This window comes from Cavia porcellus, unplaced genomic scaffold (genome assembly GCF_034190915.1).
Source record: "Cavia porcellus strain 051 isolate PalLab524CR breed Dunkin Hartley unplaced genomic scaffold, mCavPor4.1 scaffold_9, whole genome shotgun sequence".
Lineage (NCBI taxonomy): Eukaryota > Metazoa > Chordata > Mammalia > Rodentia > Caviidae > Cavia > Cavia porcellus.
The window spans coordinates 61289901-61396705 of record NW_026947492.1 but is presented as its reverse complement, the minus strand read 5'-3'; the positions used below and the strand labels follow the sequence as shown (position 1 = coordinate 61396705).

Genomic DNA, 106805 nt, shown 5'->3' with positions numbered 1-106805 from the left:
TGACCTGCTCCAGGTCACAAAGGTAGATGAGAGTGATCCCAGATTTCCTAAGCCTCAGGATGGTGTTCTTTCACCCTAAACCAGCATCTTCCTAATAACAAGTGTATATATGAGATTGAAATTATAAGGAATGAAAGTATTAAGAATCCAAAGGAAAAATGGAAAAAGGACATGGACAGGTAATTCACAAAGGAAGTATAGTGGGATTTTTTAAAAAAGCATAGGGAAAAGTTCAATTATATTAACAATGAAAAATGAAAACAACAGGGACCTGTGCTGCTCTGCTCTTATATCAAACTTGATTATTTAGTTCAGACATTTTATGTTTCTCTTCTGTCCCTCATTCTCCTTGACTTTATTTCCGGCTATGTCCTGTCCTTAGCAGTGCAATTTCTACCCTTTACCAGCTCCTCCTCCTCCTCCTCCTCCTCCCCCTCCTCTTCCCCCTCCCCCTCTCCCTCCTCCTCCTCCTTCTCCTGGCACTAGCCAGGCTTTGAGGCAGCTCCTGGTCTGACCAATAAGTAATCATCCAGTGGTGGCAGGTCGGGCCACAGTTCCACACGTAGGTCCCCAGAGCCTCTATGGCCCCCACTGTACCCTTTCTCTAGGTCAGCCCTTTTACTGCTTGGGAGAGCCATGCTACAGCACATGTGCCAGTACTGGGATTGATGAGCTTGTAGTGGCTTGTTGAGGTGAAGGGCTTCTATACTGTGCAAAGGAGGAAGAAGAAAACCTGCTCCTCTTGGCCATGGGTAGGACCCCCTGCTAGGGTCAAGAAGTAGACAGTGACAACTGTGTAGGCATTAGGTGGGAAAATGTTGATTGGCTAGGAAAAAAATGAAAAAGGACAAATTTTAAGCTAGCAAACTTGCAAAGAGTTTTCAGTTTATTTACTTATCTATTTAACTTTTTTTTTTTTTTTTTTTTTTTTTTGAGGCAGGGTCTCCCTAAGTAGTTCAAACTGGCCTTAAACTCACTGTGGAACCCAGCCTGGCCTCAAATTCAGAGTGATCCTCCTGCCTTTAAATTTTGAGACAAGGTCTCTCGTTAAATTACTAAATTGCTTAGGCTACACTTGAATTTGTAATCCTGCTACCTCAGCCTCCAAGAATGCTAGGATTATAGGTATGTGCCACTTCTGGCTCATGAGTACTATTAACTTTAATAAGAATGAATTCTAAATGCTCAATCAAACCACTTTTAACCTAGGTAAATATACCTTTCCTAAGGATATTAAATTAGTGCTGAGATTATAGATAGGCCACCAAATCCACTTTGAAGTAAAATTTTTTGGAACATTTAAAATATATTTTAAAAATATATTTATGTTCATTGTTTATAAGGTGTGATAAGACAAGAAATACAGAGAAATAAAGAGATAGCAAAATAATAAAATGCACCAAAATCCTCAACGTGAGTTTATTGAACCAAATCTTTAATTTGAAATTATTAAACTCCACTAAATCAAAAGAAACAATTTAGAGCCCAATGACATCTTTATAATGGCATATTATATGGCTACAAAATGAAAATTTGCAGTGAGTTTTTTTTTTTTTTAGATGCATCTTGCTATTGTAGCCCAGGTTGATCTTAAAAATCACAGTCTTTCTGCTTCAGTTTCCCCAGTGCTGGTATTACAAGTGTGTGCCACTGGCTGGCTCTGCAGTGCATTTTAATAAACAAGGAAATAACTCATGTCATAAAATACTAGGAAGAAAACTTCCCCTAAAACTGTATTCAGATTAAATTAAAATTATTTTGAGGAGACATGGAAAAGAGCCAGCAGCAGCACTGTGCCTGTAGGAGCTGCTCGGGAGACCGAGGCATGGAAGAATGGCTCAGCCCACGTGTTCCACACCAGTCTGGGCAAATGGAGAGACCCCATCTTAAAAAATCAAACAAAGAAGATATGAGGAAAGAAAAATATAATGAAATGTTAACACACTGGTGGTCTTTAGGTGGCATAGTTTTGTTTTGACTTTTCCATATTCTCCAATCTCTTCACACACATACACCTCCTCCCTATATTTTGTGTTACTAGAGATTAAACCCAGGGCCTCATGCATGCTAGGTAAGTGCTCTATCACTGAGTTACATCTTTTTTTTTTAAATTTTGAGACAGGGTCTTACTAAGTTACTCGAGTTGATCACATAATTGGAATGTTTTTGCTTCAGCCTCCAGAGGAGCTGGAATTACAGGTGCCACTTTCATGCCCAGTTGATACTCTTTAAAAAGAAAAAAAAATAGTTCTTATGGGCTAAAATAAAAGTAGCTTGCAACAACCAGCTCTATTTTGATTAGCAAATGTTGGGGCCAAGGTTTAGTATTTTTTAGGAAACCCACTGTTCAAACACAAAGATTTCATGGTACCTATGATGCGTAAGCACTATAAAGATGTAGCAAAAAACAGTTGAATCAGGCAAGGATCCTAAAATCAAGAAACATGTTTCTAGTAGTGTGGGAAAAAGATATTTTCAAATAGTGATAAACAAATTAGAAAGTCCCTAACAGAGGTACAAGAAAATATGTTGAAGAGAAAGCTGGCAGTGTCATAGGAGCAATGAGTATACAAATAGAAGTGGTTGGAATGGTAAACTGGAGCTAGATCATGACATCTAGGTAAGAAGTGTATTGTTGCCAGCATGGTAGCACATTTCTGTAATCCCAGTACTTGGAGGCTGAAGCAGGAGGATTGCTGTGAGTTCAAGGCCAGCCTGAACTACGTAGTGAAATCATGTCTCAAAAAAAAAAAAAAGTGTATTGTTACATTGGAGTCTATATGTACTCAGTGAAGGAAATTTGTTTTTTTTGTTTGTTTGTTTGTTTGTTTTGGTACTGGGGATTGAATTCACGACCTTGCAATTGCCAGGCAGGTGTTTATGCAGATGAGCTAAATCCCCAGCCCCGGAAATTTGTTTTGCTTTTTTTGTCTTTTTGAGACAGGGTCCTGCCTCAGCCTCCCAAGTGCTGGGATTACGGGTGCACATTAAAATTCTCAGCTGTTTTGCTTTTTAAATCATTATCTGCATGATATGTGCTTTAGGAAAACTGTTTTTGAAAACAGAATAGGAAAGAGACTAAAAACTGTTGGATCAATTAGAAGATCTGTCAGACATGGTGACACATTCCTGTCATCTCAGCACTCAAGAGGCTGAGGCAGCAGGGCTGCCATGAGTTGGTGGCCTACCTGTGCTATACAGTGAGCTCAAGTCCAGCTTGCTATGTAAGCAAGATCTTGTCTCAAAAAGGAAAAAAATTAAAAGGTATACACAGAAGTTCAGGTGAGGTGATGAAGGGGACCACAGGCAATTTACATAAAGAGGAAAAGGTGTTCAAGTAAAGAAATAGATCAGATTTTAGGTGTTGAAGGTCACAAGTTCCTATCTCAATAGGTCCAAGTGTTATGATTGCCTGAGGAATTTATTTTAAAAATTGCCTTCATGTTGTGATTTTTTAAAATTTGCACCCATTTCTTGGTTTGGCAGACAAGAAAATTAATTACACTATATGCTATGAGTGGTTTGCTATGTATAGTGGAATTATAGTTATATTGTTTTCCAGTACATTTGTGTGTACCATCTGGGCCTCAAGGAGCAGAAATACAAAGGATTCCTCCTCTTCTGTAAGGAAAAATTTCTTACTTTGAGTAATGTGTAAACTACAACAGGTGGTTTAGTGTGGGTCAACATAAAAAGGCTGGAAGAAGTGCAGGAATATAGTCGTCTCCTGGAGGGTCGGATACCCCAGCGTCTGTCTCTACACCAGAGGGCCTCTATGCAGCAGGGACTCTTCCAGTACCCTTGTGCTGGAGGCTTAGCTGGATCAACCGGAGCAGAAGCGGTGCTTCCGCAGAGTCTTGCCTGTGTTGCATACCTAGCGGCCTGGTGTTTCTTTGCATCCTCTCTCTTATAAGCTTCTGTGACTTCATTACCTACTTGAGCTGCCTCTTGCAGCCTCTTTCATCATGCTTCAGCTCTCTCCAGGGTTAGGCTATCACAACTCACTCTGCCCAGCCCTGTACAAACAGAAAATCCCAGCAGAGATTGGGGAGCCAGCCCAATATCTTTCCGACTTTTTCTAGGTATTTTGCCCTCTTCAACCTGTAGGCTTTTATATATTTTTTTTTCCTTTTAAGTGTGATTTTCCTTGTAATGGGGCATACCAAAAAAAAAAAAAAAAAAAGCAGGAAAGTCCTCCTGAAGCTAACATAGTTTTTAGTCTGAGGTAGCTTTATTTATATTTTTTGTGTAAGCCATTTAAGAGCTTTTTGGGATACTTTTTTTTTTTGAGATACTTTTTATTAAGGTGGCCATAGAATTATTACTTTAAAGGAACTTTAACTTGAGATCAAACATAGTCTTCTAAATGGCCTCCCTTTATTCTCTTGTCCCCTAAGGCTTTCTCTGATGTAGCTGTGCTGAAGACTGGAACAGTTTTATTTTTAAAAAAGCTTTTAAAAGTTCACTTGTGTGGGGACTGGGGATTTAGTGCAGCGGCATAAGGGCCTGCCTTGCAAGCAGGCAGTTGTGAGTTCGATCCCTGGTATCAATAAAAACGAAAAAGACCAAAAAAAAAAAAAAAAAAAAAAAAAAGAAAGAAACACTGGCAAGCTAATGAAGAAGATATACAAATAGGCTAAAAGTTAAACTACCTTGTATTGGGGTGCAGAGAAAGGACCACACCATTCCTATGGATTGGTTGGAATAAACTATATAGGTAAAGTGCATCGGTTAGGGTTCTCTACAGGAATAGAATCATTAGAAAATATATAATTTATATAATATAATATAATATAATATATAAAATGTAATATAATTATGCAAGGGATACATTAGGTAGGCTTCCAAGGTCAGAAGTGGAAGAGTCCTCAGCAGCCATCTGCATGCCAGAGAGCTGAAGGATCCCGGAGCTGCTCAACCCAAAAAGATTAAAGGAACTGGGTGTGGTGACACATGCCTGTAATTCCAGCACTCAGGGAGGCTTGAGACAGGATAGTTGCTGTGAGTTCAAGACCAGCCTGGGATACAAAGTGAGCTCAAGGCGAGCCTGAATTAATTTTTTAACAAAAAAGGATCAAGGATCAAACTCATGACCTTGCACTTGCCAGGCAGGTACTTGCACTGCTAAGCTAAATCTCCAGGCCCGCCAGCCTGAATTTACACAGCGAGACCCTGTCTCAAAAACAAAAATAAAAACAAACAAAACGAAGATGAAAGGTACAGAACAAGAGGGATCACAGATCCAGTACTGGTCCAAGGTCACAGGCCTGAAGCTCCCTGGAGTCACTGGCATGAGTCTGTGTCAGAAGCCTGAAGAAACTGGAGATCAGTGTCCAAAAGAAGTGGCAGGATAGGACGCTTCCCCTCAAAAAGACTGCACTCTTCAAAAATGGGGACTCTTTTTAACTCCATCCAGGCTGCGAGGTTATTGGTTAGTGCCACCTACAACTGGGTGGCTCTCCCCACCCTCAGTGTGCTGGCCTGTGTGTCAATCATCCACAGACTCACCAAGAAATGTGCTTTACTAATCTGCTAAGCATTACTTACTCTAGTCAAGTGGATGTACCATGATTAACGGTCACAAAGGAAGCATTTGACTTGCGTCTAGAAACATCTAGAAAAAGGAGCAGGCATTTTCTAGGTGAATAAGTACAGAAATACCATCTCAACAGAGGAAATTGTAGGTATAAAAGCAGAGAGATGGAGCCAGGCATGGTAGCTCATGCTTTTAATCCCAGCACTTGGGAGGCTGAAGCAGGAGGATCATTTCGAGTTCGAGACCAGCCTGGCTCCTGGTACAAAGTGAGCTCAAGGCCAGCCTGAACTGCATAGTGAGACCCTGTCTCAAAAAGACAAAAAAAAAAAAAAAAAAAAAAAAAAAAAAAAAAAAAAAAAAAAAGCAGAGAGATGAGAAAAAAAGCAGAGAGATATGATACAGTTTGTTATGATTGGAGAATTACAGGATTTTATTCTGACTGAGGAATAATACTTGTTTTGGAAAAGGTGAGAAATGAGCCTAGAAAGGTAAATAGGAGCTAAAGAATAAAGGACTTGATATATATATTTAGGAGTTTAGACTTGATCCTATAAGCCACAATAGGGAGCCACTATATTTACCCTTTTTTTGGTCTTTTTGAGTCAGGGTTTTGCTATGCACTTCAGTCTGGCCAGTGATCCTCCTGTCTCAGTGTCCTGAGTGCTGGGATTACAAGCATGTGCCATCATGCCCCATTATATTTACTTTTAAATTAATGAAGATTAAATTAAATTATAGTCCTTAAATCACAGTAGTCATATTTCAAATGCTCAATAGCCATATGTGATTGGACAGACATGGTATAGAACATTTATATATCTACCAAAATATTTTTAAATTTTTATTTATTAATTTATTTGATTCTGGGGATTGAAATCAGGGCCTTTGCACCAAGCTACATCATCAGCCCTTTTTTATTCTGAGGCAGGATCTCACATTACTCAATCCTCCTCACCTGTCAGAGTGCAGGGAATAAGAGTTGTGTGCTGCTATGCCTGGCTATACACAGCAGAAGGTATTGTTGGGCAGGACTGCAATAGGCAAGAGGTGGGACACTAAACAGTTTGGCAGATGTGCTCATATTTGTGTTCAGACAGATCATATTTGCCAGGCATAGTGGTACATGCCCATTACTTCAGGAGGCTGAAGCAGGACGACTGCAACTTCCCGGTCAGCCTTGGATACACAGTAAGGTTCTGTTTCAAAAAGAAAGGCAGGAAAATATCATTCTAATGGCAGCATATAGGATGACATAGAAGAGGGAAAAAGATCCAGGGATATAGCTCAGTAATACAGTGCCTGCCTGACAAGTGCAAGGCTGTGCGTTCAATCTCCAAGACAGAAAGAGAGAGAGAGAGAGATTTGTTTGATCTTGTTTTGTTTTGTTTGAAACAGGGTCTCACTCTGTAGTCCAGGTTGGCCTTGAACTTGCTATGTAGCCCCTACTAGCCTCAAACTCAAGGTACTCCTCCTATCTCTGCCTCTCGAGGGCTGGGATTACAGGCATTCATTTGCACGCTCAGCTGTCCAATCATTTTAAAAGTGAAAAGGTCATAAATTATTTGGTTTCTCTATGATGAATATGATCATTATGTGTATCTAAAATGTACCAGTAAAATCTGATTGGGAAAGAAAAAGTTACTATTGGCTCTTTTCCTTAGCTCTACCACCATAGCTACCTTGCTGCCAGTGTTTCCTCATAATTAAGGGCAAAATCAGAATAGAATTTAGGTCTCACCGACTGACTTCAAGTAGTCTTTTGTAGATGGAGGCAAATGTTTCAGTCTTTTCCTTCTATCCTTTCCCAATAGGTCAAGTGGGCTTGACGAGCCTAAGACGATGTGGTACCCTCAGCTGATGGCCAAAGGAGTTTCCTGATGGTAAAGAGAAGGCAGTAGCAGGTAACACATCTGGGAGAATGTGAACCTGGCTTATCTCCCACCTAGCTGAAGATGCTCAGCACCCATTTCAGATCATCACTCAGAACACCTTTTACTGCTCTCATCTAAGTGATCACCAAAGCCTTTTCTTTCTCTCACCTTGATTCCTTTCCATCTCCATCAGTACCTTAAATTAGGTCCTCCTCCTTTTAAAATTACTACTGTAAATCTTCCAGCTGGATTCTTTGGTTCTGTTCACTCCTCCACTGTTTCACCCTTCACTGGTCTGATGGATCAAAGTTTCCCCAAGGCCAGGCATTTAACAATTTGACTCTAATTTCTTTTCTCACCAGTTTTTTCTTCCATGTTTACATTTTAGCCAGACTTGAAGTCACCACTCGTTACTTTTACTTCAAAAGACTGTGAGCTTCCAAGGACAGGATTTTCTTCATCTTTTTTTTTTTTTTTTTGAAACAGGGTGTTGCTATGCAATTCAGACTGGCCTTGAACTCACTTTGTATCCTCATTCATCTTTGCATCTCTGGCATTTAGTCCAGGATCTGGCCCACGGTAATATATATCTGGTAAACTGGTTGAATACTTTCATTTATCTTTTTTTCCTCCTCTTTCTCCTACCTATATAACTCATCTCTTCTAGGTTGTCTTTTTTATTAAATTTTAAAAAACTTTTTCAAAACCACACAACACGTGACAGATGCAGAAATGGGTCTGAAACCATATTTTATGTGAGTTCTCTCATTCCTGTTTTTTCCATGCTATCTCTGAAGATGCAGACAAGAAATGTCATAGCAGAAGATAGAGGGAAGGAAAAGGGGAAGGGAAAGGGAATTGAAATGAATAAAAATATGTTATGTACACGTACCAACTCCCCTTGATGAATGTGATCATTATGTATTGCAAACATGTACTAATAAAAAAATTAAAAAGTCAGGCACAGTTGCATAAGCCTGTCATCTCTGCAGATGGGAGGCTGCGGCAAGAGGATTGCTTCAAGTTGGAGGCCAGCCTGGGCTACATAGTGAATTCAAGCCTGAATTACTGAGTAAGACCTTGCCTCAAAAAAAGAAAAAAAAATTAAATAAAAAAGAAAGATCACAAGGGAGATGAGTTATAGGTAGGAGAAAGTGGAAAAAGAAGGTGGAGGGGCTGGTGATTTAGCTCAGCGGCATAAGCGCCTGCCTTGCAAGCAGGCAGTCGCGAGTTCGATCCCTGGTACCCATAAAAACAAACAAACAAACAAACAAAAAGACAAAAAAAAAAAAAAAGAAAAAGAAGATGGAGATATTCAATCAGTTTGCCAGATGTATATTACCACGGGCCACATCCTGGACTAAATGCCAGAGATGTAAAAGATGAATAAAGTACATCCTGTTCTTGGAAGCTGGACTTGAAATGTGACCTGTGTTGAGATGTCTTGATTTCTCCAAAGAAGATCCTGGTTTTTAGAGGCTGGATACAAAATGTCAGTAGCTAAGAGTGATGGATGTTATGGTTTGTGTTTGTATCCCCTAAAAGGCTCATCTGATCATTAGTGGGGCTTTTCAGAGGTAGATGGATCTACAGTGTGTATGATGGGACTGATTCATGGTGCAGTGCTTGGATTAAGGATGTGAGTGCTATCAGCCCTAAAGGCAGGTAGCCTGATAAAATATAAGTGACATAAAGAGACTTGTCCCTGGTCTCCTATTTGCTTGGTTTGCTAACTTAGGTCCACCATGAACAGTTTCTTCTCTATGATGCCAGGCCACCCTGCCTTAGAGCTAACTGATTACAGACTGAAACCTCTACAACTGTGAGCTAAGTAAACCTTTCTTCTTTTAACTTTGGGTGGCAGGTATTTTGTCTCAGAAAAAAGCAAAGTCAGTCACACTACACATATGCATGAATTTCTGGTTATATCTATATGACAGTGTCCTCTGGAAAGCTTAGTAAGTCTTTTTGTTTGTTCCTTTCTCTTTCCTACTCCCCAGTGTTTATGAACAACAAAAGATGGAAATGGTATCTTACCAGATTGTATTTACAAGGAAAGAACTCTTTGACCTGCCCTTTTTCAAACTTACAGTCCCAGTTGTATGGAACAGGAGCACAAGCACTGAAATGAGACAGCTCATCACTTAGGTAATGACATGTTTACTAGATACCATCTTTCTGCTTGTTAATTGTGAAATGGGTTTAAGGATCCTCAGCCTCACAGGGCTACGGATTAAAGCAAAGCATACATTTAAAAAGACCTCATGATGCCTACGCTTTGGTAGGTTGGTTTTTAATCCAATTTAAAAATTCATTTTTAGAGAGGGTAGAGAAATGGGAAAAAAATAGCTTCTAAAATCACAATAGTTTTTATTGAGGATAACCAGTAGTGGAACAGGAGTGGTAGTGCACGTCTGTAATCCCAGCACTTGGGAGACTGAAGCAGGAGATTGTTGTGAGTTCAAGACCAGCCTGGGCTACACAATGGGCTCAAGGCCTCCTTGAACTGCATAGGGAGACCCTGTCTCAAAAAAGAAAAAAAAAAAAAAGCAAACAAGCAAACAAAACAAACCCAGTAGTAGAGGTAACATGCCCATTTTTCAAGCAGTACTGCCATCTGTGTTGCCAAAGGGCTTTGCACACAAATTATACTAATTATTTCTATTCTCCTGTTAGTATATCTCACAATATTAGGTAGTTATTTTCAGTTATTAGGAGGCAATTTAATGGCAAACAAAGATTCATACAGCTTTAGAAATCGAAATTAGAAGTCAGATTCCCGTGTCCTGTGCCAAACGCTGGAATAAATTAATCAGAATCTGAGTCTTTCAAGAACATAAATATAGGGAAATGATAGTAAAAAATAATTCATAGTAAGAGGTATCAAATTTGTGTGTAAAACACAATGGTGGCACAAAAACGTCATTGAACTTTGCACTTACTTATTTATAAATCCGGGAGCATTGCACCGGGAGCCACACCCCTATCCCTTCGTATTTATTTTGAGACAGGGTCTTGCTAAATCGCTTAATTGTCCGGGATGGGCTCGAATTTATGATCCTCCTTCTGCCTCACACTGAAGGTGACACCTGAGATGTGAGAATGGCGTGTATGGGGGGATGGGTAGAGTCTTTCCAAATGTGGTTTCAAAAGCTGCCGGAACCAAGGTGCTGCAGGACTGGAATGAATCTCGGTCGTATATTGTTACCGGACCTGGACCCAGGCTGTTCAGCGTTTTCAGACTCCCAGGAATAGTAGCTGCTGGAGCAGATCTTCGGTTTCCACAGCTAGATACTGCAGCGACAAAAGATGAGCGGAACCTTGGGAAAGGTAATGTAGATTCCATACCTGCTGGGAAGCAGGGGAAATAGGAAGGAGGTGGCGGCGCACAGACATCCGGGAATGAAACACACTGGGGCGAACAGACCTTTCCCAGAAGTCCGTGCGGCGCCCCGTAGTAAAAAAGGATGCTCTGCCTCCTCAGAACCAGTTCCGACCCCAGCCGCACCCCTGTACTTGTGGTAGTTTGTGCCCGGTGCCTGGAAAGGGAAGAGCTTTACACAGGAAATCGCGGCGCTAAGACATTGTCTAAGTATGACTTTTGGCAGGTTATCTTATTTTTGTATAATCATTCAGGATTTTTTTTTTCCCGTGGAAGAAATTTTAGTTTTGTAATCTGGTTGGGATATGAAGCTACCTGGTGATCCTTAAGCTACTATCAGAACCGTCTGAACTTCAGTTCTTAAATGCATTCTTTGCCCGGAATCCCCTGTTCCCTTGTAAGATTTCAGTGGACTCTTTCAGAAAGTTTTATGCTATTGCTAATGATTTTTAGCAATTTTTAAAATATTAATTGTGGTACTGAAGATTGAACCCAGCGCCTTTGCACTAAGCTATCTTCCTAATCCTTTTAAATTTACTTAAATTTTGAAAATCTCAGTCTAAATTGCCAGGTTCCCCTTGAGCTTGTCACCTTTCTGCCTCCTAGTACACTACCACACGTGGATAACTATGTACTGCATATTAAAATATTATTTTAGCCATTAATCATAGAGACTGTATATTCTAAAAGTGTAAGTCCACATGGTCTTTGCTGTACTTTGATCTACCTGTTCTTACCTTAGGGCTGCCCAAGTGTCTCTAGAGTTGAATTTCTCAAAGGGATCACGCCTCACCCCATCCTTTAAGAAACCCACTCCTTCCCCTTAACCATTTTTTTTTTTTGTACCAAGGATCGAACTCACAACCTCGCACTTGCACCGCTGAGCTAAATCCCCAGTTCCTCTCCCCTTAGCCAATTTTAAGAATTTGGCCGGATCTGATACAAAGAAAAGAGAAAACAAATCAGAAAGTTTATAAAATTCTAGCATTAAAGTTGGTCACGCTGGGTCAGGGATATAGCTCAGCGCCTGCTCTGAGACCGTGAATTTGATTTCTGTTAGAAAAAAAAAAAAAAAAGATGGTCATGTTGATGAGTACTCTCTTTTCTATATAAAACTTTTTGACCACTGTGGTTCAAGTGCCTATTTATTTTCTGAATTCCTAGCTAGTATTACCGTTTTCCTTTTCATTTTTTTTCTAAGACAGCGTTTCACTATATTGTTCAGACTGGCCTTGAATTCCCTCTGTAGCCAGGCTGCCCTCGGACTCACATTTCCTCTTGCCTCAGCCTCCCGACTGCTGGGATTACAGACATGTACCACTGTGCCTGGCCACAATCTTGTGACTATCCTTGCCTCACCCTGTCTTGAAATATTAGCTAATGCTTTACATTTATTAGGAAATCCAGGTGTTTTTTCTCAGACTTGGGTTCTGTCCTTGCTAGCTGTGTAATGTTGGACAGGTTATTTAACTTCTCTGCTCTTCAGATTCCCATCTATGGAAATGCTGCTGATGTCCAGCACATAGAATTTTTGAACACATTGTGGAGAATGGCATAAGTATGTATAAGTACTTTTTAAGATGTGAATGATGATACAAGTAGTAACAATATTGATATAGGACCAAAAATTTAGCTCTTGGCAAGCATGAAGTCACGAGTTCAATCCCCGGTAACAACAACAACAACAAAAAGAATATTGATGTTCCATTGGTTAATAAACAGGTATCATTTAATTTGATTATAATATTAGGAGATAATCCTGGTGGATACAGCAGACAAGGAAACTCAGACCCAGTGATTATAAAACATGTTTCTAACTGCCTCATGGAGCCATGTAATGACAGACTTTGATAGTCAACATGAACATGTTCAGAAGAATACAGCCAAAGAAAAAAATTGAAACAAAAGCAATTTTTTGAAAGAGTTTAAGAAAAGAAAATCTAAAAAAAAAAAAAAAAAAGAAAATCTGGAGGTAATTATCACTGCCTTCTAATACTTGAGGGACTCCTGTAAAAAATAACTGAATTTATTCTGTCACACAAGAGTGGGGAAATACTGTAGGTTCAAACTATGGAGCTAAACTGGATGTGGTGGCACATGCCTATAATCCCTGCACTTGGGAGGCTGACACAGAAGTATTTGCCAAGAGTTGGAGGCCAGCCTAGGATACATAATGAGTTCAAAACCAGCCTGGGCTACATAGCAAGACCCTGTCTCAAAAAACCAAAAACCAAAGCCAAAACAACAACAACAAAAAAAAACTGTAAAGTTATGGGGAGATTGCTTTGGGTTTTCCAGGTGTGAGAACTTTCAGATAATTGGAGGTGTCAATAGATGTTCCAGCTCTGGACCAGAGAAGTTTTTAAATTGCATGTGAATCATTATGCACAGGACACATTGTTTACCCAGTGTGTGAGAAAGGTAATGAGAGGCACTGACTGAGGCCAGTGAGAAGAATTTGAAGCTCTTGGATTTTTTGTTTGTTTTGTTTTTTGAGATGAGGTCTCACTATTTAATACAGGCTGGACTTGAATTCGATGTATGTCTCAGTCTAGCCTTAAATTTGTGATTCTTAAACTTATAATCCCTGAAGGATTATAGGCATGTCACCTTTTTTTTTGGTGGGTTTTGTGCGTTTGTGTGTGTATGTTTAAAGTTTTATTGGTATGTTTTAGAGATACATAATGATAACATTCATCATAGAGAGTTTCTACCTGTATATAATATACCTTATTTCTTTTTTTCCTGCTTCCCTCCGCTCCCTTCAATACCTCGTCACTTCTTTATTTACGAAAGCTTTGTTTTCATTTTTTTCTTGTCCTTTTTTTCTTTCCTTTTCCTCTTCCCCCTTCCTTTGTTCCTCTTCTCATTTGGATATTTGCTTCCCCTTTCCCAATATCTATTATACATTTTTTCTTTATTAATACTCTCAGTTTCTAACACAAGAGAAACAATGCAATATTCACACATGTGTGACCCATTTATTTCACTTAAGAGTATGGTCTCAAGGTGCATTCAAGCTAGAAATGTCTCAAGATTATCCTTCTTTGAGGAATAGTAGTACTTCATTGTATAAAAAATAAAAACAAACAAACAAAAACCACATCTTTATTCATTCATTGGTTGATGGGCATTTGGGCTGTTTCCAAGATTTAGCTGTTATAAATTGTGCCACTGTAAACATGGGTTTGCATATATCGCTGTAATATGATGCTTTTAATTTTTGGGGAAGTCCTGTAATGCTTTCATTCTTCTGAATGGTTTTATACTACTTTGTTATGTTTGATATTATTGTGTGTGAAGGTATGCTAAACTATTTTGAAGAAAGAAGACATTATGGTAGCTACTGTTGATGTCCTATTGTCTTGTTGTGATGCGCTGTGTTGCTTTGCAATAGGAATATATGCTAGAGGAAAGAACCTCAATTTTGCTCTTAGCTAGAACACCACCACTTTTCACCTATATAGCTTTGGGTAGTGTGCATAAGCATATTAATTTACCTTTCTGAGTTTATATTCCTAACTATAAATGAGGGTAGAAATATCTACTTTACAGAATGGTTTTAGGAGTTAAAGGAGAGGATGTTTGGCATATGGTTGATTCTCAAAAAATGATAGTGTTAGGTCTGAGAAGAGGAAGAGGAAGGAGGGATTCCCATTCCTTCTCCACTCCTTCCTTCCTACCTTCCTTCCTTCTCCATCCTCCCCTTCTCAGACCTAACAGATAGGACATTGAGGCCATTATTATTGCCATTTGAATTTTACTAGTGTAAGTTGATATCACTTGCAGTGACTTATCTCTAGATGTACTCTCATGAGCGACACATGCTCATAGGTGAGGCTTTTTGAAGGTTGCTGGATCTAATTGGATTAGTCCACTGATCAGTTTAGCCTAGTTCTGGGTTAATGATAATGGTAAGCCTCACCCTGGCTGTGGATGGCACCAACCAATAACTTGTGGCTTGGATGGTATTCAGAAGGAAAGATAGAAGGCTGCTTCCTGCCTGTCCTGCCATGGGCTGTTTGTCCTCTGAAATGCTCTTCTGCCATGCCACCTTGCCCTGGAGGCCATTCAACTGTAGCCTGGAACCTCTATAAACTATGAGCTAAAATAAGTTTTTCCTCCTTTAACTTGTGGCTTTTGGATTTTTCCAATGATGAAAAAGTAACTGAGACATCACTATTTTAAGTAGTGTAACAGTGTGATCTCTCTTGTGTGGTGGTCATACTGTCAGATGTATTCTTTTCCTGCTTTCACTTGGCCACACCTGTCCTGCAGAACCTGCTTCTTTTCCTACCTTTAATAAAACGTTGCTACCATTAAAAAACAAAGCAAAGGAGGCTGGGGATTTAGCTCAGCGGCATAAGCACCTGCCTTGCAAGCAGGCGGTCGTGAGTTCGATCACTGGTACCGATTAAAAAAAAGGGGTGGGGCAAGGATTTAGTTCAGTGGCACAGCACCTGCTTGGCAGGTGTGAGATGCTAAGTTGATTCCCCATCCCAGGCCTCCTCCCCCATCTTGCCAAAAAACAAAAGGTACTATGACAGAATGGAAAACAGGCTTTGAATTCAGGCAAACCTTCAATCTTTCACACCCTAACTTTAGGCTATTTATTTGTTTGTTTGTTTGTTTTGAGACAGGGTCTTACTATGTAGTTCAGGCTGGCTTTGAACTCACTATGCAATCCTCTGGTCTTGTGCTAGGATTATAGGCACGTATCATCATATCCTGCTAATTTTAGGCAATTTATATAAATCTATGTTTTTTTTTTTTTTTTTTCTTCCTTTTTCTCGGTACCGGGGATCAAACTCACAACCGCCTGCTTGCAAGGCAGGTGCTTATGCCGCTGAGCTAAATCCCCAGTCCCATAAATCTATGTTTTTTTCTTTCAAAAAATAGAGGCAAGCTGGTTATGATGGTACTGCCTATAATCCCAGCAGGAGGATCACAAGCTCAAGCCCAGTTTGGGCTATTTAGCAAAGACCCTGTTTCAAAAGATTTTTTTTCTTTTTTGTCTTTTTGAGGTAGGGCCTCACTATGCAGTTCAGCCTGGCCTTGAGCTCAGTTATAGACCAGGCTGGTCCCAAACTCACAATAATTCTCCTGCCTCAGCCTCCCAAGTGCTGAGATTACAGGCATGTGCCACCATGCCTGGCTTTCCTATTCAAAATTTAAAAGAGAGGGGCTAGAATGGGGTAGACTGGGCATGTAGCACTGTGTGAAAGCTCTGGGTTAATCTCCAGTACTGAATAAAAAACCAAAAAAAAAAAAAAAATCAAAGCCCAAATAAAACCCCCAAACAAACAAAAACCCCAAGCAGTTATCTTAATAATGCTTCTATTAGAAGACTGGTATAGAGATTAATTTAAATTGTGTGAGTAAAATAGCACAAGGGATGTATATTTAGTAGATGGTACTTTTAATGACAAACATATTAATATTCATAAAATAGCAACCATTTGCTTGCCTTAAAGGTTTCTGAACCACTGCAGTCATGACTTGTCCCGGGCTTTCGTGTTTCAAGATCTCTCATATACTATAGATTTTGCCCCATGATTTTGGTTCTTTGGTAGTTGTTGAGTTCTTCCTTTGTTTCTGGCTCCAGAGTTCATGGAACAAGTATTTTTGTAACTACTATGGTAACTGTGTCCTCATTTATTCATTCACTGGAGTTATTGCCCTCTTCCAGTGCAGAACCCTAGTTTCTCTTCATCTGCTGATTAGGGGGAGGGAGTATTTGTGGATTGTCTCAAAATAGATTACTTTTGTTCTGATAAATAATGCCGAGCCTTGCAAAGGAGAAGAAGCACATTTCCCAGTGTTAAAAGGAAGATTTCACAATACTATTTGAACATCTTCCAGAAAGTTGTCAACCATTTAAGCCTGGCTTTTAGATAATTAAATCATTAGCTATTATAGAGAATCAGAAACTTGAAAAATTAAAATGAGTGAAAGCGAGTCTTGTCTATATCTTTCTTCACACCAAATGGCATTTTTATATGAAGTGACCCATCTAAAAATATAGTCCGGTACTGGGAAGTTGGGACAGTAGGATTGTAGGTTCAAGTCCCACCCAGGGCAAATTACTGATACCCTGTTTCAAAATAAAACAAGAGCTGGGAATGTAGCTCAGTAGTGGTAAAATGTCCCAGAATTCTATCTCCAGTACCATTAAACATATATGTGTGTGTGTGTGTGTGTGTGTGTGTGTGTGTATTTTCTTAAAGTATATCCTTTTCAGCCTGATTTTTGTTATTTGTTATGGTTAATATATCTTGGGCTCGGAGGGAACTTTGACTCATGCATTATAATAGAGATATGTGGTCAGTGATGGGGGAAGCCAGCCTGAGCCCTCCAGGGTCTCCCATTTCCCTGCTTTCATGCTAGTCAATAGTATGGTAAGCATATTACATGCATTCTTTACAAAGTATGTGATTTAATTGTGCTTTTTCAGACTCTCTGTAGACTTTGCCCTTCCGTCTATCCATATTCTTCCCAATATTATAACCTCACATTCTCTCTTGAGTTTTCTGGGGTTTTTTTTGTTTTGTTTTGAGTTTTCTAAGTTTGATGTTTCTTCTCCTGATTTATTAAGTACCTTCATTTCATTTATGTAAGAGAAAGTATAGAAAAGAGGAGAAATGGATTTTGGAGTAACAGAAATCCACAATCTGTAGGTTTGATAATAGCTGTGTGACTTAGGGTAAATTACTTAACCTTAGTTTTCTCCACTGCAAAATGGAAGTTATACTGTTTATCTTGTAAGGGTATTATGATTTAGAGACAGGGTAGGTAACCAACAAAATAGATATCAGTGCTTAATAAATGGTAGCAATGATTATCATTCATTTACTTTTCTAATCATTTATCTACAAAACCAAACTTTAATGCTATATAATGTACCTGTAAGGAAAACTAGGACATATGTGTCCCTCCCCATGAGAAGTTGTTAGGTTAGCATGAGGTCCTTGAGTGATGTTAAGATCGCATTGAGGAGCTGGAGATAAAGCTCAGTGGCATAGCACCTGCCTGGTTAGCACAAGGTTATGAGTTTGATCCCCTATACAAAAAGAAAGTCTCAATGAGATAGCATGTTTACTTTTTTTTTGTCTTTTTCCTTTTTATCGGTACCTGGGATCGAACTCACGACTGCCTGCTTGCAAGGCAGGCATTTATGCCGCTGAGCTAAATCCCCAGCCCCTCTTTTTTTTATTTTAAAGAGGATAAAGCAGAATAAAACCACCCCCCCCTAAAATACCAGTGTAAAAGATACAGGACTTTAAAACATTACAAAATCAACAATAGTTGGGGCTGGGGATTTAGCTCAGCGGCATAAGCACCTGTCTTGCAAGCAGACAGTCGTGAGTTCGATCCCTGGTACCGATAAAAACGAAAAAGACAAAAACAAAACAAAACAATAGTTACCACAATGCCTCTTGATGTCTTCAAAATACCTGCAGCTGGCTTTGGACATAGTAAAAATCAAACACAACAGAACAGAATAGAAACAATAAAAACAAAACAATGAATGCAGTAAAGGACTTCAAAACAAGCCTATAGTAAATCCAAAATTGCTACCATGATATATCTTGCTGTCTTTGAAATAGTTGCTCCTGCCATTGAATTTCACATAATCAAACAAAACAAAAGAGAATAAAACCCAACCCAATAAAACAATGGAAATGATATAGGACTTCCAAAACAAGACCACAGGGAATTAACAACGGCCGCAACCCTCAGAAGGAAATCCTCCTTAGATGTCATACTACCTGACACTGTCCTCTGAACCTATGATCAGACCACTGACCATAGACCTGCAATGTTAGTGAAACACCAAAGCACCACAGGCACCCAATTGCATTTCACCTCCATAACTATCATCACAGCCTGTGTTTCTCCAGATAAGTCTGTCACTTACAGTGGTTTATGGGATTGGGGTGGGGTTGTGGGGTTTGGTACTTCTTGTTTGTCAGCCTGTGTACTGGAAGGGACTGTAGTCTTTCTCCTCCAGTCCCACAGTGGTCTGCACATGGTGCTGGTTCCCAGAGTTTGCTTGCTAGTGTGGCTTTGTTCTCCCTCTCTTGGTCTGTGAATGGCACTGACTCACAAGGAGAGGCTGGGGTCTGTCTGTTCTGGTGCACATTTTTTTTTTGGAGACAGAGTCCCTTTATGTAGTTCTTGCTGGCCTGGAACTTGCTTTGTAACCCAGGCTAGCCTCAAGGTCATGGTGATACTCCTGCCTCAGCCTCCTGAGTGCTAAGATTATAGGCATGCACCACCATGCCAGGCTGTCTGCACACTTTTTGTGCCTACCTGTATGTACTTATCTACAAAGAGGATTCTTGTCTTTGAGCACATCTTGAGCAATGTCTATAACACCAAAAAGCTAAAGATTTCTTCTGGCCATTTCTGCCTGTCCACTTGGATATCTTGTCAGGTGTGCTTGTTCATGATAGCTATTTTGACTTCACCATACAACGCCTATGGGATTGCTTACCTCTATAATACAAGTGTATCATTTCACCACCCAAAAGGAAACTGTGCTTCTTGGCTGTACTGAGCTCCCTAGACCCTCCAGGCCCAGGAAACTGCTAATCTACTTCTTTTCTCTGTAGATTTGCCTCTTCTAAATATTTTATAGAAATGGTATTTTACAGTGGTACTTTGGTCCTTTGTGACTGGCTTTTTTCATTTAGTGTAATAATTTTGAGGGCCATCTGTGTTGTTATATTTTTTTAAAATATTCTTATATTTCCTTTAAAATATACTGTGGTAATTGACATAGACTTTAAAATAAACTTAGTGTTGGACTGATTTCAGATTTACAGAAAAGTTACAGATAATACAGAGTTCACATATACTCCTGTATCCCTATTATTAATATTTCACCTTAGTATGGAACATTTTTTAGGATTAATGAACCAGAGTTGATATGTATTAACTATAGTCCATACTGTATTCAAAATGGCTTAAGGTTTTTGTTCTTGTTTTTTGTTTTGGTACCAGGGATTGAGCTCACTACCTTGTGCTTGCCAGGCAGATGCTTATGCTGCTGAGCTAAATCCCTGGCCCTTCCTTAGGTTTTTTAGGAGATCAAATCCAGGGCTACATTCCCTGAGCTACATTCCCAACCCTTTTTTTCTTCTTTTTTTTTTTTGGATATAGGGTCTTGCAGTGTAGTTGAGGGTCACCCCAAACTCGTGGCTATCCTGCCTCAGTTTCCCAAGTACAGGCTTACAGGCGTGTACCATCAAGCCTGGCTGACCCAGCCTTTTTCTGTTTTTTATTTTGAGACAGCGTCTTACTAATTTGCCCAAGTGGGACTTGAACATGCAATCCTCAGCTTCCCAAATTCTGGAATTACAGGTGTATGCTGCTGTACCCTGCTTATATGTCTGTAGTTTATATTTCATATCCTTTTTCTATTCCAGGATCCCATCCAGAATATTGTATTACGTTTAGTCATCATGTTTCCTTAGGTTCCCCTTGACTGTGACCGTTTCTCAGATTTTCTTATTTTTGCATAATAAGCTTTTCAGATATACATTTTGAAGGAATCAGGACAGGGGCAGGGGCAGGGTGGAGGTGCAGCTCAGTGATAGAGACCTGCCTGCAGTAGCATGTACAAGGCCCTGGGTTTGGTTCACACCACTACAGAAACAAATATGTTGAAGGAATTTAAACTGTTAACCACATGCATAGGCTTTTCTTTTTAAGGCACCTTAAGGACAGACATTTACTATTTATTGTTTAGTTTATAAAAAGAGCTCTTGTTTGTCAAACACTTTCTTAGTACAGCTATATTGCTGATCTTTCAAGTGGGATCTAGCAGAGCAGAGTAAGACTATATAACTAGGGTGGATGGGAGAAGCTGCCACTGCTGTGACCTCTTCTCATTATTACTGTTTCGTCAATATTCATATTATTGATATTATTATTGAGATATATAGTATACTGTAACAGAGGCATAGCCTTTGGAATGAAACAGTACACTTAGCTAGTTATTAGCTATGAGTTTTTGAATATAATCTCTCTGGAACACAGGTGCCTCATTTATAAAATTGTCTCGCAGTGTTTGAGAATTACAGAGGATGTAGAAAAGCCCCTTTTATAATGTTGTGCACGGAACGTGCATAGTAGTTGTTGATTGATATTAGAAAAAAAATAAAATTGAAAAGGGGAAATGGTATGAAAAAAGCAGTATAGGTGGGACTTCTTTATTTTCAGTATTTTCCTAAATAGGAGGAATACTAAAGATGACTTTGATTTGCTGGCAAGCTTGGTTTTAATGGATAGCTTTGCTAATAAGAATCTTTGGGTACTTTTTGGTTAGTATACTGTGGCTTTCCAGCCTCTTTGAATAAAGGTGCTTGGGGGTCTGTGAAAGGTTAACATTGTTGGGGCTGGGGATTTAGCTCAGCGGCATAAGCACCTGCCTTGCAAGCAGGCGGTCGTGAGTTCGATCCTTGGTACTGATAAAAATGAAAAAGACAAAAAAAAAAAAAAAAAAAGAAAAAAAAAGAAAGATTAACATTGTTCTAATGTAGCTGTTGCTGCTGTAGGTGCTGTGCCTGCGGAGCAGTATCATTTTAAAGGAAGCCTTTTCATTCCTAAGGTAAGAATATTAACAAATACAACTAACAGTAGCATTCATAGTTCACATAGCATTTTTATTTCTTCTTGTCTACTTGTGTGTCTCAAGCTTTAATTGCCTGCTGTGTTTACCCCTCCTTATTTTCAATAAAAGGCATTTCCATTTGACGAGTTGCTCTGGCCAGAATCCTTGGAAATATCCTTGACAGTTATTTTTCATACCCTACATCCAGTTCTTCAATAAAACATGGTGGTTCCCCTTTTAAAACATACAGTGTTGGGTTGGGGATTTAGCTCAGCTGCGTAAGCTCTGTCTGGCAAGTGTGAAGTTGTGAGTTCTATTCCTAACCCCAAGAGAAACAAAGACATATACAGAGTCAAGCCATTCCTTACCTCCAGTTTCAGCCTCATGATTATTGCTCTGCTGAGCCACTGGGGACCACTCCTTATCTTCCACTCACCTTTTTTTTTTTTTTATCTAACAGAGTACTACTCAGCTATATAGAAGGATAAATTTGAGGCACTTATAGCTAAATGGCTGAACCTTGAGAGCATACTCTTTTTTTTTTTTGTCTTTTTCCTTTTTATCGGTACCAGGGATCGAACTCACAACTGCCTGCTTGCAAGTCAGGCGCTTATGCCACTGAGCTAAACCTCCAGCCCCCATCTTCCACTCACCTTTACTGTCATCACCCTTCCCCCTAACTGAGCTCTCTGGCTCGGCTTTTGTCTTATCTTCTTCACACTGAGTCACACAAAACCAAATAGGCTCACATCATTCCTCTGCTCAAAATTCTGCAGTGTATTCCTTCTCACTCAAAATAGTTTACAACTCCTGTCATAACCCGTAAGAGCTTATATAATCTGTTCCCATTTTATGCTCTTTGATCAGCTTTGCCACACTGACTTCTCATTCCTGAATGGTCTGCATACTCTCCCATCCCAGGGTCTTTGCACATTCTTGCCTTAGATATACACATGGCTTGCTCCCTTATTTTATTCAGGTTTATAGCAAACTCCTGATCTTTCTACCAAAATAACCATTTCCATCAAGGTCTGTTCTTTGATCTTACTTTATACAGTATTTCTTAATGGCAGGTATCACCTCCTGAGGTGGGCATCTTGGCACATGACTGTAATCTCAGCACTTGGGAGACTGAAGCAGGAGGGTTGAATTAAAAGCCAGCCTGCGCTGTATAGTGAGACCCTGTCTCAAAAAACAGAAAACCAAGGAACAAAAAAGATTTTACCACTGGATTTCAATACTGAACCTCAGTGACTTGGTAAAACAAGTACTAATATCCATATATAAATAACTGAGGTCCAGGGAGATTATTTTGCTCTAAGATGGGTTAGAATTAAAAAAAAAAAAGAAAAAGAAAAAAAATTAAAGTGCAATCCCAAATTTATTTGTTTATTTATTTGCTTAACTGTATGACATATAGAATATATCTTTGTTACTGTTTTTTTTAGGGTGCTCCTAAAGTACATTTAGTAGTTTATTTCTCTATTCAGCAGATATTCACCAAATATATTGTGTCTAGCAGCCACAGGATGTAAAATACTGAATTGCATGTCTTCTTGGGCTGCCTTGCACTCATGACTAGATCATTAGTCCTTTGCGTTTATTTAAGTCTTTCTCTTCTTATTCATTCCTTATTTAATTGTTTTTCCATTATTAGTCAACAACTATGACACCATGCTACATTTTTGTCTAACCTTACATTTTATCTCAAACCTTAACAAAACACTACATATAAATATAAATATCATTGCATAATAAAGGAAATTGACTCAGTTGAAGATAGATTTTCAGTCTCATAAGGTTATACTATTGTGTGTGTGTTATTTTATTTTATTATGTATTGGCACTGGGAATTGAACTTGGGACCTCAGTGCTTGCCAGGCACTGTGTCGCTGAGCTATACCCGTGACCTGTGTGTGTGTTTTAAAGATAAGATAATTGAGTTACTGTGATAGCAAACAACTTAGTTTGGAAAAGACTGAGTCAGCATTCAGTTGATGATTTTCTTTTCTCCAGTTTGTATCACAGTCAAAGTTTCTCAGGATGTAGAACTAAAATACTCCATTGCCTAATTAGCTGAACAGAGCCATATTCTTCTTGGTGCTGTCTGGCTTTTGTATTCAATCTGGCTCCCACTGCTGGCTTTTTCTCTCTCTCTTTTCTTCTGGACTATGGCAAGAACTACCTCACTGGTTTCTTGCCTCAGCTTCACCTCTCTCCATTTCATGATTCACTTGCTGCCAGGCTTACCTTCCCAAAATTGAAGCTAGATTAAATCACTTCTGTGTTTCAGATCTGCCAAGAGTGTCCCCACAGAGTAAAGACCAAACTGCTTAGCATGGGGGTTTGTCATGGTCTGGCTGCTGAATAGCTCTCCATTTTATCTTTTCACCCTGCCCTGTTACAGAAGTTCCACTCAGATCCTGCTGCTTGCTCTTTCCCAACTATACCTTTTTATACCTCTGTCTACAATAATTTTCTTCCAGTGGTAAATAATTGAGAACAGGCCTTCCTATTTTTTTGGTTTTTTGTTTTTCAGTGCTGGGAACTGAACCAATCCAGATTCTCACTCAAGCAGAGCAAATGCTGTACTACTAAGCTACATTATTAGCCCATGGTTCCTCATTTTTAAAACCTCAATTCAAAGATGTGTGTGGTGGTACAAGCCTATAATCCCAGCATTCAAGAGGCTGAGGCAGGAGGATCTCTGTGAGTTCGAGACCAACCTAGACTGCATAGTTAATTCAAGGCAAGCCTGAACTGCATAGTGAGATCTTGTCTCAAAAAACCAAATACACACACACACACACACACACACACACACACACAAATTCAATTCAAATGGTTCCTCTTCCTTGGTAGAAGCAGTACTTTCTTTTGTGTCCTATTGAATCTTGTACATGTTCCTGTTCTGTATCAATACTATACTGTGGTTTATATTTACTCAAATATATTACTTTTTTTTTTTTTTTTTTTTTTTTGTCTTTTTTATTTTTACTGGTACCGGGGATCGAACTCACGACTGCCTGCTTGCAAGGCAGGTGCTTATGCCGCTGCCCCCTATATATATTACTTTCAAGTAGATCACAGTTGGGGACATTTTGCTTTTATTTGCATCCTCAGTAGGTGTTTAATACTGTTCATAGAAGAAGGGAATAAGGGAATATATAGCATTGATATATTCTTAAAGTTAAGTTTTAGTAGCTTTAAAAATAAATTTAGATATCTAATTATATTCAACATATTTTTTTTTCTCTTTAGATTCAGAACTTGGGGAGAGAATCCTATTTATTGTACAGGTAAGTCTGTACAATATGATTTGCCTGCTTTAAAGTGACCATCTAACGCTCTGTCATAATTCTGTTGAAAAGGATGCCTAATGCATCTTTGGGAATAGTGGCAAGGACCAAATTCCACCCCTCTCATAGGTCAGAACTTTTGGTGAATATAAAATAATAAAGAGCAATACAGATTTCATGTGTGCATGTGTGTTGACTTGCAATTATTTTTCTCACTTAATCTGTGGTGAACATGTTTATACTAAAATATATGTACTATTTTTTATTTTAAAGAGGATATAACAATAAAACCAACCAGTGTAAAAGATACAGGACTTCAAAACATTACAAAATCAACAGTAGTTAAAATGCCTTTTGATATTTTCAAAATAGCTGCAGATAACTTTGGACACAGTAAAAATCAAATACAACAGAATAGAATAGAAACAGTAAAAACAAAACAATGCAATAAAAGATTTCAAAACAAGCCAATAGTAAATCCAAAATTGCTACCATAATATATCTTGCTATTTTTGACATAATCAAATAAAATGAAAGAGAATAAAACCCAACTCAACAAAACAATGGAAATGATTTAGGACTTCCAAAACAAGACCATAACGAATCAACGATGGCATCCCTCAGAAGGAGATCCCCTTAGATGCCACACTGTGTACCTCTATCCTCTAAACCTGTGATCAGACCACTGGCCCTAGACCTGCAATGTTGGTGAAGCATGAAAGCACCACAGGCATCCAATAGCATTTCACCTCAATAGCTAGCATCACAGCCTGTGTTTCTCTGGATAAGCCAGTTGCTTACATGGTGTGTGTGTGTGGAAGGGGGAGTGGTACTTCTTGTATTGCCAGTCTGTGTGCCGAAAGGGGCTAGGGTCTGACTTTTCCCAGTCTGGCGGTGGCCCATGCATGGTACTGGTTCCCAGCCTTGGCTTGTTTGCTGGTGTGCTTTTGTTCTGTCCCTCTCACAGTCCACAAATGGCACTGCTTATAGGAAGAGGCTTGGGTCTAGCCGTTCCCAGTCCAGTGGCAGCCTGTGTGTGGTGCTGGTTTCCAGACTGGGCTTGTTTGCTGGTGTGTTTTTGTTCTGTCTTGCCCCAGTCCACGAATGGCACTGACTCACAGGGAAAGGATTGGGTCTACCTGTTCCCAGTTCGACAGCAGCCTATGTTTCCCAGACTCTATATACTATTATTTTGTAGGACAAAGTGCGAAGGATTAATTTTTGTTTGTTTGTATTAGGAATTGAATTGAGGACCTTGTGCTCGCCAGGCAGGCGCTTATGCCACTGAGCTATATCCTCAGCCGTTGTTTTGTTTTTTGAGATAGGATCTCGCTATATAGTTCATGCTGGCCTTCAACCATTATGTAGCCCAGGCTGACCTCAAACTCATGTCAGTTCTCTTGCCTCAGCCTCCTGAGTGCTGGGATTACAGGTGGCAATGCCATGCCCAGCAGGTGCTAGGGACTGAACCCAGGGCCTTGCACATACAGAACATATTCCACCACTGAGTGATACTTCTAGCCTTATTATATATCTTTCAGAAAAAAAAAATTTTTTTAGAAAAATTTAATACACATGTGAAGATATATTATTGTATTTATATGACAGTACTTAATGCTGGACATTTAGGCTTTTTAAAGTTTTTGGCTATTTATAAAATTGCTGCAGCAACCATTTTTATATATCTTGTAAATTTGTTCCTGTACATTTATGCAATAAATTCTTGGAATTGAAATTGCTGAGTCAGTAAAGTATGAACTGAAAATTTTGGTATTGTCAGATTGCCCTTCGGAGAAATTCTGTTAATTTATATTTGTATTTTCTGGCTCAAGCTGAGTTTTATAAAATCTTTTTTTTTTTTTCCGAGAGAAGTATTATATCTCATTTTAATTTGCATTTCTTGAGAGAATTTGTCATCTCTTTTTTTAATCAGTACTAGGGATCGAACTCATGACCACCTGCTTACACGGCAGGCACTTATGCCACTGAGCTAAATCCCCAGCCCCGAGAATTTGTTATCTTTTCATGTTTATTTTTAATCTGCACCTTTATTTTTTCCTTATTTTCTATTGAATTATTTATTTTTTCATTTTCTTGTTGTTGTTTTTGTTTGTTTTGAGACAGATTCCTGCTATGTAGTGCAGTTTGGCCTCAAACTTGCTTCTGTAGCCCTGGCTGGCCTCACACTTGTGGGAGTCCTCCTGCCTCAACCTCCCATGTGTGCTGGGATTATGGTTGTTGTACACCACCACACTTGGCAATTTTTTTAAATTTCTAATTTGTAAGAAATTTTAATATAGTTCTTAGATATTAAGAAAATAAGCAATTTTTAATTTTTTGTTCTTTGTATTTTTCCCAGTCAGCTGTCCCTTGACTTTGTTTTTTGCTGAACAGCTTTACATTTATTTATTTATTTATTTATTGTCTTTTTTGTTTTTATCGGTACCAGGGATCGAACTCACGTCTGCCTACTTGCAAGGCAGGCACTTATGCCGCCGAGCTAAGTCACCAGCCTCCCAGCTTTACATTTTTATATAGCTTACTTTACTGAGTTGTGATTTCTAGTTGGTTTTTTTTTTCATTTTGAGACAAGGTTTCATTGTGCAATTCAGGCTGACCTTGAACTCACTTTTTAGCCCAGGTTGGCCTCAAACTTGCAGTCCTCTTGTCTCAGCTTCCCATGAGCTGGGATAGATTGTATTTTATTGAAAGAAGGCAACTTTGTTGTTTTCCCCCTTTTTTCTTTCCAAGATTTTAACCCAGGGAAACCATGGATCAAACTTAAGCCTTTTACATGCTAGGTACACACAGTACTACTGAGCTGAATCTACAGCTGTGGCATTTTTTATAGGTTCTTTGAAATATCTTTAAAGACACATATTTGAAAAGTGATTGTAATTATGTTCAGAAAAGTAGAAGGAGCTGTGGCCTATTCCTACGTTCACATTTCCACCTTATGTGTGGGCCCATGGTACTATCCCAGCTGGCTATATCTAAGAAAGGACCTAATTTTGGCAACCATCTTTTCCTTATTAATTTAAATCTAACAGAGAGATAAGTCTTTTTTTGGACAAGAACTAGAAGGAGTAGAAAGGAAAAGAGGGAAAGATAATAAAAAAAGATTTAAGAGGGGCTGGGGATTTAGCTCAGCGGTACAAGTACCTGCCTGGCAAGTGCAAGGTCATGAGTTCCATCCCAGGTATCAGAAAAATGAAAACAAAAACAAAAAGATATTTAAGACATGTTAGGTACATGTAACCAACTCTTCTCAGTGAATGTAATCATTACTGCAACATACTAGCAACAAGTAGAAATAAAATTTCCATTTAAAAGAGTCAGGTAGAAATAAATATAAGGAGAACACTAAAGAGGTTAAAGGTAGGGAGCTTAGAATGTGTTTAATGCAGCATGAGCAAAAAGAGCAGACAAACCTGATATACTCAAAGTCCAAGTAATTAGAAGAACTGAAAGGATTATGAACAGAAATTTTGATTAAAATAAAAATGTGGGCAGCTGCCAGGGACAAATCATTGTGGATTGTCTTGGTAAAATACTTCAAGAACCATTTTTTGTTTTTTGTTTTTAAATATTCATTCACTGAACATATGCTGTTTGCCAGGCATTTGCATTGTCTCTGCCTTTTGAGGTACTTAATATCTATTGAATGCAAAGAATATACTGTAATTAGATTTTTGACTAGGACTATCCCAGTTTTCCTGTCTTTCTCACATTTCAGCCATTGTTCCAATTTATGAGAAGAGATAAATAAAACAAAGTTGTTTATCCCCATCCTGGATTGGTAGGCTTCTTTCCCACTTTAGTAAACAGATACTCTAGGACAGTTGTCTTTGGCAGATACAAAGGAAAGCAAAGTGAAGGGGAAGAAATCGACTTGTGCTTACATCTAATAATTGTGGTAACGGAAAGATTTTCAAATCCTCCTTTTGAAACATGGGGCTTTTTGTCTTAGTGCAAAGTGGCATTTTCTCTTACAAAATTGTAATGTTAATGTGACAACAGGAAACAGCTTAATGACACAAAGTAAAGGGAAAGAATCCAATTAAATTTACTGGAAATCAGAAGCTTTTAAATTCATACATTTTACTATTAAAACAACTAATTTAACAATTTAACCAAACCTTTCATTTAAGGGAAGGAAATGGTTAATTTAGCAGTGGTTTGAACCAGCTTTTTAATTAACCAGTTGCTCTAATTATAGGAATTGTCACAAACTGAATTTAAAGTCTCCTTTCCAAGGGCACTCCTGCAAATGAGACACTGAGACAAGCATTTGAAGCTCTTTCAAGTTCAAATGTATCATTATCTCAAAGACCAGTTTTCCTTCCCTATTTTGAAATCACTAGTGGGCTTCCAAGCAGGTCTGCTTACTGACGAACACAGCCATTTCCTTTTTTGGACTCTAATCCTGCTCCCTGGACCCTCACTGCAGAGAGAGACTGGGCATGGTGGTGCATGCCTATAAGCCCAGAATTCAGAAGCCTGAGGCAGGAGGGTTGCTGTGAATTTGAGGTCAGCCTAGGCTACATAGTGAGTTCAAGCCTGAATTACAGAGCAAAACCCTGTCTCAAAAAAAAAAAAAAAAAAAAAAAAAGTTAGCTCTGTCTTTCTCTGGGCACCCACAACGTTGTTCTCATCTACACTAAAATACTTTGTACTGCAAGAGGTAATTATCTGCTTTCCTATCATCATTCCTTATGTACCTTGAGTTTCTCATGAGAAAGTAGCGTATTTTATATTTGTAACTATCTGAGATATAGTTGTCAAGTAATGTGTAGCATAATATCCCTAGATTGTCTTGACAAAATACATTATTGATATAGGGGAATGAAACTCCCAATTTTCTATATGTCTGTTACGAGTTTGTGTTTCTCTAAAGTCAGAGAATGAATTTTAGGAGCATTAATTTTAGTTGAGTTTTTTTTTTTTTTGGCATTCAATCTGAAGCAGTGCAAGAGATAAGGAGACAAAGTATGAAGGGGCCTTTAATGAGGGGGCATGGGAGAGGCTGCAGAGAAATGCAGAGGCTCTCTTGCTAGACAAAGGGCTGGGGGCTGCTAATATTAACTCTCATTTGGGGTGGTGCTAAACTAGCTGGTGACAATGGAGCAGGAGTGATGTTTTATCTAGAGACTGTGGAGCCTTTGGCCCCAGCAGGAAGGAAAGGCAGGAAATCTATTTTTGGGTCTGGAGTACCAAAGGAAGAAGATGGATAAGGTATCTTTTTATGGTTTCCTCACCATGTTGGACCTCTGCTATGACGATTGGCAGATTTATGTGGCTAAAACCCTATCAAAGAGCAGAATATATTTATTGAGAGAAAGAAAGCTTCTGTCTGGGAGAGAGAGAGGAGTCTTGAGAAGGTTGCCAAAGACAATGCCTTTTATAGAGTAAAACCGTGGGATGAGATGAATCCAAGATGGGGAAAACATGGGAACTGGCAAGGTGGGCATAAGGGGGGACAGAACTGTAGTCAACCAGTGAGATTAACTGTTCGCATAAAATTGACTACATTAGGGACAAATGGGGAAACAAGTCACATAGCAAGTGGGCCTGCTTAAAGAGCAGTAACTTCCTTTAGAGGTTGGGATGGTGACTCCTGGCTTCCTCAAGTTGATCCATACCTATTTAGAATATCAATCCCAGATGTTTATACTTAGGGTATGGTTGCATTTGTTTTGCCTTTTGTGTGGAGACCTGGCCCACAGTGGGAGGTGTCTATCTCCTCCAAAGTTTCAAGGTATCTGGTCTTCTGCATTGGCTCCTTTTAGGGCCCAGCCCTGACCGATTGCCTATAATATTTTTAACTAATTCAGTTGCCTATAACATAATGAGGATTGTAAATGTGGAGAAGTTCAGTGAAGCCAGGGCTATGTCTGATTGACCTGATATACAGTAGACTTTCTTAGAATCCCATTTTAGATGCATGTTGGCACATACCTGTAATATTAGCTACTTTAGAAATTATAGCAGGAGGGTTCAGAGTTCAAGGCTAGCCTGGGAGACTTAGTCATAACTTGTCTCAATAAGATTAAAAAGGGTTGGGGGGGGGGCTGGGGATTTAGCTCAGTGGCATAAGCACCTGCCTTGCAAGCAGGCAGTCGTGAGTTCAATCCCTGGTACCGATAAAAACCAAAAAGACCAAAAAAAAAAAAAAAAAAAAAAAAAAAGGGTTAGAGGTATAGCTTATTGAATGCCTGCTTACCAGTGTTCAAACTCTAGTTCCACCACCTTCTGTTACCCCTTGAAGAGTGATGACCCTAAAGAGATGAGGGCAGAATCAGAGGAATTAGGAGGAAAGGGAGCAGAACCTAGACTAGGACTTCTCTAGAAAATAGAGAATGAGCAAGACAGAGGCAGGCATAGCAGACCTGTGCAGAGCTGGTTCCAGTGGAAGGGTGGAGATAAAGCACTGAGACCAGACCTAGGAAATAACAGCTAGCCAGACTTCGTATTCTAGAAATTCTGGGGTGATGACCAAGGACAGTGGTGGTAAACCTATGGCATGTGAGCCCAGCAGGCTGCTTGTATCATTGAAAGTTCTGAAATGTTTACCATCATTGACTGAGGAGTTATGGATATAGGCTGGGCAGTCAGGTGGACTGAAGTTTGTTTATTTTAATATTTTAATAATGAAAGTTTTTTTTTTTTTTTGGTCTTTTTCATTTTTTTATCGGTACCAGGGATCGAACTCACAACCGCCTGCTTGCAAGGCAGGTGCTTATGCCACTGAGCTAACCCCCCAGCCCAATAATGAAAGTTCTTAACATAATAGCCATCAAATTCAGCTAATTGAACATTGATAGGATATTTTTATATAATCTACCATTCCTATTACAGTTTTGTTATTCAGCAGAATAGTATCTTTCACAAAACATTTCTTTAAGTACAGGATTACTGCACTGTAGGGTTGCGATTACATTCAGTTGCCATGTATCCTTTGATCTGGATTAATAGGCATTACATTTTACCTTTTAAAAATTATCAATAGGTGATGTATCTGTATATGGTTAGCTGTGTATTTAAAATTCACTTAGAGCAATAGAATAACCAACTACTATTTGTCTGGATGTTCTGATTATAATTGAGGGGTTAAAATGGGTCTCTGAAAGTTAGTTTTTTTAAAAAATGAGTTATTTCTCCAGGTCCCACATGCTGAGAGTAGACACCCCCTGCCTCCTAGTTGTCTAATGGGCAATGGGCCAGCCTGTCTAAATTTGCACATGTACATGTTCTGGATTTTCTTCTACTCATTCTATAAGTTGGAATATTTTTGTGCTCTTCAGGGGGGGATGATTTTTCCATTTTAATGGCCTTTTCTTGCACCGTTGATGTTGAGTGATCAAATGAAACCAGATAGACCCCACATTTCAGGCCCCAGACTAAGTTCACCAGCAACATGTTAGGCGAGCAGTCTATTGTAGAACTACATCCCTAATTCTAAATGATTTTTAAAACTTTGTAGAACTCTATGATCCTATTTTTTGCTGATAATTTTTTGCTGCCTGCTTCTTTCTCTATATAATACCCATTGAAGAACTTCAAAAGAATTATTGCCTGTTGAAGAACAAGGGATGAGAGTCCCATGAGAATATATTTTTGTCTCCCTCTTTGCAATGGCTTTTGCAGGAGAAAGTGTTTCAAAGAAAGATGGGTGGTTGGGACTGGATGTATTCCAGGGGTTAAAAGGAGAGAAAAGGAGGGCAAACTGAGGCTCTATCCAGGATCAAGAAATAACAGATGGCTTAAATCATCCAGAGGCCTGCTAGGCCCAAATCTTTCTAGCTCTGCTGTGGAGAATTTGTCTCCTAACTTACTTTCTATTCCTTGAGGAGCTTAGAAAAAGGTTTGTCTTATTTTCTCTGTTTCAGGTGGTGTTCTACTGAATATCAATCGTCAGTACAGAAGTAAGCCCACTCATGGCATTGGAAGATACAAGCACCTAATTATAGCAGAAGAGGTAAGGAGCGAGGGATTGCCTTAGAAAAGGATAGTGTGAAACTTTTGCAAAGACCTGACAATCCCATGAACATAGGCTGGATGATATTGGAGATAGAAAAGATAGGGAGTTAGCCCTCAGTCCACTTTGTTTATTTAGTTTGGTATTATGCAGAATAGATATGTTTTTACTGACTACCAATTTTTCTGTAGGCCGTATTATCACATTAAAAAACCAGTAGTTTGACTTTATTATTTATGACAATTAAAAAATGAATAAAATCTTCTTGGTCCTTAATTCAGTATGGACTTTCTGAGGAAAAATGATGACTTTATATTAGTTGAATGAATGATGTGTGGCAAATAGATATTTTCAACCAAATAGTTGATTTTTATAGTATTTGCAGATTTAAATTATTCATGTGTTTCTTGAATCTATATCACTGATAACTAGAAGTTACTTCTAAGCATTATGCAATTATTTTGCTCATTTCTCTGCCTTACCTGCAGAGAAATGGTGGTCGCTAAATTTCTCTTTGTGTGCAGAGGATTTTATGATGAATGTATACAACACTGGCCTGAAACTCAAAAGACCTAGGTTTGAGTCTTGATTCTATCATTTTCCATAAATGACATAGCTGGGAGATTTTGCTATTCTACTTGAGGAAACTTCAACAATCTTGGTTCTTTAGCACATTTTAATGCTTCTGTACAATGATACACATCCCCCATTGCTTCTCTCTGAATCCAAACCATTGTATTTGGGCCTCAAAAGTCATTAAACTTGCCATATTTTCTTAAGTGTCATCCTCCTATTAAGGAATTTCATGAGAAGAACATTCATATTTGAGGACTGTGGCAGGCAGCCTCCCAGCAGAAAACATTCTACTAAAATTGTTTTATTGAAACAAGAAGAATTTTGCATTGGAACCAGGAAATTTGTGTTCTAGGCTTGATTCTACTACTTTTCAAGTTTGTGACTTTGGGTAAACTAATCTTACCTGCCTAGGCCTGGTGTGTCTTGAAATCACATGTAAAAATATATTTTGTGTCCAATTTTTTGGAAAGAGAGTTTTATTAGAACCCCCCCACCTCCACCCTTATGCATAGTAGGCAAGCTGAGTTACTTCCTCAGCCCCCATACATTTTATCAGATTCTTCACAAAAGTTGAGAAACTTTGGATGAGAATATTTTCAAAAGTTTTCTACTGAGATACAATGATGCCATGAAGGAAAATACGTAGAAATGATGCATAGATTATTATGCTCTTAGGCAGAAAATGACAGGTGATGAAAGGAAGATAAAAAGTGCTATTGAAATTCAGAAGGAGTGATTTACATCTATTTTACACCATGACATTTTAGAGTAAGTTGTTTTATTTTTAAGACATCCCTCTTTAAAAAATCCCTCATGAATTAGTGGGAAAGGAAATTAATTTTTTTTGAGTGAAATTTTTCTTTTCTTAATTTCTTGGGAAGTCATGGATGGTGGTATATACCTGTAGTTTCAGAACTCTGGGATGCTGAGGCAGGCAAATTCAAGCTCAGCTGGGTCAATTAGCAATTTAACAAGACCCTGTCTCGAAAGAAATACTATATGTATAGGTATGTGTATGTATATGTATATCTATGTGAATGGGTATGAGTATATGTATATCTGTCTCTCCTTGGGATCCTCCTTGTAAGATAATTTTCAGCATGTCATACTCTGTGCTCTTACCTGCTCCTTGGCTTGGTATGAAAGCAGTCTTAATGCCATCTGTCCTCATCTTTTTTTCCAGCTTTTTCACCCATTTCACATACTGTAACAATTGTATTTGAGCCTTTTTCATCCATATTACCTCACTGTTTTCAGGCCTCTCACATGTCATTCTGCCTATTTAGAAGACCTTTCCCTTTTCTTCACCTGGCAGATTTGTTCTTTACCTTTAAAATGGTTAAATGAATCTCCCCTTCTAAGAAACCTTGAATTTCCTGCACTGGATAATTTGTCCTATGGTGATCTGCCAGTGTTCCTTGAGTTTCCATTGTCCTAGCACTCATTGTCTAGGTTTAAGCATCTGTTTTGATTATTGTCTCACCTTCTCAGTTATGAGATACTAAGGATAGAGGGCATTACACATTGTTCTCTGTATCCTCAGTGTCCAGTATTGGGTCTGGCATCAAGCAAAGGACAGTAAATATTGATCAAGTTGAACTTAAACATAGTTATTGGAACTGTTCTGAGGTTTCAGAAATCAGTGCTGGAAAACACATCCCATTGTTTGCAAATAGCTGGCTCCAGGTGACCTTGGTTGCTTGACGGAGTTGTGCTCCCTTTGGTTAGGGCTGTAGGTTTTTCTCTGGTGCCATGCAGTGTCCCCAAGTGGCCAGCACAGTAGTACTAGATAGGGCTGGAAGCTAACCTAGGCTCCTGTTTCCTGCATAGAATAACTTCATTTTATAATTTATTAGAGGCTCTGTCCAAAGTGCCTGTCACTTGTAAACACCCACCTCCAACCTGGGCAAGGACTAGACTGGATAAACAAAACAGAATCTCATATGGCCTCCGTTCCCTCCTAAGCCAAGAGCCAAGAAAAAGCAGTAATTCCTACTTTTCCTTCTCTTCATCTCAGACTAGCTCACTTTGAGCCCAACATACTTGAGACAAGAGTTAATGGTTTTGTTCATACATGAAGTAAGTAGCCCTTATTTCATTTTTTTTCCTTATTTCATTTTTGATGGTATAATCCATCTTCTCCTTTTAAAGATTCTACTCAATCTTACAACTTCTGAACTTGGGGGAAGAGTAGGCATCCATTTCTCATCAGCTTTCCTTGTTGGTACTAGTTATGCCTCTTTCTTACATGGCCTGTTTTGTTCATCTAAATTGGTTCTCATCCCTCTAGGGATGTTCTTCTTCTTTTTTTTTTTTTTTTTGTCTTTTTCCTTTTTATCGGTACCAGGGATCAAACTCACGACTGCCTGCTTGCAAGGCAGGCGCTTATGCCGCTGAGCTAAACCTCCAGCCCCTAAGCTAAACCTCCAGCCCCTTCTGAGGATGTTCTTATCTTTGATACTTCTCTAAGGAGATAGTGAGATGAAAACAAAATTTTGTCTTGCTTGGTGACATATACCAGTAATCTCAGCTACTCATGAGGTTGAGTTAGGAAGGTCACAAATTCAAGGTCATTCTGGGCAACTCAGCAAGACTCTACCTCAAAGTAAAATAAAATAATTTAAAAAGGGCTATCAGTGGTAGAGTGCTTGCCTACCATGTATAAGATCCCATGTTCAGTCTTCAGTATTGCAAAAATAAACATTGGAAGTTTTTTTTTTTTTTTTGATACTGGGAATTGATCTCAGGATATTATGCTTGTCAGGCAGGTGCTTATGCTGCTGATTTTCTCTCTTTATAGAATGTAGAAAATAAAAAGTGCTCTAAAGGATACAACTGCAAGTGTGTTTAGGGGTGTTAAATAGATGACCATATTAATGTTTTTGGTTGGATCATTGAACACAACTGTTTGCAGTCTCACTGTTTGAATGTCCACTTTGTATGCTTTGATACTGTGACTTGAGCAACTATCTCTAAGATGATAATGAGTAATCTATTAACTGGGGATTTCTTACCGTTTTTTTTTTTTTTGTAGTTCTGTATTACTTGTACCCTTACAATGCTTTGTTTTGTTTTTTCTCTTTTTCCTTTTAAATAAAATTTTAAAAAAGGAAAAAAAAAGAATGTAGAAAATGCCTTTTATTTGGAAATTTTGTGCTATTTTTACTATTGACCTCGAGGTATTAGTCATTTCTGATGCTTATTTATTTTGTCATAGCACTCATATATAGATGAGTATTTGTGACCACAATCTTTGAGGAGACTGGAATTATTCCCAGAAAATTCACTGCGTCAGAGTTTCTTTATGCTTGCACTCTTAGCTTTCTGGGAACAAAAAGATTGGTATTGCCAGCTTAATGATTTTAGGACTAGACACAGATTGCAGGAAGACTGCTTTATACCAACATTCATGTTTTCTTCCAAATCTATTTTTTATAACTCAGTGAAAAGAAAAAACCTCTGTTGAGCATCTGCTATGTGCTAGGTATTATGCTAAACATTGATGATGTTCAGATGAGTGAAACTTGGTCTTTTTCTACAAAAAGCATAGTTCCAGGAAAGTTAATTCTCCAAAATATAACAAAATACATATGATAAGTGCTTTATTAGAGAAATTAACTAAATGTTAAAGAGGCAAAGATATAGAAGCAATTCTGTTATCATGTTGTACATAGTAAATATACAACTTTATCTGGCAATTGCAAGTGAATGAATGCAACAATGTTCCCTAAATCAGTGTTACATGGATCCTTGACACTGGGTATATAAACTGAGCAAGACACTCTTCCAGGTATATCCATTTGATTGGAGTAGGTGGTAACTGTGAGTTGTCAATGAAATAAGAAAATTTATTGGAGCTTTTCCAGGCGTAGGAAGTGACTTCTATGAAGAGCTGACTTAGCCCGTACTGTCAGAGCCCCTGGTCTCCAGCCCACTGGGAATCGGTCCTTGCCTTACCTGTTATGCCAAATTATTACCATGTGGGATTTTAGAGGAGTTCATATTTGATATGAATAATAGTAATGATTCCTTTCTCTTTTCTAAGTGCTTTCACATATGTTGTATCAACCTTGCAAACCATATACCCTTGCAATACTGGTGGTCCTAGAGATGAATTCTTCCTCTACTTTAATAAATCCTCCCCATTTAATTAATTTGTTTATTTATTTATTTTAAGGTTTTTTTTAATTTTAAAGGTAATAAAATCCAACAAAACAAAACAGAACAAAGCCAGTCAAAACAAAACAGCAATATTGGTACAGAACTTCAAAGGAGGATACTAGGAAAATAACAGTAGCTACCATAGTATATCTTGTTATCTTCATAATAGTTGTCCATTCCATCAGGTGTAGTAAAATAAAACCAAAAACAAAATAGAATAAAACCAATCAATACAGAATATTGGAGAACCAGTGGCTACCCAAGACCTGGCCATATTGGGACTTAGGCAGCTGCATAAGAAAGCAATTTGCGCACCCTCTTGGTAAGTACCCTTGGCGCCAGCTGGGAGGAGAACCAGTCAGTGGCTACTGGTGCAGGGACTGAGAATCAAATGTTTCCCCTCACCATCAGCCACTGGGGACAGCGTTCTGAGCATCTCTTGGAAGGATGACCATATGCAATATAAATATAGCAAATACGGGGGATTTCCTTCTATGTTCTGTTTGAAGGCAAAGATTATTTTCCCTGTTGTGTTTTGTAATGATTGTTTTGCTCTATTCAGTATTCTCCTTCAATTGATTTTACGGTGTTCTGTAATTGGTTTGATTTTGCTATACCTAATTGACTGGACAACTATTGTGAAGTTAATGAAATATGCTATAGTACATATTACTACTATCCCAGTATCCTGCTTTGAAGTTCTGTACCAGTGTTACTACATTGTCTCAATTGGCTTTGTTCTGTCTTGTTCTGTTGTATTTTTACTACATTCAAAATAAAATTTAAAACCCCAGAATATTGAATAAAGCAAAACAATGAGAACAAAGCAAAACAGTGAGAACAATATTGAATTTCAAAGCAAGGTAGAAGAAAATCCCCCATATTTACTATATTGCATACTATCATCCTCCCAAGAGATGCTGAGAGTACTGTCCCCAAGCCCGCAAAGTCAACCAGAAAATATAAGCATTTAGTTGCCTTATGTACCTTAGTTGCTATCAGCTCAGCCTGTCCTCTGAACCAGTGGATTGCTTGGGGTTTTCTCAGCCTGTGCGCCTGTAGGGTCACAGGAGGCCCTGGTTTTTCTCTTTTTGGAAGCCTTGTGGCTTGCACGGATTACCAGAAAGGCTGGCTGTTTGTCTTCTTGTTGGATCCTCCCAGTCCCGGTATGAAAGATTCTTAGGAGGCCTGACTTTTTTCTCAGTACTCCCCATTTTAGAAAAACATTAAATGTACAGAATTTTATAAATTCCAAAATTTTATTCCATTTGTTTTCCTTGATGAAAATAAACATTTGCAGAGAAACTCTGCAGGTATGTTTTTATATTTTTCTTGAGACACAGAAGGTCACTTTGAGTTCGAGCCCAGCCTCAACTACAGAATGAGACCAGTCTGAATTATACAGTGAGACTTTGTCTTCTAAATAAATAAATAAATAAAAATAAAAATTATTCAACAAACTTCAAGGCTCAGCATCTCTCCACCTTTGCCCCCAATGTCTGCCCTCCTTGTCTATTAAACTCCTATTTGTCTCATTGCTGGGACAAAATATCTGACACACAAAGTTAAAGGAGGAAAGATGTGTTTTGACTCACAGTTTGTAGAGGTTTCAGTCCATAATCAGTTCACTCCAAAGCAGGGTGGCATAGTGGAGGGCATCACAGAAGAGAAACACTTCATGGCAGGCACAAGGCAGTGCAAGCAGCAAGCAACAAGTGACCAGCAACAATCATTTCTGTTTCCTTTATTTTATGCAGGCTTCCCACCCTGGGTAGCACCTAACACTCAGGGTGGAACAGCCTTAACCTTAGCATGGCACCATGAATCACTCCCATCCTTGATCCCAGCAGCACACACCCTAGGTCCAGCCCCACCTATGAGCACATAAGGCTTTGGAGGGATGTCTACGTACAGGCCATGATAGTACATTGATAAATATTCCATGATGTTTTATGTAATTTTTAAAGGCCCTTTATAACCAGAAGAAATTTGAAAAACTTGCCTTTTATCAGTTGTTCTATGTAGTAGGCAGGTGAGAAAAGGAAACTGATTGAGGAATAGTAGCAAATGACAGAACCAAAATCAGATTTCACTTCAGTTCAATTCAACATGTAATATTGCTGAGGTCTAAGAATAGAAAGATGAATGAGACATAGTGCTTTTTTATATGAATTGAGATATAGTGGTTTGCTACTACAATAGATAGTTCTTTCTCACATAATAGTATAAATGGATACCCTAGCCCAGTGATTGGGAACCTTTTAGAGCTTTCAGCACTATAAATACCCTACTGAGGCCTGCATGTCATAGGTTCGCTCCTCCTGCCCCAGCCTTTTTTCTTCCCTACGTCTCTTAATGCTTCTCTCATGAGCTTAGATGGCTGCTTCCATCTGAGCCATCATATCCACACTTCAACCAGCAGGAAGTGGAAGCAGTGGGCATGGTTCTTTCCACTAAGAGTATATCCTAGAAACTATACACATCATTTCTGCTCTTACCCCACTGGCCAGAACTTGGTCACATAAACATACCTAGCCACAAGATTGATTGGGGAAATGTCATAGTTATTGTGAATGATCATGTGCCTACCTAAATCCAGAAGTTCTGTTAATAAAGGAAATAGATATTGAAGAAACTGACTGGCTCTGCGCAATGTCCTTAGAGGATGATAAGATAGAGGTTGAGAGAACTGCCTTGGATTTAGGCAAACCTGTGTTAAACATTCAGCTCTGATACTTATAGTTGTGTGTCCCTGGGCATATTATTTAACTTTTCTAAGCCATAACTTCATTGACTTTAAGTAGGAAAATATACTTCCCAATGTTGCTGGGAGGAGTAAGTTAAATGAGAACCCTTTAAGTGCTTAGCACAGTATCAAAACATTGTGCCTACAAGTGATGAAGATGATGATGATGATAATGATGATGATACCATTAGTTTTTTTTTTTTTATGCTCCCATAGCACTTTGGTCTCCTTTCAAAATATGCACTTTTCACTGGGTATTTAGCTTAGAATGAGTTTGATCTCTGGTACCAAAAAAACCCAAAACACTGGAAAAAAAACCCAAAATATGTACTTCTTATAATTACTTATTCTACAAATGCCTTTTCCGATAGATTGCTAGCTTCAGACAGCAGGAATTATGCTGTCTCATTATCATATCTGTAATGTTAACCCGACTTAGGCTCATCACCAGTGGTCAGTAAATATTTATTGGATAAGTTAATACATGTGATAAGTGATAGTGTTGGATGTGGAAGGGATGCTGTGGGAACACACAGAAGAAGTACTAATTCCCTTGAGGAACCAGGGAAAACTTGGGATTACAAGTGTGCACTACTGCACTCACCCTATAGCACTAAATTTTGATGATTGAGAGTAGTTCTCTACCACCTTTATCCTAGCCTCCCTCCTTTCCCTGTCTCGCTTTCAGGTATAGAGTGGGCTTCCCAAGTATAGCTCTGTTCATGTGCATTCCTTATGCACATATCTTTGATAACTCCCAATAACACTCATGGAGATGTGAACTCAGTAGGAATAGAGAGAATAGGATGGATGTGAGAAAATTTATGCAGATGAAATTACAGTGCCTGTTGTCTAGTATTATACGCAGTTAAGCTCTTGCTGCCTGTGCTGTACCTTGGCTAAAAACTGAATATGTAAGATCACAATAGGCTCCTTATGATCTGCATCTGTCCAGGCATATCTAGGCCAACATGGAAAAGCAAGGCAGATGCCAAGAGGAATACTGGAATCAGCTTTCTTTCTTTATTCACCTCAAGGAACACGTTTGAAGAACCCTGGCATTTTCCTTGGCTAAGCCTCTTCTAGGGTTCAGGGAAGCTCTTCCCCACTCTGCTGGAAAATTTTAGCTGCACTCCATTATATTCAGTATTTAGTATTCCTTACAGCTCTGACTGCAGTGCTGTCATGAGCTTTCCTTGCTGAACATTTGGGCAAGGTTATGGTAGGCTCTGAAGAAGAGAGAACAATGCCTCTGCACCTTGGTGATTAGTCTCTAAAATTGGCTTCTCACAGCAAGGTTTATTACCCTATAACTGGTAAAAACTAGTTATGCAGAGGCTACTGTGAAAAAATTCATTCGTTCTTTCTTTCTTTCTTTCTTTTTTTTTTTTTTTTGAGACAATCTTGCTGTGTTATTCAGGCCATCCTAGAACTCACTATGTAGTCCAGGATGGCCTTGAACTTGAGTCCATCTTTCTGGTCAGCCTCAAGTGCAGTTACTGTAGTTGTGTGCCACCGAGGCTCGCAGATCCTGTCTTTAAAAAGTTCTTGGATCTGTCCCACCTGGCTCTGTGACTCTAGAGGACATATTTAATCTTGCTGGGCTTTGTATTTTTCCCACACAAAGATAAAGAATCAGCACAAAATCATCCCTAAATTCCTTCTGGTTCTAAAATTCTAAAATAGTGATTTATCATGTATTTTCTGTCTATTAAGCATGTTCTAGCTATGAGTAGTAAGCAAATACACATAATAATAAAAATGAAGGTTTATTCAGTGTTTAAATAAGAAGGATTTTTTTTAAGGAAGAGAGAAAGAGAAAGAAAAAGGAGGGAGGAAGGAAAGAAGGAAAAAAAAAGAAAAAAAGTCATAAGCTAGGTGTGATTATATATACCTGTAATCCCAGTACTCTGAGAACCTGAAGCAAGAGGATTTTAAATTGATGTCAAACCTGGGCAGGGTAGCAATTTAGCAAGACCTTGTCTCAAAATAGGGCTGAGAATGTAGTTTAGTGCAGAGACTTGAAATGTAGATTCCTTTTAAATCCTGAGTGCTAGCCGCCCAACTCTCTCACAGGCATCCTATGATACTAATATTGTTGTACATCCTTTCAGAGATATTTTGTGAATGTGTAAGCAAATTAATACATATATATATATATAATTAAATACATACATAATATCTGTTCCCTCCCATCATGTTCCCTCCCTGCATGTTTTGCAATATTTTGAATATGCTATTCTACAGTCTGATTTTATCATTTAATTTGTCTTAAAGATCTTTCCACATTAGTGCATGAAAGAAGTTTCTTATATCTGAATAATTTAGTAATTTAGTTAACAGGTTCATCTCTTGATGAACATTTAGGTTAGATTATTTTCAATAGAGAAGCTTTCTTCTCTATTGTTTATATATACATGTTGTGTCAAGTACTTTTTTTAGGCCTCCTCCTAACTTTTTACAGCAGCTTTACAGGTTAATAAATAGTGAAGCAGGGGGCTGGGGATTTAGTTCAGTGGTATAAGCGCCTGCCTTGCAAGCAGGCAGTCGTGAGTTCGATCCCTGGTACTGATTTTAAAAAATAAATAAATAAATAGTGAAGCAATACTTTATGTGAAAGGAAAAGATAGTCATAAAATAATTGTTCTATCTCTTAGTTTTTGAAAGTAAGGCTCTATAATTAGTTGGAAAATTTCAGAGCTAGGAGGGCTAGAAGAAAATTCTGTTTCCCTGTTGATTTTCTTTGAGAGTATTAGAAAAATGTATGTAAAATTTTGCATATAGGAAAAAGAAACTTTTACATATATGTTTTTAAAATTTGAATTTGTCTATAGATTCTAGAGTAAGAATCGTTTGTTTGTTTTCTTTTTTCTTTTTCTTTTTTTTTTTTTAACCAAGGATTGAACTCATGACCTCAAACTTACCAGGTAAGGGCCCAGGTTTTAGATCAGTGGCAGAAGCACCTGCCTGGCAAGTGCAAGGTTGTGAGTTCAATGCCTAATACCAAAAAATAAATAAGTAACCTTACCAGGCAAGTGCTAGAAACACTGAGCCAAGCTGGTTTTGAACTCAAAATGATCTCAGTTGCTTCCGCCTTCTTAGTGTTGGGACTACAGATGTGCACTACCATGCCCAGCAGAGTTTTAAATGTAGGTTGGGAGTGACCACTTATTTTGCATGTGCAAGGCCCTAAGTTTGATCTCTAAAACTGGAAAAACAAATAACAGAATCCTTTAGTTTACCCTAATTCTATCATTTACAAGATGAAAAACAAAAAGAATATACATAGGTTGAGATCTGCACCAGACAGGGCTGTGTGTGCAAGAGTTATATATTTGGGGCTGCAGATTGCTGTTTTTACAAATGCCGAAATGGCTGGTTGTGCTTGTACACACCTGTAATCCCAGGGCTCAAGAGGCTGAGGCAGGAGGCTCATTGCAAGTTCAAGACTAGCCTGGGCTACAAAATGAGCTCAAGACCAGACTGAACTGCATAGCGAGACCCTGTCTCAAAAGACAAAAAAAAAAGGGGGCTGGGGATTTAGCTTAGCGGCATAAGCACCTGTCTGGCAAGCGCAAGGTTGCGAGTTTGATCCGCGGTACCAAAAAACAACAACCACAAAAAGACAAAAGAATAAAAATTAAAAAAAAAAAAAAAAGAATACAGAAATGCTGAGCATGGTACTGCATGCCTATAATCTCAGCATTTGGGAGATTAAGGCAGGAGAATTGTTGCAAGTTCAAGGCCAGCCTGAACTACTTAGTGAGATCTTGTCTCAGAAATAAATAAATAAATAAATAAATGCAGGGAAATGATGGAAGTGGCCAGTACAGCAGGTTATCATGGAGATAGCTCCTCAAGCCAAGATGCCTGCTGTTTTTGTTTTATTTTATTTTATTTTGGTACTAGGAATTGAATCCAGGATATGGTGCTTGCCAGGCAAGTACTGTGTCACTGAGCTATATTCTCAGCCCCCGTGGTACCTGATCTGAACAAGGGGAAGTACCTAGTGCCTTCTGACATGGTTGGCCAGTTTTACTTCTTAATCTGGAAGAAACTGATTAAGAACACCCAAAGACCCCTTATTCGCTGTCAACATCCCTCCCATTAGTGTTACTTGGGCCACCCATACGAGAACACCCCATGAGGAAGACTACTTTCTGTCTGTGGCCCAACAGGGATGAGAGTCTATGGGAAGTGATCAGTAGAGACCAGAAGATGGGAGCACCTGGAGAGGGGTGCAAGTGAGACAGGGTTAGAGAGGAAGGGCTCCCACTGTGAAGAAGGCAGGAAATGAAGATGTTGGAAACACTGCATACACTGTCATATTTTTTTCCTGCTTCCTTAGTTAGGAACAGAGCTGCTGGTTGGCTTTAATAGAGTGATGGGGATAACATCATCATTTCATAGTATTGCCAAGAATTAGGTTTTCTGTGATTTCATAGAGGAGTCAGGAGGTGGGCAAATTAAGGCCAGACATAAATACAGTTTAGCAGTGGCTATTGTGATTTTCCTCACTATAGCCCACCCTGCTTCCTCCTTTATTTTGCTTTATCCTTTTACTCAGCCCAAGCTTGCTCTGCAGAGCCAGTTTCTCTGTCACTCTTTCCTTTTGGGGGAAATCTGTGATTGTTCTTTCACCTTAGGTTCTTGTATAATGAAGTTAATGCTGTCAGGCCAAGAAAATAAAATAATCATTTATCTTAAAATCAAGAAAGAAAGAAGGGGAGGAATGAAGGGAGAGGAAGGGAAAAAAATGGGAGAAAAGAAAAAAAAAATAAAAAGAGAAACCAAAGACTAGATATGGGAAGTGAGGTGAGTCTCAAAACACAGTAATGCCCCAAGCACCTTAAACCATCTGATTTTTGACAAAGGGGCCAATAATATAAACTGAGATAAAGATAGTTTCCTTAACAAATGGTGCTGGGAAAACTGGTTGTCCATGGGCAGATAAATCTAGATCCATATTTCTCACTCTGTACTAAAATCAAATAAAAATAGATTTATAAAAATAGAAACACTTGAGCCCAGCATGGTGGCACATGCCTGTAATCTCAGCATTCAGGAGGCTGAGGCAGAAGATTCACAGTGAGCTCAAGGTCAGTGTGAACTACATGCGAAGGCCTTGTTTTTTTTTTTAAAAAAAAAAGGAAAATGAGTAGAAATATTGAATCTACTGGAAGAAAAACATTGATAAAACTCCTAAGGACATAGGCATAGCCAAGGACTTCTGAACAGAGCCCCAGTTGTACAAGATGTAATACCAAGAACCAACAAATGGAATCAAATCAAATTGAAAAGCTTCCATGTAGCAACAAATATAACCAACAAAGTGAAGAGACAATCGATAGAATAGGAATAATGTTTTGGATCTCAAAAAATTAGACCATCCCAAAATAAAAGATCCAGTTAAAAAAAGGGGCATAAATAAATAAATAGAAACTTTTCAGACGAACAACAAATGGCCTTTAAATACATGAAAGTTGTTCAGCATCTTTGGCTATTAAAGGAGTAGTAATGTTGATAGTTTACCTTACTCTAGTAAGAATGGCTATTATCAAAGACAACAAATGCTGACAAGGTTTTTGGGGAAAAAAGAACTCAGTAACCCTGTTGGTGGGAATGTAAACTAGTACAACCACTGTGGAAATCAGTATAGCGATTTCTCAAAAAACTAAAAATAGAAATTCCTTTTGACTCTGCTATATCTCGACTAGGTATCTTCCCAGGTTAGCTGAAGTCCTCATATTACAGTGATACATGCATACCCCATGTTTATAGTTGCACAGCTCACAATAGCTAAATCAGGGAACTGGCCTGTATGTTCAACAGATGAATGGGTGAAGAAAATATGTTGCATATACACATGGAGTACTACTTAGCCATAAGAACACAAAGTTAGGGGCTGGGGATTTAGCTCAGCGGCATAAGCGCCTGCCTTGTAAGCAGGCAGTCATGAGTTCGATCCCTGGTACCGATAAAAAGGAAAAAGACAAAAAAAAAAAAAATTAAAAAAAAAAGAACACAAAGTTGAGTCATTTGTAGGAAAATGGATGGATCTTGGGGCATAATACCACGTGAAATAAATTAGATACAGAGGTTAAATATTAGATGATTTCTCTAATATGAGAAACTCAATATAAATAATTTGAAGAGCTAAAATAGGCATATTAAGAAACAAGGAGGTATAGAGATGAGAAGGGATCTGGAGAAGGGGAGATGAAGTGAAAATGATCAAACGGTGGATAGATAGATGGATTATAAACAATGTAATCAGTGAATATTGCAAATGTATCCTAATAAAATTTCTTAAAAGCATAAATTAATGGCAGAAAACTGTCACATAATTCTTGTTAAAGTAATGCCAGCAATATTTTCTCTTGTACTGACTGATATCACAGCTTAGATTGCTCAAAAAAGCTACTCATTCCTTCCCAAGAGAACTTCAACTTGTAGGTAAGGGTAACCTGAGAGAAAAATGGTAACAAATGTATTCAAGGGCTGAGGATTTGGCTCAGTGGTTTAAGCACCTGTCTGACAAGCACGATGTTGTGAGTTCAATCCCTGGTACCAAAAAAAATTATTCAAAAGATTTATTTTAAAAAATATATCCAGATGGCATGATTAGAGTTTATTGTACAATACTTTAGTTTATTTTCTTTTTTTTTTATTTGTTTTCAGCCCAAAAAGAAGAGGGGAAAAGTAGAAGTGAGACCCATTAATCTGGGGACAGATTATGAATATGGAGTTTTAAACATTCACCTGACTGCGTATGACATGACCCTGGCAGAGAGTTATTCGCAGTATGTGCACAATCTTTGCAACCATCTCTCCATCAAAGTTGAGGAAAGGTAGGAAGAACACCCTTGAATGGGATATGCTTGGTATAGATAGCATGTTCTGCTTCCTTTTACTGATTCAGGTTTTTGTGAGATAATTTATACAAAGTAAAATTCATTTTTTAAGGTACATAGTTGGCCATAATCAAGATAGAGAACTTTTTCATTCTCAAAAAGTACTTGGGCTGAGGATTTAGCTCAGTGGCATTAAGTGCCTGCCTTACAAGCGTGCAATCATGAGTTCGATCCCCAGTACCAAAAAAAAAAGTTCTTTCATTTTCCTGTGTAGTCATTCCCTCGCCCTGCACCTGCAACTCAAACCTCTGGCAATCACTGAGCAATTTTCTGTCCATGTTGATTTAATTTCTTCAGGGTGTTATGCAAATGGAATCATACAGCCAGATGTGATGGCACATGCCTGTAATCTCAGCACTCAGGAGGGTGAGAGAGAAGGATCACCATGAGCCTGGACTACCTAGTGAATTTAAGTCCAGCCTGAATTACAGAGTGAGACCTTGTCTCAAAAAACAAAAACAAAAACAAAAACAAAAACAAAAACAACAAACAGACAAAAAACCAAGAAAAACAATAAACAGATAAAAGAAATCACACAGTGTTTGGCTGTTTGTTGCTGAAAAGAGCCTGATGGTATTTTGTTAGGATTGTGTTGAATCTATAGATCAGTTTGGGAACAATTGAAATTTTAACATAATATATTTTTCCATTTACTTGAGTATTCATTTTCTTTTCTGCTTTTCATATATGCTCTGGATTTCCTGGAAAACTGTTGAATAAGTAAACTAACATTCACTGATTTCCTGCTTTGGCCAGGCACTTTGGAAATCTTATCTTATTCTTTCAAACAGTATAGAATGTTCAATAGTTTACCTTAAATAACATTAAATCACATGGCTCTAGACTTCTTTCTTTTTTACTTTTTTTCTTCCTTTTTAAATTCTCATTCAACCTAATTATGTCAAGGAGAAACTCCTAGAATGGTGCTGGCATGTCCTTAACATTGATCTAGCAGTTCATAATCTTTGTAACACAAAGGGGACCTCAGGCTGAGAATCTTTTGACTGGTATCCAGCTAGAATTTTATAACATTATTTTGTTTTCATTGTGTTTATTTTTAACATACCTTCTGTTTATGACAACTGATATGGATTTTCTATTTACAGTTATAAAATCAGGCCTATTGAACTATAATTCACATTCAATAAAATTCACTCTTTTGCTCCTAGAGCTTTCACTGAAATACGCAGTAAATATTATCAGAGTCATGATATAGAGCATTTCCTTCAACCCAAAAAGTTCCCTCCTCCCCTGTAGATGGAACTTTCTCCCATTCTCAGTTAACTACTGATACAGTTTCTGTCTCTACAATTTTGCTTTTTCCAGAATATCATATAAATGCAAAAATACCCTATTTCTGAATTGTTGACTTTGTATCCAATTGGGTTATTAAATCTTAGAAGTTTTTAGGTGGAGTTTTAGGGGTCTTCTAGTAGAGTATCATGTCAGCTACAAATAATAATAATTTAACTTCTTCCTTTCATAACCTTATTCCTTTTATTTCTTTCTCTTATCTAATTGCTCTGGCTAATGTTTCCAGAGCTATATTGAATAAGAGTGGTGACAGTGGACATCCTTGTTTTGTTCCTAATTTTAAAGTGAAAGCTTTTGGGTTTTGTCCATTTTGTATGATGTTGGCTGTTGGTTTGTCATAAATGGCTTTTATCAGATTGCAATAAAGGCTGTCTAGTCTAATTTTCTGTACGGTTTTTATTATGAGTGGGTGTAGGACTTTGTCAAATGCTTTTTCTGCATCTATTGAGATGAGTATATGGTTTTTGTCCTTGGTTTTGTTAAATAGTGTACTACATTTATTGATCTGTGTATAAGTTGAACCATCAGTGGCATGAATCCTACTTGATCATGGCCTTCATGATCATTCATTGTGTTTTGTTTGTCAGTATCATATTGAGGATTTTTGCATCCCTGTTTATTAGGGAAACTGGCCTGTAGTCTTCTGTTTTGGTTGGGTCTTTCTCTGGTTTTGGTATCAGGGTAATGCTTGCTTTCAGGAATGAATTTAGGAGTATTGCTTCCCTTTTACTTTCATAAAAAAGTTTGAGAAGTAGCAGCATTAGGTCTTTTCTAAATTTCTTGTAGAATTTAGCAGTGAATTCTTCAGCCTAGGCTTTTCTTTGTTGGTCAGTATTTTTTTTTTTTTTTTTTTTTTTTTTTGGTCTTTTTCCTTTTTATCGGTACCGGGGATTGAACTCACGACTGCCTGCTTGCAAGGCAGGCGCTTATGCCGCTTATGCCGCTGAGCTAAATCCCCAGCCCCTTGTTGGTCAGTTTTGAATTACATCTTCAGTTTCATTGACTGATACTGGTTTATTTAGAATTTTTATATCTTGATTTAAGTTATTCATATGTATCTAGGTATCTGTGCATTTTTTCTGTGTTTTCCATTTTATTAGAATACAGGTTCTTGATGTAGATATTAATAATCTGGATTTCTGCAGGATCTGTTGTGACTTTATATTTTTTGTTCCTAAATGCATGGATTTGAATCTTTCCTTTCTTTTTGAAATGGTTAACTAAGGATTGTCAATTTTATTTAATCTTTTAAAAAAACAACTCTTTGATTCATTGTATTATTTTCTTAGTTTCCATTTCATTAATTTCTGCTCTAATCTTTATAATTTCCTGCAAATGAACTTTGGGCTTGACTTGCTCTTTTAGAAGCTTGAGGTTCATCATTAGGTTGCTTATTTGAGCACACTGTTTTTTTTTTTTTTTTTTTATTGGTACCAGGGATCGAACTCATGACTGCCTGCTTACAAGGCAGGCGCTTATGCCGCTGAGCTAAATCCCCAGCCCCGAGCACACTCTTTTTTTGACATGGGAATTCACTGCTATAAATTTTCCTTGCAAGACTACTTTTATTGTGTCCTGTAAGTTCCAGTATATTGTGCTAGAATTATCATTGAATTGTAGAAACTGCCTAATTTCTTCTTTAATTTTATCTGTGAGCACTGGTTATTCAAGAAGGTTTTAGGTAATTTCCATGTGTTTCTGAAGTTCTTATGGTTTCTTTTGCACTGATTTTCAATTTCATTGCACTATTGTCTGATAATATACATGGGATAATTTCTGTCTTGGTTATTTTTTCTAGGTTGAAACAAAATAACTGATGCCTAAAATGAAGGAAGGAAAGGTTTATTAGCTTACAGTTGTTGAAAGTTTCACTCCATACTCAGCTGGCTCCAAGGCAGGGTGGTGTGGCTAAGGGGGAGCTATTTATGGCAGCCGCAGCTACAAGAGCAAAAAGGGCAAAAAAAGGAAAAGCATGCCTCCTTCCCTCCCTTGTACTGTATGCCAGCTACCCTTCCCTTGGTGGGTACAGCACTCGCACTGCCAATCCCAGCACTAGATAACAAAACAATCACAAACGCTAGATTCAGCTATCTGCATGACTGTGTGAGGCCTGGAGGGGCATCCAAACACAAACCATAACAACTTCAGTTCTTCGCATTTACTTAACCATGTTCTGTAAGCTAATATGTAGTCTGTTTTAGAGAATATCTTGTGTGCATCGAGAATGTATATTCTGATATTGTGAGGCAAAACACTATAGGCATCTACTAAATCTGTTCAAGAGTTCAAAAGTTTGGTGCAGTTTGGGTATTTCTTTGTTTTTTTCAATATTCACTTGGATCCAATCTTTGTTGTTTTTTTGTCTAATCTATTTGTGACACTAGGGTATTGAAAACCCTCAATACAATTGTTTATTTGATTTTTCACATCTGTTAATATTTGTTTTATGTATTTGGGCACATTGGTATTCGATGCATATATATTTATGATTGTTATCTGTTTCTGTTGGATTGTTCCCTTTTCAAGGGTGTAGTGACCTTCTTTACTTCTCTTAATGAGTCTTGGCTTAAAATTTACTTTGTCAAGAAATAGAATAGCTAAAAAAAAAAAAAGAAGAAACAAATAGAATAGCTGCCCCTGCTTTTTTGTTCTTGTCAAATAGAGTGTTATGTTATTCTTCTTTGCATCATCTAGCAGCTGTTGGATTGATTTTTTGTGATCCCTTGCTATTTTAAAGAAATCTTTCTTTTTATGGTCACTAATTGCAACCCTGTCTTCCATATATGATATTCTAGCCTCACATTGACTTATCCTGCTGTGAATACTTTTAATGGAATTTTAAATCTCCTTAAGAGCTGTTTGAATTTGAATTTGTTTCATGGAGTCCATTTCTCTTTTATGTTGGGCATTCATGGTTTCCATCATTTTCCTAAGATCCTCTATTTTTATATCTGTATCTGCTCTAGAGTCACTAACCACATCTTTCATTATGGTCACCCTCTCTAATTTTTTGAGAAATTATTTCTGAGCCTCATTCATCTGCTTTTTTACTTTTGCTGTTACCACTTCAGAGATTCTAAGTGGCTGGCTTTCAAACTGTTCACCTCACTGGTCCCTGGGTTTTGTTTTAGTGAGTTGGAAGTCTTGGGGTTACATCTTGCTTAAGTGTCTTCTCATTTTTTATTTTATTTTTTTAATTCCTGGGTTGATGTATGTAAATTGCCTATGGTAAACAGCTTTATTGATAGTATTTAGAACTTGTAGGAAATGACTGCTTTTCAGAGATATCTTCCAAGTATAGCTGACTTTGGGTTTTGAGTCTGTTGCAAGATCTTACCTCTTCAGTTTACTGGGGATGAGAAGTTGCTGATAATTTGGCCTAGTTCCTGGTTCTTTTGCACTATCCTATTGTATTTTTTATGATCCTTAGGCAGTCTCAGTCTTGGCATATGAGGGAGAACAACTGATTAGAACAATTGTGTCACCTTGGCTAAGTAGTACAATCAACAATAACAATAGCATTGAACACAGCTAGAAAGTGACAAACTGTGATAACTATTAATTTGGCACCTTTAACTGTATAAACTAGATTTTTGTTTATATAACAAAACCTAAAACAAACCAGAAAATTGTATACAGTAAATATGTCTTCAATATGGCAATATTCCCTCAGGAGAGAAAATTATAAAAGGGTTATGGGGAAAAATAGAAGAGGCAGAGATTAGAAGCAGGGCTGGAGGACAAAGAAAGATTACACAAATTTGAGGGAACTGGTGAGGAAGACAGGAGGCAAAGAAAGAAGAAATAAAAACAAGATCAAAACAGAATAACCACAAAAAAGCTAAAGAACAAACAATCCAAAAAAAAAAACAAACAAACAAAAAAAAAAAGAAACAAAAAAGAGAAGAAAAAAGAAAAAAGAAAAAAAACGTTCACAGCTGGGCTTGGTGACACACACCTATAATCCTAGCACTCAGAAGGCTGAGGCAGGAGAATCCTTGTGAGTTCAAGACCAGCCTGGGCTACAAAGTGGGCTCAAGGCCAACCTGAACCGCATACTGAGACCATCTCAAAAAAAAAAAAAAAAAATCCACTTCAGGGCATGGCTCAGCTGCCTCTGGTAGAAAAAGTGGGCAGGGGGGCTGGGGATTTAGCTCAGCGGCATAAGCATCTGCCTTGCAAGCAGACGGTTGTGAGTTCAATCCCCGGTACTAATAAAAATGAAAAAGACAAAAAAAAAAAAAAAAAAAAGAAAAGAAAAAAGAAAAAGTGGGCAGGAAGAAAGCATCACTTGCCATGTCCTTTTGCATTGAGGTTGCACTCTTCACTCTTGGATTTCAGTTTTTCCTTCAGATTCTTGCTGAGTCCTGGAGACCTGCTTCTCTCCTTTTCTGCCTCACATTGCTATATACCAGCACAGACTACAAGTCTCAGGCTGTTTCTCTGTTGTTCTCCACTCTTCCATTTTCCTGTAAGTCTCAGTATTTTTCTTTTTGATTCTGCCTTCTTTCATGTAGTGTTTTTGAGATTCATCCATGTCATTGCATATGTCAATTACTTTATTCCTTTTTGTTGCTGAACAACATTTTGTCTTGAAAAGATGTACCCAGTCTATCTTTCTACTGATTGACAGATATTTGTGGCTAGGTGTGGTGGTGCACACCTGTGATCTCAGCACTTGAGAGGCTGAGGCAGGGGATCATTGTGAATTTAAGAACAGCCTGGACTATATAGTAAGTTCAAGGCCAGCCTGAACTGCATAGTGAGACTCCTTTTAAAAAATGTGTCTTTCCCAATTTGGGACAATTTTGAATAAAGATATTATAGCCATGTACATACAGGTCTTTGTGAAAATATATTTTTCATTTCTTTAGACATGATTGCCAATTCAACTAGTAAGCATAGTATGTTTGAACTTGTAAGAAACTGCCCAATTTTTTCAAAATTTTTGTATTATTTTCTCATTAGAAATGTATGAGTTCTAAGTTATCCTACAACTCGTTTCTTTTTTCTTTTTATTTTTTCAAATCTATTTTATTCAAGTATAAAAAGAAGGAAAAAAAAAACCTAACAAAATTTTAAAGTATGTCAATCAAGGGGGAACAATGGTACATGCATTGTGTATTGTTATCCCCAAATTATTCACCCAGAGCACAAGGTATCTGCATTCAGTTGTCTAAGCAATACTACCACAGATCTTTCTCTTCAAATTTCTTTTTTGTTGTTTTTTTGTTTTGTTTTAGTACTGGAGATTGAACCTACAACCTCATGCTTGCCAGGCAGGCACTTGTGCCACTGAGCTAAATCCCTGGCTCAAGTTTCTTTTTTAAATGATTTTTTTTGGTACTGGGGATTGAATTCACAATGTCACGCTTGCCAGATAGGCAGGCACTTTTGCCACTGAGCTAAATGCCTGGCCCCCTTTTAAATGAATTTTTTAACATGAGTTGATTTTTTTAAAAAAATAAAATAGCTTAGGTAGTTTGCCATTATGTATGGCAAGGCAGTACATGGTATAGTTTGTAGATATGCAAAAATTATTCTTTCTTCTTAGATACTAGTTTATTACCATTTTACAGATAAAGAAACCAAAGATGGAAAAGGCCAAATCACAGAACCAGTTAGCTGTCTGTAATTAAATGTCCTGATTTTACAAAGGATTACTTTCGAGAGCATATAAAGAACTCAAAAAAAAGTCAGTCTTCCCAGGTTCAAAGACCCAATCCAAAACTGGGCATCCGAGATGAATACATATTTCTCAGATGAAGAAATACAAACAACAAAATAAATATGTAGAAAAATGTTCAACATCACTTGTCATTTAAGAGATACAAATTAAAACAATGCTGAGATTCCAACTCACCCTATAAAGAATGGCTAATATCAAGAAATCAAGCAATAATAAATGCTGGAGGGGTTGCAGGAACAGAAGAACTCTTCTCCACTGTTAGTGGGAATGCAGACTGGTGCAACCACTGTGGAAATTTGTGTGGAGATTCCTCAAAAAACTCGGACTAGAGGTCCCATTTGACCCAGCTATTCCTCTTCTGGGTATCTTCCCAAAAGAATTAAAAAATCGTACCACTCTGATATATGTGTACCTGTGTTTATAGCAGCACAGTTTGTTATAGCCAGATTTTAGAAACAATTTAAATGCCCATCAACTGAGGAATGGATAAAAAAGATGTGTTATTTTTATACAATAGAGTACTACTCAATCATAAAGAAGGATAAACTGGAGACTTTATTTTGTTTGTTTGGTACTGAGGACCAAACTCATGCCCTTATGCTTGCCAGGCAGGAACTTGTGCTGCTGAGCCAAACCTCCGGCCCAAACTGGAGACTTTTATAAGTAACTTCAGAACATACTCATTAGTGAAATAAATAAGACACATGTGTAAACATTTTATTGTTTCATTAGTGTGAGAAGCTGAAAGAAAAAATATATAAATATATATTTGATATATTAGCAGTGGTATAACTATCTTAACTATATTTTAATATACCACTGATAATACATCTCTTGAGTTCACTAAAGAGAAAGATTTGTCCTGGTATTGTTTGGACAATTGAATATAGATGTCTTGTGTTCTGTGTGAATGATTTGGGGATGACAACGTGCAATGTGTGTATCATTTTTGCCCCCTGATTGACATATTTTGAAATTTTGTTATAGGTTTTCTTTTGTATTTCTTTTTTTTTTTCTTTTTACCCTGGAAATAAAATTGGCTTGCAAAAAATAAATAAAAATAATAAATGTCCCTGACTTTCATATTTTTAACTATATAGGGTCTTATTTACGTCCTTAAGCCAAATTTGAACTTCTAAATTTTTATAATTTATAGTGCAACTGCTAAAAGTGCCTTTTAGAATGTTTGATAATAAGCTGTGACTTTAACTTTCACACCTGATTCTACTTTAATTCTTTTAAGCCTAAAATTGTGCTGTCTCTTTCTGATGCTCCAGAGAATTGGTTGCTCTTTCCTGCACTTGACATACACCTCTATCATGTCACTTATGCTTGGGGCTGCAATGATCTATTCACAAATTAGTTCCCCTTTCCTGTGACTATGCATTTCTTCTGAATGGAAACTGCACTTCTTTGTTTCTGTAACACCTCATTCAACACCTGCCACATGGGAGATGTTTAGTGAGTCATCACTGAAAAAATGACAGACTTTTTCTTTTTGATACTGGGGCTCGAACTCACAACCTCACACTTGCCAGGCAGGTGCTTATGCCACTGAGCTAAATCCCCGGCCCAATTTTTTGCTTCTTGAGACAGGATCTCACTGTGTAGTTTTAGGCTGGCCTTGAACATACTGTTTAGTCCAGGCTGGTCTGGAACTCAAGTGATCTTCCTGCCTTAACATCCTGAGTGCTGGGTTTACTGGCGCACACCACCGTGCCAGGCAGAATATGACAACACAATCTACATAGCCACACAATCTAGCTGTGTTGCATACATTTTCTAATGTTTAATGAAAGTGCTTTTAACTGCATGATTGAGCCTCTTCTTGCTATGTGGAGGCACTGTACTAGACCTGACTGCAGGACCCTAAGGTAATTCCAGGGAGCAAATACACATGATATAGTGCACAAACAGACACACACATGTACACATACACACTAAGAGAAGTAGTTATATTAGTCTGTAGAAGGTGGTACAAGAAAGTGCAGTATTAGCTCAAGATGGAAAAGTAGCATGATAAAACTGTTTCTCAGAGAACCACTCCAAGAAGATATCAGGAGTTTATGCCAAAGTGTACATTAGTACTTTGCTTCCTTCATCAAAAAAATCTTGCTATTAAGAAAAGAAGATATTTGACTAAGGGCTGTGGATATAGCTCAGTTGTAGAGCCCTCACCTAGTATGCTTGAGGTGCTGGGTTCAATCCCCAGTACCAAGGGAAAAAAAAGACTAATTAAGCAATGTGTTTAGTGACTGGTGCACACTTCTTGTAGGACTAATAATAGTTTGTTTAGGGCAGCTTGTCTCTAGTCCATACTTAATAATAAATATACAGGATTTGGAATTAAACTTCTTGCATTCAAATTATTATTATTACTGTTACTATTTTGTCTTTTTCCTTTTTCCTCGCAAGGCAGGCGCTTATGCCACTGAGCTAAATCCCCAGCCCCCTGCATTCAAATTATTAGCAGTATGTCCTTGGGAATTTCTGAGCCTCAGTTACCTGATCTATGTAATACCTTCTCTTTATAATATGCAGTCTCTATCCTTCTAGTCATTTGACTATAATTGGCCATTGCCATTAGACTCTAAGCTCTGTAAGGAAAAGACTATTTCTGTAATCATTAGGACTGAATCCCAGGACCTGACCTAGCATAGCATCTGGCATATTATAGACACAATAAATATTTGTTGATTTGGATTGAGTTTTCACCAGAATGGATATGATTCCTAGGATAGCAAAATGAACCATGTGCTATTTTTGCCTCTTTGCTGGTTCTTTGCTCCAAATAGCTCAGCACAAAGAGCTGTTTGTTCTTAACTCACTTCTCTACATTGATTGAAGTTTTCAGACCATCATATTGTTAGGCATTGTCACTGCCCTCCTTCTCAGAGAAGAGATTTTTTTTTCTGATTTTCATCTCACTCTGATTCATTTTCATTTTTTTCTCTGAAGCTAAGGGGTGGAGGGGACAGGGATGCTGGCAGTGACCTTGAGTTGGAATTGGGCTAGAAAGCAGTGTGTGGCTTTTGTTCTGCATTTGCTCTCCATTGCTGCAGCTGTTACATGTTGATGAAAGAGGAGAAAAATTCCTCTCCTGTGAGTCTCTTAATTGAGCTTCATTCTTTGCTGCGCAGCTGCCTGGAAGGGTAGAAATCATATTCCTCTGGGAGCAGCTTCCTAGCCTGAGATGGATCAGCCATTATGCTGTGAGGAGGGAAAGTATTACTCTGTGACACTACTCTTTCATTTTTCAAAAACAATTTTTAAATTTTTCTTTAATATTTATTTATTTATCTATCTTTGTGGCCCCAGGGATTGAACTCAGAGGGCCTTTGCATTAAGCCATCCCTTTTTTTTTTTAAACTTTGAAACAAGATCTTGCTAAATCACTAGATTCCCTTTGCTAGGGATCCTTCTGCCTCAGGCTGAGTGCTGGGATTACAGACTTGCACCACCATTCCCAGGCTTGTTTTTATTTATTTTAAAAAATCTACTTATACTTTTCAAAGTAAAGTCCAGATTGAGTCTCTAGTACTCGAGCAGTACAATCCCTTTCAACTGCTACCCTTTAAAAATAGCACTGTTTGTAGTTTGGGTTGATTCTTTATTTATTTATTTTTTTTTTTGTCTTTTTCCTTTTTTATTGGTACCAGGGATCGAACCCACGGCTGCCTGCTTGCAAGGCAGGCGCTTATGCTGCTGAGCTAAATCCCCAACCCCTTGGGTTGATTCTTGAAATTTAGTTATTTCATGCTTTTCCTTGTGTTTCTTGCAGAAAATTGGAAAGCACAGAAAAATATAAAGAAAAATTGTCTGGACTTTTATTACTAAATGACCTATTCTACTTTGAAATGGCCAGAGTTCTCTGAAATGCTTTTGGATAAATATAAGCCTATTTTCTTACTTTTCTTAATACAAATTGTTTGCCTTAAATGGTAGAATGTTTAGAAACTTGCACAAAATTTTAAAAAATTTAAAACTTTTTTTTCTTTTATTTTTTGAGAAAGGTCTCACTTTGTAGTTCAGGCTAGCCTCAAACTCACTGTATAGCCCCGGCTGACCTCAAACTTGCAGTCCTCTTGCCTCAGCCTCCTAAATGCTGAAACTATAGGCATGACCACCACAACCAGCACAGGCTGGCTTTGAACTCATTTTGTAGCCCAGGTTGGCCTTGAATGCACAGCAATGCTCCTGCTTCAGCCTCCCAAGTGCTGGGATCACAAGTGTGTTTTCCATCATGCCTGGCAAAACATTGTTTTGGAGGATTAAAAATAGAAAGTTGGATGACTGTGTATAGGTTTTTTTTGTGTGTGTATAGATTTTTATACATATATGTACATACAGACTAACTTTATCTAGACTAAATCCAACCTGCAAATTAACTCCCCATTGCAATGGTGGCCTTAAGGTATTTGCAAGTCATGTACAAGTGTGTGTGTGTTTTTTTTTTTTTTTAATCGGTACGGGGATCGAACTCATGACCACCTGCTTGCAAGGCAGGTGCTTATGCCGCTGAGCTAAATCCCCAGCCTCAAGTGTGGTTGTTAGTTACACTGCTTCCCAATGATTAGAGCAATGGGGAGCACACTGTGGCCTGCCAGCATCTGAAAAGGTGTGCTCAATATATATGTGCGCGGAGGTAATATGGATGCTAGCATGCCTGAAGAAAAAAGCTGCTAATCTCAGTGCTCAGGTTAGGTAACTGAGGAATGGTATTGTAGAGGGTGTTTTTTTTTTTTTTCTGTTAAATTGCTGTTTCTGTTATGGAAGACATTTCCATTTCAACAGTTTATCAGCTGAGGGTGGTGGTACCTGCCTGTAATCCCAGCACTTAGGAGGCTCTTGCCTTGGCACATATTGCTACACTTCCTTGGAATGCTCTCCAGGCAAGCACCTGTACTTACTCTCTGCCCTCTTGAAAAATTACTACCTCACCTGTGAAGTTTTCTTCTCTCCCTCTTGTCTCTACACTGTTCAAACACATCCTATTACTGTGTTTGTTTTGTTGTGGTGCAGATATTTGTGCTCTTATCTATCTCCCTGAAACACTCTTAGTGAGCTTCATGAAAGGATACATTGCTTTTGCTTCCAGAGTACTTAGGACTAAACAGGCTGTTAGCAGGATCTCCCTGTGTAGTTCAAGCTGGCCTTGAACTCACTACGTAACCCAGTCTGGCTTCTGACTCCTGGTGATTGCCCTGCCTCAGCCTTCTGAGTGCTGTAATTATATGTGTGTGTCATCACACCTGGCTTTGAGCACTTTTTTACTTTTTGAAAGCATTTATATAATTATTTGGTTTTCTATAAGAAGTTTATGGTTGTGTTCTCATTCCTTTATATGAAGAAGTTAACTGTATTTGAATTGCAAAAAAAGGGAATCAGAGATCATGTAGAAAAGAGAAAGGGAATGTTAGTTAGAGAGGATACCTGAAAGAGTGTAGGACCCAACATTTACTGTTTACGAAGGCAAAGAAATATATATTAGATAAGTTACTTACACAATAACCCTGTGAAGTAGTCATTATTATTCCCATTTTATAACGGAGGAAACTGAGACACAGTGCTGAATTAATTGTCCAAGTTCAAGTAGGAAACAGAGTCAGTGTGCAAATGAAGAACCATCATGTTTCTAATCCATTCTCATTCTCTCTCTCTCTCTCTCTCTCTCTCTCTCTCTCGTATTTTTGAGACAAGGTTTCGCGATGCAGTTCAGGCTGGCCTTGAGCTCACTTTGTAGCCCAGGCTGCTTTAGAATTCAGAAGATCCTCCTGCCTCAGCCTCCCAAGTGCTGGGATTATGGTGGGCACCACCATGCCGGTTTAACCCATTTTCTATTACAGTAAAATTACTTTTGCAGAGGTCTCTTTACAGAGGTTCATTTCCCTTGCTATTAAATGAAGAAACTTTTATGAGGCTGAAAAAAATCAGGACTCTTTTGTCCTCATTATTTTTATCTTTAATTTGATAAAATTTTTGTTTATCAAACTTGTTTATAAACTTTTTGTTTTGATAAACTTTTGTAAGATGTATACAGCAGGTACCTGTTAGTTCAGTCTTCTCACCACATCCAGTCCTCACAATTGTGTATTGATATGAGCCCAGACTAATTTCATTTACACATGAAGAATCTGAGGTCCAGAGAGGAGAATGATTGACATAATAAATGCAGGGCCAGTATTTGACTCCAAGCCCAGTGTTCTCACTGCAGCATGTGTATCTGCTGAAGCTGTTTAAAATAAGCACAGATTCTCAACCATGGATCACCACCCAAGTAACTAAAAAAGTGTCTAGAGAAAATTTTGATTGTCTTCACTTGGGAGTACCAGTGATAGCCAGTGTGTAGCAGCAGGGATGTAAAGACCAGCCCCACCAACAAAGAACTCTCTGGTCTGGAATGTCAATAGCACAAGGTTGAGAACTACTGTTCTGGAACAGTTGGGTTTTATACTTCACTTTCCAGAGCAAGTGAAATATCAAGGCTAGGCTATAAAGTACACTGAGTGATAGGGTTGATTACTTTAGAAATGGCTCTTCTTCAGTGGCAGCAAATGTTTATGAATTTCTAGATTTTATTCAGGGTATTGTATGAAGCATGTGTGGGCATACAATAACGTGTTACACCTGATCTTTTCCCTCAGGAAATGTGGAGGTAGAGGAGATCTGGTTATTTTGCTTCCGGCTGTGTGCTGCTAAGCGCTCCTTAGATTCTAGAGCTACCACATGTAGTGGTGCAGCTGGCTTGTGTGACCACTCCTAACAGCTACTGCTTCTCCCACAGCTATGCAATGCCCACCAAAACCATGGAGGTGTTGCGCCTGCAGGACCAAGGCAGCAAAATGCTCCTGGACTCAGTCCTTACCACCCATGAGCGAGTAGTTCAGGTATGCTTCAGGGGAAACCAATGTGTACTTGCCTATCTAGTTCTTCTCTCCTTCCCTTTTCTTCACACGTCATCCCCTTTTCTTCTTGCCTGCCCTTGAGCAAGTGTACTCCAGAGTTCAGTTTTTAAATTCATTTCTCCTCTTTAGGAATTTTACTTCATTTAATTTTTAATTTATTTTTAAATTTTATTTTACTGGGCTGGGGATTTAGCTCAGCAGCATAAGCACCTGCCTTGCAAGCAGGCAGTCGTGAGTTTGATCCCTGGTACCAATAAAAATGAAAAAAGACCAAAAAATATTTTTATTTTACCTTTGAAATTTTGAAGGTCTCATTGGGCATTGTGGCACATGCCTGCAATCCTAGTACTCTGGAGGCTGAGGCAGGAGGATTGCTACAAGTTTGAGGCCATCTTGGGCCACATAGTGAGTTCAACGCCAGCCTGAACTACATAGCGAGACCCTGTCTCAAAAAAAACAAAAAATAGGGGCTGGGGATTTAGCTCAATGGCATAAGTGCCTGCCTTGCAAGTATGGAGTCGAGTTCAATCCCTGGTACCGATAAAAAAAAAAAAAAAATTGAAGGTCTCACTATGTTGCCTAGGCTAGGTTCAAACTTGGAATTCTCTTGCCTCAGTCTCCTAGAGTCCTGGGATTACAAATATGCGGTATTGTGCCCAGCTCTTCTCTCCCTTAATGCAGTATCATTCATTTCCCTGGCTTCAGTGATCATCATTATACACAGATAACATCCGCTCCCTTTTTATAACAACTTTATTGAGATATAATTGACAGACCATACAGTTTACCCTTTTAAAGTACTATATGGTTAGTTTCTCATATATTCAAAGAATTATGCAACAAGAGTATGGTGGCACACAGCTATAATCCCAGCACTTAGGAGGTTGAGACAGGAGAACCACTGCACATTTGAAGGCAGTTTGGGCTATGTAGTGAGACTCTGTCTCAAAAAAAATCATTAAATCAATTTTAGAACATTTTCATCACCCCAAAAAGAAACCTTGACTCCATTAGCAGTTATTTCTGTTTCTTGGACCCCACCCTAATATCTTTCAACCACTGACCTACTTTGTCTGTATGGATTTACCTCTTCTAGCCATTTCATTTAAATGGAATTGTATAATATATGGTCTCTTGTATCTAGCTTCTTTCACGTGGCCAATTGTTTTCAAGGTTTATCCATATTGTACATAATCAGTACTGTACTTTTATAGCCAAATAATTTTCCATTGTATGAGTATCACCCCATTGGATCCACTGAAGAAACATATCACCATAGTGTTCAGTAATTTTGTTTCTTTAAAATTGTTGGGGGAACTTCAGGGAGAACATAGTGGATAGATAGCAGCAGCTACGGAGGCTCTCTGAGATGACCCGCTTAGAGTCTAGGAAAGGTGCGGTGTGAGGAGTCCTAAGCAGAGGGAGATGTACCCTGCCGACCCAGGAACAAACTAAGCTAAGAGAAACCAACTAGAAATGCAATCCCCGTGCTATAACAGGAACAGATAAGGTCTCAGTGTGGAAGCTGGAGCCTGCGCCACTGGAAGCTGTGATTTGAATTACCTGCTGCTGTGTCTGAATCGGCATAGCAGGGAGAGAGAGACGCAGGAAAACTCTGAGAGTGGGAACTGGCGAACGGAGTTGAGAGTGAGACTGGCAGGAAGCCCTGCATCGACCTGCGGTGAGTGAGCGGAACAGGGACCCTTCCATAGAGTAGGAGGCTTTAGCAAAGGACATACTGGGACTGGGCAGACTTGCCGGAACAGGATGCTGCAGTGACTTTAGTCGCATATTCCCCTCTCAAGCAGGATTGGTGGGGAGTGCCTGTCCTGGGTGACACCGCTGACTAAGACCCAGTAAGCTAGCCCAAACCAGGTCCCAGCACCTGGAGGTGCACCCTAGCAGTGAAGGTTGACCTGGAGGGGCGGGCCCAGCAGAGGCTGCCCAGGTCTGTGTCTCCCTAGTACACTGCAGTGGGTGGGAAAACCTGGCCGGCACAATTCAAACAAGCTGTAACAGACAAAGAGAAAAAAAACTGGGCCTCCTATACTCGCTTGTATGAAAGGAACAAAAGGTATGGGAAGAGGAAGCAACAAGAAAGGGTCCTCAGTCCCCAATCCTGAGAACACTGATCCAGGAAAGATGAATGCAAAGGAGAATGAGGAAAGAAAACATGCAGTATCAGACACGGCACCAACAGACATAAAGTGATATCTCCAGAGCCTCATAGACCAGTTCAAAAGTGAAGTATTTAACGAAATAAAGCAAGATATAAATAGAATAGTTAGAGAAATGCTAAGCAGCACCCAGGAAAAAAACAGATGGTGGAATGGAAGAACAGAAAAAAAGGGGAGAATTGTTTGATGGAGAAAATAGAGAAAACATAGAATATGTGAAGCAGGTTCAAAGAGATTACCAGGAAACTAAAAACTCAATTGAAAGCTGGCATAACAGCTTGAAAGAAACCAAGGACAGATTATCTGAACTGGAGGGCAGATTTGTAATGTGGGAGCATGAAATGAAAAACTTCTTAAAAATAACAAGAAAACAAACAGCAGTAATACAAAGGCTTGAAGATGATAAGAGGATCTATAACTTAAGAATTAAGAACATAAAAGAAGTAGGGATGGGACTGGAGGTTTAGCTCAGCGGCATAAGCGCCTGCCTTGAAAGCAGGCAGTCGTGAGTTTGATCTCCAGTACCAATAAAAAGGAAATAGACCAAAAAAAAAAAAAAAAAAGAAATAGGGATACAAACAAATGGACTACAAAAGCTATTCACAGAAATAATCCAAGAGAATTTCCCTAATTTAGCAAAAGGTAAAGTTACTCAGATATATGTGGTATGCACAACCCCAGCCACCTACAACCCAAACAGCTACACTCAGGCATATAATAATCAAAATTCCAGAAATCCAATATAAGAACAGAATATTAAAAGCCATCAGAGACAAGAAACAGATCACTTACAAGGGAACACCCATCAGAATTACAGCAGACTTCTTTGCACAAACCATCAAATCACGAAGAGCGTGGGGGGAAATAATTCAAGCTTTGAAAGATAATAACCTCCAGCCAAGATTGATATATCCTGCACAACTGTCCCTAGAAATTGATGGAAAAACAAGGTGCTTCCAGGATAAAGAGGAACTAGGGGAATTTGCAACCACCAATTCAACTCTACAGAGAATACTGCAGGATATTCTAAAAAAGGAAAATACCAAGATCCCAGAAACAGTGGCAGAGATGCCACAATGAATGGAGCAGAAAGCGAAATGAAGAAGACAAACTGACAACAAATTAGAGAAAAAGATCTCAACAGATATGAGGCAGAGAAGATTGGATGGTAGGAACAGATATTTTGGAGAAAATAAGACATCATAATAGCTAGTGCTGATTTAATATCATCTTGTTTTGAAGTCCCATCAAGCTTTTATTCTTCTGTCTCCGTCGGTCTTAACATGTTGTATCTTATTGGATTTTATTATATGTGATAATATAAGCAAAAACTTTTATAGACAAGGAGATTATACAAAAACCATTGTTCATTTTCTGTTAGTTGATTCTAAATACCCTGTAATACTGCCATTCTCTTCAATGTTTTTACATTGTATTATATGTTTGGTGCTACAGTATACGAAGTTATACTCAAAGATTTCTAGGAAAGAGACACTATGGTAACTACTTTTATGTCAGGATATCTTATGATGAAACACTGTTTTGCTTAAATGGTTATGCTTTGACCTGCGCTGTTTTGTTGTTATGCCCTCTTTTATCTCAATCTCCTTTTTTTAATTATTTACTTTTTTATTTTTATCTTTTTAATTAAGGGAAAAATAAAAAATAACAGGATACATTATAGTAACCCACTTTGATTTCCTATTAACTTGATTTGAAACCCTGTATTGCCCTCATCATCTTGTTTTGACTGATTTTCCCCTATTCTGCTTTGCTTGATAGTACCAATTTCGAAAGTATAGGCAACAACTGTGAAGACAACAAAATTCATTATGACACCCATTCTGGTTGACTATTATCTTCTTTTAAAGTCCTGTAATGTCTCCAATGTTTTGGTTTTATTCTTTACTGTTTTGTTCAATTTTATTATAACTGATGATATAGGCAATTCTTTTTAAGATAGCAAGAAGCAGTACGGTAACCATTGTCGATAACCTGGTATTTTGTTTTTACATTATCTATTATGTCCATCCTTTTGATTTGACTGACTCTCTTCTGTTATGTCACATTTGGTTTTACTCTCTTCAAAAAAAGTAATAAGAACTATGGGAGTAATAAAACCCAAAATGTGTAATTGTCATTGTACAAAAGAAAGGAAAAGAAATTGCTCTAAAGGATATAACTGCATATATATTTAAGTGTATAAGATAGATAACCATATTACTGAGTTTTGTTGAGTCATTGAACAAAACTGTTTGCAGTCTCACTGTTTGAAAGTCCACTTTATATGCTTTAATTTTGTAACTTGAACAACTATTTCTAAGATAACAATATGTAATCTATTAACTAGTGATTTCCTACTGTTTATTCTTTCTGAAATTCTGTATAACTTGTACCCTTTTTCTGTTTTTTTTTTCTTTTTATCCTTAAATAAAATTACAAAAAAAAAATTATTGGGGAGCTGGGCGTGGTGGCTCACGCCTGTAATCCCAGCATTCGGGAGGCTGAGGTGGGAGGATCCTTTTGAGTTCGAGACCAGCCTGAGCTACAAAATGAGCTCAAGGCCAGCCTGAACTGCATAGTGAGACCCCATCTCAAAAAAGTCCTAATAAATAAATAAATAAATATTATTGGGACTAAATTATTTGCATTATATTCCCCCCCCCTTTTTTTTTTTTTTTTTTTTTTTATTGTACTAGAGATTGAATGTAGGGCCTTTACACTGAGCTATAGTTCCAGCCATTTTTTAAAAGTTTACATTTTGGGACAAGGTCTCTCTAAATCACTGAATTGCCCAGGCTGGTCTGTAATTTGTGATCGTCCTGATTCAGTCTTCTAGAGTGCTGGAATGATAGGCTTGTGTCCCCACACCAGCTCACCATATATCTCATAGTAGATCTTATTTGCCACACTAAGATACATAGTGTGAAATCTTTTCTTTTCTCTCTGTACTGGTAATTGAATCCAGGGTCTTTGTACTGGGCTGCATCCCCAGACCTTTTTTATTTTTTAATTTTAGAAAGAGTCTCCCTGAGTCGCCCAGGTTGGGCTTGAATGTGGGATCCTCTTACTTTAGCTTCCCAAAATGAAAGTGCGAACTCTTAACACTCATGCCTGCCTACACAGTTCTCCTCCTGCTTTTCTTTTCTGTATGCGATTCACTCCTACCACATAGGAACTAGTTTTAATTCTCTAACACTGTATGCCTCCACATTCTACTCAGTGCTCTTTCCTCTGATTTGAATACTCTCCACACTACTGTTGATTTTTCCAAGTTTAATTCTCTTTTTCTTCAAGACCACCTGGTGTTACCCTCTCTAGATGCTTTCTTTGATCCTTCCTTGACTGAGGTTTTTTTTTTTTTATGACTGAGTTAGTAGGTGTTTCTCTTGTAGGTACTCGTAACGCCCTGTGTGCCTTATTACCACACACCTGATTCAGCTCTGGACTTTCAGCAAAACTTTTGAAAACAGCACTTCAGAATTGCATCAGGAAGTTAACCTGGACTTGATAACTTCTTGTTCTAGTTATGACACCCATTGGCTATAGAAGCAAACATATATTGCTAGCAACCATCTCAGCAAGCAAGCAGCTTGGGAAATGGCAAGAGAAACACTACAGGAGTTGGGCTCAGGAAACAGCTTTGGATGTTAATCCTTTACCTTACAGGAGATGATATTTGAGCTCAGGCCATGTCTGCCAAATCACCTGGCTTTTAGTGCCCTCGCGTAGAGCATTTTCTTTCATTTTGCAGATCAGCGGTTTGAGTGCTACATTTGCAGAGATTTTCTTGGAAATACTCCAGAGCAATCTTCCTGAAGGAGTCAGACTGTCAGTAAGGGAGGTAGGTGCTGGTTTGGGAAGCAGCCTGGTGGCCTACTTGTGCTCAAAATAAGGAAAAGAGCATTTGGATGGGGATGTGACTCATTGAAATAGCTTGTCTAGCACTCGGCAGAAGGGTTGACCAGCCTGGGCTACAAAGTGAGCTCAAGGCCAGCCTGAATTGCATAGTGAGACCCTGTCTTTAAAAGAACAACAATGTCAAAAAAAAAAAAAAAAAAAGCAACCAAAAATATCTGGACTGCCTGGCTTTAGGAATTGTAAATAAATTTGGATTGTTTAGCCCAGATAATAATCAAGGAAGATATGCAGTGTAGTGGTGCTGTAGTTATTATTCTGGCGTTTCTGAGGCATCAGGAATGCTTGATTCTACATTCTCTTTGGTGTTGTGGACCACAAGAGCTGACTTCCAACACAGCATGTTGATGTTAGGGGTGAACCCATGACATGTTAAAATTCTCTCCTTTTAAGCAATTGTATAACGGGAAGACCATAGTTTAAGATTATATACAGTATAATAAATCAGAGCACAATTTTAAAAATGTACCTGAGGGGGCTGGGATTTTAACTCAGTGGCACATGCACCTGCCTGGAAAGCATGAGATTGTGAGGTCATGAAGTAAGGTCATTAATTCAATTCCCGGTACAAAAAAAAATGTACTTGAGAACAAAGTTTCCTGGGCCTTCAAGGCTTCACTGTAGCCTGACTGAATGTATTCAGTAAACAACGGCAGGCAGGAGAGTTTATCAAGCAAGGAAAACCTGAAACACAGTAGGAACTTTTGCCTAAATGATCAGTTTTCCTACCCAGTTGCCTCAGTGATCCTTCTCATGGTACAGATCCATCAAATCATGTTTGACTGGTACCACTGCTTCATTCAGCTCCCTTATGAGGCTGTGCTTATGAAGCTCTGGTTGTTATTTAGGCTTCACATAGATCTGTGTAGAAGGAGAAAATGTGTTTATCATGCTAATTTAAATATTTCAATCCTTGTGTTATTTCCTATTGTAAGAGGATAACTATAATTTTTAAAGCAAAAATGTTTCAGGCTAGGGGTGTGGCTGATAAAGGAACTTGCCTGTCATGCAGGTCGTGGGCTTTATCTTTGGCACTGAAAAAAAAGAATTTCTATTGTGATCTTATAGCATCTTTTTGTTTTTGTTTTGTTTTGTCTTTTGAGACAGGGTCTCACTTTCTAGTTCAGGCTGGCCTTGAACTTACTGTAGTCCAGGCTGGCCTCAAGCACATGGCTATCCTCCTGTGTCAGCCTCTTAAATGCTGGAATTACACGCATGCACGCCACACCTGGCACTTGTAACATCTTGACATTGATCCTTCTTATGTTCGCCCACACGAAGCTCCATGTCCGTTGAAGGCAAAGAAGTTGTTTAATTCAACTTTGAATCCCTGGTACCTCATACAAATGGAGACATATAGATACTCAGTGAGAATTAGTTGAATCTGAATCATTCTCTCCTGAGCTTGCCAGTAGGCCTTAATGATGCTGCACATTTATAAGTAACTAGAAGCTCTGTAGTAATTTCTACTTGTTTCCCTTTCTTCTTCCCAGCACACTGAAGAAGACTTCAAGGGAAGGTTCAAACCTCGTCCGGAACTGGAAGAACTGTTGGCCAAGCTGAACTAGCTCTTGCAGATCATTTCATGATGGCACTGATGATACTGCCAAGCAGAAAAGCTTCCTGGGTAGATAGACCCAAGGTGGAGGAAAACCTGACCCTTAGGTTTTATTTTTGCCTTTTCCTACAAACAGGAATGTTTCTCTCCTCTGGCATGGTTGTTAATCAGTTGTTACCACTTACCTTTGAGATAATCTGGAGTGTTCCTTACCTAATAAAAATCTGTGGCTACTGTAACCTCAGGTGGTGGTGGTGGTGGGATGTGAGTATGTCGGGTGGGAGGTTAGAGGGAAAAAAGCCATCTTGTGTAATTCTTTAGTTAAAGGGTTCGACTTTTTCTTTGACTGATGCTTGAGCACAGAAACATGTTCTCTTCCATTTTTTCGTTTTTCTTTTTTTTCAGAGGGGATGCTTATTTTTGGTGGATAGGTTCTCTTGTACAGGTTACTCATAAACTTGTAATCCCCCTGCCTTAGCCACTCAAGTGCTGACATTACATGCCCAGTTCCATATTTCTTCTATTATAATGTACTCATCCTTTCAAACAGTCTAGCATGGAACTTTTCTTTCTTTTTTTTTTTTTTGTCTTTTTCCTTTTTATCGGTACCGGGGATCGAACTCATGACTGCCTGCTTGCAAGGCAGGCACTTACGCCGCTGAGCTAAATCTCCAGCTAGCATGGAACTTTTCAGTGAAGCAGGGATCACAGCATAAGTAAACTGTCTGTATTAGTCTATTTTTTGTTGCAATAATGAAATACCTGAATATGACTTCTTTGTAAAGAAAAGAGATCTACTTAGCTCACAGTTCTGTGGGTCCAAGAGAACAGCACCAGCATGAGCTTGCCTCAGGTGAGGGCACCCTTGGCTGTGTCATAATATTGCAGATGACATCGTGCAGAAACACATGAGAGGGGGAACAATCATGTGGCAAGACAGGAAGCCAGAAAGTGAGGAAGAGTTTTGCTCTTTTGATATTCACTCACTTTTGGGGAAGAGAACTACAGTAATCTTTTCCCATGTCAAAGCCCCTAATGATCTAAATACCTTCTAGTAGGTACTACTTCTTAGTGGTTCCATCACCTAAAATCGCCACAATGGAGAGATCAGGTTTCCAGCACATGAACCTTTGGGGGTCATACTCAAACTATGTCCAAATCATAGCATTTTCTGTGAATAAAAGCCATATACAAGGAAATTTTAAACATCTATCAAAGACTCTCCAGAGGAACTGAGATCTTTCCATCAGCAAAATAAATTGCTCTGTGGGTTACTGAGTGGCTGACATAAGAATTCAAGTACTACAAAAGTTACATAACTTAATTACGTTGCCTGCAATGCATTTAAGAATGTAAGGGCTCGGGGCTGGGGGTTTAGCTCAGCGGCATAAGCGCCTGCCAAGCAGTTGTGAGTTCAATCCTCAGTACCGATAAAAAGGAAAAACTCCAAAAAAAAAAAAAAAAAAAAGGGCTCAATAAATGTGACATGTACTTCCTAAAAATTCTTTGAGGTTGTTGATATCCCAGTTTGGAGAAAACCGGTTTTCTAGTGATAGTGTGTTGTAACAGAAGAGAAAACAAAATTAAAAATAAAAAAATGAACTGGGGATTTGTCTTTGTGCCAAAGTCCTAGTTCAATCCCTAGTACCATAAAAACAACTTGTTTTCCTTGCTACTTGTCTCCTTTGAAGTACCCATAGCAGGGATCTTAGCATTTCACATATTCTTCTGAAATTTGTTAGTGTCAGCCCTTAAGTTTTTTGAGTTTTGTTTGTTTGCTTTCCAAGGTCAACAAGAAGACAGTGAGATTTTCTTTCAAGGTGTAACACTAAGGGAACACTGTCAAAATAGCAGGTGCCTTTAATTAAAATGTTCCTCTGAATTCAAATAAAAGGTTCAGCAGGCCGGAGCTTACAGGTGAATCCCACTGCAAGTGGGGCAGAGTTTTTCCAGTGAGGACTTATTTGTTGTAGAACTGCTCATTGCTGAGTTTCCTTGAGGGAAGAAAACACGAGCAAAAGCTAATGGATGAGTGAGAAGTGTGTGGGTGTGGGTGTGATATAAAGATACAGAAGTAAATACAAGTAGCACCCTCTTAGCACATGGGTAACAGCAATGTCACATGGATTCCATTTAGGAACCTTTAAAACACATCAGTCTCTTCCGGTTGGCCAGTTTTTCTGGTTATCAATATGTGGAAGCAGGATTAAAGATTTCATAAATTGACAAGGAAGTTGAAAGACTTTAGACCTTGCCAGCCTGTCTCTATTAGCAAGTGCAGATTAAGGCCAAAAGCAATGCTTTGTCCAAGATCACAGGGCATCTCATTAGCAGGGTGGCCAGAGCTCCCATTCGCCAGTCCATCCCTTTGCATTTCATCACTAAGGCATGAGTCTGGCTTATTTCTTCAGTAGGAGGTAGCTGGGTTCTATCACCTTGAAACTCTTGTGTCACTGACCTAGCTGATGATATATCTTCTCATTGGAGTCAAAGGGCTTTTATTGCTCATGATTAGTAAATTGTTCTTAATGCCTCATCCTCCTAGGAGGGACAGGAGACAGTCTGATTGCTAGAACTTCAGGGTTACAAAACAATTACAAGCTTCCTTTGCCTCTCTAGAGTGAGGCCCAAGGGGAAATAGACTTTCTTAAAATCACACAGCAGTGAAATCAAATGCAACACAAGTTTCCGGGCTCCAGGTTTAAAGTAAATACCCTTCTTTCTTGAGCCAGCCTCTTATAAGAAAAAGAGGCAGACAAGCTGGGTTGTGTCGGGGCATCTCCATGTTTTGAGGTCCCTAGTGAGTATCTCTCTGTAGTAAGCGCTTTTAACCTTGATTTTCTGATCTGTAAAATGGTAGAATCACTTTTTGGCAGTTTGATATGTAGGTAAACTACAGGTTGGCAAGTGCTCAATAAATGTTAGGTTTGCTTCTAAACAACCATTTTGAGGTATAATTTACATATAGTGAGTCTATTTGTTTTGAAAACACATCTACTCACGCAACTCACACTTCAGTCAAGATACGAAATATTTCCATACCCCAGAAACAAATTCCTTAAGTTTTGCTTTTGTGTTTATTTTGTGGCCTTAAAGTCACTAAGTAGTGTAGGCTGGCCTTGAACTTGTAGAGATCCTCGTGCTTCAGCCTCGCAAGTGCTGGGAGCATAGGTTGCACCATCATTTTAAAGAACCAGCAAGCCATTTAAACAGAAAGCCGCACCTGAAGAATTAAAGTCCCTTAACTGATAACTGCTAAGAAAGGAAGAATCCTTCTTACTTCCTTGGCCTGCTTTATATGTGCTCTGTCATTTGTAACTCACCCCCCCAGTTCATTTAATGTTTTTAGCAGGCCAAAGAAGTGGGAAATATCGGGGCTGGGGATTTAGCTCAGTGGCATAAGCGCCTGCCTTGCAAGCAGGCTGTTCTGAGTTCGATCCCTGGTACCAAAAAAAAAAAAAAAAAAAAAGTGGGAAATATCCCTCACTGCGCTGAAGAAACACAGCTGGATATAGTGGTACCTGCTTGTAATCCTATCATTCTGGGATGTTGAGGCAGGATCCCAAGTGGGAGCCCAGCCTGGAAAACAGTCTAGTGACTGTTTTACTAATCACAAATCTTTCACTAGTGTGAGTTTGTCTATTTCTCCCTATTCCCAACAACACTGGTCCCTATACTTTTGTCAGTTTGAATTTGTAATTCCAGCTACCAAGGAAGCTAAAGCATCACTAACACCACAAAAATAAAACAAAAACTGTCATTAGACTCACTTAGTACACATTTACATTTTCTTTCATTTTGGAGTGTTACTTTTTTCTCTAGGTGCTTTTTATTCCAGATGGTAATTCTTTCTATTCTAAGTGGGTAAATTCTACTTCATTTTTTTTTTTTTTGTCTTTTTCTTTTTTATCGGTACCGGGGATCGAACTCATCACTGGCTGCTTGTAAGGCAGGCGCTTCTGCCGCCGAGCTAAATCCCCAGCCCCTCCACTTCATTTTTAAAGGTTTAACTCCTCTCTCTCATTTGAGTCTTGCTGACAGCTGCAGTACACTGCTTGATCTCTCCGATGACCATAGCGCTGAGCACAAATGGGCCTGCAGAGATACATCTTTGCCATATTTCCCTGCCCATCCTCATACTCAAATAGGATTTTATTGTTTCTTAAACTCCTCACATTTCCCTTTTATTTCCTTTTTCCTAAAATAGCAGCACAAAACTCAAAGCAGATTTCAGGGCCTACTATACTTCAGATTTGGGCTTATAAAATCTAAGTGCTAAAGAAATGTTTGTTACCAACGATGACAGCATTCTAGCTTCTATGGCAGGGGTCGTACACACCCCTCCTTCCAGCCTGCTTTCTATTCCCAAATGTCTGAGAGATACACAGGAAGGAAACAAGGGTGATCTTGAACAATCTTGATATGACGGCAAATATTATGAACAGAAAAACATAACCCCGACAGGAGGCATTATTCAGCTCTGGCAAAGTGTCATCATGTAGGGATATAAACTCCCATCTTGCTGACAGCTTGTCTACTTTTCAAAAGCTGAAGATCTGTTTTTGTTGTTTTTTCATACTGGGGACCTAACCCATAGTGTTCTACCACCTCTGGGCTACTTCTTCAGCCCATTTTATTTGAGACAGGGTCTCCCTACATTGCTTAGGTAAGACTAGAAGTTGGAGCCTTCCTGCCTTAGTCTCCTAAAGTGCTAGGATTTTAGGCATGTGCTACTGCAGGCCAACTTCGTATATACTCAAAATCTGTTTGAAAAGTAATTTTCCTGTTTGCATTCTCCCTGTAAAACTGATGAACATCCATAACAGGTGACAATAAAGGTATTCATCATTTTGGAAATTTAGTTGTTCCAGTTGTTTTATTTCAATCCCTCAAACTCAACTCCAAGCAATATGAAGGCACAGGTCACATTATTCCTCACATTAGTTCCAAAATTGTGCCTCAGAAACACTTGCTGTTGTTCAACCCATGACTAAAGAGACAGACCTGATTAGATCTTTAGGTTGTGAATTTACTTCTAAAATTGAAACGTTCCTATAATCATCTCAGACTTGGCACACTGACCCAAGAGGTGGTATGGAGGGTAGCGTATCCCTTACCACTCTTGTGTTTTCCAACGCAAATATGGGTGGGACAAGATGGTTGAAAATGTGGGATATCTGACCATTAAAATATGACAGGTCTTTTTGACAGCCATGTCCAAACTCCTGATGTGTGGTTCTCAAGCCTATTCCCAAAGACTATTTACAAGTTTTACACCTCCTGGCTCATACTTTAGAGTTTCTTCCTCCTGTGATCTGTCTGGGTGCTGATTTTCATCCTCTTGGAGCAGGTGGTGTCTCAGTGGTGGGCACTGGCTTGTTCTTTTCTTCTCTGCAGCTCCTCCCGTCTCTTGGCCTGCTGTTCGCTCATGCAGTCCCTGAAGGCCTGCACCTGTGGTTGGCACTGCCGCCAGTCCTGGTGCTCTGCCATGCACTCTTGCACTGCCAAGTGCGCAGCAGCACAACCAGAACGGGAAATGAGCTGGTCCAGTGGATCTTCTTCTTCCTCTTCCTTCTTTACCCGTCGGGCCCAGTTATGGCCTTGAGGGACTGAGGCTGACATCCTGAGGAGTCTACAGACAAAGTTTAGAATACAGCTATGATTATATAACATTCTTATATTGTAAATAGCACCAACCAAACTATTCTATTATAGCCTGCTTGTATGTTTGTCTCCCCTCAAAGGCTGTAAGCTTTCTGAGAACAGACAGCGAGCCTGTTTTATTGTGGTGCCTTAGCAGCAGGTCTGGCAAAGAGCAGGCTTGCAAAATTAGTGGATTTGAATGAACAAAATAGAGTACATGAAAATGCTTTACATAGCACTCAATAAGCTCAATGGGTTCTACTAATGGAATATAAATTATGTCAAGGCTCATCTTTCTGGAAAAGCCATCTCTGATCTACTTTAAAGAAACTTTTCTTCTACTGGCCTTATTCTATGCTTGAAGAACAAAATTTCCATCTTTTTCATTTCTTCCTACTCCAGGCCCTGGAAGGGCACCCACAAAGTAGGTTTTGACACATAGGAGGAAAGGATAGAGTTCAATATGGCTGCAGCATAAACCACATAGAGGTCAGCACAGGTCATGAGTCTATGGGGTAAGGGAGAGCATTTTCTCAACTATTCCCAAAGGTGACACATATCTGTATTTTCCTAGACTGTTTTCCCAACATCATCTACTTCAGAACACCCAAAAGAAAGCAGCAAGAAAGAACTTAAGGAAGATTGGAATAGGGGCTGGGAGTTTAGCTTAGCAGTCTAAGTACCCACTTGGCAAATGCAAATTCATGAGTTCGAGTCCCAGTACCAAAAAAAAAAAAAAAAAAAAGAAAGAAAGAAAAAAAAGAAAAGAAAGATTGGAAGAAAAATGACTTTAGCCTTTGCACTAAATTAAGTCATAGTGGATGGTAAAGAGGACTCCTTAATTCTTCTCCTGTGACTCATTCATTCAAAAGATGTTTCCCTGGTGTTGGCTACTGAACATAGGATCTCACAGATGCTGAGCAAGTACTGTACCACTGAGCTACATACCCAGTCCTAATAAATCATTATTGGGTACCTATCATGTACCAGTCACTATGCTAGAGTAAACAATAATAATCAAGCCAGATAAGTTTCCTGTCTTCATGAATTTACAAACTAAACAAATAAATAGCTGTATTGGCAATAGTGAATACAGATGGCTAGGCCTGGAAACACAGTAAAAATATACATGTTACAGAGAACAGGAATAGGCAGGGAAAAATTGCTTAGCGATTTCTTTTGGGTGTATGTGTGAGTATGAATGTCTTAGAGAAGGGTTTTACTATGCAGTTCAGGCTGGCCTTGCACTCACTTTGTAGCCCAGGCTGACCTTGAACTCACAAGAGACCCTCGTGCCTCAGCCTCGAGTGCTGGGATTATAAATGTGCACCACCATTCCCGGCTGAGATAGTGATTTCTAAGCTAAGACTCAAGGGATGAACAGGAGTTAAGAGATGAGAATACTTTTGGAATATAAGAGTGAGACAAAATGTGACATGAGAAGAATCAAACCTTCAGCGACAGCAGGGCATGGTGGTGCACACCTATAATCTCAGCCTTCTGGGAGGCTAATGTAGAAGGAGCACAAGTTCCAGATCAGCCTGGCAACTTAGTGAGACTCTATCTAAAAAAGACAAACAAACTTTAAAGGGCTGGAAATGTAGCTCAATGTGAATGCAGTGGGTTCAATCCCCAAGACTGCAAAAACGAATGAATAAAATCCAGTGATTTAGGTGCAACTCATAGCAGAGTGCATATTCAACATGCAAGAGGCCCTGGGGTTGATTCCTGGCACCACAAAAAGCAAGCCAAATAAAACTTCCAGTGACTCAAGAAAATTCTAGAACAGAAGAAAAAATAAAAATTAGCAAAATGACATGTGTCTGATAACAGAAAGGCTTTGCAGGTCAGGTTAAGGACTTTGAGGTTTTTATCTTGAGGACAATAAGGAAGTTGTAAGAGGGACTTATGCACTCTGTATCTCCACACATGTTTTTGAAAGCAGTAAAATTTAAGAGACAGAAAATGCCTTTGAAATAAACTGGGCATGGTAATGCACACCTGTAATCCTAGCATTTGGGAGGCTAAAGCAGAAAGATCACCACATGAGTTTGAGACCAGCCTGAGTGACATAGCAAAACCCTGTCTCGAATGAATGAATGAACACAAAATAGAAACAATCAAGGATTTAACTCTAGCTTTGTCACTGCTTCCTTTGTTCTTACACAGGTCAGTTAGTAATCTTTCTTGAAAAAGAGATGAAAAGCAACTGGTATCCAGTTCATTAAATGATGATTCCTGACAGGATGTGGTGGCACCTGTCTGCAATCCCAGGGCTGAATCAGGAGGATCACGGTGAACAAGGCCAGTCTGATCTACATAGTGAGTTCAAGGCCAGCCTGAACAATAGCAAGACCCTGTCTCAAAACAAACAAAAAACGGTTGTTCCTATTAGTAAACGTTTTGTCTTCCTGAATACACCGAGCTCCTTAAAGACTGGGAGAAAATCTTTTAGAGCAAAAACGGTGGACAGAAATGCTTTGAATCCTAAGCCAAGAGATGCGGGTTCGAATCCCAGTCATGTTTATCGGATAATCCTTTAAGCCTCCCCATAAATAATACTTAACTGGAAGAAACAGAATTAAGGTTAAATAATGAGTAAAAAGTGCTTTGGACTACCACAAACCTAAGTCTATGACTAGTTTTCTCCCACCATATCCTGTTTGCAGTTTGCCCTAGTCACATGAGGACGACCTTCAGAGATCAAGGCAGGTTAGATGGTTGGCAGATGAACTGTGGAAAGCAATGGATGGGCAAGCAGAGAAACCCAAGGACGCAGATCATTAGAAGCGCCTGTCCCACTTTGAGAGGACGTATGCGCGTATGCGACAGTCCAGCGCACTCTAATGGTGTCCGCAGTGCCTCCCCGCGGTGCTCACCCAGATAGGTGGCAGACAAACACCCGAAGCACGTTCGGCGCGTCGGCGAAGACTTTGCAAGAAGTTAGCAGTCTTCCGTCTCTCTTCCCAAACACCAGTGCCTTGTGGGAGCGCGCACACGGAAGGACGTGAAATCCCGCTGCACATTGTCATTGGTGTTCTCTCAGTTTAGGTCCCGCCCTCCATCCGCGCCTCGACTGTTTTGAGGCGCTCACATCCGGGAAGGAACGGAAGAGGCGGGCTAGTGGAGGCGGGGTCAAGATGGCGGCGCCTTTGAGGATTCAGAGCGACTGGGCCAAAGCCCTCAGGTGAACGTGACTGCAGAGAAGGGGCCGAGGAGGCGGGTAGTGAATGTTTCCTTTACATCAAGAGAAGTCATGTTGGCCCAGGACACCCATAAAATTGCCCCATCAATTGTCGAAGGAACTGGAAGTCACAGGGTCCAGAAAAAGAAGCTCAAACCCCCATGATCATGGGCTTTTCGCTGTGAACAGCTGTCCTGAGGCCGAGGGAACACGTATGCGCTGTGTGATTCGTGCGTCAGAACCAGAATTAATGAGTTGGAGAAAAGAAATTGGGAGCCAGTAATACTCTTGGCCTAAAAGTCATCTGGAAAGTGTTTATTGATCATTAGTTATTTGCAAAAGTTTTAGTACTCATCTGTGTAATTAAGTTTGAACTTCCTAACTGTAACGCTACGTTAGACATAATGGGCAACTATTCAGGAAACTGTAATACCTACCATGTCCACGCCCTGTACTAGATGCTGGATGGAACTCACATATGTACCCTTATTCCTGCTCTTCAAGGAGCCGATGTTTTAACTGGAATTGCACAGCAGTCTATTCATTCACTTAATTTATATTTATTGATCTTATACTGTGACAGACGTTTCTCTGGGCAGCAGGATGAATATGTAGTGCCATAAATGATAAGCATAAAAATTTATAGAATTGAAACAATGGTGAAAACGAAGCATATCCTTCTCCTCCTAAGAAACTTGTAACTTAATGTGATTCTAAAATATAACATGAATTATTAGAGTATAAAATGTGATACATAAAAGAGCAGTAATTTATATTAAGTGCAACAAAGTGCGTAGGAGAAAGTGTAGAGTCCAAATCAAGACAATTAAGATTATACAGTTGTGATCAAGGGTTGCTATCAATCTAGACTTTTTTTTTCTTTCCTTTGTGGTACTGAGAATTGAGTCAAAGCCTTTGCACTGAACTACATCCCACCCTCCCATCCGCTGCTTTTTTTCAAAATTTTGAAACAGGATCTTGCTAAGTCTCTGGGCATGAACTTGTGACACTCCTGCCTTAGCCTCCCAGAGTGCTAGGATTACAGGCATGTCCCACCACACTCAGTTTACATCTTTCTGTTTTCAAAATGTAGGCCCTGACTGTTAGGGTACAAAGATCAAGACTTGGAAGATTGATGGGTGCATTCTTAAAAATCAAAAGTCAGTGTGAGGTGTTAGGTGAGGTGCTAGAAAAAATGTATTTTATGGTGTATCTCCTTTCAATTCCTACTTAATAGCTCGGTGACTTTGGGCAAATCACTTCTCTCTTTTTTTTTTTCATTTTCGTTTTTTATCAGTACCAGGGATTGCAAGGCAGGCGCTTATGCCGCTGAGCTAAATCCCCAGCCCCTAAATCACTTCTCTCTGAGTTTCAGTTTTTAATGTTTAACATGGGGATAACAAAAATGTCTTGTTTGGTTGTTGTTAAGATTAATGATACTATTATGCAATGTGCCAAGCACAGAATCTGGTTTGCAATAATCCCATAAATATGTAAATATAAAGAATTTTGAATTTTTCAACGTGAACTCTTTGTTAGTGATGTATTTATTTAAATGGTGTTGCTATGCATTTCAGGCTGACTTAGCCTGTGTAGCCTGGGCTGGCCTCAAATTCATGGTGATCCTCCTGCCTCAGCCTCCCATGCTGGGACTACAGACATGTGCCTCCATGTCTGGTTGTTACTGAAAAGTATTTCATCATTGATATTAAAAATATCCCTGGTACCGATAAAAACGAAAAAGACCAAAAAAAAAAAATATATATCTCTACACATTAAGTACTTCAACAAGTAAACAAAATTGGATGTCTTAGAAGAATGTTTGATGAGAGGTTGATTAGATCATGTTTAAGTACTATGAACAAACTGGAAATTATGTGACCTTTTTTCTCCTTTGTACCAATGGCATCCTTTCAACTTTGTAAGAGCCTAATTAGAGTTTTGTTTGTCTTCATAGGAAAGATGAAGGGCAGGCCTGGCTGAGCTGTCATCCTCCAGGTAATGCTTATACATGTGTATGTTCTTCAGAGAAGGATTTACTACTCCTAGAACAGAGCTTCCACCTTCTGCCTGTCCAGCTTCTCTGCATGTGCTCATAGCTCTTTTGACATCACTGCCGCACATTCATTCCAGCTTTTCCATTTGGAAACCACAGCTGTTCATGGAATCATTGCCGATGTATCTGAATCAGTCCCTTAGTCTTATACTGTCATATTCTAAATTCTACAGATTTAGTTGTGACCTTACTGATGATAATTAGATTTATAGTGTTTCCCTAAGCTTTCTTCAGGTGCAAGCAGAAATTGAAGTTTGATAGACATTTTTGCTTGAAGTTCTCACTGTTGTATTGAGTAACTTGACTTACTAAAGTTCCTGGACACATTTGTAATCAAATGGATCCTTTTTCTTTTTTTTGGTACTAGGGATTGAACTCATGACCTTGCACTTGCCAGGCTTATGTCTCTGAGCTAAATCCCCAGCCCTTTGATCCTTTTTCTTGATTTCTCTTTTCTTTTTCTGTTTCAAGGATTGAAGCCAGGGATTATACTCTACACCTAGGCTACCTTCCCAGACCTTTGTATTTTTTATTGTGATGCCTCATTAAATTTTTTAGGTCGGCTTTAAACTTGTGATCCACCTGCCCCAGTCCTCCAAGTAGGGGAATTTTAGGTATGAGCTGCTACGTCTAGTAATTTTTTTATTTGTTAAGTTGCTGTCATTTTTTTAGGAATCAGACTGAAAACCTAATTACTTTACCAGCCTATACCCATACAGCTTCCAAATCTTATCATTTTTCCCCTTGAATAGCACCCCCGTGTTGTTCTAGCTGTTTAGTTCACTTTATAGCCAGTGTGGTACCATTCCAAAGCCAAACCAATCTTCCTTCTGAAGTGTGTAAGAAAGTTTTGTTTTACTGATTGTAATGTCAGATGCCGGTGTTATATTTTATTTCTTCGAAAAATTAAGTTTTAAACAGAGTCTTCCTTTAAGCAGAGGAAATTGGTGTTGCCTAGACAAGGAGAGGGTGGTAGCTAGAAGAGCTCAGAGGCATTGTTTTGTTTTTCAAAGATGGGAAGTTGAAGAAAGTAATTTTTAAAATGTAGACTGAAGTTAGGGGAGAGAAGGACTAACTGAAAACCCAATGTCTAAAGAAAAGTTAAGGAGACTGAATTAAGCCTAAGAGACTAGGATGAAGTCAAATGAAAGAGTAGATGTATATAAATGTGTGTTCATGTGTAAGTAAATATGAGGGAGTCATATATCTTCGGTTTCCTTGTGAAAGTAGAGCTAGCGTCAGCGCATAAAGGAAGAGGTTATTTTTTTTTTTTTGTAAATAACAGCTTTATTGAGATAGAATGTATTTTATCTTAATTACATATATTTCACATCCCTAGCAAACGCTCCTGTAATCCATCTTCTCTGTCAAGATGTCCACCCTAGATTGAGTTCCTTCATGAATTACCCTTCACTGATGCCTCCTTTTCTCTTGTTCTTTTCGACTATGTGTGCATATAGATGAGTGCCTTTCCCCTTCCTTTCTTTCCCTTTCCTTGAGATTTACTTTTTCTTTCCCATTTCTTAATCCTAGCCAGGACTCCTTTCAGAATCTCTAGAAAGTCTCCCTTGTGTGAACTCATGGTTCTCTGTTACTCCTAGAACTTGTGTTTCAGTGCAGCAGTTATTTAATGAGTAACTTAAAGCTGTTTCTAAACTCAAAGACTTGAGCCTAATGGAGAAGTCCAATATATAAATTGTGTTAACTTGTATGATCCTCCCACCTCATCCTCCCAAGTGCTGGGATTACAGGTGTGCACTGCCACACCAGGCTTTTGTTTTTTGTGGTTTTTTTTGAGACAAAGTCTTGCTACGTAGTTCAAGCTGTCCCCGAACTCACTACTTAGCCCATACTGGCATGGAACTCTGGATGATTCTTCTTCCTCAGTCTCCTGAGTGCTTAGGTTACATGTGTGTGCTACCATGCTCAACTGCAAAACATTTTTAATTTCACTCTACCATCTACATATATTTATAATAGTGATATTTTATTTAGGTGATATGACTGCTGAAATCAGTATTCCATTTAGGAAAATTTTCCAGATTAATGAAGCTTAATTCTTCACTATTTACTATGTATGTATATACTTTGGATAGATACATACACGCATCTTTTTTTTCCACTTTCATCCTAGAAGAATCCATCTCATGGCTAATAAAGCAGGTTGCTATCACTCTAGCAGCTTTGCTCCAAATGCTGTATCTTTCAATCTTTGTTCTTGACTTTTAGACTTTTAAATTAGATTTGCTCTTTCATCTTCACCTGACTTTTAATACAGGTATCCATTTTTATTTTATGGGCATACCATCTATACAGATGCCTGAATTGGGTTTTCAAGAAGCAAAATATTTTTTGAGACATGCTTCTTTTGTGCTATATAGGGAAACCATCTTTGTATGGCAGCCTAACTTGTCAAGGAATTGGACTAGATGGCATCCCAGAGGTTACAGCTTCAGAAGGATTTATTGTGAATGAAATAAATAAGGTAGGTTTTTATGTCTTCTAGATGGCAAATTATTTAAAACTATGGTCAGACCCACATACCTACTTCACATCTCTTTTTTTTTTTTTGTCTTTTTGAGAGAGGGTCTCACTATGCAGTTCAGGCTGGCCTCGGGCTCACTTTGTAGCCCATGCTGGTCTTGAACTTGCAATAATCTGCCTGCCTCAGCCTCCCGAGTGGTGGGATTAAGGAGTGTGCCACCATGCCCAGCTTACATCTATATCATTATCTGTGTATCTCTCTCACCCTCAGTTCATTTGTATAATAATTGTACTTTTTGCTACTTTTGAATGTTAAGAATTTTTTTTCTTTAGTTACATTTATTTTTAAATGGAATCAGATTTTCTCTGACTTCTCTTGTATCAGTTCTGATAGTGCAAGCCATGTATATAAATTTAAATTTTCTAGTAGCTATATTAAAAAGGTAAAAATAAATAAATAAAATTAATTGTAATCTCTTCTTTAACCCAATATTTCTAAAATATTTCAGTATGTAATTAATATGCACATTTATTAATGAGATATTTTACTTTCCTTTTTTTTTTTTTTTGTCTTTTTGAGACAGAGTCTCCCTATGCAATTCAGTGTGGTCCTGAGCTCACTTTGTAGTCCAGGCTAGTCTCATACTCAAAACGATCCTCCTGCCTCAGCTTCCTGAGTCCTGAGATTAGAAGTGTGAGCTGCCATGCTTGGCTACTTCCCCTTTCTTAAAATTTGAAAATCCTCTATATATGCCTCTACTTACGGCACATCTCAATTCAAGCTCTAATTATTTGTTGGAAATACTTGATCTGTATTTACATTTCATCAAATTTACAACTGAAAAACATTCACAGTTGGTGAATATGGAAGTGTAGCTTAGCGGCCGTTCACATATTTTATATGCGTGAGGCCCTGATTGAAATCCTTACACACACAAGAAAAATGTCCCATGGTTTTAGCTAAGTGTGTGTGCCTAAAGTTCTGGCTACTCAGGAAGCTGAAGTGAGACGATTACTTGAATGAAGGATTTTGGAACAAGTATAGGCAATTTTTTTTTTTTTTTTTAAAGACATGATCTTGCTGTGTAGCTCAACCCAGCCTTTAACTCACTATATAGCCCAGGCTGGCCCTAAACTCACCGTGGTCCTCCTGCCTCAGTCTCCTGAACGCTGGGATTGCAGGTGTGCACCACCATGACTAGTTGGAAACATACCTCCTAAGAAAAAGCTAGGTCCATACATAAGAAGTTCCAAGCCAACCTAAATGTTCTTAAGTAATTGAATTGAGAAACTGAATATCAGGGTTTTTTTTTTTTCACTAGAGATCAAACTTCTGACCTCACACTTGCCAAGCAGGTGCTTATGCTGCTGAGCTAAATCTCCAGCCCCTGAATATCAGCTTTTAAATTATACTTCTAAATAAAATTAGAAATCCTCTAAAGTATTTAAAATTCTATTCTGTATTTGCACTAGCCACATTTCAAGTACTGAATAGCCTCATATGGCTTGTCTATACCATATTTGGACAGCAGAGCCTCATAATCTGTGTGGAGAACCTACATTAATTGCACTCTGTAATTTTCTTATTTGTCTTTGGGTAGATGACTAAACTGTGTTGCAGAATCTGTGATCTCCCTTTCCTTAATCATTTTGACTGCTATAATGTAATTAAAACTTTTTGGTTATAAGATTTTTTTGTTTTTGTCTCTTTGTATGGGGATTAAACCTAGGGCCTTTGCATTGAACTGTATCTCCATCCTATTTTATTTTTTTATTTTGAGACACAGCCTTGCTAAGTTTCCAGATTGCCCAGGTTGAGCTTGAACTTGCAATCTCCTGCCACAATTTTGCAAAATGCTAAGATTACAGGCCAATGCCATCAGGCCTGGTGGTTGTTAAGGTGTTCCGTATATACTAACAAGAATAGAGATTAGTTGCCCAGTTGCCCAGGTGTGGTGGCACACGCCTGTAATCCCAGCATTTGAGAGGCTGAGGTAGGAGAATTGAAGTGAGTTTGAGGCCAGCCTGAACTACATAGTGAGACCCTGTGCCCAAAAAAAAAAAAAGTGAGGTTAGTTTTTTTGTTTAGTTTGTTTTTGTACACAAGGTTTTAAGCAAATGTTCATTCATTACCCTTTTTGTTCTAGGTAATGAACTACATGTTTTATATTTGTTTTTCAAAGCAGCTGTGGTTGTAGAGTATATGAAGATCTGAGTTTAAATCTTAGTATACTTATTAACTTTGTAATTTTGGACCAAGCAACAGTTCTCTGAGCCTGATTGATTCCTCACTTCTGTCACAGAGATAATATTGTACCTTATGGGATTCCTAATGAGGAGAGAGCTTTCATAGGGATGAAAGTACAAATGTTACAAAAGTTATTTTATTTTATTTTTTTTGTCTTTCCTTTTTATTGGTAGCGGGGATCGAACTCACGACTGCCTGCTTGCAAGGCAGGCGCTTATGTCGCTGAGCTAAATCCCCAGCCTCACAAAAGTTATTGTTTACTGTAACAATCCTATGGGATAAAAATTTTGAATTTCCATTTTGCAGATAAGAAAACAGAGTTTGAGGCTAATTAATCCTAACCAAAGTCCAACTGTATACTGGAATTGAAGCCCAGTTCTATTGATTGCAAATTTAACACCTCCTTGGAAGCCTGTATTTTTCCCAAATTAGGTGCCAGTATCCATCCACAGCCTAGGTGCTTTTATAGTTCCTTTTTTCTCCAGATACAGATATAGATATACATATACATATACATATATGATATAATTTAGTGTTCACCAAAAATACATACTTCCAGAAGAGAAAAATTTATGTAGCTGTTTTAATACTAAATTTATTGAGACATCATGAGATTAATGCGAATTATCTTTGGTTTGTATAGTTACAAGAGGTGCCCATGAGCTTCCAGACATATTAGTTCAGTAAACTGCTGCTTGGGTAACCTCGGCTACTGAGTTAGCTGCCTTGGATTTTCAATTTCTAAAACCCAGCAATAAGGTGGATTTACAACATCTTCTAGGGTCTCCCATGTGAGGAAAGCATCATCTGTTACAAAATATCATGCCATCTTTCTTTTCCTGAAGTGTGTATCCATTTTTTTGGTGAGTTCTGTGTCCTTGGACTCTGCTCTGGGATATTTTGTTATTGTTGTTTAGTTGGTTTCTAATTATAAGACAAGAGTCTTCCAAAGTTGTCCAGGGAAGGCTGAAACTTGCAGTCTTCCTGCCTTAGCCTCCCAGAGTACTGGCATTACAGGCATGTGTAACTATTCCCAGCCCCAAAATTCTGTGTTTCATATGTATAGCATCTCAGTCTAGTGTCTATTTTTTTGTTTTTTGGGTTTTTTTTTTTTTCTGGTATCAGGGATTGAACTCATGACCTAGGGCTTGCCAGGCAGGTGCTTATGCTGCTGAGCTAAATCCTTGGCCCTTAGTGTCTATTTTTATTTATTTATTGTCTTTTTGAGACAGGGTCTCTATGCAGTTCAGGCTGGCCTTGAACTCACTTTGTAGCCCAGGCTGGTCTCGACCTCGCAACGATCCTCCTGCCTCAGCCTCCCGAGTGCTGAGAGTACAGGATGAGCCACCACGCCTGGCTAGTGTCTATTTTTAATTGGACATACTTGATCTGTATTTCTTCCTTTCATATTCATGCCAGGATACAATCTTTATCTCTTCAAACTACATTGCTAATTTCTACTGTGAACTTGCTGAGTGGGTTCAGACAGTAAGTGCTTTTGGTTGAACATTTATGTGTTTCCTAATTGCCATGAATCATTTTGCTATTTGATGTTGCTACTTTGTTCTTTTAGACATCAGATCTGACATTATGCTTAAATGCTTAGCCCTGGAGGATTAAAAAAAAATAAGAAGTTTGACAGAATGTTATCTTAATGTGGCACACTCACACTTTTTTCCCCTGAATTTTATCTGTTTTGATATCTCCTACAGCTTTTCTTTAAAATATTTTCATTAACAGAGTGCTTGTCTACTGCTGACATTGGAAGTATTTCAACATTTATCTTCCTCTGTAGTCTGTATAAAGATTAAAGGTTCATTTGCAGGACTGATAAGCAGGAGCAAAACACTGATTCTTGAAATCTTTCACATAATTGGCCCCTAAGAAATGAAGAATAAACACATTTCTTTTTTTTTTTTTTTTTTTTTTTTTTTTTTTGTCTTTTTCCTTTTTACTGGTACCGGGGATCGAACTCACGACTGCCTGCTTGCAAGGCAGGCGCTTATGCCGCTGAGCTAAATCCCCAGCCCCAAATAAACTCATTTCTTACAGAGACCTGAACACTAAGCTTTTGGAGCTCCTTGTGTCTTTGTTGGTTTGACTATTCAGCCTGGAGATTTTAGCTGGCACTTCAGTTTCTGTTATAGGAGGCAGTTCCAAATCTAGGTCAGCTATCTTGTAGCTATATGGGCTTTGTCACAGGATTATAAACAAAAAATTCATTTAATGAGTCCTGTAGGCAGCTGAGCATGGACATGCTGGTTAAGAAAATAATGTTTAGGTAGCTATTTTAATTGTTTTGTAAAAGGAGTAATAGCCTATAATAAGAGCATATTGATTTTCAGTGATGAGAATGTTATGACTTTGGTTTTTTTAATATAGGTTTTTTTTGTTTATTTCTTTGTTTTTTGTACTAGGGATCAAACTCACAACTTTGTGCTTGGAAGACAAGCACTTACGATGTTGAGCTAAATCCTGAGCTCGAGAATGTTATGATTTTGAAAGTGTTTTTTTTTAGTGAAGTATGAGGACTTCTATCTGTTGGATATAAAATGATTCAGTATATTGATTTTAAATACCCTTTCATTATCGTAAAGGATTTCTAGAAACTCCAAAGTACTACTGTAGAAGAGAGAACATGTTAGGGCCTTTTGATGAACGTAACTTCTCAGCTTCTCATAGGACATAAGCAGTTAGGTGGTGGTCAGTTGGTTAGAGTGTTGTTGGTGTTGGTGTTTTACTTTGAGAAAGAGATGTTACTTTGCAAGAATCCTTGAGCAAGAGTTTATCGAGCTCTGGGCCACATAATGAGTTCAAGGCCAGTCTGAATTTCATAGTGAGGCTGTGTCTTAAAAAAAAGGAGAGTTTACACAGCCTTTTATCTGTCTACTGCCTATTTACATAAAATGATTATAAATGACCATTAGCATGTCATATCATCTGGTTCTGGTACAAAGGGTGTGATTAAAAAAATATGGTGAATGTTTTTAAAACTATATTACAGTAGAAGACACACTGGCACTAATTCTCTTCAAAATGTTCTACCTCACTTCAAACATATTTAGCTCATGTTCTTGCCACTTTTTGAAATAGTTCTATAAGTTCTCCATTGTGTCTTTAGTTACACTGTTATAGCTGCCTCAATGTCCTGAATCCATTCAAAACTTTGATCTTTCATGATCATTTTGACTTTGAGGAAAAGCCAGAAGTTGTATAATGCCAGGTTCAGATGAGGACAAAGCAAAATGTTTTTACTTGTCTGCCTTTCCATTGGACGTGGCAGCAACCTTTGCTATAGTTTTGATCACATCTTGTGGACACTCATGAAAGAGGACCTCTAAAACTGCTTCAGAAAGTAGCAAGAATGATGGCATAAGTGTGTTTGAAATGAGAGTATTTTGAGGTGATTAATGGTGATGTGTTTTTCACTGTAATAAAATTTTTTATTTAAACATGCATTGTATGTTTGGTGGGGTTTTGGTTTTTGGTTTGTTTGTTTTTGCCTTTTTAAGATACGGTCTCGCTATGCAGTTCAGGCTGGCCTTGGACTCAACTTTGTAGCCCAGGCTGGTTTTGAATTTACAATAATCTTCCTGCCTTGGCTTCCTGAGTGCTGGGATTACAGGTATGTGCCACCACACCAGGCTATGCACTGTATATTTGGATCACATACTCAAAACAGTTAGGGCCTTATAACACAATTTTGTGATGATAGCCAGTCTGTGACCATGTGCAGTTACATTAAGGCCTAAGTGGAAATGGGCACTGTAATCTTGATGTAGTTTTAGACATTGTATGGGTATATCATATGTACTTTAAAAGTTTACTCTGGTATATAAAAAAAAGAAAGTTTACTCTGGTAATTATAAATGTTAGTAGTTCTTGTGGGCAGCCAGGTGAGGTAGCATATACCTGTGGTGCTAGTACTTGAGAGGCTGGGGCAGGAGGACCACCTATTCAAAGCCAGCCTAGGTTATATGATGAGCTCAAGCTCAGCTTGAACTACATAATGAGGCCCTGCCTAAAAAAAAAAAAAAAAAGTTCTTGGGGGTAGAACCTTTACTTTTAGATTTATCGTTTAGATTTATCTGGTGCTGAGTTTCCTCACATCTCTCAGCACTTTACTGCTGATCTTATTCCTTGCCTGACTGCTGACAGTATTGGTGTTTGTTTTTCTTCAGAATGTTAATCCTTTTTTGCATGTCATTTGTACTTTATTGTTGGTCTGTCTTCTGGGGGACCATTTACTTCCATGTAAAAAGGTAATGGCACCCCAGCGGCGCCATCTTGTGTTACAGTCCTCTGCAGTGAAAGGACTGCTGAGCCCGGAGGATGAAAGACTTGTGCACTGGGGCCGGAGGGTTAGAACAAGTGCACTTGGAAGATGAGGGTTTCTTTTGTCTTGATGTTTTCTCCGAGAGGTTTTAATTACACTGAAGTAGCCTAATTGATGAATTTTTATCTTTTCTCTCTAGAAAAGCATTCATATTTCATGTCCAAAGGAAAACGCATCTTCTAAGTTTTTGGCACCATATACTACATTTTCCAGAATTCATACAAAGAGTGTAAGTATGCTGATAAAGAGAAAATATAATACTGTGCTTTTTCCCTCATTTTGTCTGCTTGTCTTGTGCTATGGACATGTGTCTTTCATTTATTTTACATATAAGATTTTACATATTAAAAAATTTACATATAAAGTGATAGCTGGGCTGGGGATTTAGCTTAGTGGCTAAAGTGCCTGTCTAGCAAGTGTGAGGTCATCCCAGCACAAAAATGAAAACAAAAACAAAGATGACAGAGCTGATGAATTATAATGTTTGGCAAAACTGGTACTCAAGTCCATAGAGCGTATGCATACAAAGGTACTCATTGTAATCTTAGAGATTACATGAAATTTTCTTAAATATGTTTTAACAAGCTACTTAGCAGCTTTTGGATAATGATAAAATAACTGATGCTTATTATCTGCCTCTAGACAGAAAGATTTTCTCAAAATTCCAAATATACCAATCTGAGGAATACAGTGGTACCTTGATTCATAAACTTAATTCTATCTGTAATTCTGGTCACAAACTGAATTGGAGGAGTACCAAATCAAATTTCTCTGTAAGGTCAACATTGAACCTAACCATTGAATTGGATTTGGTCCTCATCAAGTGTGGTTTGTGACCAGAATCATGGAAAGAGTTAAGTTCATGAGCCAAGTTCCACTGTAGTTTTAAAGTTTTATAATAAAGCCCTTTCTAATACTATGGGCCTTTTTGAAGCAGAAATAAAAAGTGATGGATAAATTGATCATATTAAAGCCTATCTTTATGTTGCATTTTTTATTTTTATTTTTAAAATTAATTAATTAATTTGGTTTTTTGAGACAGGGTCTCTATAGGGCAGGCTGGCCTTGAAGTCACTATGTAGCCCAAGCTAGACTCACAGAATCCTCCTGTGTCAGCCTCCCAAATGCTGGGATTACAACCATGTGCCACTGTGCCTGGTTTTATGTTACTTGTTTAGAAAGCTATTTTTGCTGAGTGTGGTGACGCATATCTATAATCCTAACACTCAGAGATTGCTTTTAGTTGAAGGCCAGCCTGGGCACATAGTGAATTCAAGAGCAACCTGGACTACATAGTAAGACACTGTCTCAAAATAACTAATAGGAAATAGAAATCTGTTTTTTATTCTTATTACAAAACAAATATATCTTTAGTAATGAAAATTTAGGACATAAGAAAGTGAAAGAATCATTCTTCTTTAAAAGGGTCATTCTTATTTTTGTAAACTACAGATAACTAGTGTGAATTTGTGTTATATAATCTTTATTAGTAATAATAATGGTGATAACTAACATTTATTGATTGCCTCCTATGAACCAGTACCATAGTAAGTCTATATATTATTTTACTTTATCCTTGTATTTCTACTTTAACCATATTACCCAAATAATTTTTAGAGTAATGCTACTTTATATCCTACTCTTTTTTTGTTTTTGAGACAGGGTCTTGCTATGCAATTCAGGCTGGCCTTTAACTTACCACGTAGCCCAGACTGGCCGCAAACTCACAGTGATTCTTTGCCTCAGCCTCCCCAATGCTGGGAATACAAGTGTGGACCACCATACTTGGTTTATATATTACTTCTTTATTATTATTATTATTTTTATTTTTTTCTCTTAAAGCCATCACAAGGGAATATTACTTCTTAATTATGTATATATTATTCTATAGTTCTAAGAGCTCCACAGCTGTATAACCTTTCTGTGATTTATTTTTCCATCTCATTACTGGACACACAGGTGTTTCCTATCCACTTTTTTCATCAGGAACTGAACTTAGGATCTTGCACTTGCCAGGCAGGCACTGTGCCACTGAGCTACAGCCCCAGCCCATACCAGTGTTTCCAATTTCATCATTTTGTGTTTTTATGAGCACAGTGTATATATACACAGCTATACAGAGATATATATGGAAATGTCTTTGCTCTTACTTGTATCTTCCTAGTGCAAGTTGTTTCCTAAAATTTAGTAGAAGTATATTAAAAAGTAAAATGGCAAAAGATGGAGACCGGAAATTGATAATACAATGGGTGAAACCTTTTAGTTAAAGCCATAGTGTGCATATGATTACAGGAACATTTTTTTGTTTGGAGAAGTAAAAGCATGTTAGCCACAGACTGTTGAGAGTTTGGGGATAAAAGCTCAGCCTTCATATACAACATGGGTTCTTTGTGTTGGGAAGCATAGGCATGAAGTTGTTTTGAAGGGGTGTGAAACAAAGTTGATTTAAATGTATTTCAAGAGAACAGGAGCATTTCATGATTGTACTGTTGATGTGTCTTTTGAACAGATAACATGCCTGGACATTTCCAGTGGCGGAGGCCTTGGTGTGTCATCTAGTTCTGATGGGACCATGAAGATCTGGCAGGCTTCCAATGGAGAACTCAGAGTAAAGGATTTGAACCTATTTTTAGAGTCTTAGACTTGAAGGGTGACCTGGACTGAGTCATAGAATGAAGAGTGGCCCATTATAAAGATATGACCACTGCACTTTATTTGATCTATGTTTTCCCATTTGTTAATCAGAGAACCATTTCAAGTTTAGTAATTTGCCAGACAGAATGAAGCTACAGCAGTTGAGCCACATCAGTGAATGTATTAAGCCCTTGGTTTAATCTGCCTTCTCTGGTCAGTTTCTAACACAGCATAAAGCTAGGCTGTTAGACTGAATGTATGGCTAAACCTGCAACCTATCCAGCAGATGTTAAGAAGAGTAAGAGGCACTGTCTTGGTTACTTATCTTTCCTTGCTGAGACAAAATACCTGACACCCAAAATTAGGAAAGAAAAGGTTTATTTAGCTTACAAGTTTTGGAGGTTTCAGTCCATAATCAGCTGGCTCCAAGGCAGGGTGGTGTGGCACGGGCAACACTGCAAGGCAGCAGCAAGAGCAAAAAACGGAGAAAACACCACCCCCCCACCCTGCTGTATTTTACACAGCCCCCTCACCCCTTCAGGGCAAGTAAAGCACTGGCAAAATGTTCCTGCCCTCCCTTGCACAGGATGGAATATTTACAAAGTAAGAACTCTGACTCCCTACTGAATCTTTCAGTTAAACTTCTAAACTTCTCAGATTGTTACAGTTATCAATCTTAATGATCACCATGCCTCTTTAGCTCTTAATTTTTAGAACTAGATCACAGAGTTCAGTTCTATAACATCTGTATCTTAATCTCAGGGGAAAAAACTAGCAACTCTTAGAACATTACTGGTAGACAGATGAGCTAACAGCTTTTTAAAAATGTAGCATGAAAGAATAGCATTTATTTCATATAAGGGTCCAAAGTTATAGGAAATGAGAGAACATCAAGAGATGGACAAGAACTAGAATGGCATTCTCTTTTGTTTTTCAGAGAGTGTTGGAAGGACATGTGTTTGATGTGAATTGTTGTAGGTTTTTCCCATCAGGCCTTGTGGTTCTCAGCGGGGGAATGGATGCCCAGTTGAAGGTCTGGTCAGCTGAAGATGCTAGCTGCGTGGCGACCTTCAAAGGCCACAAAGGAGGTAGGAGAGCTTCTCTAATAGTCTCCATAACAAATCACTGTGATGATAGAAACAGAAGCTGAGCATGGTAATATATGTAATCCCCACACTTTCCTGTAATCCCAGCACTAGGGAGGCTCAGGCAGGAAGATTGCTGTGAGTTTAATGCCAGCCTACGGCAACGTAGTGAGTTCATGGCCAGTCTGGAGTACATAACAAGAACCTATTTCAATAAAACAAAATAAATTAAAAAGACATAAAGGCCAGTTACTCACAGACATACAATTAAGTCATCCACCAGAACATTTGAATGAGTACTATTTCCCCAAGGACTAGAAATTCCTTTGCTAGACAGTCTTTTTATTGCTTAACTAGAGCCATTTTATACAGATGACTGTTTTCCCTAACCGATATTGAAAAAAGAAAAATCCTTCCCAGAAGATTACCTACTTGTATGCTGGGGGAAAAAAGAGAGAGCATAGGTATTATGGTCAGGGATTGCAAGGAGAACAATTATATACAGAGTCTATAATTTAGAGTATTATTTATAGTGGTCACACAAGGAGTTAAATACAAAGAAAGTGCAGGACATTTGTCCACACACTAAACACCTAGAGAATCCAGCCAATTACCTGGATCCCACAGCAATGTCTGCGTGTGTCCAGCTGAAGACCTGGAGCCCATGACTATGTTCCCCACGAGTTCAGCTGGAGGCCTAGAGCCCACGACAATGACTCATGCAAGTCTCTTTCACGGATCTTTGCTGGGAGGGCCTCAAGGTCACTGGTGGAAACTAGAAAGTCTGTGCCAGCAGGATGAAGGATGAAGGTTCTGCACTGGAGCCAAGAAGTGATGCTAAAAATAAGGACCAGGACTGCCCTGAAAAGTACCGTAGTCGTCTTCAGTGACAGAGAGGTCCTGAGCTCCTCCAGTGATAACAGCTGAGTACGTATCAGGAAGCCAGCATGACAAGCTTGTCCTGGAGATTAAACAGCATACATTTTCCCCTCTGGAGACAGGAAGGACCAGTGTTCCTCTGAAGTGAACCGCAGTGACAGGATCCCAAGCTCCTCTGATGAATTCCTATCGGGAGCCAGCATGATTTCAGGAGAACCAACAACTCCAAACAACAACAACACTTAGGAGGCCATAGCACTACTCTTCCTCTCCAGGTCTCCTTTCTTAAGCTGGCTATAGTTGTCAAGTGGGCCTTCCACGCTCAGCACCACGCTGATTCAGTTCAGCTGATGTTTGACTATCAGTTTTCAATCCACAGCAGTGGGACAGAGAAAAATCTATTTTCTTATTACTAATCTTTGGCTATGGTGACAGTAAAACCCAGGTGATGAATGACTTCATCACCAGATACCAACAATAGAGCTTGTTACTGACTGTTGTTTACCATGAATTTAAATTATAGTTAATATTTTAACAATGGATTATCTGTATAACTAGATAATATCAGATTGTAGAGATAGACTGAGAATAACCTCCCTTTGTAACTGATTATTTGGTTGGCTGAAAAAAACATAATTTAGGGATGTTTTATCCTTAATTAGAATATTTAGAAAGTGATAAAACCAGATATGGTGACACACACTTACAATTCCAGCATTCTGGAAAATTTTGGCTAGAAGATTGAAAGTTTCAGCCTGTCTTAGGCCATTTAGTAAGAGCCAGTCTGAGGATGTAGCTTAGTATGAAGGCTCTGTGTTTAGTCCCCACTGCCAAAAATCAAAATGGAAAAGGGGAAGAAAAAAGAAGGAAAAGGAAGAAGAAGGAATAGGAGGAAGAGGAGGAAAGAAGGAGAAGAAAGGTTACAAGATTACAACTTTGGAGATTTCAAAAATATAATACCATTCTCAAATAATTCCTTACCTTGCATCCCTCCCTCAGAAACATAGTGACGTTTTCTATAATTGGGAATTAATTATGAATTGCCCTCTGTGATATTTACACCTATGTTTTTACCTTGTGAACCCCACTGCACCACTGTATCTTGTTGTAGAGATCTTGTAGGGTCTTGCTTTACCACTGAGCCACATCCCCAAGTTGTGTTTGCATTTGTTACTGTTAATGCTTCTCAGTAGTGGTAAGAAAATACGAGAAACAGAGCTAGGCTTGGTGGCATATGCCTATAATTCCAGCTCCTCTCCAGGCAAAGGCCACAGAATTGCAAGATCAAAGCCATGCTGGGTAATTTAGTGAGACCCTGTCAAAATGAAATAAAAATAGGGCTGTGGATACAGCTCAGTGGTAGAGTACTTGCCTAGTGTTTTGTTGGACCTGGGTTTGGTTGCCAGTACCTCACAAACACAATAAAAAGCAGAGGATTGTGTTGAAAGCAAATATGGTTCTTTATTGCCTAGGGTGTTTCTTACAAACAAAACAAAGCAAAATCATAAGGAAGTCTAGACTAAATGAACATAATCTGATGCTGATAATAGAGAGCTATTAGAAACTTTTTAAACAGTTCTGTGTATAGATCTGTTGTGAAGGATAAGCTTTTGTTAATTTAGTTAAATCTCTGAAAGTTAAACTTTTGTTAGTTAAGTTGCTTCCCTTTCTAGTATATGAAAACATGATAGTAAGAGAGACAGTATAATGGAATAGTCAAGTATGAGATTTGGAGGCAAATTTTGATTTAAATTTTAATTCTGCCACTTAAAAGTGTGATCTTGGAAATCATGTAATTTTTCTGGGCCTCAATTTCCTCATATAAAATGAGAAACTAGTAGTATTAATTGAGATGGTACAAATGAAATAGTATAATTTTCAGGATATAATATAGTTTTATTATTTACATAAAATATAAAATTAAGCTTTAATACTTGCTAGAAAATGAAAGCCTGTGACCTGTGATGTTTTAATGTACTTCTCAAGTATAAAAAGCAGAAATTGTTGTTTCTAATAGAATAGATATTTTCCATTAGAAACAAATTACGATTCTAGTTGATTTGCAATTGATGCCCCTGAAATTTTATATTCTTTAAATGTATTTATGTGGCCACTAATATAGGTTAAAGGTTTAGGATTTTTTAAAATTAACAAACTAAGGTAAATTTTCTGTGTATATTCAGAATCTTTCAAATGGAAAGATAAATGTAGTTCTGTGTCTCTAATATATGAGCAAATTAATTTGAAGTTAAATTGCTCAGGCCATTTAATTAAACCAAATGAGTTTGAATATGTAGGATTTATAATCCTATTTTGTGTAGTAAAGATTATATATTTTATGAAACATTGAGACCAAATTAAACCCCATTTCATTTGACTAGTTGGTTGAGGATTGTTGTTTTTTTCCTTTCTCTCGTATAGTGGAAATACTTATATTTGTAGAATAATTTTAAGAAATCTGATTGCATTTTTAGCATGTAGGTGATTATTTTCAGACTGATGCTTTCTTAGAAATGGGGTATACTATCTCCAAGTAATAGGAGGTTTAAGCCTCATTTTTTTCAACATCTAAGTCATCCATCGATTTTCTCACATGCACGTGTGTACGTTGCTTTCTAGCAACTTTAGAATGACTTACTATGACAATAAAACTAGGTAATTTTAAGAGTAACTTGTTAAATGTACATCTAGAAATAGGAAATTTGTACTTTAAAATGCCCAGTGGTACCACTTGCTCATGTTCTGTACACATTTATTAAACATTTATGCTGTTCTGTTCTGTCTTTGTATTTCCTTTACTACCTTGTCTATCTGAGGGGCTTGTTTTTCTCTTGCCAGGTATCCTGGATACAGCCATTGTTGACCGAGGGCGGAATGTGGTGTCTGGCTCTCGAGACGGAACGGCTCGGCTTTGGGATTGTGGGCGCTCGGCCTGCTTGGGAGTCATTGCAGACTGTGGTTCTTCCATTAATGGAGTGGCAGTGGGTGCTGCTGACAACTCTATAAACCTTGGCTCCCCTGAGCACATACCTAGTAAGTTGATATTGATATATGAGCTAGTTTTGTTTTTTGGGGGGATAATGGGAATTGAACTCAGGACCTTACGCTTCCAGGGAGGCAGTGAGCCATTGAGCTATATCCCTGGCCCCTAGTTTTGTTTCCTTGAGTCCCCTTCAGTGTTTACCTTAGTTTCTCCTTTTTTCTCATCCTTTTTTGCTTAATAGTTGCTATTTTAATTTTAACCCTAAGATTATTATGTATGTATTTATCTATTATGTTTCTATGGCTTTGGAATTAACAAAGGAGCCATGTGTCATAATCACTGTATTAAAGTACAGTATAATTTAGTAGATAAGACTAATATCTATCAGTCATTTAGTAAAACTGAATGTAGCAGCATACACCTATAATCCCAGAACTTTGAGAAGGTGGGAAGAGTGCAAATTTGAGGCCAGCCTCTAAAATTTAGTGGCTTAGAACCTGGCTCAAAATTAAAAATAAAAAGGAGTGGGGTATGCCAGGTGTATTGGTGCACGCCTGTAATCCCAGCATTTGGGAGGCTGAGGCAGGAGGATTGCCATAATTTTGAGGACAGCCTGGGTTACATAGTGAGTTCAAGCCCAGCCTGAACTACATAACACAACCCTGTCTCAAAAAAATAAAACCAACCAACCAACCAACCAAACAAACAAACAAACAAAAAACCCACTGGAGTCCAGTGCAAAGATCCTGAGTTCAATCCCTACCCAATTTTGCAAAAAATAAATAAATAAGTTAATACATAAAGTAATAATGCTCACCTGAATAAAGTTAGTGGTTCTTAATGCAAATATGATAGATTTTTAGAGAAAAGTTGTATAACAGGTTAGTGTATATTTACAAATGAAGTTGACTTAAACTGTGAAGGATGAATTCCAGTTGAACAGGACAGACTGTGGAGAGTAGGAGCTAGGGCGTGTATGGAGTAATTTATATTACAGTGTGGAGGTGACACTGAGTATTATGTAAAAAAATACATTTGGATTAGAAGGGTGAATTAAGAATGTTAGGTTGAATGTATTGTTCTGGTGAGACAGAAGAGTAAAGGTCCTAATCAGGCAAATTTTTTGTTTGTTTTTGAGACACGGTCTTGATAAATGGTGATAAATGGTTTGGGGTGGTCTTGAACTCACTGTGTAGCCCAATATTGTGATTGTATCTAGGATTCCCTCCCATGCCTCATGCAGTCATGGGTGGGGCTTTTCAGAGGTGGGTGAATCCAAAATCTAGTTGATAAGTACAGTGATATAAACTACGATATTCTTGTTTTCTTTACTTTTTCGTTTCCATTTTACTCTTAAGTTTGTTCTAGGATGGTTTATACACAGGTACTTCACTGCAATGCGGAGTCAGGGTCACTGTGTAGCCTAATCTAATCTTACTTCCCTGTACTTGTTTTTTTGTTTTTATTTTTGTTGTTTGAGATACTGTCTCACTATGTATTTCAGCCCACTGGGTCTTGAGCCCACTGTATCTCCCTGGCTGGCCTAGAACTCACAGTGATCCTCCTGTCTGAGCCTCTCAAGTGCTGCACCACATGCCTGGACTGTACTTGTCTTTCTGAGTTGAAGAGTACTTGACATAGTAAATCCTTTTCTTCAAAACGCCTTTTTTTTTGCTTCTTTGATACCTCAGTAGGTTTTCTTTGTATCTTATTGGATGCTGCTCCTTAGTATCTTCTCAAGTCACTTCTCTTCTACGTTTGAATATTAGTGGGCCTCACTATAAAGTTCCAGGTTCTCCACTTGTAAGTATATTTTCTCCCTGGGCAACCTCATCAGTTCCTTAGCTTTACATAGTATTTTAACTCAAAACTTCCAAAGTTCTATCTAAAGTATAGGACTTCTTACTGACAGGCAGCTGTGTTCACTATTATACCACCAATGCTGTTTTGTTTTGTTTTTGTTTTTGGAGACAGAGTCTCACTCACTGTGTAACCGGCCTGGAACTCACAGTGATCCTCCTATCTCAGCCTCCCAAGTGCTAGGATTATAGCTGTGCACCACCATGCCTCAATTTGAGACACTATTTAGATATCTGATCGATAGCTCACCATTACCTTATCTAACAAGGTGTATCTGAACCCTCTAGTCCATTTTTTCCCACTTCAGAAAGTAATACCATGCCAGTTGTGGCAACACATGCCTGAGGCAGGAGGATTGCCATGAATTTGAGGCCAGCCTGAACCTGAGAGAGACCCTATCTCAAAAAAGGAAAGGACTGGGGATTTAGCTCAGTGGCACAAGTGCCTGCGTGGCAACCTCAAGGTCTTGAGTTCATTCCTTGGTACCAAAAACAAGTGACACTGCCATTTATCCATTTGCTCAAGCTCAAAACCTGAACTTCACTCACAGTCCATCCTCCCTTTGTTCATGTCCCACACCAGCAGTCACGTCTCCATCTTTAGTGTTTGTAGTTTTTTCTCTGCTCCTTCTCAGTCTCTCTTTTCTTTCTCCTTTCCTTCTGCCAGTATTTTAGACTACTCTGTCATCCTTTGTCTGTGTTGCTACCTGTACTGTTCTATAATCTATTCTCTTCAGAGCAGCCATTGTGGTCATTAAAAACAAATGGTGGTAAACATCTCAAGTCCTGGCTACTCAGCAGGCTGAGGCAGGAGGATGGCAACTTCAAGACCAGTCAGGGCAATTTAGCAAGACCTTGTCTCATGAAAAAAGTAAAAGTCAAACAAATCAGAAAAAACTTTTTTGGGGGTAGTACTGATATCAAACCCAGGGGCACTCTACAACTGAGATACATCCTCACCTCTTCCCTTTTTTAGTTTTTATTTTGAGACAGTATCTTGGTAAAGTGCCCAGGTGGAACTCAAATTTATAGTCCTGCTGCCTCAGCCTCCCTCAGTGCTGGTACTGCAAGCCTACACCATTATGCCCAGCTTCACTGAATGAGTTACGACCATCAGTTTTGTTTGTTTGTTTTATTTTTGGTGGTTCTGGAAATTGAACTCAGGACCTTGTGCTTGCCAAGCAGGCACTGTGCCACTGAGCTGTATCCTTGGCCCTAAGCCATCAATCTTATTGCTAAATATACTGTATTTTAATATTGTGACTTTACAGTTACGGTTGTTCAGTATTTTTTATATATAGTCACCTTTCTGTGGTATTGGGATTGAACTTAGAGTCTTTGCATTGAGCTCATCCTCACCCTTTTGAAATTTTGAGGCAAGGTCTTACTAAATTGCTGAATTTCCTGGGTTGGGCTTGAATTTGTGATCCTCCTGCCTCTCATTCTCCCAGAATGCTGCGATTGTAGGGGATGCAGCCCCACACCTAGCTGAAGTCACCCTTTTTAATCACACAGATCTGTAAGGTTTTGAATTTTAATTTTTTCTGTAACTTTTCACAAATGTACTATTGTGTAAACAGTGTCACAGTGAAAAAATAGAACATAAATTTTAAAAAATTAATCAGTGACTCCCTAACATACAGTACAGTCAGTAGTCAGCTGTCTGTGTCTGTGCTCCACATAGCTGTCATTAACATGGCTCATCTGTCGAGCAGGTGAACGGGAGGTTGGAACAGAGGCGAAAATGCTGCTGGTGGCCCGGGAAGATAAGAAGCTTCAGTGCCTGGGACTACAGAGCAGGCAGCCGGCAAGTGGTTCCTATAAGACCTTTGAGGCCTGGGTCACTCTGATTGTTGGCAAGCTGTTTAGAAACATTTCTACTTGCTCCCTGTGTTCCCTTTGTGAGGAGGCTGCATGGCTTAGAGGGAGCATGTGGAGTGACAGCACGGGATGTGGAATGGGGCAGCATTTAAATCACAGCTCTCAGACCTAATGGCTATGACAGTGGAGAGGTTTCTTAGCCTCTTTTAATTTTTTTTTTCTTAGCCTCTTTTAGCTTAAGTTTTCTTATTACTAAAGTGGACATAATAGGACTTACTTCCTATTATGTGATGAATTAGGTGAAGAAGATGAAATGCTCTATTCCTTTGTGGCCTTTTTAAAATCACTTTCACAGTTAGGCGCAGTGGTGTACACCTGTACTTGGGAGGCTGAGGCAGGACAGTTGCTGAGAGTTTAAGGCCAACCTGGGCTGCATATCGAGTCCTTGTCTCAAAAAAAACCAAAACAACAACAACAAAACCAGACAAAGTCTGGTTTTGTACCTTAATATGCTATATGTAAAATGATGAGGTTTTATAGATCTTCATTGTGGGGTCCTACTACTTCTGAGGCAGTGTAAAGAAATTCTTGGTGAAGGTCATGCTTTCAGGGTTTTTGATCAATTAATGAAGAAGGTATTTTATAGAATTAGTTGAATATGTATATGTGTGTGTGTGTGTATATACGTATATATATATGTATAGTTAAGATAGTTATTCTACTGATTTCTCTGAGTTCACTGAAGAGAAAGATTTGTGCTGGTATTGTTCAGACAGTTGGATGCAGATGTCTTCCACTCTGGGTGAATGATTTGGGGATGACAAGGTGCAATGTATATACCATTGTTGCCCCTGATTGACATGTTTTAGAATTTTGTTTTAGATTTTTTTCTTTTTTTCCTTTCTTTTTCTTTTTCTCCTTAAAATAAAATGTATCTGGAAAAGAAGAAGAATTAGTTGAATTTTCTTCTTTGCTGGGCAAATTTTGTTCATTTGATTTATTTATTTATTTGGTACCAAGGATCAAAATCATGACCTCATACCAGGCAAGCACTTGAGCCACTGAGCTAAATCCCCAGCCCCCTTGTTCTTTTTATTAAGACAGGATCTTACTCTGTAATTCAGGCTGATCTTAAACTCACTATGTAGCCCAGGCTAGCCTCAAACTCATAGCAGTCCTCCAGCCTCAGCTGGGATTACAGATGTGGGCTACCACACCCACCTATTTTGCTCTTAATTAAACTCTGTTTACTCTGATTAGATTTGTACAATTTTCTTCTTGTTATCATCATCATCATGCAGAATAGCTTTAATGACTTGATTCAGCCCCAGCTTTTGTATTTTGGGTGTCATCCTTGTGTAGGGGCCGTGCAAATCTTCTCTGTATCGCTCCAATTTTACTATATGTGCTGCCGAAGTGAGCACAGCTTTTGTATTTTTATTTCATCTTGTTACTGTATTGTGCTATGGATGTTTGTTGCATTTTGCAAATTTATCCTAGGAATATATCTATTTTGCTAATGCTGCCTTTGCACTTGAACTGTGCCAGCTTTTACTGCCAAAGGTGAATTGGGTTTTCTTATTTTTTTACTTTTGGAATATCTGAAGATGATGTGGTCAGATTGACCTAACAGTATAGATTAAAAGAAAGTGTAATGATTTTTTTAAGTTATGAGATAATTGTGATTCTTTAAATTCCCTCATGAGATAAGCTTTTTCTTTTCCTACAAAGTATCCTCTTCAGAAGGGTGCTAGAATTGGCCATGAAGCAAAACATAAACATGAGAATGACCAGTGCTTTTCAGTGGATGTCATGATGGAAAGGGAAAGAAAGGTTTTTGGTGGACAGGAGCGTGTGTCAGACTGTTGAAGGGCATCAGTTTGAAAACTGTCACCTCTGAGCAAATTGTTTATGTAGATTGCACCAGCCCTCACCAACCTTAGGCCTTGAAATTGGTAGGTGGGGGTGGAGCTACCTTCTTTCTCAGTTTTTGGTCAGTGTTCGGTTTCCTGCTCATGATGCACAGAGAGGGAAAGCAAGAATCTCTGAAAATAGTGAAGTTCGCCCCTTTTTTGGTGTCTGTTTATTCTGGGAAGCAAATTAATCTTTAAACAACATTTTTGTCTCCTGTTGTTCCCAGGTCTTCCTCTTTATTGGCTCAGATGCCTTCAATTGCTGTACTTTTCTCTCTGGCTTCTTGCTACTAGCTGGAACACAAGATGGAAACATTTATCAGCTGGATGTGAGGAATCCTAGGTGAGTCACCAATCATTTGCATGGTCCTCTACAGAGTGGAATTTTTTACTGGCTTTAATATTGATTTAGTGTAGCAGATGACTGTTGAGCTCTAAGGGTATATTTTTCCATTGATAAAGTCTTTGTGGTGTGAATTATCTGATCTTATTATTCCTGGAATCCTGTTAAAAGATAGTTTGACTCCTATTGTCATGGTTGTCCAGCCATAATAATTGCTTTGGAAATTGTTCGAATAATAAAATAACTTTGCATTTAAAATGATTGTCTAGAGGTGGTTTTTTGTTTGTTTTTTGGGTTTTTGTTTTTGTTTTTTGTCTTTTTGAGACAGGGACTCACTATGTATGCAGTTCAGGCTGGCTTTAAGTTCACTTTGTAGCCCAGGCTGGTCTTGAACTTTCTTTCTTTTTTGGGGGGGGGCGGGGTACTGGGGATTGAACTCATGACTACTCACTTGCAAGCAGGCGCTTAATGCTACTGAGCTAAATCCCCAGCTCCCCACCTATCAAGTCTTGCCAGGCAAGAAACTATATGAATGGTTTTAACTTTTCTCTACATTTGTCCCGTTTCCTTTTATGTGATTATTATTATTATATGTTGAATGTAATCAAGCACTGCTTTCAGAAAGTAAAATTCCCCCTACTCTGAATCCTAGAGCTCCAGTTCAAGTCATCCACAGATCAGGAGCACCAGTTCTATCCCTGCTGAATTTCAGAGATGGATTCATTGCTAGCCAAGGTGAGTCCAGGGTCAGTTTAGAGAGACAGTTCCTTGAAGATCAAGGAATTTTTGTACTTGCAAGCTGTTTCTGTTGGGAAGAAGGCAAGATGTAATTTCTGTTACTAACACATAAATGCAAAAGAAATGAAAGTGTAACTGTTCTCAGGAGACAAGACTAAAACGAATAGTAGAAAGTTATCAGGAGCCACGTTTCAGTTCATTACAAGGAAACATTTCTGTTCCCTTAGAAAGAAGAGGCCCTTGAGGCAGAGAGCACCTGAGTGTGGAGGTGGACAGTGTAGCTGGTTGGCTCCTCTGCAGGAGTATTCTGCACTGGCTTAGAAACTAGACATGAACAGTTTTTGAGCTTCTTTGGTGGTTAATGAGAAGATTTAAGTTTTCATGTGAATAATTTTTTAATAACCTAGTATGCTTGAGGTCTGGGTTCAATCCTCAGGACCTTAAAAAGATCAGAGGGGTATTATCTCTCAATACTGTTATTTGGAGTGTGTACATTGATTATCAAATAGATTTAGAAAGCAGTTCTTCAAATTTCTTTCTTTTTTTGTACTAGGGATTGAGCTCACAACCTTGTGCTTGCCAGGCAAGCGCTTATGCCACTGAGCTAAATCCTGGCCCTAGTTTGTCAGATTTCAAAAAAAAATTCAAAAGGCAAATTGATATCTTTGGTTCTTTTCCAAGGTTTTATACAGAGGGTTTTGTTTTGTTTTGTTTTTTAGGGATTGGTGTTTGGGGGTCTTACCATATAGTTGCTTAGCTAACAAAGTCCTAATCTCACATTAGAGAGAGTACTTTGCAAAAAGATATTCTTTTATACAGAATGCTTCTTAGCATATAAAATAATTTTATTAAAAAGATTGGAAGGACTCAAAATACTAGTACTAATTAGCTTTGAGTGGTAAATTATGGGTAGTTTATTCTTATTGTTTATTTTTAATGTTTTCTTCAATGAGCTACTATTTTTATATTAAATAAAACAATAGCAAAAATCACTTTATTGGGTATTTTACAGATTATCCATTTCATCCGTCCATGCTCTTCTGAGGAAATTAAGACATGTAAATAGCCAGATAGATAGATTGATCCTCCTCGCCCCATAATGCTGAGGATTGAACCCATGGCCTATATATTCTGGGCAGGTGCTCTTCCACTGATTAGCTGTAATTTTGTTTTCTTGGTATTATTTTTCTCCTTGTATGTGTTGTCAGATTCATAGTTTGAGGAATAATTTGGGAGAATAAATTTTTCTTAAAGAAAACATTTTGTGTAGACCAATACCTTATTTAAAAACATTGTCAAGGATAAGTTTGCAGATAAATGTGTGAGCCTGCAGTTGTTTGCTGTGCCTTTGATGGCAGGCAGCCTTGTTCCCCAGTAATTCTGCACTTGGCCTTCAGATACTACCCAGGCCAGCATTCTAAGCAGCAGCTATAGGTCATCATATGTAGCCCATATAGAAGGACATATTTACTATTCTGTATCTTATGATCATCTTCTTTAGACTAGAATTCTCTTTAATTACCTAAATTTTCTTTTTGCCCTTTAGGTGATGGAAGCTGTTTTATTGTTCAGCAAGATTTAGACTATGCCATTGAGCTCACTGGGGCTGACTGTGACCCTGTGTACAAGGTAAAGGCCTTAGAGGACACTGGCCTGGGTTATTCCTACCTGGGATCCAGGGTTTGGAAGAGACTGAATCAGGATATCTGGTGGTCGTTAGGTATTCTAAAATACTGCTTATATGGTGGATGGAAAAAAATCAAAGCTTTTGAGTCAGAAGAGACTTCCTCATTTACTGGCTCTAGAAACTTGAAAAATTCATTCACCTCCTCAGCCTGTCAATTCATCTGTTTGCCCTTTTTTTTTTTTTTTTTTTTTTTAACTTTTTATCGGTACCAGGGATTGAACTCACGACCGCCTGCTTGCAAGGCAGGTGTTTATGCCGCTGAGCTAAATCCCCAGCCCCTCTGTCAATTCATCTGTAAAATGAGGATAATAATGAGATATGGATATGAAAGTTCCTTTATGAATGTATTCTTTAAAAATTACCAATTATTCAAACTCAAGATTGATTCTCATTACAGTGGAAAAAGAAAAATGAAATAGTATTTATTAATCAGACATTGTACAGATATCTAGTCTTTGATACCATTCTTTGAGGTCAGGATATTATTCCCATGTTGTCTTACAATTTTCAAAAAGTTTATGCAAATTAATATATACCTATAAAAATTCATGATACACAATTATACAGACTTAAAAGTCTGCTCTAAGACCTTTTTAGTTCCACTTTTTCCTCTAGCACTAACTAGTATTGTTTTGCATATATCTTTTAAGACTGTTTTTAGAGAAATTTTACCCTGACATCTGTGTATCTGTGCATTTATGTGAATAATACAGTTTTATTTTTAGTTTGTACATATTTGGGCCCATTCTATATGTATTGTCTTATAGTTTATTTGTTTTTTACTTAACATCGTGGAGCTTTTCCCAGGCAAGTTAATGTAGATCCATTTCATTTTTAAAAGTTCCTGCCTTGGGTTCTATATTGTGAACCAGCATATCAGTTCTATTTTACAAAGGAGGAAACTGAGACTCAAAAGGATTGAGAAAGTTGCCCTATGTCATGCAGCTACATGGTACCAAACTCAGTAATAATTATAGAATGCATGCTATTTCCATGCATATAGTTTTATAAGGCTTAGAGATACCCAAGCCTATCAATAGGCCATCTCCTCCTTAGTGCAGACTCTCTGAACTAACTCACATTCAGCTCTAATGGGTTTGCATTTCACTAAGGCTAATCAGTTTCTCTGTTCTGTGGTCATAAGTGCATCCTTGGCCCTGGCCAGGGATTGTGTAAATATATATTATGGATGGGATGTAATTTTCTCTTGCCTTCAGAGTCAAAGGTTCTTCAGACTTGCTTGAATTAGTGGAGTCAGTGAGCAGCCTCTATCTTTTTGAAATAGAAGAATTGCAGGCTTCCTTTGAGCTGTGAATTTTTGTGTTCCAGGTTGCCACATGGGAGAAGCAAATCTACACATGCTGTCGAGATGGTCTCTTGAGACGCTATCAGCTTTCTGACCTCTGACCTCTTGGAAAGTTACTGAAGAGCATTGACCCTGATCTACAATGAGCAGAAACATAATCAATCCTCTCCAAGGTCTATATGGCCCTGTAGTGTTGTAGGCACCTCTTGGAAGTCACTTCAAGTGAGCTAAATTGGCATCCCAAGACCTACTTTAAGGAAGAAGCTCACTTGTAGCTGGGCATGGTGCCACATGCCTATAATCTCAGCGCTGTGATAAGTTGAGGGAGGAGAAAACAAGTTTGATCCTACCACAGGCAATTTAAAGATTTAGCTATTTCAAAATAAACTTTTAAAGAGGCATCGATGTTGCTCAGTGCAGAGATTTAATTCCTAGTACCACCACCACCGAACCCTCCAAAAAAGAAGCAGCAGCAGCAATAGCTGCTGCTAATGTTTGCTCACTGCCTTTGCCCTTGCTTCTGCGTATTAAACCCACCCCGTGGCACAGGGCAAAGATCTGGATACTTGCAGTTTGTTCTCACAACAAATTGTGTTACATGTTTACAAGAACAGAAAACTAGAAAACCCTCCATGAAGGAAATAAATATTTGGAGAAACCTGAATTTGTGAAAATTTGTTAAAATTTTCTTATTCCAGCAAAACGTCAGTAAACAAAATGTAACTGCTTCTTGAGGGGTCCTCAGTCTGGCCCTAGAGAAGGATGCCTGGCAGTAGCAGTAGATACCTATAAACAGCAGTGTGGGAGAGAGTCTTATTTCTTGTACCCTAACTGCCCCAGAACTAGAACTGAGGGGTTTTCAGCAACCTTGGACTTTTGATACCCAAACCAGCAGTCCCAGGCAAACTGACATGGTAGGTCAGCCTCTTTAGATGAGGAAATAATCCTTGTGAAGGCAGTGGCT

The 106805-nt window shown here is 38.5% G+C and overlaps 3 protein-coding genes, 1 long non-coding RNA gene and 1 pseudogene across 6 annotated transcripts; 2 read left to right on the top strand and 3 right to left on the bottom strand.

Annotated features, from left to right (window-relative positions):
* Nucleotides 1-441: 441 nt before the first annotated feature.
* Nucleotides 442-10523, bottom strand: LOC134477698 (uncharacterized). The gene is made up of 3 exons (XR_010049844.1): nucleotides 10350-10523; nucleotides 7275-7410; nucleotides 442-826 (listed from the first exon to the last, which is right to left on the bottom strand). It is a non-coding gene; the product is annotated as an uncharacterized LOC134477698 (long non-coding RNA).
* Nucleotides 10524-10526: 3 nt separating this feature from the next.
* Nucleotides 10527-68881, top strand: Mrpl48 (mitochondrial ribosomal protein L48). 2 transcript variants are annotated; one of them, XM_003463403.5, is made up of 8 exons: nucleotides 10552-10737; nucleotides 21352-21404; nucleotides 24669-24706; nucleotides 32596-32684; nucleotides 46849-47018; nucleotides 60869-60971; nucleotides 66921-67010; nucleotides 68578-68881. In XM_003463403.5, exons 1-8 carry the CDS (start codon nucleotides 10717-10719, stop codon nucleotides 68650-68652), a joined length of 639 nt encoding a protein of 212 aa, XP_003463451.2. In that variant the 5' UTR covers nucleotides 10552-10716; the 3' UTR covers nucleotides 68653-68881. The 2 variants fall into 2 exon arrangements, with proteins under 2 accessions (XP_063112581.1, XP_003463451.2); XM_063256511.1 differs by lacking the exons at nucleotides 21352-21404; nucleotides 24669-24706 and having other exon boundaries at nucleotides 10527-10737.
* A 4618-nt stretch (nucleotides 68882-73499) lies between these two features.
* Nucleotides 73500-77361, bottom strand: LOC100728105 (cytochrome c oxidase assembly factor 4 homolog, mitochondrial). The gene is made up of 2 exons (XM_005000730.4): nucleotides 77165-77361; nucleotides 73500-74274 (listed from the first exon to the last, which is right to left on the bottom strand). Exon 2 carries the CDS (start codon nucleotides 74262-74264, stop codon nucleotides 74001-74003), a length of 264 nt encoding a protein of 87 aa, XP_005000787.1. The 5' UTR covers nucleotides 74265-74274; nucleotides 77165-77361; the 3' UTR covers nucleotides 73500-74000.
* Nucleotides 77362-77365: 4 nt separating this feature from the next.
* Nucleotides 77366-106505, top strand: Paaf1 (proteasomal ATPase associated factor 1). Of its 2 annotated transcripts, XM_003463447.5 has the most exons (12): nucleotides 77366-77472; nucleotides 79427-79467; nucleotides 81907-82010; nucleotides 88733-88822; nucleotides 91103-91201; nucleotides 92165-92315; nucleotides 96030-96224; nucleotides 99749-99840; nucleotides 101995-102110; nucleotides 102763-102845; nucleotides 104395-104477; nucleotides 105865-106505. In XM_003463447.5, the coding sequence occupies exons 1-12, from the start codon at nucleotides 77426-77428 to the stop codon at nucleotides 105940-105942; spliced, it is 1179 nt and encodes a 392-aa protein (XP_003463495.1). In that variant the 5' UTR covers nucleotides 77366-77425; the 3' UTR covers nucleotides 105943-106505. The 2 variants fall into 2 exon arrangements, with proteins under 2 accessions (XP_003463495.1, XP_013000769.1); XM_013145315.3 differs by lacking the exon at nucleotides 81907-82010 and having other exon boundaries at nucleotides 77379-77472.
* LOC111755108 (U6 spliceosomal RNA) lies at nucleotides 101165-101278 on the bottom strand (annotated as a pseudogene).
* Nucleotides 106506-106805: the final 300 nt, after the last annotated feature.

Excerpts from the sequence above, each read along its gene's own strand:
- Mrpl48 (XM_063256511.1), top strand. The coding sequence starts at position 10,527 with ATGGGTAGAGTCTTTCCAAATGTGGTTTCAAAAGCTGCCGGAACCAAG. Across the intron at positions 10,738-32,595 it reads TGAGCGGAACCTTGGGAAAG|GTGGTGTTCTACTGAATATC; the intron begins GTAATGTAGATT and ends TCTCTGTTTCAG. Across the intron at positions 32,685-46,848 it reads ACCTAATTATAGCAGAAGAG|CCCAAAAAGAAGAGGGGAAA; the intron begins GTAAGGAGCGAG and ends ATTTGTTTTCAG.
- LOC100728105 (XM_005000730.4), bottom strand. The coding sequence starts at position 74,264 with ATGTCAGCCTCAGTCCCTCAAGGCCATAACTGGGCCCGACGGGTAAAG.
- Paaf1 (XM_003463447.5), top strand. The coding sequence starts at position 77,426 with ATGGCGGCGCCTTTGAGGATTCAGAGCGACTGGGCCAAAGCCCTCAG. Across the intron at positions 77,473-79,426 it reads GACTGGGCCAAAGCCCTCAG|GAAAGATGAAGGGCAGGCCT; the intron begins GTGAACGTGACT and ends TTGTCTTCATAG. Across the intron at positions 99,841-101,994 it reads GACTACAGAGCAGGCAGCCG|GTCTTCCTCTTTATTGGCTC; the intron begins GCAAGTGGTTCC and ends TGTTGTTCCCAG.